Source organism: Cetorhinus maximus, unplaced genomic scaffold (assembly GCF_964194155.1).
Source record: "Cetorhinus maximus unplaced genomic scaffold, sCetMax3.hap1.1 HAP1_SCAFFOLD_1070, whole genome shotgun sequence".
In the NCBI taxonomy this organism is placed as follows: domain Eukaryota; kingdom Metazoa; phylum Chordata; class Chondrichthyes; order Lamniformes; family Cetorhinidae; genus Cetorhinus; species Cetorhinus maximus.
This window is the reverse complement of record NW_027597012.1, coordinates 1-113,794: the sequence shown is the minus strand read 5'-3', so window position 1 is coordinate 113,794 and position 113,794 is coordinate 1. Positions and strand designations below refer to the sequence as shown.

Sequence of the window (113,794 nt, the reverse complement as noted above, 5' to 3'; positions counted from 1 at the left end):
TGCGCCCTCGCCCGCTCTCTCTCCCTCCCCTCACCCGCTCTCTCTCTTTCTCCCCTCACCCGGTCTCTCTCCCTCCCCTCACCCGCTCTCTCTCCCTCCCCTCACCCGCTCTCTCTCCCTCCCCTCGCCCGCTCTATCTCTTCCCCCCCCGCGCCCTCACCCGCTCTCTCTCTTTCTCCCCTCACCTGCTCTCTCTTTCTCCCCTCACCCGCTCTCTCTCTCCCGCACTCTCTCACCCGCTCTCTCTCCCCACGCCCTCACCTGCTCTCTTCCCTCTTCCACACCCTCGCTTTCAACCTTTCCTTTGTTTGACCTTTCCCTTCTCTCCATATGACTCCATTCCCCAGCCCCTTTTCCCGACTCCGCCCCCCTCCTCTCTCTCTTGACCCTGCTCCCCGCCCGCCCTCGATCTCCCTTCACTCTCCGACTTGGCTCCCTCGCCTCCCCTGTGCTCTCCCACCCCGCCATCGCCCTGGCCTTGTCACCCATCCCTCCCACCATCGCTCTCGGCTCCTTTTCCCACTCTCCCCCCCCTCACACCCCTCCCCCACTCACTGTCCTGCTCAACCAGGTGAGGCGGCCTCTCCTACCCCTCGCCCTATTAGCTTGTCTGTGCCTGGGCTGCTTGCATGAGCTTTGCGTGTCCTCCCCACCCCCCGTGACCTTGAGTTGACCTACGAAGCGTGGGTGGGTGGGGGGCTGGCGGGCGGTGGGGTTGGTGCTGAGTCCCCTGACTGACCCCTTTGCCCTTGGTCCCCCCCCCGACAGCTGAAGAGCAGCGGACCAGACGGAATAACCGCAGCTGTGGGAGTGCGAGGCCTGCCTGAGGCCCATGGACTGCGGGGCCTGCGACTTCTGCAAGGACAAGGCCAAGTTCGGGGGCTGCAACACACTCAGGCAGAAGTGCCTCTGGAAACAGTGCTTACAGTTTGCATCCGTGAGCCTCTTACCTGACATCTCTCTCCTCCCTCCCCCCCTCCCCCTCTCCCTCTCCCTCTCTCTCTCCTCTTCCCCTCCCCCCCTCCCCCTCTCCTCTCCCCTCTCTCTCTCCTCTTCCCCTCCCCCCCTCCCCCTCTCCCCCTCTCTCTCTCCTCTCCCCTCTCCCCCTCCCCCTCTCCCACTCTCCCCTCTCCCTCCCCCCTCCCCCTCTCCCTCTCCCCTCTCTCTCTCCCCCTCCCTCTCTCCCTCTCCCTCTCACTCTTCCTCTCCCCCCTCTCCCTCTCCCTCCCCCCCTCCCGCTCTCCCTCTCTCCCTCTCCCTCCCCCTCTCCCTCTCCCTCCCCTCTCTCTCCCCCTACCCCCTCCCCCCCTCTCCCCCCCTCCCCCTCCCCCCCTCTCCTCCCTCTCCCTCTCCCTCTCTCCCTCTCCCCCTCTCCCTCTCCCTCCCCCTCTCTCCCCCCCTCCCCTCTCCCTCTCCCTCTCTCCCCTCTCCCCCTCTCCCACTCTCCCCTCTCCCTCCCCCTCTCCCTCTCCCCCTCCCCCTCTCTCTCTCCCTCCCTCCTCTCTCCCTCTCTCCCTCCCCCCTCCCCCTCTCCCTCTCCCTCCCCCTCCCCCTCTCCCTCTCCGTCTCCCCCTCTCCCTCCCCCTCTCCCTCTCCCTCCCCCTCCCCCTCTCTCTCCCTCTCCCCCTCCCCCTCTCTCTCCCTCTCCCCCTCCCCCTCTTCCTCCCCCTCTTCCTCCCCTCTCCCTCCCCCTCCCCTCTCCCTCTCCCTCTTGCTGCGCTGAGACCGCTCGTCCCGCTAATGTCGTTCAGCCCCCATCTCGCCTGTGCTAGCTCAGCTCGCTACCCAGTTAATCCCCCACTTACCCCCCACCAACCAGTTCCTGCCTTTCCTCCATCTCCCAATTCCACCCCACCCTCCGCACCACCCTTTCCGAGCGGGAATCTGTTTCTGCGCCTTCCAGATCAGCACAACTCGCCGCGTCCAACCAATAATAAAACTCTCCTCGTTTCCCCACTCATCCCAGCCCCCACCCCCGGTTCCTTTGCCTATTCTCTTCGCTCCCGTGACCCCCCCCCCCCCCTCTCTGGTTACCAACCCCCCTCCGCCACGTAGAACAGCTCCTCATTGACCTGATCGAAACCCCCCCCCTCGTGATTTTGAACGCTCTCGATTAAATCTCGTTCTGTTCCCGGGAAGCCAGGCGGCGAAGGATACAACTGGAGCCAATCTTTACACACTTACAAGCTTTTGTTTTACGGGGGGTGCGCACGACAAGCGCGCGCCTCCTAACGCCTCCACCACAGTCGGCGTGTCCCTATTCATCGGGGCACCGGAGAATCCCCACTCGATACCCCACCACCCGCATGCAATTGTTATACAATCAACAGGGTCTCCTCTGCTCCGAGTAGAACAATCCCAGCTTCTCTCGTCTGTCCACACAACTGAAGGTCCACGGCTGACCGGGAGCCGATGGACAGAATGGCCTCCTTCAGTGCCATTATGACCATCCCAGGTGAAATTCTGGGTCGCTCTCCCCTCAACGCTACCTGTTCTGTAAGGAAAGACAGACTCACTCTTCCACCGCATCTCCGTTACATCCGGATGTCCCCGTGGTGCGTTACCACCGATTAGGTCCTTTTGAAGTCTAGTCATTGTTGCAGGAAAGGTGGCAGCCAATTTTTAGCACAGCAAGATCCCACAAGCAGCGATACGGTATTGAGCCAGGTCCGGGAGAACTCCACCCCGCCAACCACACCGCCCCCTCCCTCCCACAACTCCGCCTTGGGATAGTTTGCATCCACCCTGAAAGAGAAGACAGGACCCCCAGGATTAATGTCTCATCCCAAAAGACAGCACCTCCGACAGTGCGGCGCTCCCTCAGCACCGTCCCTCCGACAGTGCGGCGCTCCCTCAGCGCCGACCCTCCGACAGTGCGGCGCTCCCTCAGCACTGACCCTCCGACAGTGCAGCGCTCCCTCAGCACTGACCCTCCGACAGTGCGGCGCTCCCTCAGCGCCGACCCTCCGACAGCGCGGCGCTCCCTCAGCTCCGACAGTGCGGCGCTCCCTCAGCGCTGACCCTCCGACAGTGCGGCACTCCTCAGCACTGACCCTCCGACAGTGCGGCACTCCCTCAGCACTGACCCTCGGACAGTGCGGCGCTCCCTCAGCACTGACCCTCGGACAGTGCGGTGCTCCCTCAGCACTGACCCTCCGACAGTGCGGTGCTCCTCAGCACTGACCCTCCGACAGTGCGGCGCTCCTCAGCACTGACCCTCCGACAGTGCGGTGCTCCCTCAGCACTGACCCTCCGACAGTGCGGCGCTCCCTCAGCACTGACCCTCCGACAGTGCGGCGCTCCCTCAGCACTGACCCTCCGACAGTGCGGCATTCCCTCAGCGCCGACCCTCCGACAGCGCGGCGCCCCCTCAGCACTGACCCTCCGACAGTGCGGCGCTCCCTCAGCGCCGACCCTCCGACAGTGCGGCGCTCCCTCAGTATTGACCGCGTGGATTATAAGGATGGAGCCTGTGGAGTGGAACTGGATCGTTCTGAGAGTTCAGTGCAGACGACTCTTTAACTGCCCTGTGAAATGGCCCCGGGAAGCCATCAGTGCTGGACTTGGCGGGGGGGGGTGGGGGTGGGTGCAGTAAGTTCTAGGCCTTGCCAGCGACGCCCGCAATCCCCAGGTCGGGTTAGGCCAACCGATTCCAGCCTCTCTCCACCGCCGCTAATCCGTGGGACCCGCGTAGCAGCTGGGGGGTGGGGGGGGCGTGGAAACGGGGTCTACGCGTTATCTATCTGTTTCATAGTCTTGCTCGCTCTTGTATATTTCTGTGCAGAAGCGGCTACTCCCTCGGGAACTGCTGGGGGGACAGAGCCCATGGCCAGATTGGAAGGAGCAAGGTTACAGGAGCGGGCGTCGGCACTGGAAGGAGAACATCTTTGCCAGCCGCAAGGTGGCGCGGGTCATTCAGGTGGCGAGGAAGAGGAAGATTTGGCAGGCGTCCGCCCAGGCACCCGAGGTGGAGACCGTGGGGGAGGAGCCCTCGGAGTCCGCCGATTGGGCAGACCCTACCCGGGTGTGTACCGCACGTCACAGGAGGCTACCGAGGCGCAGACGAGGGGAGGTGGGGCGGCGAGGTGGTGTTTTGGTGGGTGGGTGGGGTTTGGGGGGGAGGCGGAGCTAGGCGAGCCCATCCCGTGTTGCCACACCCCCCCCCCCTCCCCCCACCCCGCCCCCCTTTTAGATGGCAGCGGTGAGCTGCCCCTGCCCTTGGGGCGGCCCGCAGGGCGGTGAGGGTTGAGGGGCAGTTCCGGGATCTTGACCCAGCCCCGACGGAGGGACAGAGCGGCGTATTCCCGGGGTCGGGGTAGGGGGGGTGGTGCTGGGCTTGGAGTGTAACCTCCGGGCGGCGGTGGTCACATGCCTCCGCTGTCCTCGGAGCAGGCTGAGGCGGGGTGACCCGATCGAGCTCTTTAAAACGACGGAGGGGGTTTCGATAGGGTCGACGTAGAGAAGATGTTTCCACTTGTGGGGGGACGGAGAGACCAGAATTAGGGCGGCGGGGGAGCCATTAATATAAACCAGTCACTAATCCAATCGGTGGGGGAGGAATTCAGGAGAAAGGTCTTTACCCGGAGAGCGGGGAGAGTGTGGAACTCGCTCCCACAGGGAGGGGGTGGAGGTGAATCGTGTCGATGTGTTTAAGGAGCTGGATAAACACACGAGGGGGGGAGAGGAATAGAAGGATTCGGGGGATAGGGGGTGGAGATGGAGTAGGGAGGGTGGGAGGAGGCTGGGTGTGGGGGGGCTGAAACACACAGAATGGAGCAGAGGGGCCGAGTGGCCTGTTCCTGGGCTTCCAGTCCTACCCCGGAGACCCCATAATAAAAAGAGAGCACATTCCTCTAAAGTAACAAGAGAGGCCTCAGCCCCACCCAACCCCCCCCCCCCACCGCTGACCACTTCCCAGTCACCTCAGATCCTTCTACCCAGCTGTGCCCACGTGCCCGCCCACCCCTTAACCCAGGCCCTCCCTGCGCTTTCAGGGCCCCTGTAACCCATGCGTCGGTCCCTTACGTTTGTGCGATGGATTAACTGTTGGGGCCGGAGGCACAGGCTCTGAGATGGGGGCTGGAATTAGCTTCCCCTATCCCACGGCCCCTGGCTGCAGATTTCTCCCCCCTCGAGCCCCAGGAGTGAAATCGGGCTGGACCGCGCGCCGCCTCCCCCAGTCGAAGGGCCCGCCGGCATCGGCTGTCGGGCGGTCACCGGGCACCCGTTACCCAGAGGGAGCGGGCTGGATCCCAGCAGGGGTCGGCGGCTGGCCGGCAGCGCCTGATCAAAGGGAGCTCCTCCCGCAGCCGATCAGCCGCAGGTTGTGGGTGACCGGTCGGCGGAGGGAGGTGGGGTGTGGGTCCGATGCCCGCTGCCAGTGTACTGATTGGGTTTCTCACTGTTCTGACAGGCGGAGACACTGGAGGCTGCAGAATCCTCACAAGCTCGGACAGAGTCTCCCCAGCGCAGTGTGGACACGGCCGAAGACAAGGTCATCACCCCTGGAACACCAGAGGTAAGGGATCAACTTACTGTCCCCCCTCCTCTCTCTGACCCTCTTCCCCCCTCACTTCTCTACCCCACTCCCTCTCGCCCCCTCCCTCTCAATCCCTCCCCCTCGCTCCCTCACCCTCCCCCTCCCCCTCCCCCCACTCTATTCCACCCCCTCCGCGTCTGCCTCCTCCTCTCTCCCCCCTCTCTCTCCCCCCCCCTCCCAACCCACATCGGCCCCCCTCTAGCTGCCCCCCTCTATCCGCCCCCTATATCCCCCACCTCCCTCTCCCTCTCTCTCCCTCCCCCTTGCTCCCTCCCCCCCCCGCTCCCTCTTCCTCACTCCTACCCTCCCCCTCTCTCCATCCCCCTCTCCCCTTATCTTATCTCGACCTTCTCTCCTCCAAGGAGAACAGTCCCAACTTCTCCAATCCATCCACGGAACTGAACTCCCTCATCCCTGGAACCATCCTCGTCAATCTTTTCTTCACTTTCTCCCTCTCTCTCTCTCTCTCTCTCTCTCTCTCCCCCCCCTCTCTCTCCCTCCCTCCCTCCCTCCCTCCCTCCCTCCCTCCCTCCCTCCCTCCCTCTCATCTCTCTCTCCTCTCCCCCTCTCTCTCTCTCTCCCTCTCTCTCTCCCTTTCTCTCTCTCTCTCTCTCTGGCTCCCTCTCTCCCTTTCTCTCTCTTTCTGTCTATCTCCCTTTCTCTCTCTCTCTGTCTATCTCCCTTTCTCTCTCTCTCTCTCTCTCTCTCTCTCTAACTATCTCTCTCTCCCTCCCTCTCTCCCTCTCTGGCTCCCTCTCTCCCTCTCTCTCTCTCTCTCTCTCCCTCTCTGGCTCTCTCTCTCTGTCTCACTCTCTCCCTTCTCTCTCTCTCTCTCTCTCCCCTCTCTCCCTTCTCTCTCTCTCTCTCTCTCTCCCCCCTCTCTCCCTTCTCTCTCTCTCTCTCTGCCCCCCTTCTCTCTCTCTCTCTCTCCCCCCCGTCTCTCTCTCTCTGTCTCTCTCTCTACCCCCTTCTCTCTCTCTCTCTCTCTCTCTCACTCTCTCTCTCTCTCTCTCTCTCTCTCTCCCCCCCTTCTCTCTCTCTCTCTCTCTCTCTTTCTCTCTCTAAAGCCTTCACATCCTTCCTAAAGTGCGGTGCCTTGAACTGGACAAAATGATTCTTTCACCCTGTCTTACCGCACCTCGACCTGCCTCTGCTCCTCCCTGCTCCCTCCCTCCCTCCCTCCCTCACTCCCTTGCTGGCTCGCGTTCTGTCTCCCTGCTCCTTGGCATTCCTCCGAGGCTGTGTTGCCCAACCCCTGCTGGTTCCCAGGGCTGTGGAGCTCGGCCTGTGCTCTGTCTAACACTGCCCTGCCTTGTTCCGTTTGTGGGCCCTCCTTTCGCTGCTCGTGGGCTGTGCAGTCCCAGTTCTCAAAGCTTCCTTTGTTTCCTCCTCTCTTCCCCTCCCCACCCCCACCCTCCCCCACCCCGGACCCGGTGCAGGGCAGTCCCCACAGGTCCCCGGAGATTAAATTCGATCACCGCCCATCGGCGCCAAGGCTCCTTCGACAGTGCCGCCCAAACACCCACCACCTCTACCACCTAGAAGGACAAGGGCAGCAGACGCACGGGGAACACCACCACCTGCAAGTTCCCCTCCGAGCCCCTCACCATCCCGACTTGGGAATATATCGGCCGTTCCTTCACTGTCGCTGGGTCAAAACCCTGGAACTCCCTCCCTAACAGCACGGTGGGTGTACCTACACCACACGGGGACTGCAGCGGCTCAAGAAGGCGGCTCACCCCCCACCTTCTCAAGGGGTCAATTAAGGATGGGCAACAAATGCTGGGACTGGCCTCACACCCCCTAAAATGAGTTTTTAAATAAAGCACCTGGACCCCGCTTTCCTCTCTTGGCCTCTTCCCCTTTCGAAGCCCTTCCCCGATTTTAAAAAAACATATCTTCAGCACCCACCCCCCCCCCAGCCACCAGCCCAACCCCCCCGACCCCAACCAACATCCACAGCGTTTTCTTTTGGGGGTGTGGCGGGATACGGGCGAACTCTGGACTGGAGCGAGGGTGAGGGTGTTGCCACCCTGTTTCGGGCCCGTTAACGTTGAAAGAAACTCGTGTGCCCCCTCCCCCCCCCACTGCCAACGCAAGGTGGCCGGGACCCATCCTGTGCCCACGCGGAAGCCCAGGGACCGACGCTGCCGGAGACAGCAGCCTGGAACCTCGGAGTGGCCGAAGCGGGAGGGAATGGTTTGCAGGCGGGGGGAAACGATAGCCCTCCCGGCGCCGGGACACCCTACCCCGCGCGGTCAGGTTGGCGTCTCGAAAGTCCCGCCCTCGCAGCAGGGTAAGCCTGGCAATCGCGGCGAGCCGCTTAACGTCGCCGGGGACGGCGGGCCAGAGCTCAGCAACGCCGAGCAGCCGGAGAGTTAGAGTATCCCGCAAGGAAAAGGGTTTCGTCTCCCGTCTGCGAGACCTCCCTTTCGAACCGCCCGTGAAAGGAGTTTCCAAAATCCCAACGCTGCGGGTCCCGGATAGGAATTCGCGACATTCTGTGTCGTGGAGCGACACTGCTGCCCATTGCCCCCTATAAAGATGGCGGCCGTTGATGAGCCCTGCTGCCCATTGCCCCCTATAAAGATGGCGGCCGTGGATGTACCCTGCTGCCCATTGCCCCCTATAAAGATGGAGGCCGTGGATGGGCTCTGCTGCCCATTGCCCCCTATAAAGATGGCGGCCGTGGGTGTACGCTGCCGCCCATTGCCCCCTATAAAGATGGCGGCAGTGGATGTACCCCGCTGCCCATTGCCCCCTATTAAGATGGCGGCAGTGGATGTACGCTGCTGCCCATTGCCCCCTATAAAGATGGCGGCCGTGGATGTACCCTGCTGCCCATTGCCCCCTATAAAGATGGCGGCTGTGGATGTACCCCGCTGCCCATTGCCCCCTATAAATATGGCGGCCGTGAATGGGCCCTGCTGCCCATTGCCCCCTATAAAGATGGCGGCAGTGGATGTACCCTGCTGCCCATTGCCCCTTATAAAGATGGAGGCAGTGGATGTACCCTGCTGCCCATTGCCCCTTATAAAGATGGAGGCAGTGGATGTACCCTGCTGCCCATTACCCCTTATAAAGATGGTGGCAGTGGATGTGCCCTGCTGCACATTGCCCCCTATTAAGATGGCAGCCATGGATGCGCCCTGCTGCCCATTGCCCCCTATAAGGATGGCGGCCATGGATGCGCCCTACTACACATTGCCCCCTATAAACATGGCGGCAGTGGATGTGCCCTGCTGCCCATTGCCCCCTATAAAGATGGCAGCCGTTAACCTGGGCCTGTCATCAGCGTACAGCTGCGCCTGCAAGGCGTTGGCAGAAAAACGCAGCCTTGAGGAAATGATCCGATCAGCCAGCAATTAACTGACAGGACTAAAATTTTTGTGACAAAACCAAACCCTATTGTACATACAAAAGAATAAAACCAAGTAATTCCTATTCGTCGTTTGGTGGTACGGAACTCGTATTGCCCGAAAAAATGGGACATGTTGTTGAAGGTTTGCGCCTTGTGTGCGTCAGGACAATGCGCAAGGATATCGGACGGAAAGGGAACAACAATTTGTACTTCATGAGAAGAGAGTGCCGATTGGTTGGGAAGTGGACTCTGGCAGAGGCATGGCCACGAAGAATGCACCAGTTGACTGATGACTGACAGTTAACTGCCAGGCTTTGTTTAAATCCAAACCGGGCAAATTGACTCTCATTTGTCAAGGCCCCGGGGAATGAACCAGGGAGTGGCTGTCCCCTGTTTTGTTCAGTTGAAAGGGGCGCATTCTGTCTGCAAAAAAACAGGGCCCTCTATTAATACATGTAGCTTCTAGCAATCACGTGCTAGAAATAAGTGCGTATCATTATTAACTATCAACACACTATTAACTATAGCTTATAAAGATTTAAGCTATGAACTATTTCTTACTCGATCCCAGTGGCTCCCTTATCGTACACAATCTTTAAGGCTCGTTCACTTTTCCTGGGACCAGCTCCAAAGGTATGGCACTGGTCTCTGGAATTCACTCTTGGTTTCTCTCCCAAAGTAGGAGATTGCCAAGTGCGATTATTTCCAAATTTGCTGACAACTCCAAGCTGGGTGGCAGTGTTAGCTGTGTGGAGGCTTCGAGGGAGGCCTTGGGCAGGCTAAGCGAGTGGGCTAGAACGTGGCAGATGGAACATAACGTGAATACGTGTGTGAAGTTATCCCCTTTGGTAGAAAAAAAAAACAGGGCATTTCTTAAATGGGGGAGAGGTCGGGAAATGCTGGGAGTCCGAAAGGGGGGACCTGGGTGCCCTTGTTCGTAAGTCACTAAAAGCCAGCATGCTAAGGCAGCGAGCGGTCAGGGAGGCCAGTGGTACGTTGGCCATCGTTGTGAGGGGATCCAAGTACAGGAGCGAAGATGTCTTGCTGCAGTTGTATAGACCCTTGGTGCGACTGCACCCGGAGTATTGTGCGCAGTTTAGGTCTCCTTATTCTAAGGAAGGATGTACTTGCCATGGAGGGAGTGCAACAGAGGTTCGCCAGACTCATCCCTGGGATGGTGGGGTTGTCCAGTGAGGAGAGGAGACTGGGCCTGTGTTCTCTAGAAGAATGAGAGGTGATCTCATTAAAACCTACAATATTCTAAGAGGCCGTGACAGGGTAGATTCAGGAAGGATGTTTGCCGCAGGCTGGGGGTAGTCGAGAACCAGGGGACACAGTCTCAGAATAAGAGCCGGGCCATTTAGGACTGAGATGAGGAAGGATTTCTTCACTCCGAGGGTGGTGAATCTCTGGAACTCTCTACCCCAGAGAGCTGTGGAAGCTCAGTCACTGAGCACGTATAAAAAATAAGGGGTCGCCCATTTCCCTGAAGGTCGTGAGTCTTGGGAATTCCCTTCCTCAAAGGGCGGTGGGAGCAGAGCCTTTGAACATGTTTAAGGCCGAGCTGGATAGATTCTTGATAAACAAGGGAGGGGGTGAAAGGTTATTGGGATAGGTGGGAGGTTACAATCAGATCAGCCATATTTTTTTTTTATTATTCGTTCCCGGGATGTGGGCGCCGCTGGCTAGGCCCAGCATTTATTGCCCATCCCTAATTGCCCTTGTTCAGAGGGCATTTTAAGAGCATCGCTGTGGGTCTGGAGTCACGTGTAGGCCAGACTAGGTAAGGACAGCAGATATTCTTCCCTAAAGGGGCATGAGTGAACCCAGCTGGGTTTTGACGACAATGGACAATGGTTTCATGGGTCATTATTAGATTTTCAATTGCAGATTTTCTTACCACTGCATTCGAATTTCCACCATCTGCCGTGGTGGGATTCGAACCCGCCCCCCACCCCCCCCAGAGCATCGCCCTGGGTCTCTGGAATACCCACTACGCCACCGCCTCCCTGTAATTGGGCCGGGTTGAACGGTGGAGCAGGCTCTAGGGGAGGGGGGAGAGAGAAATCGACTGGACTCTAATGACATCCACAGTTTTGGGGGGAGGGGGTAGCGTGGGAAAGTGGATCGAGGGGGTAGCGTGGGAAAGTGGCATCGAGGGGGTAGCGCGGGAAAGTGGCATCGAGGGGGTAGCGCCGGAAAGTGGCGTCGAGCGGTGATCAGCCATGATCTAATCGAATGGCAGAGCAAGCTCGACGGGCCGAATGGCCTCCCCCCCTGCTCCTATTTCACGGGGCTCCTTTCCATCAGCTTCTTCACCGACCTCACGACTCTGGGTTCCACCAGCTCCGGCACCGGCCTCCCCTGCGCAGCGACTTAAACATCAGGAAACACCCTTGGTTTCCACTGACCCCGCGGCTGTGGTTTCCAACATGCTCATTGCTTCCAGCTGCATTGAGGTTAACCACCTTTCCCTGAGGATCACTGTAGATTTCTTCCTTCATCGCCCAGCTAAAGAAACCTTCCGGCCGTGTCTCCTCTTGGTTGGTACGTTGAGTACCAGCTGCCAGTCAGTGGCTGCGTCGTGGACGATAGATCTAGCGTTTACTGTACTTTTAGGTGCAGGCCTGGCTTTATCTCTCCCAACTTCCAAGGGGGTGACGTAACCACAAGCCCCTTGAGACCCAAAGCTGACACCGTCTCTTAGCTGCTTTTTCCACCCACCAACCGGTATTGCCTCCACCAATCAGAATCCACTTGCCAACCAGTCAAGCACTCTCTTCACGTGCAGTATAAATTGTTGTTTTCCCCTTATGTGGGTAATTCTTGCGAAGTGTCCTGATGAGTCCCAAGAGGAAAAGCTTCGACATGTCCCTTTTTCTCGGCAACACTCGAGTTCCGTGCCACCAAAACGACCACGTCAACCAGTCTCGCCTGCTGACCCTGCGCAACCTGAATTCCCAAAGACAGACTCGAAACCAACGGATCCCGCTTGGCTCCACCCATCCCCACGGCACCGTGACACACGCACGGCCTGTTCCCAGGTAGAAATGCAAATGGCCTCACCTTCTAATTCCAAAGCTCCGGGAAACCACGTGAATAATTCATCCCTTTTACTGGAATAGCCGAAGACTTCACGGTTTAGAGTTTCGAAAGTGTAGATGTACCAAAGGGTATCCACGTCAATAAGTCACTTTTTCTTTTGTTTAAGAGCCAACGACATTGTTGGAGTCGCATGTAGGTCAGACCGGGTAAGGACCGAAGATTTTCTTCCCTGAAGGACATTAGTGAACCAGATGGGGTTTTTTTCTTAATAACATAACAACAATCGACAATAGTTTTGTGGTCATCGTTAGACTTTTCATTCCAGATTTTTATTGAATTTAAATTCGAAATGGTGGGATTCGAACCTGAGGGTCTCTGGATTACCAGTCCAGCGACAATACCACTGTACCACCACCTCCCCCAGGTTGCAGCAGGCCATGAGGAAGGCTGGTGGTATGTTAGCCTTTACCGCAAGAGGATTGGAGGACAGGGGTAGTGAAACCTTGCTTCAGTTGTACAGGACCTTGGTTAGGCCGCACCTGGAGCGCTATGGTCCCCTTACCTTAGGAAGGACATGATTGCCATAGAGGGAGTGCAACAAAGGGACATCAGACCTATTCCGGCGATGACGGGACTGTCTTATGAAGAGAGGTTGGGGAAACTGGGCCTGTATTCTCTATAATAGAGTTTCGAAGAATGAGGCGTGATCTCATTGAAACCTACAAAATATTGAAAGGGATGGACAGGGGTAGGTGCAGGTAAGGTGGTCGGGGAGTATAGAACCAAGGGGGCACAATTTCAAAATAAGGGAGAAAGCCACTTAAGGACCGAGATGAGGGGAAACCTTTTTACTCCGAGGGTTGGGAATCTTTGGAACTCTGTACCCCTGGGTGGAAGCTCAGTCACTGAGCGTATCTTGAAGCAGATATTGATAAATACCAACCACATACAGGGAGATGGGGACAGTGTGGGGAGAAAAGCGATTGAAGTGGACGGCCAGTCATGATTGCATTGAAGGGCGGAGCAGGCTCGATGGGCTGAATGGCCTACTCCTGCTCCGATGTTCCCACATCTTCAGTCCTTTAACTCAGTACGCCCTCTGGGGTAGAGAACAGGGACTTTTCACTCCTTTGCTCTGATTTTTATAAGTAAACATGTTACCTTTTGAACTGCAATTATCTAAAGACTGTGTGTGTGTGTGTGTGTGTGTGTGTGTGTGTGGAGCCTAAACTGCCTCTAGATGTTTACCAGGGTTCAAACTGAGGGAACAAGCATATAACTGCGCAAAGATGAGTGGCGGGGCAGATGGTTGGTCAGAATATAAAGAACGGCAGAGGAAGACTCAAAGGTTAATCAGGAGTAAGAAATGAGAGCCTGAGAGGAAGCTGGCTAGAAATGTAAAAACGGATAGCAAGAGTTTCGACAGGTATTTAAAAAGGAAAAGAGTAAGTGAAGTGAGTGTTGGTCCTCCAGAGAGTGACGGTGGGGAGTTAATAGGAGATAATAAGGAAATGGCGGATGAATTGAATGAATATTTTGCTTCTGTCTTCACTATAGAGGATACAAAGGACATTCCAGTCATAGCTGTAAATCAGGAGGTGGAAGGGAGAGGGGGGAACTTGGTGAAATTACAATCACTAGGGGAAGTGGGACTGAGCAAACTGATGGAGCTGGGGGCTGACAAGTCTCTGGGTCCCGATGGGTTTCATCCTAGGGTCTCAACAGAGGTGGCTGATGAGGTCGTAGATGCATTGGCGTTAATTTTCCCCAAGTTCCCTAGATTGTGGAAAGGTTCCATCAGACTGGAAAGCAGTAAATATAACCCCTCTATTCAGGAAGGGAGGAAGGCAGACAACAGGAAACCATAGGCCAGTCTGTCGTGGGGAAGGTGTGAGAATCGATCATTAAGGAGGTTGTAGCTGGGCACTTAGAGAAACTGAAGGTAATGGGGAAGAGTCTGCATGGTTTGGTGAAAGGGAAATCACGTTTAACCAATTTACTGGAGTTCTTTGAAGGAGTAACATGCGCTGTGGGTAAAGGGGAGCCTGTAGATGTGCTGTACTTGGATTTCCAGAAGGCATTTGATAAGGTGCCACATCAAAGGTTATAGCGGAAATTAAAGCTCATGGTGTAGGGGGTAACGTGTTAGCCTGGATAGAAGATTGTCTGGCTGATAGAAAGCAGAGAGTAGGCATAAATGGGCCTACTTCTGATTGGCAGGATGTGACAAGTGGAGTCCCACAGGGGTCAGTGCCCGGGCCTCAGCTTTTTACTGTTTACATCAATGAGGAGAGCGAAGACATGGCAGCTAAATTTTCAGATGACGCAAAGATAGGGTGGAAAGTATGTTGTGAAGAAGACATAAGGAGGTTGCAGACGGATGTAGATAAGGTGAGTGAGTGGGCAAAAAATGTGGCAGATGGAGTACAATGTGGGAAAATGTGAAGTTGTTCACTTTGGCAGGAAGATTAAAAAAGCGGAGTATTCCTTAAATGGAGAACTGTTGCAGAATTCCGAAGTGCAGAGGGATCCAGGTGTTCGAGTGCGTGGGTCATGCAAGTAGAGCAAGTAGTTAAGAAGGCTAATGGAATGCTATCCTTTAATGCGAGAGGGATGGAACATAAAAGCAAAATACTGCAGATGCTGGAAATCTAAAATGAAAATTGCTGGAAAAACTCAGCATGCTGTCAGACCTGCTAAGTTTTTCCAGCAATTTTTTTGTTTTTATAACAGTAAGGATGTTATGCTTCAGTTGTACAGGGCATCGGTGAGACCGCACCTCGAATACTGTGCGCAGTTTCGGTCTCCTTATTTAAGGAAGGATGTAAACGCGTTGGAGGCAGATTGGAGGAGGTTTACTGGGTTGAGACCTGGAATGAGTGGGTTGTCTGGATGAGGAAAGGTTGGACAGACTGGGCTTGTTTCCACTGGAGTTTAGGAGAGTGAGGGGGTGATTTGATTGAAGTATATAAGACCCTGAACAGTCTCGACAAGGTGGGCGCAGAAAGGACGTTTCCTCTTGTGGGTCAGTCCAGAACTAGGGGGGGGGTCACTGTTTTAAAATTAGGGGTCGCCCTTTTAGGACAGATGAGGAGAAATGTTTTCTCTCAGAGGGCTGTGCGAGTTTGGAACTCTCTGCCTCAGGAGGCGGCGGAGGTGGGGTCATTGAATATTTATAAGGCCGAGGGAGATAGATTCTTGTCAGGCAAGAGAATCGAAGGTTACCGGGGTCAATGGGAATGTGGAACTCAACAGATCAGCCATGATCTTATTGAATGGCAGAGCAGGTTCGATGGGCCGAATGGCCTACTCCTGCTCCTGTTTTATATGTTTATAGACCACTAAACGAAAAGTTATATTATTAAAAAACATGTGAATCACAAACTAAATATTCAAAACAATTGGGATGTAGAATAACCCCTAACAGGGTAACAGGGCCACTACAATACTCCACAGGAATATTACCTTCCGGCCCCCTCTCTCGCCGCTCCCCCCTCTCTCGCCGCTCCCCCCTCTCACCGCTCCCCTCCCTCACCGCTCCCCCCTCTCGCCGCTCCCCTCTCTCGCCGCTCCCCTCTCTCGCCGCTCCCCTCTCTCGCCGCTCCCCCCTCTCGCCGCTCCCCTCTCTCACCGCTCCCCCCTCTCACCGCTCCCCCCTCTCTCTGCTCCCCACATTCACCGCTCCCCTCTCTCACCGCTCCCCTCCCTCACCGCTCCCCCCTCTCTTGCCACCCTCCCCTCTCTCACCGCTCCCCTCTCTCACTGCCCCCCTCTCTCACCACTGCCCTCTCTCTCACCGCTCCCCTCTCTCACCGCTCCCCTCTCTCTCGCCGCTCCTCTCTCTCACCGCTCCCCTCTCTCACCGCTCCTCTCTCTCACCGCTCCCCTCTCTCACCGCTCCCCCCTCTCACCGCTCCCCTCTCTCACCGTTCCCCTCACTCACCGCTCCCCCCTCTCACCGCTCCCCTCTCTCACCGCTCCCCTCTCTCACCGCTCCCCTCTCTCACCGCTCCCCCCTCTCACCGCTCCCCTCTCTCACCGTTCCCCTCACTCACCGCTCCCCCCTCTCACCGCTCCCCTCTCTCACCGCTCCCCTCTCTCACCGCTCCCCTCTCTCACCGCTCCCCCCTCTCACCGCTCACCTCTCTCACCGCTCCCCTCACTCACTGCTCCCCTCTCTCACCGCTCCCCTCTCTCACCGCTCCCCCCTCTCACCGCTCCCCTCTCTCACCGTTCCCCTCACTCACCGCTCCCCCCTCTCACCGCTCCCCTCTCTCACCGCTCCCCCCTCTCACCGCTCACCTCTCTCACCGCTCCCCTCACTCACCGCTCCCCTCTCTCACCGCTCCCCTCTCTCACCGCTCCCCTCACTCACCGCTCCCGTCTCTCACCGCTCCCCTCTCTCACCGCTCCCCTCTCTCACCGCTCCCCTCTCTCACCGCTCCCCTCACTCACCGCCGCTCCCCTCTCTCACCGCTCCCCCCTCTCACTGCTCCCCTCTCTCACCGCTCCCCCCTCTCACCGCTCCCCTCTCTCACCGCTCCCCTCTCTCACCACTCCCCCATCTCTTGCCTGCCTCCCCTCTGCTCGCTTCTGCCTCGCCCGTAGTGACGGTTTTCACCTCTGCCGTGCTGGGGTGAGTCTCCCTGCCACTCACATAACCAGGGAAGGAGAGAGGACTTTAAACTGAACAGGAGGTGCTGAGGGACACCAAGCTTGGGTAGAGGTAGCAATTCAAGCTGTAGAGTCAAGACAGGAGAGCAAAATAGTAACATGAGAACTGAGGGTCAGAGAATGGCAGGAAGGGACAGAGAGAGAACACCTAATAATACATCAACAGCCAAGACTCGATGTTACAAAAGTAACAAAAAGACAAAACTAAAGGCTCTCTATCTGAATGGACGCAGCATTCATAACAAAGTAAATGAATTGATGACCCACACTGAAGTAACTAAATATGATCTGAAAGCAACTACAGAGACCTGGTGACAAGGCAACATAGACCCGGTCCTTAATATTGAAGAGTTGAAGAGTACCTGACATTCAAGTAGAATAGGAATCTGGGTAAAGGTGGAGGGGTAGCTCTGTTAATCAAAGAGGGCATTGGTTCAAGAGCTTGATGACCTTGGTTCAGGAGATCTGCAGCCCCCCAACACTTGGCCATCCTGGTACCGCAGTCCCCTCTATACACCCCACAGCGGTTTCCACTGCAGCCCCTTCCCTGCTCCTATCCACCCCGCTCTCTCCTGTCCCCCCACCCACCTCCCCTCCCGTCATTCTGACAAGTGGATCGGAGTGATTTTCCCAGCTCTTCACACCTCCCTCTCCTCTCTTTCCACAGAAGCCGTTCCTCAAAGCACCTGAAAGCCACGACCGACCCTCGGTGATCAAACAGACCAGCAGCGAGCAGACACGGGTACGGCGCAGCCTGCGAGCATTTAGCGTTAGGAGGGGTGCGCGGGCTTGGCTCAGGTCCTCCTTCCTCACTCAGGCATCAGTGGGGACCCTCTGACAGTGCGGCGCTCCCTCAGCACTGACCCTCTGACAATGCAGTGCTCCCTCAGCACCGACCCTCTGACAATGCAGTGCTCCCTCAACACTGACCCTCCGACAATGCAGTGCTCCCTCAACACTGACCCTCCGACAATGCAGTGCTCCCTCAACACTGACCCTCCGACAATGCAGTGCTCCCTCAACACTGACCCTCCGACAATGCAGTGCTCCCTCAACACTGACCCTCTGACAATGCAGTGCTCCCTCAACACTGACCCTCCGACAATGCGGCGCTCCCTCAGCACTGACCCTCCGACAGTGCGGCGCTCCCTCAGCACTGACCCTCCGACAGTGCGCCGCTAACTCAGCACTGACCCTCCGACAGTGCGGCGCTCCCTCAGTACTGACCCTCCGACAGTGCGGCGCTCCCTCAGCACTGACCCTCCGACACTGCGGCGCTCCCTCAGCACTGACCCTCCAACAGTGCAGCGCTCCCTCAGCGCTGACCCTCCGACAGTGCGGCGCTCCCTCAGCACTGATCCTCCGACAGTGCGGCGCTCCCTCAGCGCTGACCCTCCGACAGTGCGGCGCTCCCTCAGCACTGACCCTCCGACAGTGCGGCGCTCCCTCAGTACTGACCCTGCGACAGTGCGGCGCTCCCTCAGTACTGACCCTCCGACAGTGCGGCACTCCCTCAGCACTGACCCTCCCACAGTGCGGCGCTCCCTCAGCACTGACCCTCCGACAGTGCGGCGCTCCCTCAGCACTGACCCTCCGACAGTGCGGCACTCCCTCAGCGCTGACCTTCCGACAGTGCGGCGCTCCCTCAGGAGTTGTTAGTGGGGTTGGGAGCGTCAAGCCTGGGTTATGCGGCTCGAGTCTGTCGTGTCGGGGCACCGAGCCAATGGAGGTTCATTCGCTGTTGCTCTGGAAGGAACGCAGCCCCGGGGGGAGAGCGGACTGAATGGGGTGGATGACACCCGCGGCTCTGCCTGGCGTCCCCACACCCCGAGTATCATTGCAACGGAAGCAGAACAGCGTCACCACGGCGGCGCAGTGGGAAGGAGCTTTGTCACTTCCCCCGGGACTGGGATATGTTGACGCCTGATCTAACCCGTTCCCCCCCGACCACCTTCTGTTTCCTCAGAGGCAGCCAGTCGAAGTCACACCCACTGTGGTCAAGCGGGACACGGCGGAGACTGATCCCGAATCCATCCCAACTCCGGTAATTCCAAATCCGGTTACTCTGGTGGTCAGTAGTGGGATTAGTTTGGGGATTGATACAGGGCTATGGGTAGAGAGCGGGGCAGTGGGATTAGTTTGGGGATTGATACAGGGCTATGGGGAGAGAGCGGGGCAGTGGGATTAGTTTGGGATTGATACAGGGCTATGGGGAGAGAGCGGGGCAGTGGGATTAGTTTGGGGATTGATACAGGGCTATGGGGAGAGAGCGGGACAGTGGGATTAGTTTGGGATTGATACAGGGCTATGGGGAGAGAGCGGGGCAGTGGGATTAGTTTGGGGATTGATACAGGGCTATGGGGAGAGAGCGGGGCAGTGGGATTAGTTTGGGATTGATACAGGGCTATGGGGAGAGAGTGGGGCAGTGGGATTAGTTTTGGGAGTGATACAGGGCTATGGGGAGAGAGCGGGGCAGTGGGATTAGTTTGGGGATTGATACAGGGCTATGGGGAGAGAGCGGGGCAGTGGGATTAGTTTGGGGATTGATACTGGGCTATGGGGAGAGAGCGGGGCAGTGGGATTAGTTTGGGGATTGATACTGGGCTATGGGGAGAGAGTGGGGCAGTGGGATTAGTTTGGGGATTGATACTGGGCTATGGGGAGAGAGCGGGGCAGTGGGATTAGTTTGGGACTGATACAGGGCTATGGGGAGAGAGCGGGGCAGTGGGATTAGTTTGGGGATTGATACAGGGCTATGGGGAGAGAGCGGGGCAGTGGGATTAGTTTGGGGATTGATACAGGGCTAGGGGGAGAGAGTGGGGCAGTGGGATTAGTTTGGGATTGATACAGGGCTATGGGGAGAGAGTGGGGCAGTGGGATTAGTTTGGGGATTGATACTGGGCTATGGGGAGAGAGCGGGGCAGTGGGATTAGTTGGGGATTGATACAGGGCTATGGGGAGAGAGCGGGGCAGTGGGATTAGTTGGGGATTGATACAGGGCTATGGGGAGAGAGCGGGGCAGTGGGATTGGTTTGGGATTGATACAGGGCTATGGGGAGAGAGCGGGGCAGTGGGATTAGTTGGGGATTGATACAGGGCTATGGGGAGAGAGCGGGGCAGTGGGATTAGTTTGGGGATTGATACAGGGCTATGGGGAGAGAGCGGGGCAGTGGGATTAGTTTGGGGATTGATACAGGGCTATGGGGAGAGAGTGGGGCAGTGGGATTAGTTGGGGATTGATACAGGGCTATGGGGAGAGAGCGGGTCAGTGGGATTGGTTTGGGATCGACCCGGTGTTTGTAATGTAAATTCTCTAACTGTTCTGCTTCCTGTTTCAGAGACCGATCAGTGAAACAGAAGCAGCCCCACATCGATCGGTCTCTCCCGTCATCAAACAGCGGGATGGCAGAGAGAGGCACTGCAGCAGAAAGGCTCTGCTGCTCTCTTCCCAGGTACTCATCCCCACTACCTGCTGGGCTGGGGGGGGGCTGGTGGATCGTTGGGAGGGGCGGGGGGGAGAGAGGCGTCGCTGAGCTGAGACAATGAGCTGAGGATCCCCTGCGTCCGCCTGGTCGGAGTATCGGAGATAAATCCGCGCCACGATTAGGGAGGGGAGGAGGAGGCGCGCTCGTTGGCGAGAGCCGCTCCATGGGATCCTGCTGTGCCCTCCGTCCACAACCTGCCTCTGCCGGCGTAACGATTGGCCGCGAGGTTGTTTTGGGACACCCCGCCCCCACCTCCCCGGGGGTCTTGCGACGGCAGCGTTGAGTTGGCGAGCTCCTCGCTCTCCCCTCCCCCGCAGGCTAAGCCCTGTACCAGGCCGGCACCCGCACGACTGGTTGGTTCGGACGGAGGGGTCCGTGCCTTCTTTTCCCCCCCCAACCCCCCACTCCCCTTTTAACCGGGCTGAGATGGGCAGCGCTGATCTCTCTCCCCCCTACTCCCACCCCTCCCAGCAACCTGTCACCCTGCGCAATGCATACAGAGAGCGGGAAGTGGTCTTCCTGGAGGATCCCAGTGCTGGGATCTTCACCATTCACCTCAACAAATCCGACTTTGGGATCCAAATAAAAAACACCATTTCTAAAGCTGCAGACGGCAACCGAGTTGGGCTGGGTTGGAGGAGGAGTGGGCAATCCTGAGGAGGATTGCGCCCAGTCACAGGAGGACATGAATACACTTTGCAGAACGGGCAAATAATGGTCCAAGCGAAGTTCAACACAGGGAAACGTGAGGTTGTACGATCCGGGAGGGGGAGTTGGGAGGTCACTTACTGCTTGGACGGTGCGGGTCTAGGTGGGGATACAGGGACTGAGAGATCTCGGGGTACACACAGACCCATCACTGAACGTCACCCCACAGGGTCACAAGGCCAGAGTAAAGGCAAAACCAAACACTGGCCTTTATTTCCAGAGGGACAGAGTCCACAAGAAACGGACGTTATGCTGAAGCTGTACTGAGCCTGGGTTAGGCCGCGCTGTGGGCAGGTCCTGGCCGCCATGTTATAAAAAGGGTATCGAGGCACTGGAGCGGGGCGGATATTTACAGAGGATGATCCCAGAAAGGTGTGGGTGTCCGTATCGGGGAAGGGTTAAAAAACAGGAAACGCTGGACAAACTCGGCAGGTCTGGCGGCAGCTGTGGAGAGACAGAGGCAACGTTTCGACACCTTACGTCTTCCCCCTTAGATAAACACATGAGGGGAGAAAGGAATAGAAGGATGTGGGGATGCGGGGGAGATGAAGTAGGGGGTGGGAGGAGGCTGGTGTGGGGCAGAATCACCAGCACGGAGCAGAGGGGCCAAATGGCCTGTTCCTGGGCCCTAGTTGAAATTAGGGCTACTGTGCGCGTGTGCAGAGTGTAGTAAATAAGGTTCGTGAGTTACATGCGCAGATTGCCATGTGGAAATATGATGTGTCGATAACAGAGACCTGGCTCGAGGAAGGGCAGGACTGGGTGTTAAATATTCCCGGATACAAAGTGTTCAGGACGGAGAAGAAAGGTAGAAAAGGAGGGGAAGGGTAGCGGTATTAAGGAGAACACGGCAATGCTGGAGAAGGAGGATGTCCCAGAGGGGGGGTCAAGGGCACAATCTATCTAGCTGGAGCTAAGGAACAAACATGATGCGATTACATTGCCCGATGTTGTCTGCAGGCCTCCGACCAGCGGGAAGGATGTGGAGAAACAGGTTTGCCAGGAAATTACGGAGGGGTGCAAGAAGAGCAGTTCAAATGGGCAACTTCCAATTTTCCTAACGCGGTTTGGGACAGTGGTCGTGGGAAGGGCGGTGGGGGGCAGGAGGGGCAGGAGTTCCTAAAGCGCGTTCAAGGAGACTCTTCGCCAGCAGTGTGTTTCCGGTCCGACCAGAGAGGAGGCGCTGCCGGACCTGGTCCTTGGGAATGAGGTGGCCCGAGTCGATCGAGTGTCGGTAGGCGAACGTTACGGGTGCAGTGATCGTCGTGTCACTGCCCATCTCGAGAGCAGTCAGGCATGGGCGATTAATGCTGGCCTCGCCAGCTCTGCCCACTTCCCGTCAACCAACTCTTAAAGAAGTGTTGAGGTTGGCTACGGAAAAGGACAGGCAGCAACGCAGAAGAAGGATTATTAACTCTTTTCCTCTCGAAGTGCCGTCGCTGTTGTAATTCGGGCATCTTGTGCACTGCGAGATACGGGTGACGAGGATGTGAGAGCAATGGCGGTGGGGGGGAGAAAGCAGCAGGAGTCAGGTGGACAGGAGAGGAGTTGTTTTACGCAGTGAACCTGCTGTGATCTGGGAATGTGCTGCCTCAAAGGGCAGGGGGAAGCAGGTTTACTTATCAATTTTTCAAATGGAGATGGACTCCCATCCAGCAGGACCAGCGATCGTGGCGCACCGAGATCAGGTTGCTGATGTTCCCAGCCGCACACTTAACCGCTCAAGGTCTCACTCTGTAATGTCCCAAGTGTATGTGACCATAGACTCAAAGGTGGCAGTCAGAATGTAGGTGCCCTGCGCCACGGGGAGAGAGAGAGGCAGTTGGTAGACGCCTGAGAGGGCAGGCAAGGGCTCTCCGACAGCGCAGCGCTCCCTCAGCACTGACCCTCTGACAGTGCGGCGCTCCCTCAGCACTGACCCTCCGACAGTGCAGCGCTCCCTCAGCACTGACCCTCTGACAGTGCGGCGCTCCCTCAGCACCGACCCTCCGACAGTGCGGCGCTCCCTCAGCACTGACCCTCTGACAGTGCGGCGCTCCCTCAGCACCGACCCTCCGACAGTGCGGCGCTCCCTCAGCATTGACCCTCCGACAGTGTGGCGCTCCCTCAGCACTGACCCTCCGACAGAGCGGCGCTTCCTCAGCGCCGACCCTCCGACAGTGCGGCGCTCCCTCAGCGCTGACCCTCCCACAGCGCGGCGCTCCCTCAGCACTGACCCTCCGACAGTGCGGCGCTCCCTCAGCACCGACCCTCCGACAGCGCGGCGCTCCCTCAGCACTGACCCTCGGACAGCGCGGCGCTCCCTCACCACTGACCCTCCGACAGTGCGGCGCTCCCTCAGCGCCGACCCTCCGACAGTGCGGCGCTCCCTCAGCGCTGACCCTCCCACAGCGCGGCGCTCCCTCAGCACCAACACTGGGCGAGGGTCGGCCTGGATTACGGGATGAGGGATTTGAGCTACGACCCTGACGATGTTGGTCGTGCGGACAGATGAAAGAGCTGGATTGACGTTCGGGGGAGCAGGTTGAAGTGCGGCCTCCCGGGCTTCGATACCCAATCAGCAGTCCAGCCCGGCGTTGGCGCAGTGTCCAGCGGCCGGATGCAAACAGCCTGGGGGCCCGACCTGCCGAGCGAGAGAGAGAGAGAGGATGTGCCCAACACGTTGTCTGTTTTAATTCCAGGAAGCAGAGGCGAAGGACCTGTCCACTCGGATTGTCCCTCCCGTGATCCAAGAAGGGGCCACGGAGCCAGCCAGCACCCATCGGCCACCCGCCTCGCCCAAGGTAAGAGCTTCGGAACGAGGAGGCCTGGGTGCTCCTCAAAAGAAAGCCCTTTCGCCCCCCCTCACCACCCCCTCAGGATCTCTTGAAGCACCTCACGGCCGACAAAAGAGACCTTCTGAACTGCCGCCGCTTCACCGTCGTCACGTCAGGAAACACGGCAGCCAGAACGCGCATGGCAAGATCCCACCAGCGGCGTGGAGGTCACGGCTCTCACCGTCTTGTTTTATTTGTTGCTGGAGAGGCGATTGTTGTTCGCGGGGTTTCAGGATAAACACCGCCCCCTGCTGGCCTCAGCCACTTTTCTCCCAGTCGTGGCCGCGGGATCTTTTAAATCCCCCCGGGAGAGCTTAACGTCTCATTCTAATATAGCGCCTCCGACAGCGCGGCGCTCCCTCAGCGCTGACCCTCTGACAGTGCGGTGCTCCCTCAGCACTGACCCTCCGACAGTGCGGCGCTCCCTCAGCACTGACCCTCCGACAGCGCGGCACCCCCTCAGCGCTGACCCTCCGACAGTGCGGCGCTCCCTCAGCGCTGACCCTCCCACAGTGCGGCGCTCCCTCAGCGCTGACCCTCCCACAGTGCGGCGCCCCCTCAGCACTGACCCTCCGACAGTGCAGCGCTCCCTCAGCACTGACCCTCCGACAGTGCGGCGCTCCCTCAGCACTGACCCTCCGACAGTGCGGCCCTCCCTCAGCACTGACCCTCCGACAGTGCGGCACTCCCTCAGCACCGACCCTCCCACAGTGCGGCGCTCCCTCAGCACTGACCCTCCGACAGCGCGGCACCCCCTCAGCGCTGACCCTCCAACAGCGCGGCGCCCCCTCAGCACTGACCCTCCGACAGTGCGGCGCTCCCTCAGCGCTGACCCTCCGACAGCGCGGCGCCCCCTCAGCGCTGACCCTCCGACAGTGCTGCGCTCCCTCAGCACTGACCCTCCGACAGTGCGGCGCTCCCTCAGCGCTGACCCTCCGACAGTGCGGCGCTCCCTCAGCACTGACCCTCCCACAGTGCGGCGCTCCCTCAGCGCTGACCCTCCGACCGCGCTGGCACCAGGGAGCAGTGTTGGTCCTGGATTACGGGGCTCGAATCTCTGGTCTGGAAACCGTATCCTCCTGACTGGGAGGCGGGAGAGGTAGGTGGCACCCAGCTGGCTCTTTCTGTCATCGTCTCCACTGGGTCCCTTCCTTACTCAGCGACTGCACCGCGGAGGGAATATTAACCGCTCCTTTTCATTTTCTCCCCCCCAGAGAGCTGCGGAGCCGGAGGTCCGGGCTTCCGGAGTTCCGTCTAATTCCCGGATCATCGGAGGGGCAACTCCGGAGCAAAACCCGGGGTACGGGCGTTCCACTCCTGCTGCGGTAAGAGAGGCTGGTTGCCTTGCCCCCATACTTCGCTTGTGTCCCTCGGGAGGGTCCAGAGGACTTGCATTTATGTAGCACCTGTAACAGAGCAAATCATCCCCAGGGCGCTTCACGGGAGCGCAAATCGGACAGGATCTTACCCCGAGCCACACGCGGGGCTGTTAGGGACAGGTGACCAAAAGCTCGGTCAGAGAGATCGGTTTTTAAGGAGCATCTTAAAGGAAGAGACAGAGAGATAGAGAGAGACAGGGAGAGACAGAGACAGGGACAGAGACAGGGACAGAGACAGAGAGAGAGAGACAGAGAGAGAGACAGAGAGAGAGAGACAGGGACAGAGAGAGAGAGAAATGGGGAGAGGTCTAGGGAGGGAATGCCAGAGCTCAGGGCCAATGGCGAGAAACTACTCCCTCTGCTCGTTGGGGAGGGTGTTGTGGGGGGCGCAGGGGGATGGGGTGCAGAGTGGAGTCCAGAACAAGGGGGCAGAACCTTAAAATTAGGGCCAAGCTGTTCAGGGGTGATGTGAGAACATAAGATACAGGAGGAGGCCATTCGGCCCCTCGAGCCTGCACCCCTATTCAATAAGATCGTGGCTGATCTGAGTGTGGCCTCAACTCCACTTTCCTGCCCGTCCCCCTCATCACCCTCGACCCCCCCCTCGTCAATCAGAAATCTGTCTCACTCGGCCTTGAATATATTCAGTGACCCGGCCCCCGCTGCTCTCTGGGGGGGGAGAGAGAATTCCACAGACTGACCACCCTCTGAGAGAAGAAATTCCTCCTCATCTCCGTCTTCAATGGGAGACCCCTCATTCTGAAACTGTGCCCCCCTCCCCTCGTTCTAGATTCCCCTCCACGAGGGGCGGGAAACATCCCCTCAGCATCCACCCTGTCAAACCCCCTCCCCTCAGAATCTGATATGTTTCAATAAGATCACCTCTCATTCTTCTAAACTCCAATGGGTAGAGGCCCAACCTGCTCAACCTTTCCTCATCAGACAAACCCCCTTCGTCCCAGGAATCGGCCGAGTGAACCTTCTCTGAACGGCTTCCGATGCGAGTCTGTCCCTCCTGAAGTGAGGGGACCAGAACTGTCCACAGTGCCCCAGGAGCGTCCTCACCAACGCCCTGTCCAGTTGTAGCAAGACTTCCCCACTTTTATACTCCATCCCCCACCCCTCGCAATAAAGGACAACTTTCCATTTGCCGTCCCTAATCACTTGCTGCATCTGCATACCAACTGTTTTGTGATTCATGTCCCAGGACACCCAGATCCCTCTGCACCGCAGCCTTCTGCAGTCTCTCTCTGCATTTCAATAATATCCTGCTTCTTTCCTGCCAAATTAGACAAGTTCACATTTTCCCGCATTGTACTACGCCTGCCAACCTTTGCCCACTATCAGTATCCCTCTGTATCCTCCTCACAGCTTAGTTTCCGACCTATCTCTGTACAATTAGGCTACATTGCAGTTGGTCCCTTCATCTAAATTGTTGATATAATCAACAGGTCTTGTGTTCCCTCAAGTACCGAGGATTGGCGGGTGGGGAGGGGGGATCAGATCGCCGAGTTTAAGATGATTAAAGGAATTCGACAGGGTCGATATTTCCTCTGGGTGCGTAGCGGGGGGTGTTGGGAGTCCAGAACAAAGGGGGTAAAAATTCGAGCCGGACCGTTCAGGGGGGATGTCAGGAAGCGCTTCTTCACACAAAGGGGAGTGGGAATCCGGAACTCTCTCTTCCCTCATCACCATCACCACCCCCCACCGCCCGCCCAACCCCAAAAAGCTGTCGAGGCTTGAGTTGAGTTGGGAATTTCAAAACTGAGATTGATGGATTTGTGTTGGGTTAAGGGAGGATTAAGGGTTATGGAACTGAGGTGGGTAGGTGGAGTTAAGATACAGGTCAGCCACAGTCTGATTGAATGGAGGCACAGGCTCAAGGGGGCCGAATGGGCCTCCTCCTGTTCCTGTGTGACAGGCTCAAGGGGGCCGAATGGGCCTCCTCCTGTTCCTGTGTAACAGGCTCAAGGGGTCCGAATGGCGTCCTTCTGTTCCTGTGTAATAGGCTCAAGGGGTCCGAATGGCCTCCTTCTGTTCCTGTGTAATAGGCTCGAGGGGGCTGAATGGCCTCCTTCTGTTCCTGTGTAATAGGCTCGAGGGGACTGAATGGGCCTCCTCCTGTTCCTGTGTAACAGGCTCGAGAGGGGGCTGAATGGCCTCCTCCTGTTCCTGTGTAACAGACTCAAGGGGGCTGAATGGGCCTCCTCCTGTTCCTGTGTAACAGACTCAAGGGGGCTGAATGGCCTCCTCCTGTTCCTGTGTAACAGGCTTGAATAGGGGGCTGAATGGGCCTCCTCCTGTTCCTGTGTAACAGGCTTGAATAGGGGGCTGAATGGGCCTCCTCCTGTTCCTGTGTAACAGGCTTGAATAGGGGGCTGAATGGGCCTCCTCCTGTTCCTGTGTAACAGGCTCGAGAGGGGCTGAATGGGCCTCCTCCTGTTCCTGTGTAACAGGCTTGAATAGGGGGCTGAATGGGCCTCCTCCTGTTCCTGTGTAACAGGCCCGAGAGGGGGGCTGAATGGCCTCCTCCTGTTCCTGTGTAACAGGCCTGAGAGGGGGGCTGAATGGGGCCTCCTCCTGTTCCTGTCTAACAGGCTCGAGAGGGGGGCTGAATGGGGCCTCCTCCTGTTCCTGTGTAACAGGCTCGAGAGGGGGGCTGAATGGGCCTCCTCCTGTTCCTGTGACCCGCCTTGACGGTTTAGAACTCTGCAGCGATTGCGACTAGCTGTTTCAACGGACCCAGGATAGTGGAGTTGGAGGGCACAGCCTGCAGTATCCCGCCTTAAGTAAGGAGGCAGTGTCTCCTCCGAGTGAATAAACAAGCTGTGGGACAGGTAATGGAGGTGGTGCCACAGTGGGGCGGGTGTGCAGTCCCCGGGGGGAGATTTGAGGTTCCTTTCAGAAGATGGCATTGTGGGTATCCAGTACAGGAGTAACTTGTGTGGCAGGACCTGTGGTGAGTGCGACATTTTTCCTACCAGCCCCTGGTGCCCAAAGTCCCTGACCACAGGGAGTTCCCCTCCACCTCATGTCTTAAGTCTCTTGTAGTTGAACTGATGGAGTGAAGCGAGGTTAGACGTGGATGTTGGGGGTGGGGCATAACTAGGCCAAGGCGCACCACCATAATGCAGCCCCCCCCTCCCCCTCTCCGCACCTCCCAACCCTTTTAGAGTCCTAAATCCTCCCCCTCGAATCATTTCTCGATGTAATTCCTGATGCCCACGTTTACAACTGGGAACTGCCTATGTAAACATGTCACGTGGTAATTCCACCCTCCCACCACTGGTGGCGCTGCTGCTGCTGCCGCAGAGGCGGCGGGGGCTGGGAGGAGATGCACGCGGCTTGTCATTGTCTTTAATTTCTTTCAACTCTTCCGAACCAAGGGTGAAGCAGGTCAGTCAGTCCCGCCGCAAAGCCTGGAAGAGGTTAACAGTGATCCCGATGACGACAGCAGTTTGCCAGTGGTGAGTCTCCGCTGGTGGCGATGGCGTCAGGGGGTTCGTTTCATGCAGCACCCGTGCCAGGCTCGGCGTGCCAGGCTCGGTGTGCCAGCGTCAAAGGGTTTTTTAGGGGGTGGGGCTGCTGGGTCGATCTTGGCCTGGGCCGCTCGGGTGGGCTAGGGCGGGGTGGAGGGGGTGGGTGGAAGAAAGGAGACCAAGAGACCTCGCAGCTCGGAGCGAGGCCGGGCAAGGTGTCAGGTTAGCCGCCCAACACTCCCCCTTCTGTTGGGTCATCTTGGCCACTCATGTACTCTCTCTCTCTCTCTCTCCATCTCTCTCTCTCTCGCTCACCATCTCTCTCCATCTCTCTCTCTCTCTCTCTATCGCTCACCATCTCTCTCCATCTCTCTCTCTCTCTCTCTCTCTCTCTCTCCATCTCTCTCTCTGTCGCTCACCATCTCTCTCCATCTCTCTCTCTCTCTATCGCTCACCATCTCTCTCCATCTCTCTCTCGCTCACCATCTCTCTTCGTCACTTTCTTACTCTCCGTCTCTTGCTGTCTGTCTCTCGCTCCCCGTCTCTCCCGCTCCCCGTCTCTCCCGCTCCCCGTCACTCCCGCTCCCCGTCACTCCCACTCCCCGTCACTCCCGCTCCCCGTCACTCCCGCTCCCCGTCTCTCCCGCTCCCCGTCACTCCCGCTCCCCGTCTCTCCCGCTCCCCGTCACTCCCGCTCCCCGTCCCTCCCGCTCCCCGTCACTCCCGCTCCCCGTCTCTCCCGCTCCCCGTCACTCCCGCTCCCCGTCACTCCCGCTCCCCGTCACTCCCGCTCCCCGTCTCTCCCGCTCCCCGTCTCTCCCGCTCCCCGTCACTCCCGCTCCCCGTCACTCCCGCTCCCCGTCTCTCCCGCTCCCCGTCCCTCCCGCTCCCCGTCACTCCCGCTCCCCGTCTCTCCCGCTCCCCGTCACTCCCGCTCCCCGTCTCTCCCGCTCCCCGTCCCTCCCGCTCTCTTTTTCGCTCTTTCCCTCTTGTTCTCTGTCAGTATCTCCTCTCTATCTGCATCATTCTCTCGCTGAATCAATTTTTCTACTCGTTGTCTCTTGCTTCCTGTCTACCTGTCTGTATCTCTCTATCAGTCTATCCATCTTCCTCGTTCCCTCTGTCTGTCCCATTTTCTGTCTCCAATTCTTACCTTCCACCCCCCCAATGTGGCTCTTTCTCCCTGTTGACTCTCTATCTGTCTGGCCCTCTCTCTCTCTCTCTTTCTGTCTGGCTCTTTCTCTCTCTCTTTGCCTGGCACTGCCTCTCTCCATTTCTCCCTCTCTCTCTCTGTCTATCTCTCTCTCTGTCTGTGTCTGGCTCTGTCTGTGTCTGGCTCTTTCACTCTCTTTCTCTCTCTCTCTCTCTTTGTCTCTCTCTTCCCCCCCGACGCCCGTATCTCTTCACCACCCTTGCCACCTGCCTCAAGCCCCTCTCTCTCCCTCACCTGCCTCAAGCCCCTCTCTCTCCCTCACCTGCCTCAAGCCCCTCTCTCTCCCTCACCTGCCTCAAGCCCCTCTCTCTCCCTCTCATCCACCATATTGCCTCCCCCTGTATCCCCCCACCCCCGGACAGAATCTGAACGTCCATGTGGCTAGGCCGTTTTTGAAGGCACTTGGCGCGGGTAGTGGTGGCGGGGGGAGGGATGGGGCAATGGCAGGTGCTTTGGGAGCCTGGTCAAGGAGCAGCCTGGAGCTGTAGGCCCAGGGCAGGCTGCCTGGCTGTCTGTCTGCTCCCCCAGCGGTAGGAGGGCAGTGGAGGGTGAGGGAAGAACGATGCCTTCAAAGTGAACCTCACATGGACTGGGAAGCGAGCTGGCTTCCCAGCGGCTTTGTATCGATGGGACAATCCCTGTCACCCCAGCCTGGGAGGAAGCGGGGCGGGAGCACAGGAGAACAGCAGGGCAGCCCCTCCGGGTAGCGTGACAATCCGTTTAAGAACACGTCTCCTGCTCGATACGTAAACAGAGACACTTTATCAGCACCGCGCCCAGTGAGTGATGCTATCTTCAAAGTACGAAGCACATTTCCTTGTCAACACTTCTGTTTCAGATTGATAGATAGTCCCCCGTGTGTCTCCAACTTTGTCCCAAGTCACAGGCAGGAGTGAAGGGTGGGGGGAGAGAGGGTTTACTGAGTGACAGTGTGAGAGAGCTGGATTAACATCAGTAGAGATACAGTCAGTAACACAGGGTGCTGGGGGGAGAGAGGGTTTACTGAGTGACAGTGTGTGGGAGCTGGATTAACATCAGTAGAGATGCAGTCAGTAACACAGGGCGCTGGGGGGAGAGGGGTTACTGAGTGACAGTGTGAGAGAGCTGGATTAACATCAGTAGAGATACAGTCAGTAACACAGGGCGCTGGGGGGAGAGGGGTTACTGAGTGACAGTGTGAGGGAGCTGGATTAACATCAGTAGAGATACAGTCAGTAACACAGGGCGCTGGGGGAGAGGGGTTACTGAGTGACAGTGTGAGGGAGCTGGATTAACATCAGTAGAGATACAGTCAGTAACACAGGGCGCTGGGGGGGAGAGGGGTTACTGAGTTACAGTGTGAGGGAGCTGGATTAACATCAGTAGAGATACAGTCAGTAACACAGGGCGCTGGGGGGGAGAGGGGTTACTGAGTGACAGTGTGAGGGAGCTGGATTAACATCAGTAGAGATACAGTCAGTAACACAGGGCGCTGGGGGACTTTGACCATCCTGTTAATCATCTTGTCTACAGTTATTGATTGCCAGTCGTGGCCCTGTCAGGCCTTGCTGGCGTGGGTCAGGGTACAGGTGGATGTACAGTCGGCAGTTGAGGGGGTGCGGGGTTCTGCTGCTGTGGCTCGAGAGCTGTTAATTTGATGCAGGTTGTGTCGCTGCTCTCTGGGACCCTCTGAATGGTGGAACGGGCCTGCCGGTCTGACCCAGTGACGGGCTCTGGAGGCAACGCTGGGTCCACGCAACTCGGCAAAGGGAGGGGTGATCAGGTTTCAAGGCTGTAGGCAATATGGCGGGTGGGGTGGCGAAGGCACCCAGGGTGCGGTGCTCTGCAATGGCTGAACTGCGTCTCCGCTCAGCTTGCAACGCGGGCATTCAGGAGGACTAGTCACTGCCGGCAAGCGAGTGATCGTGCTGGGATCGGTGATCGAGATACGGAGAGTGTGGAGAGAGAGAGATACTCGCGTTTCCCGTCTCTCTCAGCCTCGTGAACTCTTGTCGTTCCCTCAAAAGTAGCTGTAACTACCCCACCCGCCTGTTTGAAATCCCACCCTTTGTAAAATGATGGAACTGGTGAGCAGTCTCTTGCTGTCAGCCTCCCACAGGGCAGGCATCTCCTGTCACTCCTGGTGCACACACAGTCGCACACGAGCGGTCTCACGCTCAAGCACGCAGTGGCACACGCAGCTCCCTTGCGCGCGCACTTCTCTCTCCCCCGCGCGCACAACCGCGCTCCACATTCTTTCGCGCAACACAAGTCGCCCGTGCACGGTTTCCCCCCGCGCGCAGAGTCGAGCCTGCGCAGTCCCGAAGACGTGTGCGCACGCGCCCCGGCGCATGCCCTGTCTTATCGCGCACGCGCGCATTCAGTCACGCGTGCAGCGCCCCTCCCTCGCGCGCGTGCTCTGTTTCTCACGAGGTCAGACGTGCGCCCGTGTGCGAGCAGCCCGGCACGAGCTGTCTTTCCCCGCGCCCCCGGTCATGCGCGCAAGTCTCTCCCGCTTGTGCACCCGCACGCAGCCACACACGCGAGCTGTCTGCGTCCATCTCTCTCTCTCTCGCGCGCGCGCAGACAGATACAGACAAGCACTCAGCCCTTGGAGAACTTTGCAGACAGGCACACACCTCTCAGTGGACTGGCTTCTCCCGCCCAGGCCGCGTCGGCCTCTCTTGCTTCAGCACGAGACTTTAAGAATCATATTTTTTAAAAAATAATAATCATCTCTCAGCGCTGGCTGAATGTGTACCCGTTCAGTAAAGGCCAGGTCTAGCCCAGGTGACCACAGAACGATCCTGGGGCTCAAAGGGTTAAGTCCGAGGGCAGGTCGCCCAAACCGGGCGTGTATTGCCGCGAGTATCGAAGATTAAGCGGGAATCTGATCGAGGGGTTTCGGATGATTAAAGGATTCGATGGGGCGAAGTTGGGGTGGGGGGAAGTCCAGGACCAGGGGGGCAGGAAGCACTTTGTCACACAAAGGGGGAGTGGGAATCTGGAACTCTCTCCAGCCCACCTTCCCCCCACCCCCGGCCCTCCGAAACGCTGTCACGGTTGGGTGGGGGGTGTCCATTGTAAACTCAAACCCGAGATTGATCAGATTTTTGTCGGGTGAGGAGATGAAAGGTGACAGAACCGAGGCGGGGAGATGGAGCTGATACAGATCGGCCGTGGTCTGATGGCGGGGACAGGCTTGAGGGGCTGAATGGCCACTTGCTGTTCCTGTGACAGGGTCTTAGGAAACTGTCTGGCACTCGGCGAGTCATCGCGGGTTTCTCCAGCCTGACTGACTGGGTTTGTATTCTACCCCTGTGCCCTCTATCTCTCTAACTCTCTCACACACATTCCCTCACTCTCACACATCCTGTCTCTCACACACATTCCTTCTCTCTCTCTCTCACACATTGTCTCTCTCACTCATTCTCCCTCTCTCACATTCTCCCTCTCTCACATTCTCTCCCTCCCTCTCCCACTCTTCCTCTCTCACATTCACTGACACACACTCTCTCTCACACACTCACTCTCTCGCGCTCGCTCTCGCATTCACGCTTGCTCACACATTTTCACTCACTCACACATTGTCGCCATCACACATTCTCTCTCACACACATTCTCTCTCTCACACATTCTCACTCTCACACACATTCTCTCACATTCTCGCCATCACACATTCTCACTCTCTCACATGCATTCTCACTCTCACACATTCTCTCTCACACACATTCTCTCACACATTCTCACAAACACATTCTCGCCATCACGCATTCTCACTCACACACATTCTCACTCACACACATTCTCACTCACACATTCTCGCTATCACATATTCTCACTCTCACACACATTCTCTCTCTCACACATTCTCACTCACACACATTCTCACTCACACATTCTCACTCACACATTCTCACACACACACATTCTCACTCTCACACATTCTCACTCACACATTCTCTCTCACACGCATTCTCACTCACGCATTCTCACTCTCACACATTCTCTCTCACGCATACTCACTCTCTCACACATTTTCTCACACACATTCTCATTCTCTCATACATTCTCTCACACACACATTCTCACTCTCACACACATTCTCTCTCACACACACATTCTCACTCACACACATTCTCACTCTCACACGCATTCTCTCTCTCTCATTCTCTCTCATTCTCGCTGTCACACACATTCTCGCTGTCACACACATTCTCGCTGTCACACACATTCTCACTCTCTCACATTCTCACTCTCACACACAATCTCTCTCTGTCTCACATTCTCCCTCTGTCTCTCGTTTTCATACACACATTCACTCTCTTTCACATTCTCTCCCTCTCATGTTCTCTCTCTCTCGCGATCTCCCTCTCCCTCTCGCGTTCCCTCCCTCACGTTCCCTCCCTCGCGTTCCCCCCTCGCCTTGCCCCTCTTGCCTTCCCCCTTTCGCTCCCTCTCACGCTCGCCCTTTCTCACCCTCTCAGGTTCTCTCTTTCATCCTCTCTCTCTCTCTCTCTCTCTCACGTTCTCTCTCTCACACTCACTGTTCTTGTCTCTCTCTCTCTCTCTCCGGCAGATCACACAGATCTTCAGCCTGGGATCCCCCTACATGATGATGACCCTGGAGCCGCTGCTGCGGAACTTCATGCAGGAGCTGATGGTGATGCCCCTCCCCGCCTCGTGGGTGGTCTGCTCGTCGCTGGGCCCGGACGTGCAGCTCATCCAGCTCTCCCGCAAGTCCCCGGTGTCCGACGCCGTCGTCCAGATCCGGCCCGGCTTCTTCTTCCACGTGCTGGTGCGCGGGCTGCCCGTGCCCCTGGGCCACCGGCTGTACCGCAGCCACCCGGCCCAGCTGACCACGGTGGACGACGTGGTGGACCTGATCAGCGACCTGGAGACCTACCGGGTGTGCGCCGGCTACCCGCAGCTCCGCAACGCCAAGCCCCCACCCGCCGCCGTGGCAGCCCTGCTCCCTCGCGAGCGCTCCTCCTACTGCGAGGTGCTGGTGGACAAGGACCGGTGCTTTCAGTGCGCCATCACCCTGTGAGCCTCCGACCTCTGACCTCTCCCCCCCACCCCCCGACCTCCCTCTGCCAACTCGCTCCCCACCCCCCCTGCCCCACCCTCGCGGAAGGAAGGTGTGGGAACGGAGCCAGGGAGAGGTGGGGTGGTGGGGAGGGGGGGCGTGGGGAGGGGCTGAGGGGCTTCTCGTAGATGACACTAAATCACGGCACTCGCACACGGGGGAGAGAGGGAGCGAGATAGAGACAGAGAGAGAGAGAGAGAAGACGATTGAAACACTGGATTATGCCGCCTCGTATATCCGCGCCGTTCGGCGGGAACTCCGACCCCCCTCCCCCACCCCCCCCCCCCCCCATTTCACCCACACCCCCCCTCCCCCAAGAGCAACACTGGATCACTGGACCCCGGACCCCTGCAGCGGACAAGAGACAGGAGCCCAGCCTCGTTACACGGTCCTCAACGGAGGGGGTGGGATTCTGGGAGGGGGGATTTTGGGGGAGGGGGGGACAGGATTCGGGGGGGTGGGTGGTTTGGAAATGAGATGAAAGTTGATCCAGAGGGTAGCTATTGCCCCCCTCACCCCCACCCTCAACACAGTCCTCCCCACCCCCTCGATCCTGTCCTCCCCTTCCCCCTCCAACCCGCCCCCCTTCCCCCTCCAACCCACCCCCCCCTTCCCCCTCCAACCTGCCCCCCTTCCCCCTCCAACCCGCCCCCCTTCCCCCTCCGACCCACCCCCCCTTCCCCCTCCAACCTGCCCCCCTTCCCCCTCCAACCCACCCCCCTTCCCCCTCCGACCCACCCTCCCTTCCCCCTCCGACCTGACCCCTTCCCCTCCACGCTCCCTCACAGTGTATTTACGGTTGGGGGTGGGGTTGTCGGTGGGGAGGGGGTGGGGTTGATCTGTTTTTTTTCCCATTTTCCCCGCTGCCCCCATGCCGCGTTGCGTTTGTGAAGGTCAACGTGACGCTAATTCGTCACCTTCCCGGACACCTTTTTTTTATTTTTACCCCACCCCCCACTCACCCCCTCCCCCCCCTTCCCCTCCTCCCCCTCCTCCCCCTCCTCCCCCCTCCCCCTCCCCCACGTGAGGCTCCTGCCGATTCTGTGGGAAGAGGGATATTTCTTTCTCAAAAATTTTTCCCACAAAGCAAAGGGAAAGGGGAGGTTGGCTGGGTCACCTCAGGACGTTCCTCCTCTTTGTCAGGGGGAGTCGCGGAGGGACACCTTCGGGCTACGTTCGCCCCCTCCCCGAATCCCACCCACCCACCCCCCACCCCCACCGAGAGCCGGGATGTTTTTCCACTCACTTCGGTGCAGAGAGAGAGAGAGGGACCTCGGGGAGAGACCTCGCTGCCCCACCCCCCACTGTCCGAGCTGCAAGCTGAGCGGCGAGACTTCACCCGCTGCCCCCCCCCCCCCCCCCCCGTCCGAACCGCGTGACTCACCCATCGGCTGCTCCCCCACCCCCTCCCCCTCCCTCCCCCCGCCGTCGAATCTTACACCAGTTCCGAAAAATCGGCTACCAGGAGCCGTAAACCCATCACAAACGTCACCGACTGTGTGATCTCCGCACCCCTCCCCCCCGTCTCCGGCCAGGCCCACCAGACCCTGCAGCACAACCACGATTCCGGCCCCCGCCGCCGAGATGCCGGGAAGGCCGCAAACCCGGCCTGTGGCTGACGGATTCCGTCCGAGCGGAGCCGCCCTGTGTCTTTGTGTAGAGGGGGGGGCGGGGGTGGGGTTGGGGAGGTGGGGAAAACTTTTCCCCAGCGCCGTTCATCACTCCGCATTATCTCGGAGCCCCTCGCCGCCGGTGAGGTCGTTTTCCCACTGCTGTCGTGCAGAGGCTGTTCGCGCACAGCAAGATCCCACAAACATCAGAGCGGTGATGCCACGATAATTTTATTTTTTTCAACTGATTATGGTTGCGGGGTGGTGGGGAGTAAATATTGGGCCTCAGAACACTGGAAAGCCACTGCCAAGCTCCCGGCACACCCCCCCCCCTCCCCCCCAAACCAACTCCCCTGATAGTCTGGCACTCCCTCAGCGCTGACCCTCCGACAGTGCGGCGCTCCCTCAGCGCTGACCCTCCGACAGTGCGGCGCTCCCTCAGCACTGACCCTCCGACAGTGCGGCGCTCCCTCAGCACTGACCCTCCGACAGTGCGGCGCTCCCTCAGCACTGACCCTCCGACAGTGCGGCGCTCCCTCAGCACTGACCCTCCGACAGTGCGACGCTCCCTCAGCACTGACCCTCCGACAGTGCGGCGCTCCCTCAGCATTGACCCTCCGACAGTGCGGCGTTCCCTCAGCACTGACCCTCCGACAGTGCGGCGTTCCCTCAGCACTGACCCTCCGACAGTGCGGCGTTCCCTCAGCACTGACCCTCCGACAGTGTGGCGCTCCCACAGCACTGACCCTCCGACGGCGCGGCGCTCCCTCAGCACTGACCCTCCGACAGTGCGGCATTCCCTCATTACTGATCCTCCGACAGCACGCGCTTCCTCGGCACTGACCCTCCGACAGTGCGGCGCTCCCACAGCACTGACCCTCCGACAGCGCGGCGTTCCCTCAGCACTGACCCTCCGACAGTGCGGCGCTCCCTCAGCACTGACCCTCCGACAGTGCGGCGCTCCCACAGCACTGACCCTCCGACAGCGCGGCGTTCCCTCAGCGCTGACCCTCCCACAGTGCGGCGCTCCCTCAGCACCGATCCTCCGACAGCGTGGCGCTCCCTCAGCACCGACCCTCCGACAGCGCGGCGCTCCCTCAGCACTGACCCTCCCACAGCGCAGCGCTCCTTCAGCGCTGACCCTCCGACAGTGCGGCGCTCCCTCAGCACTGACCCTCCCACAGCGCAGCGCTCCTTCAGCGCTGACCCTCCCACAGTGCGGCGCTCCCTCAGCACTGACCCTCTGACAGCGCGGCGCTCCCTCAGTACTGACCCTCCGACAGTGCGGCGCTCCCTCAGCACTGACCCTCCGACAGTGCGGCGCGCCCTCAGCACTGTCTCTCCGACAGTGCGGCGCGCCCTCAGCACTGTCTCTCCGACAGCGTGACGCTCCCTCAGCGCTGACCCTCCCCCAGTGCCGCCACCATGCGAATGTCAGCCTAGCCGGACTCGGGACTCTGGACCAGGGGTTCGAACCTCCAAGTTTCTGACTCCGAGGGTACGAGCGAGAGGAACAGCCCCATCGCAGCAGTGAACACAGGGTGGCACCTGCAACACTTATTTTCACCCAAATCCCTATCTAGGAATTCCAGAGCTTAGGACCTCAGGCAGCTGGAGGCACAGCCGGCAATGATGGAGCGATGGGGCTGGGGGGGGTGGTGGTGGTGGTGATGTGTAAGAGGCCGGAATTGGCGGAGCTACCATCCGATTAAAGCCCATTCGGGTACCGTTCTCTCCTGGAGTGCAATCGACACGGGACCAAATCTTAGCATGGTCAACTCCCGATCCCCTCCCTTCATTCCTGCCCCGCCTTACTCCCTCTGCCCATTGCTGCCCTCTCCCTATTCCCCCAGTTCCCGCCTCCCCCCCCACCACCTCCTTCTTGCCCAGACGTTTCTTCTGCTGAAGTCGGCTTGCATCTTTGGGGTTGGGACCGGGCCGCGAGTGGAGGGTCGGTGGTGGGTTGGGGGGGCGGCGGGGAGGGGGAGACACACAACTCTCTCGACTGCAAACTTTCCCAGCCTAACCACAGCGACTCTGCGGTGGCTGAGGTGGGGGGTGATGAGGTGAGGCGAGTTAGTAGAGAGATGGGAGGAATGATTGTTGTTTGTGGGGGGGTTGTGGGGTGGGTGGTGGTGGGGGTAGGGGCAGTTGTTTGAGGAGAATATGGAGCTTTTTATAGAGAGATATGATATATATAAACACTTAAAACAGAATGTACACTCGGACATAGCTGTACAATGTAAATAGATTGTGTTTTGTTTCCCCCCCCCACTCTACCCCACCCTGTGCCCCCTCCCCCCCCCTTTATTACATCCTCCGACCCCCTGCCCCGGGGGTGTCATCTTGGACTCCCAAGGAGACTAACCCGAACCACATGGTAGGGGTCGGAGTGCATAGTTTTCACAATCACGTTCTTACATCTGTTGTGCTCTTATTTTGTCAATGTTTTATTTTAATAAAAACTTTTGTGTCTTGGTGGCTTTTGAGGTTTATTTTTTTTTTATTGCTTATGCCTGGGGTGTGGGCGTCGTTGGCCGGGCCCAGCACTTGTTGCCCATCCCTTGAGAAGGTGGGTGGGTTGAGCCGCCATCTTGAGCCGCTGCAGTCCCCGTGTGGTGTAGGTACACCCGCGGCGCTGTTAGGGAGGGAGTTCCAGGATTTTGACCCGGCGACAGTGAAGGAACGGCCGATATATTTCCAAGTCGGGATGGTGAGGGGCTCGGAGGGGGAACTTGCAGGTGGTGGGTGTTCCCCATGTGTCTGCTGCCCTTGTCCTTCTAGGTGGGTAGAGGTGGTGGGTTTGGGCGGCGCTGTCGAAGGAGCCTTGGCGAGTTGCTGCAGTGCATCTTGTAGATGGTACACACACACTGCTGCCCCTGTGCGTCGGTGGGTGGAGGGAGTGAATGTTTAAGATGGCGGACGGGGCCAACCCTCTTATCCCAGGAACCTCTCGCCCGAACCTGCTCTGCACCCCAGGGTCAAGTCTACCTTTCCTTCGGTCAATTGACCAAAATGGTGCACAACCCTCCCAAGTGCGCTCTCCGCAAAAACTCTGAATAATTGAGACAAGACTTCCTGGTGCTTGTACTCCAATCCCTCTTGCAACGAATGCCAACGTCTCCCAAATCCTGGCTGCACCTGCCAACTCTCTTCGGGCGCTGTGCAGCTCCCTTTTGAATGCCGACGGCTTCTCATCATTCGTCTTGGTAAAACTTCTCTTTCTTCACCCTTGCTGCTGAAGTGGTCACGTTCCTCCTCCCCCCGTCTGTCACCCTCTTGCGAACGTCGCCTGTCTTTGTGGCAGTTTTTGTGTCTTTCCAAGGCTTAACTCATTCTCGATTGTCAGGAAACAGTCCCCCCCCCCCCCCACCCCAAACTGCTCTTAACAGTTGGAGGGAAGCTCATTGTCGTCGATCTTAATTGTTTCAAGAGTCTGGATGTCCCACGATCGGCGGGGCGGGTAGCCGCCCCTCTGAACTGCCTCGGCCTCTCTTAAAGTTGCGGCTTAACCCCCCCCCCCTCCCCCTCCCCCCCGCCGAGGGGGAATGGGGTCCGACTACATCTTCAGGCTCCAGCTGGCAGGGCTGATACCAACGGCCGCGGAGGCCGGCAAACTCACCTCTCGGGACTCAGAGCTTTGTGGGGGGGGGGTGGGGGCCAGCCGAAGTTTGCCAAGGGCGCCAAGGCGGGACGCCTGGGCAGGAGAACGTCCAGGATGGTCGAGGCCGGAGGTAACGCGGGCAAGGCGGCCGGAGATGAGTCACAGTCTCGGCGACGAGAAGGACGAGAGTGGAACCTGAACTCGAGGTCGGGTAACTCGGGACAGGGCTGGAACGGCCTGATTTCAGCCGGAGAGACTGACCGGAATGGTCAGATTCAGTGCCTGGGGCTGACCGTGGCTTCTCCCGATTCTCTCCATCCGATGCCCAAGCAATGCTTCCACTCCAGTCAGGCTAAGGCTTCAAAATCGAGTTTATTGAGAAACAAAATTAAACAGAATGTGCAAGTACGGACAATCACAAAAGGCAAATGGAATATCAGCATTTAGTATCAAAGGAGTGTAAGTTATGTTGCTGATGTACCGTGCTCTGATCAGACCCCCTCCCCTGCTCCCCCACACACATAACTGGAGTAACTGCATTCTTTTCTGGGCCCCTCAGGAAGGATATATTGACCTTGGAAGAGATGTGGCACAGATTCAGCAGAATCATACCAGGGCTAAAAGGGTTAAATCACGAGGACAGGATGCACAGACTAGGCTTGGATTCCCTCGAGTATTAGTATTCTGATCGAGGGCTTTAAGATGATTGATTTGATAGGGTTGATAGAGAGAAACAATTTCCTCGAATTGGGGTCAGGGGCAGCCCAGAACAAGGGGGCAGGAGCTTAAAACGAGAGGCAGGCTGCTCAGGGAGCGCTTCCTCACGCAAAGCGGGGTGGAAATACGGAACTCTCCTCCCACCCCAACCGCCGAGGCTGAATTCAAAATTTCAAAGCTGAGGTTGATAGATTTTTTGTTGGGTAAGGGGATGACGTGGGTTGAGAGAGTTCAGATGCAGCCCCGGCCTGGAACTGAGTGAACAGCAGGGCAGGTCTCCGAGGGGCTGAATGGCCTCTTGTTTTCATTTTTTAAAATTCATTTATTGGATGTGGGCGTCGCTGGTTAGGCCCAGCATTTATTGCCCATCCCTAAACTGCCCTTGTTCAGAGGGCATTTTAAGAGCATCACTGTGGGTCTGGAGTCACGTGTAGCCCAGACTAGGTAAGGACGGCAGATTTCCTTCCCCTGAAGGGGATTAGTGAACCAGATGGGGTTTTAGTGACAATCGACAATCGTTTCATGGTTATTATTAATTCCAATTTTTTATTGAACTCAAATTCCACCATCTGCTGTGGTGGGATTCAAACCCTGGTCCCCAGAACGTTGCCCTGGGTCTCTGGAATACTCGTCCAGCAACGATACCACTACACCACCGCCTCCCTGTTGGCAGAGCCTCCACCCCCATTGAGGTAGAGGATGTTACAGAGCTGACCGTCTCTGGTAACCCAGGAGGGAAAGGCAAGAGGGGGGAGGGAGGGAGGGAGGGCTGTGGGATTGCTGACTCATGTTCAGCATTGCTGGCCTCCACTACCACCCCGCCACTCCCATATCTTAAGTATCTGTGCGGCTGAAGCCAAAACAAAACTGGATTCTGAAGGTCGGAGAGTTAGCAGAGACGAAAGGAATGCAGAGTGTGCAATTCTGGCTCTGACTCTGAGCTACGCTGTGACATTCCCGGAGAATGGAACGTACAAAGGATGATCCCAGAACGGAGAGGTCATAACTATCAGGAAAGGCTGACCAGGCCGGGACTCTTTACTCTAGAAAAGAGGAGGCTGAGGTGGGGGTGACCCGATCGAGCTCTTTAAAATGACGGAGGGGGTTTCGATAGGGTCGACGTAGAGAAGATGTTTCCACTTGTGGGAGACAGGGGAGGGCCATCAATATAAGACAGTCACTAATAAATCCGATCGGGGTGGGGAGGGGGGGAATTCAGGAGAAAGGTCTTTACCCGGAGAGCGGGGAGAATGTGGAACTCACTCCCACAGGGAGGGGGTGGAGGTGAATCGTGTCGATGTGTTTAAGGAGCTGGATAAACATACGAGGGAGAAGGGATAGAAGGATATGGCCAGCACATTATAGGCAGGATGTGATTGCACTGGAGGGGGTGCAGTGGAGATTCACCAGGATGTTGCCTGGGATGTAGGGTCTGAGCTACGAGGATTGGATAGGCTGGGGTTGTTTTCCTTGGAGCAGCGAAGGTTGAGAGGGGACCTGATAGAGGTGTGTAAGATTATCAGGGGCATCGATAGGAAGGCACTTTTTCCATTAGTAGAGGGGTCAATAACCAGGGGGCATAGATTTAAGGTAAGAGGTAGAAGGCTAAGAGGGGGAGTTGAGAGATTTTTTCACCCAGAGGGTGGCGGGGGTCTGGAACTCACTGCCTGAGAGGGTGGTTCAGTCAGAGACTCTCGTAACATTTAAGAAGTATTTAGATATTCACTGGCATTGCCAAAGCCTCCAGGGCTGTGGGCCAAGCGCTGGACAATGGGATTAGTGTGGTCAGGTCTTTGTTGACCGGGGAGGACACGATGGGCTGAATGGCCTCCTTCCGCGCTGTAAAGGTCGACGAGAGAGGGGGGAGATGAAGTAAGGGGGATGGGACGGTGTGGGGGCACAAACACCAGCATGGAGCAGAGGGGCCGAATGGCCTGTTTCCGGCCTTTAATGATGTGCGTGGGGCAATGGCTGCAATGTGATTCCTGCTGTAACGCCCAGACTCAGACAGGGGGAAATAAACAGACTAATTTCAGAAGCTAATCAAGCTTCTTACTACAAGTTCAAAGTTTACTGGTATATTCCGAAGACCGTTCATAGCTGTGACACTGAGAGACTCAGAGGGACTGACAGTGCTGGTGATAATGGATGAACCAGTTCCTCAATCTGGTGGCATTAACGTGATGTTACTCTGCAGCAATGTTGACTGTTCCTCAAGCGTGCTTCCTCATTCCCATAACCCAGGCCAGAGTCTACCCTGAGTACTGAGGGAGCGCCGCACTGTCGGAGGGTCAGCTCTGAGGGAGCGCCGCACTGTCGGAGGGTCAGCGCTGAGGGAGCGCCGCACTGTCGGAGGGTCAGTACTGAGGGAGCGCCGCACTGTGGGAGGGTCAGTACTGAGGGAGCGCCGCACTGTCGGAGGGTCAGCTCTGAGGGAGCGCCGCACTGTCGGAGGGTCAGCGCTGAGGGAGCGCCGCACTGTCGGAGGGTCAGCGCTGAGGGAGTGCCGCACTGTGGGAGGGTCAGCGCTGAGGGAGCACCGCACTGTGGGAGGGTCAGCGCTGAGGGAGCGCCGCACTGTCGGAAGGTCAGCGCTGAGGGAGCGCCGCACTGTTGGAAGGAGGGAGCGCCACACTGTCGGAAGGTCAGCGCTGAGGGAGTGCCGCGCTGTCGGAGGGTCAGCGCTGAGCGAGCGCCGCGCTGTGGGAGGGTCAGTGCTGAGGGAGCGCCGCACTGTCGGAAGGTCAGCGCTGAGGGAGCGCCGCACTGTCGGAGGGTCAGCGCTGAGGGAGCGCCGCACTGTCGGAGGGTCATCGCTGAGGGAGCGCCGCACTGTCGGAGGGTCAGCGCTGAGGGAGCGCCGCACTGTCGGAGGGTCAGCGCTGAGGGAGCGCCACACTGTGGGAACTTTACTCACCACAGCGCAGACACTGCAACCGCTGGCCAGTACAATCGTCAACCAGACGGTGCTGGAACAGCAGAGCAGCCATCAATCGACCGCAGCTCCCCTCAGTGAGGCAAGGGAGCAAAGCAACGAGAATGTCATCGCACAGGAGGATAACCTGCAAAATGAGCCCATTGATAAGTCCCACCCACACAAGATGAAGAGACATCTTCCTTCGCAACATTTATCATGACCAACCACACTTAGAACGATAAACAGAACGAGGACTAGAGGTGATCTTAGAGTTCATTCTCCCCAGAAGGAATGGGATAAACCAAAGACCATCAATAACACCAGGTGGGGGGTTGAAAAGGAGCCAAAGAATGAAAAAAAAGAGAATTAAGATCAACTGCGTGAACACCAGACTGACCACATCCAAAACAACCACCCCTTCATCGAGACCTACCCAGCACAACAGAGTCCACCACTCCTCGAACTGTTGCAAAGACGAGACCTGGTCGAATTAGAAAGCCCTCCAGATCACCTGACCCTGTAAACACAGACTTGGGAGGGCTGTGGGTGGGAGTGGGATGCGGTAGTAGATGTAATGTATATATGTTGTGTAAATGGGAATGCATTGTAAATACGTTGTATTAAGGGGGATGTGTAGTATAAGGCTCCAGAGTGGAAAGGGTTTACGTGGGACTGGGTACGAGAGCGAACAGTCTGATCTAAAGAAGCCCACGACCCTGGAGGGCAGTCTTGTACTGGACAGAGACGTGTGTAGAGGCAAGCACGGATACAGCCCCGAGCCTCTCCCTTATACCGTATATATTTATATTGTTATTGGTAATTAATAAACAGTTAGTGTTAAACTCCTCTCCACTGATGCTGCCAGACCTGCTGAGTTTTTCCAGGTATTTTTGTTTTTGTTTTGGATTTCCAGGGTTAACGTGGGACTGGGTACGAGAGCGAACAGTCTGATCTAAAGACGCCCATGACCCTGGAGGGCAGTCTTGTACTGGACAGAGACGTGTGTAGAGGCAAGCACGGATATAGCCCTATATCTCTATCTCTATGGACTCTATCTCCACCTATCACTGGCCCTCTATCCAGCTCTTCTTGTCCCACCCCCACCCTTAAACCAGCTTCTATTTCACCTCTTTCTATTTTTACTTAGTTCAGTCGAAGGGTCATGCGGACTTGAAACGTTAACTGTGTCCCTCTCTGCAGATGCTGCCAGACCTGCTGAGTTTATCCAGGTATTTTTGTTTTTGCCTTATACTGTATATATGTATATCGTTACTGGTAATTAATAAACAGTTAGTGTTAAACTATGCAAGACTCAAAACCTCTCAGGAGACCTACAGAACTACACATATCTTACAACAGGGGGAGAACAGGGCGGAGTGGGCGGGGCTGGCTGACTGGTGGACTGGGCTGAGTGGGCGGGGCTGGCTGACTGGGTGGACTGGGCTGAGTGGGCGGGGCTGGCAGACTGGGCGGGGCTGGCTGACTGGGCGGGGCTGGCTGACTGGGCGGGGCTGGGTGGACTGGGCTGAGTGGGCGGGGCTGGCTGACTGGGTGGAATGGGCGGTTGGAGGACTGGGAGGACCGATTGGAGTGGGCGGGGTTGGCTGACAGGGTTGAGTGGGCGGGGCTAGCTGACTGGGAGGACCGAGTTGAGTCGGAGGGTTACTGGTGCTGTTGAAGGGTCATGAGGACTCGAAACGTCAACTTTGTGTTCTTCTCCGCCGATGCTGCCAGACCTGCTGCGTTTTTCCAGGTATTTCTGTTTTTGTTTTGAGTAGGCGGGACTGGCTGACTGGGTGGAAGGGGCGGTTGGGTGACTGGGAGGGCCGATTGGAGTGGGCGGGGCTGGCTGACAGGGTTGAGTGGGCGGGGTTGGATGACTGGGTGGTTCGCGTTCAGAGGGCGGGGCTGGATGACTGGGAGGACCGGGCTGCGTGGGCGGGGCTGGCTGACCGAGCTGGTTGTGTGGGCGGGGCTGGCTGACTGACTGGGAGGACCGGACTGCGTGGGCGGGGCTGGTTGACCGAGCTGGTTGTGTGGGCGGGGCTGGCTGACTGACTGGGAGGACCGGGTTGAGTGGGCGGGGCTGACGCTGTCCGAGGCGCGATCTGTGAGCGAGCGCCGCCGGGTTTGAGAGATTGAGGCCGGGAGGCGGTGAGTGCGGGAGCTCGGTGATCGAGAGGCCGGAGCGGCGGCACCGGGAGAGGATGGAGGGGGAGGATGGATGGATGGTGGGAGGGATAGAGAGAGAGGGAGGCAGGATGAGATTGGGGTGGGGATGGATGGAGACAGGGAGAGGACAGAGGGGATATAGGGGAGGGGGATATGAGGGAGGGGAGGGGGATATGAGGGAGGGGAGGGGGATATGAGGGAGGGGAGGGGGATATGAGGGAGGGGAGGGGGATATGAGGGAGGGGAGGGGGATATGAGGGAGGGGAGGGGGATATGAGGGAGGGGAGGGGGATATGAGGGAGGGGAGGGGGATATGAGGGAGGGGAGGGGGATATGAGGGAGGGGAGGGGGATATGCGGGGGGGAGGGGGCTATGGGGAGGGAGGAGGATATAGGGGAGGGGGATATGAGGGAGGGGAGGGGGATATGAGGGAGGGGGGGGGATATGAGGGAGGGGGATATGAGGGAGGGGGATATGCGGAGGGGAGGGGGCTATGGGGAGGGAGGAGGATATAGGGGAGGGGGACATGAGGGAGGGGAGGGGGACATGAGGGAGGGGAGGGGGACATGAGGGAGGGGAGGGGATATGAGGAAGGGGAGGGGGATATGAGGGAGGGGAGGGGGACATGAGGGAGGGGAGGGGGACATGAGGGAGGGGAGGGGGACATGAGGGAGGGGAGGGGGACATGAGGGAGGGGAGGGGGACATGAGTAGGGAGGAGGATATAGGGGGGGAGGGGGATATAGGGGAGGGGGGAGGGGGATATAGGGGAGGGGGGAGGGGGATATAGGGGAGGGGGGAGGGGGATATAGGGGAGGGGGATATGAGGGGGGAGGGTGATATAGGGGAGGGGGATATGAGGGGGGAGGGGGATATAGGGGAGGGGGATATGAGGGGGGAGGGGGATATGAGGGGGGAGGGGGATATAGGGGAGGGGGATATGAGGGGGGAGGGGGATATAGGGGAGGGGGATATGAGGGGGGAGGGGGATATGAGGGGGGAGGGGGATATAGGGGAGGGGGGGAGGGGGATATGAGGGGGGAGGGGGATATGAGGGGGGAGGGGGATATGAGGGGGGAGGGGGATATGAGGGAGGGGAGGGGGATATGAGGGAGGGGAGGGGGATATGAGGGAGGGGAGGGGGATATGAGGGAGGGGAGGGGGATATGAGGGAGGGGAGGGGGATATGAGGGAGGGGAGGGGGATATGAGGGAGGGGAGGGGGATATGAGGGAGGGGAGGGGGATATGAGGGAGGGGAGGGGGATATGAGGGAGGGGAGGGGGATATGAGGGAGGGGAGGGGGATATGAGAGAGGGGAGGGGGATATGAGAGAGGGGAGGGGGATATGAGGGAGGGGAGGGGGATATGAGGGAGGGGAGGGGGATTGAGGCAGGGAATGGGATATGAGGCAGGGAGTGGGATATAGGGGAGGGGGATATGAGGGAGGGAGGGGAGGGGGATATGAGGGAGGGAGGGGAGGGGGATATGAGGGAGGGAGGGGAGGGGGATATGAGGGAGGGAGGGGAGGGGGTATGAGGGTGGGAGGGGAGGGGGATATGAGGGAGGGAGGGGAGGGGGATATGAGGGAGGGAGTGGGATATAGGGGAGGGGGATATGAGGGAGGGAGTGGGATATAGGGGAGGGGGATATGAGGGAGGGAGTGGGATATGAGGGAGGGGAGGGGGATATAGGGGAGGGGGATATAGGGGAGGGGGATATAGGGGAGGGGGATATGAGGGAGGGGGATATAGGGGAGGGGGATATGAGGGAGGGGAGGGAGTGGGATATAGGGGAGGGGGGATATGAGGGAGGGAGTGGGATATAGGGGAGGGGGATATGAGGGAGTGGGATATAGGGAGGGGGGATATGAGGGAGGGGAGGGAGTGGGATATAGGGGAGGGGGATATGAGGGAGGGGAGGGAGGGGAGGGGGATATGAGGGAGGGAGGGAGGGGAGGGGGATATGAGGGAGGGAGGGGAGGGGGATATGAGGGAGGGAGGGGAGGGGGATATGAGGGAGGGAGGGGAGGGGGATATGAGGGAGGGAGGGGAGGGGGATATGAGGGAGGGAGGGGAGGGGGATATGAGGGAGGGAGGGGAGGGGGATATGAGGGAGGGAGGGAGGGGAGGGGGATATGAGGGAGGGAGGGGAGGGGGATATGAGGGAGGGAGGGGAGGGGGATATGAGGGAGGGAGGGGAGGGGGATATGAGGGAGGGAGGGGAGGGGGATATGAGGGAGGGAGGGGAGGGGGATATGAGGGAGGGAGGGGAGGGGGATATGAGGGAGGGAGGGGAGGGGGATATGAGGGAGGGAGGGGAGGGGGATATGAGGGAGGGAGGGGAGGGGGATATGAGGGAGGGAGGGGAGGGGGATATGAGGGAGGGGAGGGGGATATGAGGGAGGGAGGGAGGGGAGGGGGATATGAGGGAGGGAGGGGAGGGGGATATGAGGGAGGGGGATATGAGGGAGGGGGATATGGGGGAGGGGAGGGGATATGAGGGAGGGGAGGGGGATATGAGGAAGGGGAGGGGGATATGAGGGAGGGGAGGGGATATGAGGGAGGGGAGGGGGATATGAGGGAGGGGAGTATGAGGGAGGGGGAAATGAGGGGGATATGAGGGAGGGGGAAATGAGGGAGGGGGAAATGAGGGAGGGGGAAACGAGGGGGATATGAGAGAGTGGGATATAGGGGAGGGGGAAATGAGGGGGATATAGGGGAGGGGGATATGAGGGAGGGGAGGGGGGATATGAGAGAGTGGGATATAGGGGAGGGGGAAATGAGGGGGGAGGGGGAAATGAGGGGGGAGGGGGAAATGAGGGGGGAGGGGGATATAGGGGAGGCGGATATGAGGGAGGGGCGATATAGGGGAGGGGGATATGAGGGAGGGGAGGGGAGGGGGTATATAGGCGAGGGGGGATATGGGGAGGGGTATATAGGCGAGGGGGGATATAGGGGAGGGGGATATAGGGGAGGGGGGATATGGGGGAGGGGGATATAGGGGAGGGGGGATATGGGGGAGGGGGATATAGGGGAGGGGGGATATGAGGAAGAGGGAGGGGATATGAGGGGGGATACGAGGGAGGGGACATGGGGGAGGGGGAATGAGGGGGGATAGGTTGGGGCAGGGAAGGGGGAATGATGGGGGTGGGATAGGGGGCGAGTGATGGGGGAGGGATGAGGTGATGGGGGAGCGAGGATGGATAAAGGGCTGAGGGAGCAGGGATAGAGTTAGCGGGTTGGTGGGAGGTGGAGGGTTGGTGGGAGGGGGAGGTGGGGACAGTGGGAGGAGGGATTGGGGATGAGGGAGCGTGTGGTGGGCATTGGCATAAGAGGAGGTGAGGAGAAGTGTGGGAAAGGGGCAATGCAGGGCGGATGTGTTACAGTGAGGGGTGTGGGGTATATCAGAATGTTTCAGTGAGGGGTGTGGGGTATATCAGAGTGTTACAGTGAGGGGTGTGGGGTATATCAGAGTGTTACAGTGAGGGGTGTGGGGTATATCAGAGTGTTACAGTGAGGGGTGTGGGATATATCAGAGTGTTACTGTGAGGGGCGTGGGGTATATCAGAGTGTTACAGTGAGGGGTGTGGGGTATATCAGAGTGTTACAGTGAGGAGTGTGGGGTATATCAGTGTTACAGTGAGGGGTGTGGGGTATATCAGAGTGTTACAGTGAGGGGTGTGGGGTATATCAGAGTGTTACAGTGAGGTTTGTGGGATATATCAGAGTGTTACAGTGAGGGGTGTGGGGTATATCAGTTTGTTACAGTGAGGGGTGTGGGATATATCAGAGTGTTACAGTGAGGGGTGTGGGGTATATCAGAGTGTTACAGTGAGGGGTGTGGGGTATATCAGTGTTACAGTGAGGGGTGTGGGGTATATCAGAGTGTTACAGTGAGGGGTGTGGGGTATATCAGTGTTACAGTGAGGGGTGTGGGGTATATCAGAGTGTTACAGTGAGGGGTGTGGGGTATATCAGAGTGTTACAGTGAGGGGTGTGGGTTGTATCAGAGTGTTACAGTGAGGGGTGTGGGGTATATCAGAGTGTTACAGTGTGGGGTATATCAGTGTTACAGTAAGGGGTGTGGGGTATATCAGTGTGTTACAGTGAGTGGTGTGGGGTATATCAGAGTGTTACAGTGAGGGGGGTGGGGTATATCAAAGTGTTACAGTGAGGGGTGTGGGGTATATCAGAGTGTTACAGTGAGGGGTGTGGGGTATATCAGAGTGTTACAGTGAGGGGTGTGGGGTATATCAGAGTGTTACAGTGAGGGGTGTGGGGTATATCAGAGTGTTACAGTGAGGGGTGTGGGGTATATCAGAGTGTTACAGTGAGGGGTGTGGGATATATCAGAGTGTTACAGTGAGGGGTGTGGGGTATATCAGAGTGTTACAGTGAGGGGTGTGGGATATATCAGAGTGTTACTGTGAGGGGTGTGGGGTATATCAGAGTGTTACAGTGAGGGGTGTGGGGTATATCAGAGTGTTCCAGTGAGGGGTGTGGGGTATATCAGAGTGTTACAGTGAGGGGTGTGGGTTGTATCAGAGTGTTACAGTGAGGAGTGTAGGGTATATCAGAGTGTTACAGTGTGGGGTATATCAGTGTTACAGTGAGGGGTGTGGGGTATATCAGAGTGTTACAGTGAGGGGTGTGGGGTATATCAGAGTGTTACAGTGAGTGGTGTGGGGTATATCAGAGTGTTACAGTGAGGGGTGTGGGGTATATCAGTGTGTTACAGTGAGGGGGGTGGGGTATATCAGAGTGTTACAGTGAGGGGGGGTGGGGTATATCAGAGTGTTACAGTGAGGGGTGTGGGGTATATCAGTGTGTTACAGTGAGGGGTGTGGGGTATATCAGTGTTACAGTGAGGGGTGTGGGGTATATCAGAGTGTTACAGTGAGGGGTGTGGGGTATATCAGTGTGTTACAGTGAGGGGTGTGGGGTATATCAGAGTGTTACAGTGGGGGGAGTGGGTTATATCAGAGTGTTACAGTGGGGGGAGTGGGTTATATCAGAGTGTAACAGTGAGGGGTGTGGGGTATATCAGAGTGTTACAGTGAGGGGTGTGAGGTATATCAGAGTGTTACAGTGAGGGGTGTGGGGTATATCAGAGTGTTACAGTGAGGGGTGTGGGGTATATCAGAGTGTTACAGTGAGGGGTGTGGGGTATATCAGAGTGTTAAGGTGAGGCGTGTGGGGTATATCAGAGTGTGACAGTGAAGGGTGTGGGGTATATCAGAGTGTTACAGTGAGGGGTGTGGGGTATATCAGTGTTACAGTGAGGGGTGTGGGGTATATCAGAGTGTTACAGTGAGGGGTGTGGGGTATATCAGAGTGTTACAGTGAGGGGTGTGGGTTGTATCAGAGTGTTACAGTGAGGGGTGTGGGGTATATCAGAGTGTTACAGTGTGGGGTATATCAGTGTTACAGTAAGGGGTGTGGGGTATATCAGTGTGTTACAGTGAGTGGTGTGGGGTATATCAGAGTGTTACAGTGAGGGGGGTGGGGTATATCAAAGTGTTACAGTGAGGGGTGTGGGGTATATCAGAGTGTTACAGTGAGGGGTGTGGGGTATATCAGAGTGTTACAGTGAGGGGTGTGGGGTATATCAGAGTGTTACAGTGAGGGGTGTGGGGTATATCAGAGTGTTACAGTGAGGGGTGTGGGGTATATCAGAGTGTTACAGTGAGGGGTGTGGGATATATCAGAGTGTTACAGTGAGGGGTGTGGGGTATATCAGAGTGTTACAGTGAGGGGTGTGGGATATATCAGAGTGTTACTGTGAGGGGTGTGGGGTATATCAGAGTGTTACAGTGAGGGGTGTGGGGTATATCAGAGTGTTCCAGTGAGGGGTGTGGGGTATATCAGAGTGTTACAGTGAGGGGTGTGGGTTGTATCAGAGTGTTACAGTGAGGAGTGTGGGGTATATCAGAGTGTTACAGTGTGGGGTATATCAGTGTTACAGTGAGGGGTGTGGGGTATATCAGAGTGTTACAGTGAGGGGTGTGGGGTATATCAGAGTGTTACAGTGAGTGGTGTGGGGTATATCAGAGTGTTACAGTGAGGGGTGTGGGGTATATCAGTGTGTTACAGTGAGGGGGGTGGGGTATATCAGAGTGTTACAGTGAGGGGGGTGGGGTATATCAGAGTGTTACAGTGAGGGGTGTGGGGTATATCAGTGTGTTACAGTGAGGGGTGTGGGGTATATCAGTGTTACAGTGAGGGGTGTGGGGTATATCAGAGTGTTACAGTGAGGGGTGTGAGGTATATCAGAGTGTTACAGTGAGGGGTGTGGGGTATATCAGAGTGTTACAGTGAGGGGTGTGGGGTATATCAGAGTGTTACAGTGAGGGGTGTGGGGTATATCAGAGTGTTAAGGTGAGGCGTGTGGGGTATATCAGAGTGTGACAGTGAAGGGTGTGGGGTATATCAGAGTGTTACAGTGAGGGGTGTGGGGTATATCAGAGTGTTACAGTGAGGGGTGTGGGGTATATCAGAGTGTTACAGTGAGGGGTGTGGGGTATATAAGAGTGTTACGGTGAGGGGTGTGGGGTATATCAGAGTGTTACGGTGAGGGGTGTGGGGTATATCAGAGTGTTACAGTGAGGGTGTGGGGTATATCAGAGTGTTACGGTGAGGGGTGTGGGGTATATCAGAGTGTTACAGTGAGGGGTGTGGGATATATCAGAGTGTTACAGTGAGGGGTGTGGGATATATCAGAGTGTTACGGTGAGGCGTGTGGGGTATATCAGAGTGTTACGGTGAGGGGAGTGGGGTATATCAGAGTGTTACAGTGAGGGGTGTGGGATATATCAGAGTGTTACAGTGAGGGGTGTGGGGTATATCAGAGTGTTACAGTGAGGGGTGTGGGGTATATCAGAGTGTTACAGTGAGGGGTGTGGGGTATATCTGTGTTACAGTGAGGGGTGTGGGGTATATCTGTGTTACAGAGAGGGGTGTGGGGTATATCTGTGTTAAAGTGAGGGGTGTGGGGTATATCTGTGTTACAGAGAGGGGTGTGGGATATATCAGAGTGTTACAGTGAGGGGTGTGGGGTATAACAGTGTTACAGTGAGGGGTGTGGGGTATATCAGAGTGTTACAGTGTGGGGTGTGGGGTATATCAGAGTGTTACAGTGAGGTTTGTGGGATATATCAGAGTGTTACAGTGAGGGGTGTGGGGTATATAAGAGTGTTACAGTGAGGCGTGTGGGATATATCAGAGTGTTACAGTGAGGGGTGTGGGGTATATCAGAGTGTTACAGTGAGGGGTGTGGGATATATCAGAGTGTTACAGTGAGGGGTGTGGGGTATATAAGAGTGTTACAGTGAGGGGTGTGGGGTATATCAGTGTTACAGTGAGGGGTGTGGGGTATATCAGAGTGTTACAGTGAGGGGTGTGGGGTATATCAGTGTTACAGTGAGGGGTGTGGGGTATATCAGAGTGTTACAGTGAGGGGTGTGGGGTATATCAGAGTGTTACAGTGAGGGGTGTGGGTTGTATCAGAGTGTTACAGTGAGGGGTGTGGGGTATATCAGAGTGTTACAGTGTGGGGTATATCAGTGTTACAGTAAGGGGTGTGGGGTATATCAGTGTGTTACAGTGAGTGGTGTGGGGTATATCAGAGTGTTACAGTGAGGGGGGTGGGGTATATCAAAGTGTTACAGTGAGGGGTGTGGGGTATATCAGAGTGTTACAGTGAGGGGTGTGGGGTATATCAGAGTGTTACAGTGAGGGGTGTGGGGTATATCAGAGTGTTACAGTGAGGGGTGTGGGGTATATCAGAGTGTTCCAGTGAGGGGTGTGGGGTATATCAGAGTGTTACAGTGAGGGGTGTGGGTTGTATCAGAGTGTTACAGTGAGGAGTGTAGGGTATATCAGAGTGTTACAGTGTGGGGTATATCAGTGTTACAGTGAGGGGTGTGGGGTATATCAGAGTGTTACAGTGAGGGGTGTGGGGTATATCAGAGTGTTACAGTGAGTGGTGTGGGGTATATCAGAGTGTTACAGTGAGGGGTGTGGGGTATATCAGTGTGTTACAGTGAGGGGGGTGGGGTATATCAGAGTGTTACAGTGAGGGGGGGTGGGGTATATCAGAGTGTTACAGTGAGGGGTGTGGGGTATATCAGTGTGTTACAGTGAGGGGTGTGGGGTATATCAGTGTTACAGTGAGGGGTGTGGGGTATATCAGAGTGTTACAGTGAGGGGTGTGGGGTATATCAGTGTGTTACAGTGAGGGGTGTGGGGTATATCAGAGTGTTACAGTGGGGGGAGTGGGTTATATCAGAGTGTTACAGTGGGGGGAGTGGGTTATATCAGAGTGTAACAGTGAGGGGTGTGGGGTATATCAGAGTGTTACAGTGAGGGGTGTGAGGTATATCAGAGTGTTACAGTGAGGGGTGTGGGGTATATCAGAGTGTTACAGTGAGGGGTGTGGGGTATATCAGAGTGTTACAGTGAGGGGTGTGGGGTATATCAGAGTGTTAAGGTGAGGCGTGTGGGGTATATCAGAGTGTGACAGTGAAGGGTGTGGGGTATATCAGAGTGTTACAGTGAGGGGTGTGGGGTATATCAGTGTTACAGTGAGGGGTGTGGGGTATATCAGAGTGTTACAGTGAGGGGTGTGGGGTATATCAGAGTGTTACAGTGAGGGGTGTGGGTTGTATCAGAGTGTTACAGTGAGGGGTGTGGGGTATATCAGAGTGTTACAGTGTGGGGTATATCAGTGTTACAGTAAGGGGTGTGGGGTATATCAGTGTGTTACAGTGAGTGGTGTGGGGTATATCAGAGTGTTACAGTGAGGGGGGTGGGGTATATCAAAGTGTTACAGTGAGGGGTGTGGGGTATATCAGAGTGTTACAGTGAGGGGTGTGGGGTATATCAGAGTGTTACAGTGAGGGGTGTGGGGTATATCAGAGTGTTACAGTGAGGGGTGTGGGGTATATCAGAGTGTTACAGTGAGGGGTGTGGGGTATATCAGAGTGTTACAGTGAGGGGTGTGGGATATATCAGAGTGTTACAGTGAGGGGTGTGGGGTATATCAGAGTGTTACAGTGAGGGGTGTGGGATATATCAGAGTGTTACTGTGAGGGGTGTGGGGTATATCAGAGTGTTACAGTGAGGGGTGTGGGGTATATCAGAGTGTTCCAGTGAGGGGTGTGGGGTATATCAGAGTGTTACAGTGAGGGGTGTGGGTTGTATCAGAGTGTTACAGTGAGGAGTGTGGGGTATATCAGAGTGTTACAGTGTGGGGTATATCAGTGTTACAGTGAGGGGTGTGGGGTATATCAGAGTGTTACAGTGAGGGGTGTGGGGTATATCAGAGTGTTACAGTGAGTGGTGTGGGGTATATCAGAGTGTTACAGTGAGGGGTGTGGGGTATATCAGTGTGTTACAGTGAGGGGGGTGGGGTATATCAGAGTGTTACAGTGAGGGGGGTGGGGTATATCAGAGTGTTACAGTGAGGGGTGTGGGGTATATCAGTGTGTTACAGTGAGGGGTGTGGGGTATATCAGTGTTACAGTGAGGGGTGTGGGGTATATCAGAGTGTTACAGTGAGGGGTGTGGGGTATATCAGTGTGTTACAGTGAGGGGTGTGGGGTATATCAGAGTGTTACAGTGGGGGGAGTGGGTTATATCAGAGTGTTACAGTGGGGGGAGTGGGTTATATCAGAGTGTAACAGTGCGGGGTGTGGGGTATATCAGAGTGTTACAGTGAGGGGTGTGAGGTATATCAGAGTGTTACAGTGAGGGGTGTGGGGTATATCAGAGTGTTACAGTGAGGGGTGTGGGGTATATCAGAGTGTTACAGTGAGGGGTGTGGGGTATATCAGAGTGTTAAGGTGAGGCGTGTGGGGTATATCAGAGTGTGACAGTGAAGGGTGTGGGGTATATCAGAGTGTTACAGTGAGGGGTGTGGGGTATATCAGAGTGTTACAGTGAGGGGTGTGGGGTATATCAGAGTGTTACAGTGAGGGGTGTGGGGTATATAAGAGTGTTACGGTGAGGGGTGTGGGGTATATCAGAGTGTTACGGTGAGGGGTGTGGGGTATATCAGAGTGTTACAGTGAGGGTGTGGGGTATATCAGAGTGTTACGGTGAGGGGTGTGGGGTATATCAGAGTGTTACAGTGAGGGGTGTGGGATATATCAGAGTGTTACAGTGAGGGGTGTGGGATATATCAGAGTGTTACGGTGAGGCGTGTGGGGTATATCAGAGTGTTACGGTGAGGGGAGTGGGGTATATCAGAGTGTTACAGTGAGGGGTGTGGGATATATCAGAGTGTTACAGTGAGGGGTGTGGGGTATATCAGAGTGTTACAGTGAGGGGTGTGGGGTATATCAGAGTGTTACAGTGAGGGGTGTGGGGTATATCTGTGTTACAGTGAGGGGTGTGGGGTATATCTGTGTTACAGAGAGGGGTGTGGGGTATATCTGTGTTACAGTGAGGGGTGTGGGGTATAACAGTGTTACAGTGAGGGGTGTGGGGTATATCAGAGTGTTACAGTGTGGGGTGTGGGGTATATCAGAGTGTTACAGTGAGGTTTGTGGGATATATCAGAGTGTTACAGTGAGGGGTGTGGGGTATATCAGAGTGTTACAGTGAGGCGTGTGGGATATATCAGAGTGTTACAGTGAGGGGTGTGGGGTATATCAGAGTGTTACAGTGAGGGGTGTGGGATATATCAGAGTGTTACAGTGAGGGGTGTGGGGTATATAAGAGTGTTACAGTGAGGGGTGTGGGGTATATCAGTGTTACAGTGAGGGGTGTGGGGTATATCAGAGTGTTACAGTGAGGGGTGTGGGGTATATCAGTGTTACAGTGAGGGGTGTGGGGTATATCAGAGTGTTACAGTGAGGGGTGTGGGGTATATCAGAGTGTTACAGTGAGGGGTGTGGGTTGTATCAGAGTGTTACAGTGAGGGGTGTGGGGTATATCAGAGTGTTACAGTGTGGGGTATATCAGTGTTACAGTAAGGGGTGTGGGGTATATCAGTGTGTTACAGTGAGTGGTGTGGGGTATATCAGAGTGTTACAGTGAGGGGGGTGGGGTATATCAAAGTGTTACAGTGAGGGGTGTGGGGTATATCAGAGTGTTACAGTGAGGGGTGTGGGGTATATCAGAGTGTTACAGTGAGGGGTGTGGGGTATATCAGAGTGTTACAGTGAGGGGTGTGGGGTATATCAGAGTGTTACAGTGAGGGGTGTGGGGTATATCAGAGTGTTACAGTGAGGGGTGTGGGATATATCAGAGTGTTACAGTGAGGGGTGTGGGGTATATCAGAGTGTTACAGTGAGGGGTGTGGGATATATCAGAGTGTTACTGTGAGGGGTGTGCGGTATATCAGAGTGTTACTGTGAGGGGTGTGCGGTATATCAGAGTGTTACAGTGAGGGGTGTGGGGTATATCAGAGTGTTCCAGTGAGGGGTGTGGGGTATATCAGAGTGTTACAGTGAGGCGTGTGGGGTATATCAGAGTGTTACAGTGAGGGGTGTGGGTTGTATCAGAGTGTTACAGTGAGGAGTGTGGGGTATATCAGAGTGTTACAGTGTGGGGTATATCAGTGTTACAGTGAGGGGTGTGGGGTATATCAGAGTGTTACAGTGAGGGGTGTGGGGTATATCAGAGTGTTACAGTGAGTGGTGTGGGGTATATCAGAGTGTTACAGTGAGGGGTGTGGGGTATATCAGTGTGTTACAGTGAGGGGGGTGGGGTATGTCAGAGTGTTACAGTGAGGGGGGTGGGGTATATCAGAGTGTTACAGTGAGGGGTGTGGGGTATATCAGTGTGTTACAGTGAGGGGTGTGGGGTATATCAGTGTTACAGTGAGGGGTGTGGGGTATATCAGAGTGTTACAGTGAGGGGTGTGGGGTATATCAGTGTGTTACAGTGAGGGGTGTGGGGTATATCAGAGTGTTACAGTGGGGGGAGTGGGTTATATCAGAGTGTTACAGTGGGGGGAGTGGGTTATATCAGAGTGTAACAGTGAGGGGTGTGGGGTATATCAGAGTGTTACAGTGAGGGGTGTGAGGTATATCAGAGTGTTACAGTGAGGGGTGTGGGGTATATCAGAGTGTTACAGTGAGGGGTGTGGGGTATATCAGAGTGTTACAGTGAGGGGTGTGGGGTATATCAGAGTGTTAAGGTGAGGCGTGTGGGGTATATCAGAGTGTGACAGTGAAGGGTGTGGGGTATATCAGAGTGTTACAGTGAGGGGTGTGGGGTATATCAGAGTGTTACAGTGAGGGGTGTGGGGTATATCAGAGTGTTACAGTGAGGGGTGTGGGGTATATAAGAGTGTTACGGTGAGGGGTGTGGGGTATATCAGAGTGTTACGGTGAGGGTGTGGGGTATATCAGAGTGTTACGGTGAGGGGTGTGGGGTATATCAGAGTGTTACAGTGAGGGGTGTGGGATATATCAGAGTGTTACAGTGAGGGGTGTGGGATATATCAGAGTGTTACGGTGAGGCGTGTGGGGTATATCAGAGTGTTACGGTGAGGGGAGTGGGGTATATCAGAGTGTTACAGTGAGGGGTGTGGGATATATCAGAGTGTTACAGTGAGGGGTGTGGGGTATATCAGAGTGTTACAGTGAGGGGTGTGGGGTATATCAGAGTGTTACAGTGAGGGGTGTGGGGTATATCTGTGTTACAGTGAGGGGTGTGGGGTATATCTGTGTTACAGAGAGGGGTGTGGGGTATATCTGTGTTACAGTGAGGGGTGTGGGGTATAACAGTGTTACAGTGAGGGGTGTGGGGTATATCAGAGTGTTACAGTGTGGGGTGTGGGGTATATCAGAGTGTTACAGTGAGGTTTGTGGGATATATCAGAGTGTAACAGTGAGGGGTGTGGGGTATATCAGAGTGTTACAGTGAGGCGTGTGGGATATATCAGAGTGTTACAGTGAGGGGTGTGGGGTATATCAGAGTGTTACAGTGAGGGGTGTGGGGTATATCAGTGTTACAGTGAGGGGTGTGGGGTATATCAGAGTGTTACAGTGAGGGTGTGGGGTATATCAGTGTTACAGTGAGGGGTGTGGGGTATATCAGAGTGTTACAGTGAGGGGTGTGGGGTATATCAGAGTGTTACAGTGTGGGGTATATCAGTGTTACAGTAAGGGGTGTGGGGTATATCAGTGTGTTACAGTGAGTGGTGTGGGGTATATCAGAGTGTTACAGTGAGGGGGGTGGGGTATATCAGAGTGTTACAGTGAGGGGTGTGGGGTATATCAGAGTGTTACAGTGAGGGGTGTGGGGTATATCAGAGTGTTACAGTGAGGGGGGTGGGGTATATCAGAGTGTTACAGTGAGGGGTGTGGGGTATATCAGTGTTTTACAGTGAGGGGTGTGGGGTATATCAGTGTGTTACAGTGAGGGGTGTGGGTTATATCAGTGTTACAGTGAGGGGTGTCGGGTATATCAGAGTGTTACAGTGAGGGGTGTGGGGTATATCAGTGTTACAGTGAGGGGTGTCGGGTATATCAGAGTGTTACAGTGAGGGGTGTGGGGTATATCAGTGTTACAGTGAGGGGTGTGGGATATATCAGAGTGTTACAGTGAGGGGTGTGGGGTATATCAGAGTGTTACAGTGAGGGGTGTGCGGAATGTCAGAGTGTTACTGTGAGGGGTGTGGGGTATATCAGAGTGTTACAGTGAGCGGTGTGAGGTATATCAGAGTGTTATAGTGAGGGGTGTGGGGTATATCAGAGTGTTACAGTGAGGGGTGTGGGGTATATCAGTGTTACAGTGAGGAGTGTGGGGTATTTCAGAGTGTTACAGTGAGGGGTGTGGGGTATATCAGAGTGTTCCAGTGAGGGGTGTGGGGTATATCAGAGTGTTACAGTGAGGGGTGTGTGATATATCAGAGTGTTACAGTGAGGGGTGTGGGGTATATCAGAGTGTTAAAGTGAGGAGTGTGGGGTATATCAGAGTGTTACAGTGAGGGGTGTGGGGTATATCAGAGTGTTACAGTGAGGGGTGTGGGATATATCAGAGTGTTACTGTGAGGGGTGTGGGGTATATCAGAGTGTTACAGCGAGGGGTGTGGGGTATATCAGAGTGTTCCAGTGAGGGGTGTGGGGTATATCAGAGTGTTCCAGTGAGGGGTGTGGGGTATATCAGAGTGTTACAGTGAGGGGAGTGGGGTATTTCAGAGTGTTACAGTGAGGCGTGTGGGTTGTATCAGAGTGTTACAGTGAGGGGTGTGGGGTATATCAGAGTGTTACAGTGTGGGGTATATCAGTGTTACAGTGAGGGGTGTGGGGTATATCAGAGTGTTACAGTGAGGGGTGTGGGGTATATCAGAGTGTTACAGTGAGTGGTGTGGGGTATATCACAGCGTTACAGTGAGGGGTGTGGGGTATATCAGAGTGTTACAGTGAGGTTTGTGGGATATATCAGAGTGTTACAGTGAGGGGTGTGGGGTATATCAGAGTGTTACAGTGAGGCGTGTGGGATATATCAGAGTGTTACAGTGAGGGGTGTGGGGTATATCAGAGTGTTACAGTGAGGGGTGTGGGGTATATCAGTGTTACAGTGAGGGGTGTGGGGTATATCAGAGTGTTACAGTGAGGGTGTGGGGTATATCAGTGTTACAGTGAGGGGTGTGGGGTTTATCAGAGTGTTACAGTGAGGGGTGTGGGGTATATCAGAGTGTTACAGTGTGGGGTATATCAGTGTTACAGTAAGGGGTGTGGGGTATATCAGTGTGTTACAGTGAGTGGTGTGGGGTATATCAGAGTGTTACAGTGAGGGGGGTGGGGTATATCAGAGTGTTACAGTGAGGGGTGTGGGGTATATCAGAGTGTTACAGTGAGGGGTGTGGGGTATATCAGAGTGTTACAGTGAGGGGGGTGGGGTATATCAGAGTGTTACAGTGAGGGGTGTGGGGTATATCAGTGTTTTACAGTGAGGGGTGTGGGGTATATCAGTGTGTTACAGTGAGGGGTGTGGGTTATATCAGTGTTACAGTGAGGGGTGTCGGGTATATCAGAGTGTTACAGTGAGGGGTGTGGGGTATATCAGTGTTACAGTGAGGGGTGTGGGGTATATCAGAGTGTTACAGTGAGGGGTGTGGGGTATATCAGTGTTACAGTGAGGGGTGTGGGATATATCAGAGTGTTACAGTGAGGGGTGTGGGGTATATCAGAGTGTTACAGTGAGGGGTGTGCGGAATGTCAGAGTGTTACTGTGAGGGGTGTGGGGTATATCAGAGTGTTACAGTGAGCGGTGTGAGGTATATCAGAGTGTTATAGTGAGGGGTGTGGGGTATATCAGAGTGTTACAGTGAGGGGTGTGGGGTATATCAGTGTTACAGTGAGGAGTGTGGGGTATATCAGAGTGTTACAGTGAGGGGTGTGGGGTATATCAGAGTGTTCCAGTGAGGGGTGTGGGGTATATCAGAGTGTTACAGTGAGGGGTGTGTGATATATCAGAGTGTTACAGTGAGGGGTGTGGGGTATATCAGAGTGTTAAAGTGAGGAGTGTGGGGTATATCAGAGTGTTACAGTGAGGGGTGTGGGGTATATCAGAGTGTTACAGTGAGGGGTGTGGGATATATCAGAGTGTTACTGTGAGGGGTGTGGGGTATATCAGAGTGTTCCAGTGAGGGGTGTGGGGTATATCAGAGTGTTCCAGTGAGGGGTGTGGGGTATATCAGAGTGTTACAGTGAGGGGAGTGGGGTATTTCAGAGTGTTACAGTCAGGGGTGTGGGTTGTATCAGAGTGTTACAGTGAGGGGGGTGGAGTTTATCAGAGAGTTACAGTGAGGGGTGTGGGGTATATCAGAGTGTTACAGTGAGGGGTGTGGGGTATATCAGAGTGTTACAGTAAGGGGGGTGAGGTATATCAGAGTGTTACAGTGTGGGGTACATCAGTGTTACAGTGAGGGGTGTGGGGTATATCAGAGTGTTACAGTGAGGGGTGTGGGGTATATCAGAGTGTTACAGTGAGTGGTGTGGGGTATATCAGAGCGTTACAGTGAGGGGTGTGGGGTATATCAGTGTGTTACAGTGAGGGGGGTGGGGTATATCAGAGTGTTACAGTGAGGGGTGTGGGGTATATCAGAGTGTTCCAGTGAGGGGTGTGGGGTATATCAGAGTGTTCCAGTGAGGGGTGTGGGGTATATCAGAGTGTTCCAGTGAGGGGTGTGGGGTATATCAGAGTGTTCCAGTGAGGGGTGTGGGGTATATCAGAGTGTTACAGTGAGGCGTGTGGGGTATATCAGAGTGTTACAGTGAGGGGAGTGGGGTATATCAGAGTGTTACAGTGAGGGGTGTGGGTTGTATCAGAGTGTTACAGTGAGGAGTGTGGGGTATATCAGAGTGTTACAGTGTTGGGTATATCAGTGTTACAGTGAGGGGTGTGGGGTATATCAGAGTGTTACAGTGTGGGGTATATCAGTGTTACAGTAAGGGGTGTGGGGTATATCAGTGTGTTACAGTGAGTGGTGTGGGGTATATCAGAGTGTTACAGTGAGGGGGGTGGGGTATATCAGAGTGTTACAGTGAGGGGTGTGGGGTATATCAGAGTGTTACAGTGAGGGGTGTGGGGTATATCAGAGTGTTACAGTGAGGGGGGTGGGGTATATCACAGTGTTACAGTGAGGGGTGTGGGGTATATCAGTGTTTTACAGTGAGTGGTGTGGGGTATATCAGTGTGTTACAGTGAGGGGGGTGGGGTATATCAGAGTGTTACAGTGAGGGGGGTGGGGTATATCAGATTGTTACGGTGAGGGGTGTGGGGTATATCAGATTGTTACGGTGAGGGGTGTGGGGTATATCAGAGTGTTACAGTGAGGGGTGTGGGATATATCAGAGTGTTACAGTGAGGGGTGTGAGGTATATCAGAGTGTTACAGTGAGTGGTATGGGATATATCAGAGTGTTACAGTGAGGGGTGTGGGATATATCAGAGTGTTAAGGTGAGGGGTGTGGGGTATATCAGAGTTTTACAGTGAGGGGTGTGGGGTATATCAGAGTGTTACAGTGAGAGGTGTGGGGTATATCAGAGTGTTACGGTGAGGGGTGTGGGGTATATCAGAGTGTTACGGTGAGGGATGTGGGGTATATCATAGTGTTACGGTGAGGGGTGTGGGGTATATCAGAGTGTTACGGTGAGGGGTGTGGGATATATCAGAGTGTTACGGTGAGGCGTGTGGGGTATATCAGAGTGTTACGGTGAGGGGTGTGGAATATATCAGAGTGTTACAGTGAGGGGTGTGGGGTATATCAGTGTGTTACAGTGAGGGGTGTGGGATATATCAGAGTGTTACGGTGAGGCGTGTGGGCTATATCAGAGTGTTACGGTGAGGGGTGTGGAATATATCAGAGTGTTACAGTGAGGGGTGTGGGGTATATCAGAGTGTTACAGTAAGGGGTGTGGGGTATATCAGAGGGTTACAGTGAGGGGTGTGGGATATATCATAGTGTTACAGTGAGGGGTGTGGGGTATATCAGAGTGTTGCAGTGAGGGGTGTGGGGTGTATCAGAGTGTAACAGTGAGGGGTGTGGGGTATATCAGAGTGTTCCAGTCAGGGGTGTGGGGTATATCAGAGTGTTACAGTGAGGGGTATATCAGAGTGTCACAGTGAGGAGTGTGCGGTATATCAGAGTGTTACAATGAGGGGTGTGGGATATATCAGAGTTTTACGGTGAGGGGTGTGGGATATATCAGAGTGTTATGGTGAGGCGTGTGGGGTATATCAGAGTGTTACGGTGAGGGGTGTGGAATAGATCAGAGTGTTACAGTGAGTGGTGTGGGTTATATCGGAGTGTTACAGTGAGGGGTGTGGGATATATCAGAGTGTTACGGTGAGCGGTGTGGGGTATATCAGTGTGTTACAGGGAGGTGTGTGGGTTATATCAGAGTGTTACAGAGAGTGGTGTGGGGTATATCAGAGTGTTACAGTGAGGGGTGTGGGATATATCAGAGTGTAACTGTGAGGGGTGTGGGGTATGTCAGAGTGTTACAGTGAGGGCTGTGGTGTATATCAGAGTGTTACAGTGAGGGGTGTGGGGTATATCAGAGTGTTACAGTGAGGGGTGTGGCGTATATCAGTGTGTTACAGTGAGGGGTGAGGGGTGTATCAGAGTGTTACAGTGAGGGGTGTGGGGTATATCAGAGTGTTACAGTGAGGGGTGTGGGGTTTATCAGAGTGTTACAGTGAGGGGTGTGGGGTTTATCAGAGTGTTACAGTGAGGGGTGTGGGGTATATCAGAGTGTTACAGTGAGGGGTGTGGGGTATATCAGAGTGTTACAGTGAGGGGGGTGGGGTATATCAGAGTGTTACAGTGAGGGGTGTGGCGTATATCAGTGTGTTACAGTGAGAGGTGTGGGGTATATCAGTGTTACAGTGAGGGGTGTGGGGTATATCAGAGTGTTACAGTGAGGGGTGTGGGGTATATCAGTGTTACAGTGAGGGGTGTGGGGGATATCAGAGTGTTACAGTGAGGGTTGTGCGGAATGTCAGAGTGTTACTGTGAGGGGTGTGGGTTATATCAGAGTGTTACAGTGAGGGGTGTGAGGTATATCAGAGTTTTACAGTGAAGGGTATGGGATATATCGGAGTGTTACAGTGAGGGGTGTGGGATATATCAGAGTGTTAAGGTGAGGCGTGTGGGGTATATCAGAGTGTTACAGTGAGGGGTGTGGGGTATCTAAGAGTGTTACAGTGAGGGGTGTGGGGTATATCAGAGTGTTACAGTGAGGGGTGTGGGGTATATCAGAGTGTTACAGTGAGTGGGGTATATCAGTGTTTCAGTGAGGAGTGTGGGGTATATCAGAGTGTTACAGTGAGGGGTGTGGGGTATATCAGAGTGTTACAGTGAGGGGTGTGGGGTATATCAGAGTGTTACAGTGAGGGGTGTGTGATATATCAGAGTGTTACAGTGAGGGTAGTGGGGTATATCAGAGTGTTACAGTGAGGAGTGTGGGGTATATCAGAGTGTTACAGTGAGGGGTGTGGGGTATATCAGAGTGTTACAGTGAGGGGTGTGTGATATATCAGAGTGTTACTGTGAGGGGTGTGGGTTATATCAGAGTGTTACAGTGAGGGGTGTGCGGTATATCAGTGTTACAGTGAGGGGTGTGGGGTATATCAGAGTGTTCCAGTGAGGGGTGTGGGGTATATCAGAGTGTTACAGTGAGGGGTGTGGGGTATATCAGAGTGTTACAGTGAGGGGAGTGGGGTATATCAGAGTGTTACAGTGAGGGATGTGGGTTGTATCAGAGTGTTACGGTGAGGGGTGTGGGGTATATCAGAGTGTTACAGTGAGGGTGTGGGATATATCAGAGTGTTACAGTGAGGGGTGTGGGATATATCAGAGTGTTACGGTGAGGCGTTTGGGGTATATCAGAGTGTTAAGGTGAGGGGAGTGGGGTATATCAGAGTTTTACAGTGAGGGGTGTGGGATATATCAGAGTGTTACAGTGAGGGGTGTGGGGTATATCAGAGTGTTACAGTGAGGGGTGTGGGGTATATCACAGTGTTACAGTGAGGTGTGTGGGGTATATCTGTGTTACAGTGAGGGGTGTGGGGTATATCTGTGTTACAGAGAGTGGTGTGGGGTATATCTGTGTTACAGTGAGGGGTGTGGGGTATATCAGTGTTACAGTGAGGGGTGTGGGGAATATCAGAGTGTTACGGTGAGGGGTGTGGGGTATATCAGAGTGTTACAGTGAGGGGTTTGGGGTATTTCAGAGTGTTACAGTGAGTGGTGTGGGGTATATCAGAGTGTTACAGTGAGGGGTGTGGGGTATATCAGAGTGTTACAGTGAGGGGTGTGGGGTATATCAGAGTGTTACAGTGAGGGGTGTGGGGTATATCAGAGTGTTACAGTGAGCGGTGTGTGGTATATCATAGTGTTACAGTGAGGGGTGTGGGTTATATCAGAGTGTTACAGTGAGGGGTGTGGGATATTTCAGAGTGTTACAGTGAGCGTTGTGGGGTATATCAGAGTGTTACAGTGAGGGGTGTGGGGTATATCTGAGTGTTACAGTGAGGGCTGTGGGGTATATCAGGGTGTTACAGTGAGGGGTGTGGGGTATATCAGAGTGTTACAGTGAGGGGTGTGGGGTTTATCAGTGTTACAGTGAGGGGTGTGGAGTATATCAGAGTGTTACAGTGAGGGATGTGGGTTATATCCGTGTTACAGTGAGGGATGTTGGATATATCAGAGTGTTACAGTGAGGGGTGTGGGGTATATCCGAGTGTTACAGTGAGGGGTGTGGGGTATATCAGTGTTACAGTGTGTGGTGTGGAATATATCAGAGTGTTACAGTGAGGGGTGTGGGGTATATCAGTGTTACAGTGAGGGGTGTGGGATATATCAGACTGTTACAGTGAGGGGTGTGGGGTATATCAGTGTTACAGTGTGGGGTGTGGAATATATCAGAGTGTTACAGTGTGGGGTGTGGGGTATATCAGTGTTACAGTAACGGGTGTGGTGTATATCAGAGTGTTACAGTGAGTGGTGTGGGATATATCAGTGTTACAGTGAGGGGTGTGGAGTATATCAGAGTGTTACAGTGAGGGGTGTGGTGTATATCAGAGTGTTACAGTGTGGAGTATATCAGAGTGTTACAGTGAGGGGTGTGGAATATATCAGTGTTACAGTGAGGGGTGTGGAGTATATCAGAGTGTTACAGTGAGGGGTGTGGGGTATATCAGTGTTACAGTGAGGGGTGTGGGGTATATCAGAGTGTTGCAGTGAGGGGTGTGGGATATATCAGTGTTAAAGTGAGGGTTGTGGAATATATCAGAGTGTTACAGTGAGGGGTGTGGGATATATCAGTGTGTTACAGTGAGGGATGTGGGGTATATCAGAGTGTTACAGTGAGGGTTGTGGGATATATCAGAGTGTTACAGTGAGGGGTGTGGGATATATCAGAGTGTTACAGTGTGGGATGTGGGGTATATCAGAGTGTTACAGTGAGAGTTGTGGGGTATATCAGAATGTTTCAGTGAGTGGTGTGGGGTATATCAGAGTGTTACAGTGAGGGGTGTGGGGTATATCAGAGGGTTACAGTGAGGGGTGTGGGATATATCAGAGTGTTACAGTGAGGGATGTGGGGTATATCAGAGTGTTGCAGTGCGGTGTGTGGGGTATAACAGAGTGTAACAGTGAGGGTTGTGGGGTATATCAGAGTGTTCCAGTCAGGGGTTTGGGGTATATCAGATTGTTACAGTGAGGGAGTATATCAGAGTGTCACAGTGAGGGGTGTGGGGTATATCAGAGTGTTACAGTGAGGGATGTGGGGTATATCAGAGTGTTACAGTGAGGGGTGTGGGGTATATCAGTGTTACAGTGAGTGGTGTGGGGTATATCAGAGTGTTACGGTGAGGGGTGTGGGGTATATCAGTGTTACAGTGAGGCGTGTGGGGTATATCAGAGCGTTACAGTGAGGGGTGTGGGGTATATCAGTGTTACAGTGAGGGGTGTGGTGTATATCAGAGTGTTACAGTGAGGGATGTGGGTTATATCCGTGTTACAGTGAGGGATGTTGGATATATCAGAGTGTTACAGTGAGGGGTGTGGGGTATATCCGAGTGTTACAGTGAGGGGTGTGGGGTATATCAGTGTTACAGTGTGGGGTGTGGAATATATCAGAGTGTTACAGTGAGGGGTGTGGGGTATATCAGTGTTACAGTGAGGGGTGTGGGATATATCAGACTGTTACAGTGAGGGGTGTGGTGTATATCAGTGTTACAGTGTGGGGTGTGGAATATATCAGAGTGTTACAGTGTGGGGTGTGGGGTATATCAGTGTTACAGTAAGGGGTGTGGGGTATATCAGAGTGTTACAGTGAGTGGTGTGGGATATATCAGTGTTACAGTGAGGGGTGTGGAGTATATCAGAGTGTTACAGTGAGGGGTGTGGTGTATATCAGAGTGTTACAGTGTGGAGTATATCAGAGTGTTACAGTGAGGGGTGTGGAATATATCAGTGTTACAGTGAGGGGTGTGGAGTATATCAGAGTGTTACAGTGAGGGGTGTGGGGTATATCAGTGTTACAGTGAGGGGTGTGGGGTATATCAGAGTGTTGCAGTGAGGGGTGTGGGATATATCAGTGTTAAAGTGAGGGTTGTGGAATATATCAGAGTGTTACAGTGAGGGGTGTGGGATATATCAGTGTGTTACAGTGAGGGATGTAGGGTATATCAGAGTGTTACAGTGAGGGTTGTGGGATATATCAGAGTGTTACAGTGAGGGGTGTGGGATATATCAGAGTGTTACAGTGAGGGATGTGGGGTATATCAGAGTGTTACAGTGAGAGTTGTGGGGTATATCAGAATGTTTCAATGAGGGGTGTGGGGTATATCAGAGTGTTACAGTGAGGGGTGTGGGGTATATCAGAGGGTTACAGTGAGGGGTGTGGGATATATCAGAGTGTTACAGTGAGGGATGTGGGGTATATCAGAGTGTTGCAGTGCGGTGTGTGGGGTATAACAGAGTGTAACAGTGAGGGTTGTGGGGTATATCAGAGTGTTCCAGTCAGGGGTTTGGGGTATATCAGATTGTTACAGTGAGGGGTATATCAGAGTGTCACAGTGAGGGGTGTGGGGTATATCAGAGTGTTCCAGTCAGGGGTGTGGGGTATATCAGAGTGTTACAGTGAGGGGTATATCAGAGTGTCACAGTGAGGAGTGTGCGGTATATCAGAGTGTTACAATGAGGGGTGTGGGATATATCAGAGTGTTACGGTGAGGGGTGTGGGATATATCAGAGTGTTACGGTGAGGCGTGTGGGGTATATCAGAGTGTTACGGTGAGGGGTGTGGAATAGATCAGAGTGTTACAGTGAGTGGTGTGGGTTATATCGGAGTGTTACAGTGAGGGGTGTGGGATATATCAGAGTGTTACGGTGAGGGGTGTGGGGTATATCAGTGTGTTACAGTGAGGTGTGTGGGGTATATCAGAGTGTTACAGAGAGTGGTGTGGGGTATATCAGAGTGTTACAGTGAGGGGTGTGGGATATATCAGAGTGTAACTGTGAGGGGTGTGGGGTATGTCAGAGTGTTACAGTGAGGGCTGTGGTGTATATCAGAGTGTTACAGTGAGGGGTGTGGGGTATATCAGAGTGTTACAGTGAGGGGTGTGGCGTATATCAGTGTGTTACAGTGAGGGGTGTGGGGTGTATCAGAGTGTTACAGTGAGGGGTGTGGGGTATATCAGTGTGTTACAGTGAGGGGTGTGGGGTGTATCAGAGTGTTACAGTGAGGTGTGTGGGGTATATCAGAGTGTTACAGTGAGGGGTGTGGGGTTTATCAGAGTGTTACAGTGAGGGGTGTGGGGTTTATCAGAGTGTTACAGTGAGGGGTGTGGGGTATATCAGAGTGTTACAGTGAGGGGTGTGGGGTATATCAGAGTGTTACAGTGAGGGGGGTGGGGTATATCAGAGTGTTACAGTGAGGGGTGTGGCGTATATCAGTGTGTTACAGTGAGAGGTGTGGGGTATATCAGTGTTACAGTGAGGGGTGTGGGGTATATCAGAGTGTTACAGTGAGGGGTGTGGGTTATATCAGTGTTACAGTGAGGGGTGTGGGGGATATCAGAGTGTTACAGTGAGGGTTGTGCGGAATGTCAGAGTGTTACTGTGAGGGATGTGGGTTATATCAGAGTGTTACAGTGAGGGGTGTGAGGTATATCAGAGTTTTACAGTGAAGGGTATGGGATATATCAGAGTGTTACAGTGAGGGGTGTGGGATATATCAGAGTGTTAAGGTGAGGCGTGTGGGGTATATCAGAGTGTTACAGTGAGGGGTGTGGGGTATATAAGAGTGTTACAGTGTGGGGTGTGGGGTATATCAGAGTGTTACAGTGAGGGGTGTGGGGTATATCAGAGTGTTACAGTGAGTGGGGTATATCAGTGTTTCAGTGAGGAGTGTGGGGTATATCAGAGTGTTACAGTGAGGGGTGTGGGGTATATCAGAGTGTTACAGTGAGGGGTGTGGGGTATATCCGTGTGTTACAGTGAGGGGTGTGTGATATATCAGAGTGTTACAGTGAGGGTAGTGGGGTATATCAGAGTGTTACAGTGAGGAGTGTGGGGTATATCAGAGTGTTACAGTGAGGGGTGTGGGGTATATCAGAGTGTTACAGTGAGGGGTGTGTGATATATCAGAGTGTTACTGTGAGGGGTGTGGGTTATATCAGAGTGTTACAGTGAGGGGTGTGCGGTATATCAGTGTTACAGTGAGGGGTGTGGGGTATATCAGAGTGTTCCAGTGAGGGGTGTGGGGTATATCAGAGTGTTACAGTGAGGGGTGTGGGGTATATCAGAGTGTTACAGTGAGGGGAGTGGGGTATATCAGAGTGTTACAGTGAGGGATGTGGGTTGTATCAGAGTGTTACGGTGAGGGGTGTGGGGTATATCAGAGTGTTACAGTGAGGGTGTGGGGTATATCAGAGTGTTACAGTGAGGGGTGTGGGATATATCAGAGTGTTACAGTGAGGGGTGTGGGGTATATCAGAGTGTTACAGTGAGGGGTGTGGGGTATATCAGAGTGTTACAGTGAGGTGTGTGGGGTATATCTGTGTTACAGTGAGGGGTGTGGGGTATATCTGTGTTACAGAGAGTGGTGTGGGGTATATCTGTGTTACAGTGAGGGGTGTGGGGTATATCAGTGTTACAGTGAGGGGTGTGGGGAATATCAGAGTGTTACGGTGAGGGGTGTGGGGTATATCAGAGTGTTACAGTGAGGGGTGTGGGGTATATCAGCGTGTTACAGTGAGCGGTGTGTGGTATATCATAGTGTTACAGTGAGGGGTGTGGGATATTTCAGAATGTTACAGTGAGCGTTGTGGGGTATATCAGAGTGTTACAGTGAGGGGTGTGGGGTATATCAGAGTGTTACAGTGAGGGCTGTGGGGTATATCAGGGTGTTACAGTGAGGGGTGTGGGGTATATCAGAGTGTTACAGTGAGGGGTGTGGGGTTTATCAGTGTTACAGTGAGGGGTGTGGAGTATATCAGAGTGTTACAGTGAGGGATGTGGGTTATATCCGTGTTACAGTGAGGGATGTTGGATATATCAGAGTGTTACAGTGAGGGGTGTGGGGTATATCCGAGTGTTACAGTGAGGGGTGTGGGGTATATCAGTGTTACAGTGTGGGGTGTGGAATATATCAGAGTGTTACAGTGAGGGGTGTGGGGTATATCAGTGTTACAGTGAGGGGTGTGGGATATATCAGACTGTTACAGTGAGGGGTGTGGGGTATATCAGTGTTACAGTGTGGGGTGTGGAATATATCAGAGTGTTACAGTGTGGGGTGTGGGGTATATCAGTGTTACAGTAACGGGTGTGGTGTATATCAGAGTGTTACAGTGAGTGGTGTGGGATATATCAGTGTTACAGTGAGGGGTGTGGAGTATATCAGAGTGTTACAGTGAGGGGTGTGGTGTATATCAGAGTGTTACAGTGTGGAGCATATCAGAGTGTTACAGTGAGGGGTGTGGAATATATCAGTGTTACAGTGAGGGGTGTGGAGTATATCAGAGTGTTACAGTGAGGGGTGTGGGGTATATCAGTGTTACAGTGAGGGGTGTGGGGTATATCAGAGTGTTGCAGTGAGGGGTGTGGGATATATCAGTGTTAAAGTGAGGGTTGTGGAATATATCAGAGTGTTACAGTGAGGGGTGTGGGATATATCAGTGTGTTACAGTGAGGGATGTGGGGTATATCAGAGTGTTACAGTGAGGGTTGTGGGATATATCAGAGTGTTACAGTGAGGGGTGTGGGATATATCAGAGTGTTACAGTGAGGGACGTGGGGTATATCAGAGTGTTACAGTGAGATTTGTGGGGTATATCAGAATGTTTCAGTGAGTGGTGTGGGGTATATCAGAGTGTTACAGTGAGGGGTGTGGGGTATATCAGAGGGTTACAGTGAGGGGTGTGGGATATATCAGAGTGTTACAGTGAGGGATGTGGGGTATATCAGAGTGTTGCAGTGCGGTGTGTGGGGTATAACAGAGTGTAACAGTGAGGGTTGTGGGGTATATCAGAGTGTTCCAGTCAGGGGTTTGGGGTATATCAGATTGTTACAGTGAGGGAGTATATCAGAGTGTCACAGTGAGTGGTGTGGGGTATATCAGAGTGTTACAGTGAGGGATGTGGGGTATATCAGAGTGTTACAGTGAGGGGTGTGGGGTATATCAGTGTTACAGTGAGTGGTGTGGGGTATATCAGAGTGTTACGGTGAGGGGTGTGGGGTATATCAGTGTTACAGTGAGGCGTGTGGGGTATATCAGAGCGTTACAGTGAGGGGTGTGGGGTATATCAGTGTTACAGTGAGGGGTGTGGTGTATATCAGAGTGTTACAGTGAGGGATGTGGGTTATATCCGTGTTACAGTGAGGGATGTTGGATATATCAGAGTGTTACAGTGAGGGGTGTGGGTATATCCGAGTGTTACAGTGAGGGGCGTGGGGTATATCAGTGTTACAGTGTGGGGTGTGGAATATATCAGAGTGTTACAGTGAGGGGTGTGGGGTATATCAGTGTTACAGTGAGGGGTGTGGGATATATCAGACTGTTACAGTGAGGGGTGTGGTGTATATCAGTGTTACAGTGTGGGGTGTGGAATATATCAGAGTGTTACAGTGTGGGGTGTGGGGTATATCAGTGTTACAGTAAGGGGTGTGGGGTATATCAGAGTGTTACAGTGAGTGGTGTGGGATATATCAGTGTTACAGTGAGGGGTGTGGAGTATATCAGAGTGTTACAGTGAGGGGTGTGGTGTATATCAGAGTGTTACAGTGTGGAGTATATCAGAGTGTTACAGTGAGGGGTGTGGAATATATCAGTGTTACAGTGAGGGGTGTGGAGTATATCAGAGTGTTACAGTGAGGGGTGTGGGGTATATCAGTGTTACAGTGAGGGGTGTGGGGTATATCAGAGTGTTGCAGTGAGGGGTGTGGGATATATCAGTGTTAAAGTGAGGGTTGTGGAATATATCAGAGTGTTACAGTGAGGGGTGTGGGATATATCAGTGTGTTACAGTGAGGGATGTGGGGTATATCAGAGTGTTACAGTGAGGGTTGTGGGATATATCAGAGTGTTACAGTGAGGGGTGTGGGATATATCAGAGTGTTACAGTGAGGGATGTGGGGTATATCAGAGTGTTACAGTGAGAGTTGTGGGGTATATCAGAATGTTTCAATGAGGGGTGTGGGGTATATCAGAGTGTTACAGTGAGGCGTGTGGGGTATATCAGAGGGTTACAGTGAGGGGTGTGGGATATATCAGAGTGTTACAGTGAGGGATGTGGGGTATATCAGAGTGTTGCAGTGCGGTGTGTGGGGTATAACAGAGTGTAACAGTGAGGGTTGTGGGGTATATCAGAGTGTTCCAGTCAGGGGTTTGGGGTATATCAGATTGTTACAGTGAGGCGTATATCAGAGTGTCACAGTGAGGGGTGTGGGGTATATCAGAGTGTTACAGTGAGGGATGTGGGGTATATCAGAGTGTTACAGTGAGGGGTGTGGGGTATATCAGTGTTACAGTGAGTGGTGTGGGGTATATCAGAGTGTTACGGTGAGGGGTGTGGGGTATATCAGTGCTACAGTGAGGCGTGTGGGGTATATCAGAGCGTTGCAGTGAGGGGTGTGGGATATATCAGAGTGTTACAGTGAGGGGTGTGAGGTATATCAGAGTGTTACAGTGAGGGGTATGGGATATATCAGAGTGTTACAGTGAGGGGTGTGGGATATATCAGAGTGTTAATGTGAGGGTTGTGGGGTATATCAGAGTGTTACAGTGAGGGGTGTGGGGTATATCAGAGTGTTACAGTGAGGGGTGTGGTGTACATCAGAGTGTTACAGTGAGGGTTGTGGGGTATATTAGAGTGTTACGGTGAGGGGTGTGGGGTATATCAGAGTGTTACAGTGAGGGGTGTGGGGTATATCAGAGTGTTACAGTGAGGGGTGTGGGATATATCAGAGTGTTACGTTGAGGGGTGTGGGGTATAACAGATTGTTACAGTGAGGGGTGTATCAGAGTGTCACAGTGTGGGGTGTGGGGTATATCAGAGTGTTACAGTGAGGGATGTGGGGTATATCAGAGTGTTACGGTGAGGGGTGTGGGGTATATCAGTGTTACAGTGAGGCGTGTGGGGTATATCAGAGTGTTACAGTGAGGGGTGTGAGGTATATCAGAGTGTTACAGTGAGGGGTGTGGGGTATATCAGAGTGTTACAGTGAGGGGAGTGGGGTATATCAGAGTGTTACAGTGAGGGATGTGGGTTGTATCAGAGTGTTACAGTGAGGGGTGTGGGGTATATCAGAGTGTTACAGTGTGGGGTATATCAGTGTTACAGTGAGGGGTGTGGGGTATATCAGAGTGTTACTGTGAGGGGTGTGGGGTATATCAGAGTGTTACAGTGAGTGGTGTGGGGTATATCAGAGTGTTACAGTGAGGGGTGTGGGGTATATCAGAGTGTTACAGTGAGGGTTGTGGGGTATATCAGTGTTACAGTGAGGGGTGTGGGGTATATCAGAGTGTTACAGTGAGGGGTGTGCGGAATGTCAGAGTGTTACTGTGAGTGGTGTGGTGTATATCAGAGTGTTACAGTGAGTGGTGTGGGGTATATCAGAGTGTTACAGTGAGGGGTGTGGGGTATATCTGTGTTACAGTGAGGGGTGTGGGGTATATCTGTGTTACAGAGAGTGGTGTGGGGTATATCTGTGTTACTGTGAGGGGTGCGGGGTATATCAGTGTTACAGTGATGGGTGTGGGGAATATCAGAGTGTTACGGTGAGCGGTGTGGGGTATATCAGAGTGTTACAGTGAGGGGTGTGGGGTATTTCAGAGTGTTACAGTGAGGGGTGTGGGGTATATCAGAGTGTTACAGTGAGGGGTGTGGGGTATATCAGAGTGTTACAGTGAGGGGTGTGGGGTATATCAGAGTGTTACAGTGAGGGGTGTGGGGTATATCAGAGTGTTACAGTGAGCGGTGTGGGATATATCAGAGTGTTACAGTGAGGGGTGTGGGTTATATCAGAGTGTTACAGTGAGCGGTGTGGGATATATCAGAGTGTTACAGTGAGGGGTGTGGGGTATATCAGAGTGTTACAGTGAGGGGTGTGCGGTATATCAGAGCGTTACAGTGAGGGGTGTGGGGTATATCAGTGTTACAGTGAGGGGTGTGGGGTATATCAGAGTGTTACAGTGAGGGGTGTGGGGAATGTCAGAGTGTTACTGTGAGGGGTGTGGGGTATATCAGAGTGTTACAGTGAGCGGTGTGGGGTATATCAGAGTGTTACAGTGAGGGGTGTGGGGTATATCAGAGTGTTACAGTGAGGGGTGTGGGGTATATCAGGGTGTTACAGTGAGGGGTGTGGGGTATATCAGAGTGTTACAGTGATGGGTGTGTGGTTTATCAGTGTTACAGTGAGGGGTGTGGAGTATATCAGAGTGTTACAGTGAGGGATGTGGGTTATATCCGTGTTACAGTGAGGGATGTTGGATATATCAGAGTGTTACAGTGAGGGGTGTGGGGTATATCCGAGTGTTATAGTGAGGGGTGTGGGGTATATCAATGTTACAGTGTGGGGTGTGGAATATATCAGAGTGTTACAGTGAGGGGTGTGGGGTATATCAGTGTTACAGTGAGGGGTGTGGGATATATCAGACTGTTACAGTGAGGGGTGTGGGGTATATCAGTGTTACAGTGTGGGGTGTGGAATATATCAGAGTGTTACAGTGTGAGGTGTGGGGTATATCAGTGTTACAGTAAGGGGTGTGGGGTATATCAGAGTGTTACAGTGAGGAGTTTGGAATATATCACTGTTACAGTGAGGGGTGTGGAGTATATCAGAGTGTTACAGTGAGGGGTGTGGGGTATATCAGTGTTACAGTGAGGGGTGTGGGGTATATCAGAGTGTTGCAGTGAGGGGTGTGGGATATATCAGTGTTAAAGTGAGGGTTGTGGAATATATCAGAGTGTTACAGTGAGGGGTGTGGGATATATCAGTGTGTTACAGTGAGGGATGTGGGGTATATCAGAGTGTTACAGTGAGGGGTGTGGGATATATCTGAGTGTTACAGTGAGGGGTGTGGGATATATCAGAGTGTTACAGTGAGGGATGTGGGGTATATCAGAGTGTTACAGTGAGGGGTGTGGGGTATATCAGAATGTTTCAGTGAGGGGTGTGGGGTATATCAGAGTGTTACAGTGAGGGGTGTGGGGTATATCAGAGGGTTACAGTGAGGGGTGTGGGATATATCAGAGTGTTACAGTGAGGGATGTGGGGTATATCAGAGAGTTGCAGTGCGGTGTGTGGGGTATAACAGAGTGTAACAGTGAGGGTTGTGGGGTATATCAGAGTGTTCCAGTCAGGGGTTTGGGGTATATCAGATTGTTACAGTGAGGGGTATATCAGAGTGTCACAGTGAGGGGTGTGGGGTATATCAGAGTGTTACAGTGAGGGATGTGGGGTATATCAGAGTGTTTCAGTGAGGGGTGTGGGGTATATCAGTGTTACAGTGAGTGGTGTGGGGTATATCAGAGTGTTACGGTGAGGGGTGTGGGGTATATCAGTGTTACAGTGAGGCGTGTGGGGTATATCAGAGCGTTACAGTGAGGGGTGTGGGGTATATCAGTGTTACAGTGAGGGGTGTGGTGTATATCAGAGTGTTAACGTGAGGGGTGTGGGGTATATCAGAGTGTTACAGTGAGGGGTGTGGGATATATCAGAGTGTTACAGTGAGGGGTGTGAGGTATATCAGAGTGTTACAGTGAGGGGTATGGGACATATCAGAGTGTTACAGTGAGGGGTGTGGGATATATCAGAGTATTAAGGTGAGGGTTGTGGGGTATATCAGAGTGTTACAGTGAGGGGTGTGGGGTATATCAGAGTGTTACATTGAGGGGTGTGGGGTATATCAGAGTGTTACAGTGAGGGGTGTGGGGTATATTAGAGTGTTACGGTGAGGGGTGTGGGGTATATCAGAGTGTTACAGTGAGGGGTGTGGGGTATATCAGAGTGTTACAGTGAGGGGTGTGGGATATATCAGAGTGTTACGTTGAGGGGTGTGGGGTATATCAGATTGTTACAGTGAGGGGTATATCAGAGTGTCACAGTGAGGGGTGTGGGGTAAATCAGAGTGTTACAGTGAGGGATGTGGGGTATATCAGAGTGTTACAGTGAGGGGTGTGGGGTATATCAGTGTTACAGTGAGTGGTGTGGGGTATATCAGAGTGTTACGCTGAGGGGTGTGGGGTATTTCAGTGTTACAGTGAGGCGTGTGGGGTATATCAGAGTGTTACAGTGAGGGGTGTGGGGTATATCAGTGTTACAGTGAGGGGTGTGGTGTATATCAGAGTGTTACAGTGAGGGATGTGGGGTATATCAGAGTGTTACAGTGAGCGGTGTGGGGGATATCAGAGTGTTACAGTGAGGGGTGTGGGATATATCAGAGTGTTACAGTGAGGGGTGTGGGGTATATCAGAGTGTTACAGTGAGGGGTGTGTGGTATATCAGAGTGTAACAGTGAGGGGTGTGGTGTATATCAGTGTTACAGTGAGGGGTGTGGGGTATATCTGAGTGTTACAGTGAGGGGTGTGGGGTACATCAGAGTGTTACAGTGAGGGGTGTGGGGTATATCAGAGTGTTACAGTGAGGGGTGTGGGGTATATCAGTGTGTTACAGTGAGGGGTGTGCGGTGTATCACAGTGTTGCAGCGAGGGGTGTGGGGTTTATCAGAGTGTTACAGTGAGGGGCTTGGTGTATATCAGAGTGTTACAGTGAGGGGGGTGGGGTATATCAGAGTGTTACAGTGAGGGGTCTGGGGTATATCAGAGTGTAACAGTGAGGGGTGTGTGGTATATCAGTGTTACAGTGAGGGGTGTGGGGTATATCAGAGTGTTACAGTGAGGGGGGTGGGGTATATCAGATTCTTAAAGTGAGGGGTGTGGGGTATATCAGAGTGTAACAGTGAGGGCTGTGGGGTATATCAGAGTGTTACAGTGAGGGGTGTGGGGTATATCAGAGTGTTACAGTGAGGGGTGTGGGGTATATCAGTGTTACAGTGAGGGTTGTGGGGTATATCAGAGTGTTACAGTGAGGGGTGTGGGGAATGTCAGAGTGTTACTGTGAGGGGTGTGGGGTATATCAGAGTGTTGCAGTGAGGGGGGTGGGGTATATCAGAGTGTTACAGTGAGGGGTGTGGGGTATATCAGTGTTACAGTGAGTGGTGTGTGGTATATCAGAGTGTTACAGTGAGGGGTGTGGGGAATGTCAGAGTGTTACGGTGAGGGGTGTGGAATATATCAGAGTGTTACAGTGAGGGGTGTGGGGTATATCAGAGTTTTACAGTGAGGGGTGTGGGGAATATCAGAGGGTTACAGTGAGGTGTGTGGAATATATCAGAGTGTTACAGTGAGTGGTGTGGGGTATATCAGAGTGTTGCAGTGACGGGTGTGGGGTATATCAGAGTGTAACAGTGAGGGGTGTGGTGTATATCAGAGTGTTCCAGTCAGGGGTGTGAGGTATATCAGAGTGTTACAGTGAGGGGTATATCAGAGTGTCACAGTGAGGGGTGTGGGGTATATCAGAGTGTTACAGTGAGGGATGTGGGGTATATCAGAGTTTTACAGTGAGGGGTGTGGGGTATATCAGAGTGTTACAGTGAGGGGTGTGGGGTATATCAGAGTGTTACATTGAGGGGTGTGTGGTATATCAGAGTGTAACAGTGAGGGGTGTGGGGTATATCAGTGTTACAGTGAGGGGTGTGGGGTATATCAGAGTGTTACAGTGAGGAGTGTGGGGTATATCAGAGTGTTACAGTGAGCCGTGTGGGGTATATCAGAGTGTTACAGTGAGGGGTGTGGGGTATATCAGAGTGTTACAGTGAGGGGGGTGGGGTATATCTGAGTGTTACAGTGAGGGGTGTGGGGTATATCAGAGTGTACCTGTGAGGGTTGTGGGGTATATCAGAGTGTTTCAGTGAGGGGTGTGGGGTATATCCGTGTTACAGTGAGGGATGTGGGATATATCAGAGTGTTACAGTGAGGGGTGTGGCGTATATCAGAGTGTTATAGTGAGGGGTTTGGGGTATATCAGTGTTACAGTGTGGGGCGTGAAATATATCAGAGTGTTACAGTGAGGGGTGTGGGGTATATCAGTGTTACAGTGAGGGGTGTGGGATATATCAGACTGTTACAGTGAGGGTTGTGGGGTATATCAGTGTTACAGTGTGGGGTGTGGAATATATCATAGTGTTACAGTGTGGGGTGTGGGGTATATCAGTGTTACAGTAAGGGGTGTGGGGTATATCAGAGTGTTACAGTGAGGGGTGTGGGATATATCAGTGTTACAGTGAGGGGTGTGGAGTATATCAGAGTGTTACAGTGAGGGGTGTGGTGTATATCAGAGTGTTACAGTGTAGAGTATATCAGAGTGTTACAGTGAGGGGTGTGGAATATATCAGTGTTACAGTGAGGGGTGTGGAGTATATCAGAGTGTTACAGTGAGGGGTTTGGGGTATATCAGTGTTACAGTGAGGGGTGTGGCGTATATCAGAGTGTTACAGTGAGGGGTGTGGGATATATCAGTGTTACAGTGATTGGTGTGGAATATATCAGAGTGTTACAGTGAGGGGTGTGGGATATATCAGTGTGTTACAGTGAGGGATGTGGGGTATACCAGAGTGTTACAGTGAGGGGTGTGGGATATATCAGAGTGTTACAGTGAGGGGTGTGGGATATATCTGAGTGTTACAGTGAGGGGTGTGGGGTATATCAGAGTGTTACAGTGAGGGGTGTGGGGTATATCAGAATGTTTCAGTGAGTGGTGTGAGGTATATCAGAGTGTTACAGTTAGGGGTGTGGGGTATATCAGAGGGTTACAGTGAGGGGTGTGGGATATATCTGAGTGTTACAGTGAGGGGTCTGGGGTATATCAGAGTGTTACAGTGAGGGGTGTGGGGTATATCAGGGTGTTACAGTGAGGGGTGTGGGGTATATCAGAGTGTTACAGTGATGGGTGTGTGGTTTATCAGTGTTACAGTGAGGGGTGTGGAGTATATCAGAGTGTTACAGTGAGGGATGTGGGTTATATCCGTGTTACAGTGAGGGATGTTGGATATATCAGAGTGTTACAGTGAGGGGTGTGGGGTATATCTGAGTGTTATAGTGAGGGGTGTGGGGTATATCAATGTTACAGTGTGGGGTGTGGAATATATCAGAGTGTTACAGTGAGGGGTGTGGGGTATATCAGTGTTACAGTGAGGGGTGTGGGATATATCAGACTGTTACAGTGAGGGGTGTGGGGTATATCAGTGTTACAGTGTGGGGTGTGGAATATATCAGAGTGTTACAGTGTGAGGTGTGGGGTATATCAGTGTTACAGTAAGGGGTGTGGGGTATATCAGAGTGTTACAGTGAGGAGTTTGGAATATATCACTGTTACAGTGAGGGGTGTGGAGTATATCAGAGTGTTACAGTGAGGGGTGTGGGGTATATCAGTGTTACAGTGAGGGGTGTGGGGTATATCAGAGTGTTGCAGTGAGGGGTGTGGGATATATCAGTGTTAAAGTGAGGGTTGTGGAATATATCAGAGTGTTACAGTGAGGGGTGTGGGATATATCAGTGTGTTACAGTGAGGGATGTGGGGTAGATCAGAGTGTTACAGTGAGGGGTGTGGGATATATCAGAGTGTTACAGTGAGGGGTGTGGGATATATCAGAGTGTTACAGTGAGGGATGTGGGGTATATCAGAGTGTTACAGTGAGGGGTGTGGGGTATATCAGAATGTTTCAGTGAGGGGTGTGGGGTATATCAGAGTGTTACAGTGAGGGGTGTGGGGTATATCAGAGGGTTACAGTGAGGGGTGTGGGATATATCAGAGTGTTACAGTGAGGGATGTGGGGTATATCAGAGAGTTGCAGTGCGGTGTGTGGGGTATAACAGAGTGTAACAGTGAGGGTTGTGGGGTATATCAGAGTGTTCCAGTCAGGGGTTTGGGGTATATCAGATTGTTACAGTGAGGGGTATATCAGAGTGTCACAGTGAGGGGTGTGGGGTATATCAGAGTGTTACAGTGAGGGATGTGGGGTATATCAGAGTGTTACAGTGAGGGGTGTGGGGTATATCAGTGTTACAGTGAGTGGTGTGGGGTATATCAGAGTGTGACGGTGAGGGGTGTGGGGTATATCAGTGTTACAGTGAGGCGTGTGGGGTATATCAGAGCGTTACAGTGAGGGGTGTGGGGTATATCAGTGTTACAGTGAGGGGTGTGGTGTATATCAGAGTGTTAACGTGAGGGGTGTGGGGTATATCAGAGTGTTACAGTGAGGGTTGTGGGATATATCAGAGTGTTACAGTGAGGGGTGTGAGGTATATCAGAGTGTTACAGTGAGGGGTATGGGATATATCAGAGTGTTACAGTGAGGGGTGTGGGATATATCAGAGTGTTAAGGTGAGGGTTGTGGGGTATATCAGAGTGTTACAGTGAGGGGTGTGGGGTATATCAGAGTGTTACAGTGAGGGGTGTGGGGTATATCAGAGTGTTACAGTGAGGGGTGTGGGGTATATTAGAGTGTTACGGTGAGGGGTGTGGGGTATATCAGAGTGTTACAGTGAGGGGTGTGGGGTATATCAGAGTGTTACAGTGAGGGGTGTGGGATATATCAGAGTGTTACGTTGAGGGGTGTGGGGTATATCAGATTGTTACAGTGAGGGGTATATCAGAGTGTCACAGTGAGGGGTGTGGGGTAAATCAGAGTGTTACAGTGAGGGATGTGGGGTATATCAGAGTGTTACAGTGAGGGGTGTGGGGTATATCAGTGTTACAGTGAGTGGTGTGGGGTATATCAGAGTGTTACGCTGAGGGGTGTGGGGTATTTCAGTGTTACAGTGAGGCGTGTGGGGTATATCAGAGTGTTACAGTGTGGGGTGTGGGGTATATCAGTGTTACAGTGAGGGGTGTGGTGTATATCAGAGTGTTACAGTGAGGGATGTGGGGTATATCAGAGTGTTACAGTGAGCGGTGTGGGGGATATCAGAGTGTTACAGTGAGGGGTGTGGGATATATCAGAGTGTTACAGTGAGGGGTGTGGGGTATATCAGAGTGTTACAGTGAGGGGTGTGTGGTATATCAGAGTGTAACAGTGAGGGGTGTGGTATATATCAGTGTTACAGTGAGGGGTGTGGGGTATATCAGAGTGTTACAGTGAGGGGTGTGGGGTACATCAGAGTGTTACAGTGAGGGGTGTGGGGTATATCAGAGTGTTACAGTGAGGGGTGTGGGGTATATCAGTGTGTTACAGTGAGGGGTGTGCGGTGTATCAGAGTGTTGCAGCGAGGGGTGTGGGGTTTATCAGAGTGTTACAGTGAGGGGCTTGGTGTATATCAGAGTGTTACAGTGAGGGGGGTGGGGTATATCAGAGTGTTACAGTGAGGGGTCTGGGGTATATCAGAGTGTAACAGTGAGGGGTGTGTGGTATATCAGTGTTACATTGAGGGGTGTGGGGTATATCAGAGTGTTACAGTGAGGGGGGTGGGGTATATCAGATTCTTAAAGTGAGGGGTGTGGGGTATATCAGAGTGTAACAGTGAGGGCTGTGGGGTATATCAGAGTGTTACAGTGAGGGGTGTGGGGTATATCAGAGTGTTACAGTGAGGGGTGTGGGGTATATCAGTGTTACAGTGAGGATTGTGGGGTATATCAGAGTGTTACAGTGAGGGGTGTGGGGAATGTCAGAGTGTTACTGTGAGGGGTGTGGGGTATATCAGAGTGTTGCAGTGAGGGGGGTGGGGTATATCAGAGTGTTACAGTGAGGGGTGTGGGGTATATCAGTGTTACAGTGAGTGGTGTGTGGTATATCAGAGTGTTACAGTGAGGGGTGTGGGGAATGTCAGAGTGTTACGGTGAGGGGTGTGGAATATATCAGAGTGTTACAGTGAGGGGTGTGGGGTATATCAGAGTTTTACAGTGAGGGGTGTGGGGAATATCAGAGGGTTACAGTGAGGTGTGTGGAATATATCAGAGTGTTACAGTGAGTGGTGTGGGGTATATCAGAGTGTTGCAGTGAGGGGTGTGGGGTATATCAGAGTGTAACAGTGAGGGGTGTGGTGTATATCAGAGTGTTCCAGTCAGGGGTGTGGGGTATATCAGAGTGTTACAGTGAGGGGTATATTAGAGTGTCACAGTGAGGGGTGTGGGGTATATCAGAGTGTTACAGTGAGGGATGTGGGGTATATCATAGTTTTACAGTGAGGGGTGTGGGGTATATCAGAGTGTTACAGTGAGGGGTGTGGGGTATATCAGAGTGTTACATTGAGGGGTGTGTGGTATATCAGAGTGTAACAGTGAGGGGTGTGGGGTATATCAGTGTTACAGTGAGGGGTGTGGGGTATATCAGAGTGTTACAGTGAGGAGTGTGGGGTATATCAGAGTGTTACAGTGAGCCGTGTGGGGTATATCAGAGTGTTACAGTGAGGGGTGTGGGGTATATCAGAGTGTTACAGTGAGGGGGGTGGGGTATATCAGAGTGTTACAGTGAGGGGTGTGGGGTATATCAGAGTGTACCTGTGAGGGTTGTGGGGTATATCAGAGTGTTACAGTGAGGGGTGTGGGGTATATCAGAGTGTTACAGTGAGGGGTGTTAGGGTATATCAGAGTGTACCTGTGAGGGGTGTGGGGTATATCAGAGTGTTTCAGTGAGCGGTGTGGGGTATATCCGTGTTACAGTGAGGGATGTGGGATATATCAGAGTGTTACAGTGAGGGGTGTGGCGTATATCAGAGTGTTATAGTGAGAGGTTTGGGGTATATCAGTGTTACAGTGTGGGGCGTGAAATATATCAGAGTGTTACAGTGAGGGGTGTGGGGTATATCAGTGTTACAGTGAGGGGTGTGGGATATATCAGACTGTTACAGTGAGGGGTGTGGGGTATATCAGTGTTACAGTGTGGGGTGTGGAATATATCATAGTGTTACAGTGTGGGGTGTGGGGTATATCAGTGTTACAGTAAGGGGTGTGGGGTATATCAGAGTGTTACAGTGAGGGGTGTGGGATATATCAGTGTTACAGTGAGGGGTGTGGAGTATATCAGAGTGTTACAGTGAGGGGTGTGGTGTATATCAGAGTGTTACAGTGTAGAGTATATCAGAGTGTTACAGTGAGGGGTGTGGAATATATCAGTGTTACAGTGAGGGGTGTGGAGTATATCAGAGTGTTACAGTGAGGGGTTTGGGGTATATCAGTGTTACAGTGAGGGGTGTGGTGTATATCAGAGTGTTACAGTGAGGGGTGTGGGATATATCAGTGTTACAGTGAGGGGTGTGGAATATATCAGAGTGTTACAGTGAGGGGTGTGGGATATATCAGTGTGTTACAGTGAGGGATGTGGGGTATACCAGAGTGTTACAGTGAGGGGTGTGGGATATATCAGAGTGTTACAGTGAGGGGTGTGGGATATATCTGAGTGTTACAGTGAGGGGTGTGGGGTATATCAGAGTGTTACAGTGAGGGGTGTGGGGTATATCAGAATGTTTCAGTGAGGGGTGTGAGGTATATCAGAGTGTTACAGTTAGGGGTGTGGGGTATATCAGAGGGTTACAGTGAGGGGTGTGGGATATATCAGAGTGTTACAGTGAGGGGTCTGGGGTATATCAGAGTGTTGCAGTGAGTGGTGTGGGGTATATCAGAGTGTAACAGTGAGGGGTGTTGTGTATATCAGAGTGTTCCAGTCAGGGGTTTGGGGTATTTCAGAGTGTTACATTGAGGGGTATATCAGAGTGTCACAGTGAGGGGTGTGGGGTATATCAGAGTGTTACAGTGAGGGATGTGGGGTATATCAGAGTGTTGCAGTGAGGGGTGTGGGGTATATCAGTGTTACAGTGAGTGGTGTGGGGTATATCAGAGTGTTACGGTGAGGGGTGTGGGGTATATCAGTGTTACAGTGAGGCGTGTGGGGTATATCAGAGTGTTACAGTGAGGGGTGTGTGGTATTTCAGTGTTACAGTGAGGGGTGTGGTGTATATCAGAGTGTTACGGTGAGGGGTGTGGGGTATATCAGAGTGATACAGTGAGGGGTGTGGGATATATCAGAGTGTTACAGTGAGGGGTGTGAGGTATATCAGAGTGTTACAGTGAGGGGTATGGGATATATCAGAGTGTTACAGTGAGGGGTGTGGGATATATCAGAGTGTTACAGTGAGTGGTGTGGGGTATATCAGAGTGTTACAGTGAGGGGTGTGGGGTATATCAGAGTCTTACAGTGAGGGGTGTGGGGTATATCAGAGTGTTACGGTGAGGGGTGTGGGGTATATCAGAGTGTTACAGTGAGGGGTGTGGGGTATATCAGAGTGTTACAGTGAGGGGTGTGGGATACATCAGAGTGTTACGGTGAGGGCTGTGGGGTATATCGGAGTGTTACAGTGAGGGCTGTGGGATATATCAGAGTGTTACGGTGAGGCGTGTAGGGTATATCAGAGTGTTACGGTGAGGAGTGTGGAATATATCAGAGTGTTACAGTGAGGGGTGTTGGGTATATCAGTGTGTTACAGTGAGGGGTGTGGGGTATATCAGAGTGTTACTGTGAGGGGTGTGGGATATATCAGAGTGTTACGGTCAGGCGTGTGGGGTATATCAGAGTGTTACGGTGAGGGGTGTGGATTATATCAGAGTGTTACAGTGAGGGGTGTGGTGTATATCAGAGTGTTACAGTGAGGGGTGTGGGGTATATCAGAGGGTTACAGAGAGGTGTGTGCGATATATCAGAGTGTTACAGTGAGGGGTGTGGGGTATATCAGAGTGTTGCAGTGAGGGGTGTGGGGTATATCAGAGTGTAACAGTGAGGGGTGTGGGGTATATCAGAGTGTTCCAGTCAGGGGTGTGGGGTATATCAGAGTGTTACAGTGAGGGGTATATCAGAGTGTCACAGTGAGGGGTGTGGGGTATATCAGAGTGTTACAGTGAGCGATGTGGGGTATATCAGAGTGTTACAGTGAGGGGTGTGGGGTATATCAGTGTTACAGTGAGTGGTGTGGGGTATATCAGAGTGTTACGGTGACGGGTGTGGGGTATATCAGTGTTACAGTGAGGCGTGTGGGGTATATCAGAGTGTTACAGTGAGGGGTGTGGGGTATATCAGTGTTACAGTGAGGGGTGTGGTGTATATCAGAGTGTTGCGGTGAGGGGTGTGGGGCATATCAGAGTGTTACAGTGAGGGGTGTGGGATATATCAGAGTGTTACATTGAGGGGTGTGAGGTATATCAGAGTGTTACAGTGAGGGGTATGGGATATATCAGAGTGTTACAGTGAGTGGTGTGGGGTATATCAGAGTGTTACAGTTAGGGGTGTGGGGTATATCAGAGTGTTACAGTGGGGGGTGTGGGGTATATCAGAGTGTTACAGTGAGGGGTGTGGGGTATATCAGAGTGTTACAGTGAGGGGTGTGGGGTATATCAGAGTGTTACAGTGAGGGGTGTGGGATATATCAGAGTGTTACGGTGAGGGGTGTGGGATATATCAGAGTGTTACGGTGAGGGGTGTGGGGTATATCAGAGTGTTACGGTGAGGGGTGTTGAATATATCAGAGTGTTACAGTGAGGGGTGTGGGTTATATCAGAGTGTTACAGTGAGGGGTGTGGGATATATCAGAGTGTTACGGTGAGGGGTGTGGGATATATCAGAGTGTTACGGTGAGGCGTGTGGGATATATCAGAGTGTCACTGTGAGATGTGTGGAATAGATCAGAGTGTTACAGTGAGGGGTGTGGGGTATATCAGAGTGTTACAGTGAGGGGTGTGGGATATATTAGAGTGTTACGGTGAGGGGTGTGGGGTATGTCAGAGTGTTAAAGTGAGGGGTGTGGGGAATATCAGAGTGTTACAGTGAGGGGTGTTCGATATATCAGAGTGTTACAGTGTGGGGTGTGGGATATATCAGTATTACAGTGAGGGGTGTGTTGTGTATCAGAGTGTTACAGTGAGGGGTGTGGTGTATATCAGAGTGTTACAGTGAGGGGTGTGCGATATATCAGAGTGTTACAGTGAGGGGTGTGGGGTATATCAATGTTACATTGAGGGGTGTGGGGTATATCAGAGTGTTACAGTGAGGGGTGTGGGATATATCAGAGTGTTACAGTGAGGGGTGTGGGGTATATCAGAGTGTTACAGTGAGGGGTGTGGGGTATATCGTAGTGTTACAGTGAGGGGTGTGGGATATATCAGAGTGTTACAGTGAGGGGTGTGGGATATATCAGAGTGTTACAGTGAGCGGTTTGGGGTATATCAATGTTACATTGAGGGGTGTGGGGTATATCAGAGTGTTACAGTGAGGGGTGTGGGGTATATCAGAGTGTTACAGTGAGGGGTGTGGGATATATCAGAGTGTTACAGTGAGGTGTGTGGGATATATCAGAGTGTTACATTGAGGGGTGTGGTGTATATCGGAGTGTTACAGTGAGGGGTGTGGGGTATATCAGTGTTACAGTGAGGGGTGTGGGGTATATCAGAGTGTTACAGTGAGGGGTGTGGGGTATATCAGAGTGTTACAGTGAGGGGTGTGGTGTATATCAGAGTGTTACAGTGAGGGGTGTAGGGTATGTCAGAGTGTTCCAGTGAGGGGTGTGGGGTATATCAGAGTGTTACAGTGAGGGGTGTGGGGTATATCAGAGTGTTACAGTGAGGGGTGTGGGGTATATCAGAGTGTTACAGTGAGGGGTGTGGTGTATATCAGAGTGTTATAGTGAGGGGTGTGGGGTATATCAGAGTGTTACAGTGAGGGGTATATCATGGTGAGATACCATTTTTAAACGGGACCTTGGTATTGGTCAAGATTTGTGTGAAATTCAGACTGCCTTGTGATTGGCTGTTTGTTTCCTGTTCACAGTGTTTTGGTTGACTGGAGGCAGGCGGAAGGAGCCCGTGAACATGGAGCAGGAAGCAACCCGTTCGAAGGCGAGACTGGGATCACTGAGTCCCCGCATGCCTTCCTCCTTGACCTCAGCAGTAAGGCCACATTCCATCACTCACCTCTGTGTAGCTCACGGGTTTTGGGCATCGAAAGAAATGTACAATTCGATACTACTTCACCCCCCACCCAAACACCTCGACCCTATTCGCCTCGACCCCCTCACCTGTGGGAGCGAGTTCCACATTCCACCCGCTCTCTGGCTAAAGACGTTTCTCCCTGAATTCCCTCCCCGATCGGATTTATTAGGGACTGTCTTATATTGATGACCCCCCCACTAGTTCTGGTCTCCCACCGTCCCCCACAAGTGGAAACATCTTCTCTATGCCGACCCTATCGAAACCCCCTCCGTCATTTTAAAGAGCTCGATCAGGTCACCCCCACCTCAGCCTACTCTTCTCTAGAGTAAAGAGCCCCGGCCGGTTCAACCTTTCCCGATAGTTATAACCTCTCCGTTCTGGGATCATCCTCGTCAATCTTTTTCACACCTTCTCCAGTGCCTCTGTGTTCCTTCTGTAGCACGGAGACCAAAACACTTCACGTTTTCGGCAACAGGTTTATTATTGCTGCTCTGCATTTCAATTCTATCTCTCAAGAATGAACCGCATGTATCTCATGGCCCTTGGACATGCGTCATGACTGTTAATAATTTGTGCATCTGTTGGATAGGTTCCCTCTGTTCTTTGATCCCAGTTCAACTCTGTTTACCAAGAAATATATATATTTTCGCCTTCCTGACGATGTGGGCGTCGCTGGCTGGGCCCAGCATTTATTGCCCATCCCTAATTGCCCCTCGAGAAGGTGGTGGTGAGCTGCAGTCCCCGTGTGGTGTAGGTACACCCACCGTGCTGTTAGGGAGGGAGTTCCAGGATTTTGACCCGGCGACAGTGAAGGAACGGCCGATATATTTCCAAGTCGGGATGGTGAGTGGCTCGGAGGGGGAACTTGCAGGTGGTGGGTGTTCCCCATGTGTCTGCTGCTCTTGTCCTTCTAGGTGGTAGAGGTGGTGGGTTTGGGCGGCGCTGTCGAAGGAGCCTTGGCGAGTTGCTGCAGTGCATCTTGTTGATGGTACACACACTGCTGCCCCTGTGCGTCGGTGGTGGAGGGAGTGAATGTTTGTGGATGGGGTGCCCATCGAGCGGGGGCTGCTTTGTCCTGGATGGTGTCGAGCTTCTTGAGTGTTGTGGGAGCCGCACTCATCCAGGCAAGTGGGGAGTATCCCATCACACTCCTGACTTGTGCCTTGTAGATGGTGGACAGGCTTTGGGGGAGTCAGGAGGTGAGTTACTCGCTGCAGGATTCCCAGCCTCTGACCTGCTTTTGTAACCACAGTATTTATCTGGCTGGGTCCAGTTCAGTTTCTGGTCAATGGTAACCCCCAGGATGTTGATAGTGGGGGATTCAGTGATGCTAATGCCATTGAATGTCAAGGGGCGATGGTTAGATTCTCTCTTGTTGGAGATGGTCATTGCCTGGCACTTGTGTGGCATGAATGTTACTTGCCGCTGGTCAGCCCCGAGCCTGGATATTGTCCAGGTCTTGCTGCATTTGGACATGGACTGCTTCAGTATCTGAGGAGTCGTGAATGGTGCTGAACATTGTGCGACCATCAGCGAACATCCCCACTTCTGACCTTATGATGGAAGGAAGGTCACTGATGAAGCAGCTGAAGATGGTTGGGCCGAGGACACTATCCTGAGGAACTCCTGCAGTGATGTCCTGGAGCTGAGATGACTGACCCCCAACCACCACAACCATCTTCCTTTGTGCTCGGTCTGACTCCAACCAGCGGAGAGTTTTCCCCCTGACTCCCATTGACTCCGGTTTTACAAGGGCTCAGCCAAATGCTGCCTCGATGTCAAGGGCAGTCACTCTCACCTCACCTGCCCTGTGACCATCGTTTGAGGGTCATGTAGAACAGAGAACCCCGGGGATGGTGGGAGGGGTGCACTGCTCCTCCTCGAGTGGGTGCCCCCCTCCGCTGATTGGTGTCATGTCAGGACTGCGGCTCCTTCTCTGCCATGGGGCTCGAGAACACCAGCGAAAGATTAACTTCTTTTGAAGAGAATGGCTGTTAAATTGCAAAAGCCCCCCGACAGGCGAATGTCCAAGACCCAAATCTACAGCGTCACCAAATTTGCAGAGAGTCCCGTGCCCCGAGAGTCTCATCCTCGTCTCTGAGACAGCAGCTTGTGGGTTCGAGTCCCCTCTGCAGAGACTCGAGACACATAATCCAGACCCATTCTCCTCCCGCCAGTCCCAAGTACCACCGATGGCAGACGGGTAGGGGGCAAACAGACGGGGTGATAGTGGGGGAGGGAGTGCGGGGCGGAGAGGGGGAGGGAGTGCGGGACGGAGAGGGGGAGGGAGTGCTGGGCGGAGAGGGGGAGGGAGTGCTGGGCGGAGAGGGGGAGGGAGTGCGGGGCGGAGAGGGGGAGGGAGTGCGGGGCGGAGAGGGGGAGGGAGTGCGGGGCGGAGAGGGGGAGGGAGTGCGGGGCGGAGAGGGGGAGGGAGTGCGGGGCGGAGAGGGGGAGGGAGTGCGGGGCGGAGAGGGGGAGGGAGTGCGGGGCGGAGAGGGGGAGGGAGTGCGGGGCGGAGAGGGGGAGGGAGTGCGGGGCGGAGAGGGGGAGGGAGTGCGGGGCGGAGAGGGGGAGGGAGTGCGGGGCGGAGAGGGGGAGGGAGTGCGGGGCGGAGAGGGGGAGGGAGTGCGGGGCGGAGAGGGGGAGGGAGTGCGGGGCGGAGAGGGGGAGGGAGTGCGGGGCGGAGAGGGGGAGGGAGTGCGGGGCGGAGAGGGGGAGGGAGTGCGGGGCGGAGAGGGGGAGGGAGTGCGGGGCGGAGAGGGGGAGGGAGTGCGGGGCGGAGAGGGGGAGGGAGTGCGGGGCGGAGAGGGGGAGGGAGTGCGGGGCGGAGAGGGGGAGGGAGTGCGGGGCGGAGAGGGGGAGGGAGTGCGGGGCGGAGAGGGGGAGGGAGTGCGGGGCGGAGAGGGGGAGGGAGTGCGGGGCGGAGAGGGGGAGGGAGTGCGGGGCGGAGAGGGGGAGGGAGTGCGGGGCGGAGAGGGGGAGGGAGTGCGGGGCGGAGAGGGGGAGGGAGTGCGGGGCGGAGAGGGGGAGGGAGTGCGGGGCGGAGAGGGGGAGGGAGTGCGGGGCGGAGAGGGGGAGGGAGTGCGGGGCGGAGAGGGGGAGGGAGTGCGGGGCGGAGAGGGGGAGGGAGTGCGGGGCGGAGAGGGGGAGTGCGGGAGTGTCGGGCGGAGAGGGGGAGTGCGGGAGTGTCGGGCGGAGAGAGGGTGGGAGGGAGTGCCGGGCGGAGAGAGGGTGGGAGGGAGTGTCGGGCGGAGAGAGGGTGGGAGGGAGTGTCGGGCGGAGAGAGGGTGGGAGGGAGTGTCGGGCGGAGAGAGGGTGGGAGGGAGTGTCGGGCGGAGAGAGGGTGGGAGGGAGTGTCGGGCGGAGAGAGGGTGGGAGGGAGTGTCGGGCGGAGAGAGGGTGGGAGGGAGTGTCGGGCGGAGAGAGGGTGGGAGGGAGTGTCGGGCGGAGAGAGGGTGGGAGGGAGTGTCGGGCGGAGAGAGGGTGGGAGGGAGTGTCGGGCGGAGAGAGGGTGGGAGGGAGTGCCGGGCGGAGAGAGGGTGGGAGGGAGTGCCGGGCGGAGAGAGGGTGGGAGGGAGTGCCGGGCGGAGAGAGGGTGGGAGGGAGTGTCGGTGAGGGGGAGGGAGTGTCGGGTGGAGAGAGGGTGGGAGGGACAGTCAGTGAAGGGAAGGGGGTGCCGGGCGGAGAGAGGGTGGGAGGGAGTGCCGGGCGGAGAGAGGGTGGGAGGGAGTGTCGGTGAGGGGGAGGGAGTGTCGGGTGGAGAGAGGGTGGGAGGGACAGTCAGTGAAGGGGAGGGGGTGTCGGGCGGAGAGAGGGAGGGAGGGAGGGAGTGTCGGGCAGAGAGAGGGAGGGAGGGAGTGTCGGGCGGAGAGAGGGAGGGAGGGAGTGTCGGGCGGAGAGAGGGAGGGAGGGAGTGTCGGGCGGAGAGAGGGAGGGAGGGAGTGTCGGGCGGAGAGAGGGAGGGAGTGAGTGTCGGGCGGAGAGAGGGAGGGAGGGAGTGTCGGGGGGAGAGAGCGAGGGAGGGAGTGTCGGGCGGAGAGAGGGAGGGAGGGAGTGTCGGGTGGAGAGAGGGGCCTGTCAGCGATTCTCAGTCCAGACGAGGTCACAGAGCAGGTATTGGGCCAGCCCTGAACAAAGGAGCGGGTGATGGGGGGAGGAACGGGACTGGGCGATGGGGAGAGGAACGGGACTGGGCGATGGCGGGAGAGAATGGGACTGGGCGATGGGGGGGAGAATGGGACTGGGCGATGGGGGGAGAGAATGGGACTGGGCGATGGGGGGAGAGAATGGGACTGGGTGATGGGGGGAGAGAATGGGACTGGGCGATGGGGGGAGAGAATGGGACTGGGCGATGGGGGGAGGAACGGGACTGGGCGATGGGGGGAGGAACGGGACTGGGTGATGGTGGGGAGGAACGGGACTGGGCGATGGGGGGAGAGAATGGGACTGGGCGATGGGGGGAGGAACGGGACTGGGCGATGGGGAGAGGAACGGGACTGGGCGATGGGGGGGGAGAATGGGACTGGGCGATGGGGGGGGAGGAATGGGACTGGGCGATGGGGGGGGAGGAATGGGACTGGGCGATGGGGGGGGAGGAATGGGACTGGGTGATGGGGGGAGAATGGGACTGGGTGATGGGGGGAGGAACGGGACTGGGCGATGGGGGGAGGAACGGGACTGGGCGATGGGGGGAGGAACGGGACTGGGCGATGGGGGGGGAGGAATGGGACTGGGTGATGGGGGGGGAGAATGGGACTGGGCGATGGGGGGGAGGAACGGGACTGGGCGATGGGGGGGGAGGAACGGGACTGGGCGATGGGGGGGGAGAATGGGACTGGGCGATGGGGGGGGAGAATGGGACTGGGCGATGGGGGGGGAGGAATGGGACTGGGCGATGGGGGGAGAATGGGACTGGGCGATGGGGGGTAGAATGGGACTGGGCGATGGGGGGGAGGAACGGGACTGGGTGATGGGGGGGAGAATGGGACTGGGCGATGGGGGGTAGAATGGGACTGGGCGATGGGGGGAGGAACGGGACTGGGCGATGGGGGGGAGAATGGGACTGGGCGATGGGGGGAGAATGGGACTGGGTGATGGGGGGAGAGAATGGGACTGGGCGATGGGGAGAGGAACGGGACTGGGCGATGGGGGGGAGGAACGGGACTGGGCGATGGGGGGGAGAATGGGACTGGGCGATGGGGAGAGGAACGGGACTGGGCGATGGGGGGAGAGAATGGGACTGGGCGATGGGGAGAGGAACGGGACTGGGCGATGGGGAGAGGAACGGGACTGGGCGATGGGGAGAGGAACGGGACTGGGCGATGGGGGGAGGAACGGGACTGGGCGATGGGGAGAGGAACGGGACTGGGCGATGGGGAGAGGAACGGGACTGGGCGATGGGGAGAGGAACGGGACTGGGCGATGGGGGGGAGGAACGGGACTGGGCGATGGGGGGAGAGAATGGGACTGGGCGATGGGGGGAGAGAATGGGACTGGGCGATGGGGGGAGAGAATGGGACTGGGCGATGGGGGGAGAGAATGGGACTGGGCGATGGGGAGAGGAACGGGACTGGGCGATGGGGGAAGGAACGGGACTGGGCGATGGGGGGGGAGAACGGGACTGGGCGATGGGGGGAGAGAATGGGACTGGGCGATGGGGGGAGGAACGGGACTGGGTGATGGGGGGAGAGAATGGGACTGGGTGATGGGGGGGAGGAACGGGACTGGGCGATGGGGGGAGGAACGGGACTGGGTGATGGGGGGGAGGAACGGGACTGGGCGATGGGGGGAGAGAATGGGACTGGGCGATGGGGGGGAGGAACGGGACTGGGCGATGGGGGGAGGAACGGGACTGGGTGATGGGGGGGAGGAACGGGACTGGGCGATGGGGGGAGGAACGGGACTGGGTGATGGTGGGGAGAGAACGGGACTGGGCGATGGGGGGAGAGAATGGGTCTGGGCGATGGGGGGGAGGAACGGGACTGGGCAGGATTCCAGCTGAGGAGGCTCACAGCCACAATATCCCAGCTGTCAGACACTTCCCTGGAAGGAGCTATTCCTGACCTGGTTTAAGATGCAGCAGAGCAGGCTTCCCCAGTGACAGGGGACAAGCCTGACATCAGGAGCTGCTGCTGTGTCTGCTGCTGGATGTGACAGTGAATCATCCTGCTGGCTCATACCTCATAGCCTGATTCAGCACGGTTCCAGACATCGACCGGCTGTTAAATTTTCCCCCAACCTCACTCACCCCCGACCTCTCCCTCACAGCCCCGTCTCTCGTCTCCACACAACTGAAGCGCCTGCCAGAGAACCCTGGGCCACTCTCTGAACCTGAGAGGCAGTCAGATGGGTGCAAGGGGGAGCTGACCTTCCCACAGTGCGGCGCTCCCTCGGCACTGACCTTCCGACAGTGCGGCGCTCCCTCAGCACTGACCCTCCGACAGTGCGGCGCTCCCTCAGCACTGACCTTCCGACAGTGCGGCGCTCCCTCAGCACTGACCCTCCGACAGTGCGGCGCTCCCTCGGCACTGACCCTCCCACAGTGCGGCGCTCCCTCGGCACTGACCTTCCGACAGTGCGGCGCTCCCTCAGCACTGACCCTCCGACAGTGCGGCGCTCCCTCAGCACTGACCCTCCCACAGTGCGGCGCTCCCTCAGCACTGACCCTCCAACAGTGCGGCGCTCCCTCAGCGCTGACCTTCCGACGGTGCGGCGCTCCCTCAGCTCTGACCTTCCGACGGTGCAGCGCTCCCTCGGCGCTGACCTTCCGACAGCACGGCGCTCCCTCAGCAAGGCCAGGGTGGGCGTGGACAGGGCCCCAGACCCCCACTCCCCCTCGTGTGAGGAAATGTTTCCTGACATGGGCCCTCGACAGCCTGGCTCTTGTTTTGAGGTTCTGGATCCGGCCCACCACCCACAGCCCACGCCCCCAACTGCAAGCCCCCCCACAACCCCACCTCAAGCCCTCCCAAACCCACCGCACCGCGCCCCAACACCACCAGCCCTCCCAACCCCTGCCAAGCCAAGTTGTGCGAGTTGGGTGCGGGGTGGGGTTGAGTTGGGGGTGGGTGAGGGGTGGGGTTGGGTTGGGGGCGGCGGGTGATGGGTGGGGTTGAGTTGGACAGGGAGGGTGAGGGGTGGGTTTGGGGGCGGTGGGTTTGGGGGCGGTGGGTGAGGGGTGGGGTTGAGTTTGGGGTGGGTGGGTGAGGGGTGGGGTTGAGTTGGGGCGGTGGGTGAGGGGTGGGGTTGAGTTGGAGGCAGTGGGTAAGGGGTGGGGTTGAGTTGGAGGCGGTGGGTGAGGGGTGGGGTTGAGTTGGGTGGATTGGTGAGGGGTGGGGTTGAGTTGGAGGCGGTGGGTGAAGGGTGGGGTTGAGTTGGGTGGGATGGTGAGGGGTGGGGTTGAGTTGGGGGGAGTGGGTGAGAGGTGGGGTTGAGTTGGAGGGTGGGTGAGGGGTGGGGTTGAGTTGGGTGGGATGGTGAGGGGTGGGGTTGAGTTGGAGGCGGTGGGTGAGGGGTGGGGTTGATTTGGGTGGATTGGTGAGGGGTGGGGTTGAGTTGGAGGCAGTGGGTGAAGGGTGGGGTTGAGTTGGGTGGGATGGTGAGGGGTGGGGTTGAGTTGGGGGTGGTGGGTGAGAGGTGGGGTTGAGTTGGAGGGTGGGTGAGGGGTGGGGTTGAGTTGCTGGCTGGGTTAGGGATGTGGGTGGGGTTGGGTGCCGGGTGGTTGGGTGTGGGTGGGGTTGGGTGCGGGGTAGTTGGGTGTGGGTGGGGTTGGGTGCGGGGTGGTTGGGTGTGGGTGGGCTGGGTGCGGGGTGGTGTCTGGGTGTGGGTGGGGTTGGGTGCGGGGTGGTGGTGTCTGGGTGCAGGTGGGGTTGGGTGCGGGGTGGTTGTGTCTGGGTGTGGGTGGGTTGGGTGCGGGGTGGTGGTGTCTGGGTGTGGGTGGGGTTGGGTGCGGGGTGGTGGTGTCTGGGTGTGGGTGGGGCTGGGTGTGGGGTGGTGGTGTCTGGGTGTGGGTGGGTTGGGTGCGGGGCGGTGGTGTCTGGGTGTGGGTGGGGTTGGGTGCGGGGTGGTGGTGTCTGGGTGTGGGTGGGGTTGGGTGCGGGGTGCTGCTGTCTGGGTGTGGGTGGGGTTGGGTGCGGGGTGGTGGTGTCTGGGTGTGGGTGGGGTTGGGTGCGGGGTGGTGGTGTCTGGGTGTGGGTGGGGTTGGGTGCGGGGCGGTGGTGTCTGGGTGTGGGTGGGGTTGGGTGCGGGGTGCTGGTGTCTGGGTGTGGGTGGGGTTGGGTGCGGGGTGGTGGTGTCTGGGTGCGGGTGGGGTTGGGTGCGGGGTGCTGGTGTCTGGGTGTGGGTGGGGTTGGGTGCGGGGTGGTGGTGTCTGGGTGCGGGTGGGGTTGGGTGCGGGGTGGTGGTGTCTGGGTGTGGGTGGGGTTGGGTGCGGGGTGGTGGTGTCTGGGTGTGGGTGATGGGTCTCACTGAACCTGGTTTCCTTTTAGCAGAAGAACGCAAAGGGGAAGGTGGCCGTGGGCAAGTCGGAGGTGAAGAAGCATGTGAGGATTAAACAGGAGGCCAAAGAGGATGAGATCGTGACACAGCTTCATCACCTGGTAGGGACTCAGCACCAAGTGGGGGCATCAGGGGAGACACAGACAGACCGTGCAAGAGAGAGCATGCGCGCGAAAGTGAGAGACAGAGAGAGAAACGGGGGCGTGTGTGAGAGAGAGAAACGGGGGCGTGTGTGAGAGAGAGAGACAGGGGCGTGTGTGAGAGAGAGAGACGGGGGCGTGTGTGTGAGAGAGAGAGACGGGGGCGTGTGTGTGAGAGAGAGAGAGAGAGACGGGGGCGTGTGTGAGAGAGAGAGACGGGGGCGTGTGTGTGAGAGAGACGGGGGCGTGTGTGTGAGAGAGAGAGACGGGGGCGTGTGAGAGAGAGAGAGAGAGACGGGGGCGTGTGTGTGAGAGAGAGAGACGGGGGCGTGTGAGAGAGAGAGAGAGAGACGGGGGCGTGTGTGTGAGAGGGAGAGATGGGGGCGTGTGAGAGAGAAAGAGAGAGACGGGGGCGTGTGTGTGAGAGAGAGAGATGGGGGCGTGTGTGAGAGAGAGAGAGAGACGGGTGCGTGTGTGTGAGAGAGAGAGAGAGACGGGGGCGTGTGCGAGAGAGAGAGACGGGGGCGTGTGTGTGAGAGAGAGAGAGACGGGGGCGTGTGTGTGAGAGAGAGAGACGGGGGCGTGTGTGTGAGAGAGAGAGAGAGACGGGGGCGTGTGTGAGAGAGAGAGAGAGAGACGGGGGCGTGTGTGTGAGAGAGAGAGACGGGGGCGTGTGTGAGAGAGAGAGAGACGGGGCGTGTGCGAGAGAGAGAGAGACGGGGGCGTGTGTGAGAGAGAGAGAGAGAGAGACGGGGGCGTGTGAGAGAGAGAGAGAGAGACGGGGGCGTGTGTGAGAGAGAGAGACGGGGGCGTGTGTGTGAGAGAGAGAGACGGGGGCGTGTGTGAGAGAGAGAGACGGGGGCGTGTGTGTGAGAGAGAGAGAGACGGGGGCGTGTGTGTGAGAGAGAGAGAGACGGGTGCGTGTGCGAGAGAGAGAGACGGCGGCGTGTGTGAGAGAGAGAGACGGGGGCTTGTGTGAGAGAGAGAGACGGGGGCGTGTGTGAGAGAGAGAGAGACGGGGGCGTCTGTGAGAGAGAGAGAGAGACGGGGGCGTGTGTGAGAGAGAGAGAGACGGGGGCGTGTGTGAGAGAGAGAGAGACGGGGGCGTGTGTGAGAGAGAGAGAGACGCGGGCGCGTGTGAGAGAGAGAGAGAGAGACGGGAGCGTGTGTGAGAGAGAGAGAGAGAGACGGGGGCGTGTGTGGGAGAGAGAGAGAGAGAGAGAGAGAGACGGGGGCGTGTGTGAGAGAGAGAGAGACGGGGGCGTGTGTGAGAGAGAGAGAGAGAGATGGGGGCGTGTGTGAGAGAGAGAGAGACGGGGGCGTGTGTGAGAGAGAGAGGGAGAGATGGGGGCGTGTGTGAGAGAGAGAGAGAGAGACGGGGGCGTGTGTGAGAGAGAGAGAGACGGGGGCGTGTGTGTGAGAGAGAGAGACGGGGGCGTGTGTGAGAGAGAGAGAGAGACGGGGGCGTGTGTGTGAGAGAGAGAGACGGGGGCGTGTGTGAGAGAGAGAGAGACGGGGGCGTGTGTGAGAGAGAGAGACGGGGGCGTGTGTGAGAGAGAGAGAGACGGGGGCGTGTGTGAGAGAGAGAGAGACGGGGGCGTGTGCGATAGAGAGACGGGGGCGTGTGCGATAGAGAGAGACGGGGGCGTGTGTGAGAGAGAGAGAGATGGGGCGTGTGTGAGAGAGAAAGAGAGACGGGGGCGTGTGCGAGAGAGAGAGAGACGGGGGCGTGTGTGAGAGAGAGAGAGAGGCGGAGGCGTGTGGGGGAGAGAGAGACGGGGGCGTGTGTGAGAGAGAGAGAGACGGCGGCGTGTGTGAGAGAGAGAGAGACGGCGGCGTGTGTGAGAGAGAGAGAGAAGGGGGCGTGTGTGAGAGAGAGAGAGACGGGGGGTGTGTGAGAGAGAGAGAGAGACGGGGGCGTGTGTGTGAGAGAGAGAGAGAGAGAAGGGGGCGTGTGTGAGAGAGAGAGAGAGATGGGGGCGTGTGTGCGAGAGAGAGAGACGGGGGCGTGTGTGAGAGAGAGAGAGAGACGGGGGGGTGTGTGAGAGAGAGAGAGACGGGGGGGTGTGCGAGAGAGAGAGAGACGGGGGCGTGTGTGTGAGAGAGAGAGAGACGGGGGCGTGTGTGTGAGAGAGAGAGAGACGGGTGCGTGTGTGAGAGAGAGACGGGGGCGTGTGTGAGAGAGAGAGACGGGGGCGTGTGTGTGAGAGAGAGAGAGAGAGAAGGGGGCGTGTGTGAGAGAGAGAGAGAGATGGGGGCGTGTGTGCGAGAGAGAGAGACGGGGGCGTGTGTGAGAGAGTGAGTGAGACGGGGGCGTGTGTGAGAGAGAGAGAGCGAGACGGGGGCGTGTGTGAGAGAGAGAGAGAGAGAGACGGGGGCGTGTGTGAGAGAGAGAGAGAGAGACGGGGGCGTATGTGAGAGGCAGAGAGACGGGGGCGTGTGTGAGAGGCAGAGAGACGGGGGCGTGTGTGAGAGAGAGAGAGAGCGAGACGGGGGCGTGTGTGAGAGAGAGAGAGACGGGGGCGTGTGTGTGAGAGAGAGAGACGGGGGCGTGTGTGAGAGGGAGAGAGACGGGGGCGTGTGTGAGAGAGAGAGACGGGGGCGTGTGTGTGAGAGAGAGAGACGGGGGCGTGTGTGTGAGAGAGAGACGGGGGCGTATGTGAGAGAGAGAGACGGGGGCGTGTGTGTGAGAGAGAGAGAGAGACGGGGGCGTGTGTGTGAGAGAGAGAGAGAGACGGGGGCGTGTGTGAGAGAGAGACGGGGGCGTGTGTGAGAGAGAGACGGGGGCGTGTGTGAGAGAGAGACGGGGGCGTGTGTGAGAGAGAGACGGGGGCGTGTGTGAGAGAGAGACGGGGGCGTGTGTGAGAGAGAGACGGGGACGTGTGTGAGAGAGAGACGGGGGCGTGTGTGTGAGAGAGAGAGACGGGGGCGTGTGTGAGAGAGAGAGAGACGGGGGCGTGTGTGTGAGAGAGAGACGGGGGCGTGTGTGAGAGAGAGAGAGAGAGACGGGGGCGTGTGTGTGAGAGAGAGAGAGACGGGGGCGTGTGTGTGAGAGAGAGAGAGAGAGACGGGGGCGTGTGTGAGAGAGAGACGGGGGCGTCTGTGAGAGAGACGGGGGCGTGTGTGAGAGAGAGACGGGGGCGTGTGTGTGAGAGAGAGAGACGGGGGCGTGTGTGAGAGAGAGAGAGACGGGGGCGTGTGTGTGAGAGAGAGACGGGGGCGTGTGTGTGAGAGAGAGACGGGGGCGTGTGTGAGAGAGAGAGAGAGAGACGGGGGCGTGTGAGAGAGAGAGAGAGAGAGACGGGGGCGTGTGAGAGAGAGAGACGGGGGCGTGTGTGTGAGAGAGAGAGACGGGGGCGTGTGTGAGAGAGAGAGAGAGACGGGGGCGTGTGTGAGAGAGAGAGAGAGAGAGAGAGAGAGACGGAGGCGTGTGTGAGAGAGAGAGAGACGGGGGCGGTGTGTGAGAGAGAGAGAGAGAGAGAGAGAGAGACGGGGGGTGTGTGAGAGAGAGAGAGACGGGGGCGTGTGTGAGAGAGAGAGAGAGAGAGAGAGACGGGGGCGTGTGTGAGAGAGAGAGAGACGGGGGCGTGTGTGTGTGAGAGAGAGAGAGACGGGGGCGTGTGTGAGAGAGAGAGAGACGGGGGCGTGTGTGAGAGAGAGAGAGACGGGGGCGTGTGTGAGAGAGAGAGAGACGGGGGCGTGTGTGAGAGAGAGAGAGACGGGGGGCGTGTGTGAGAGAGAGAGAGACGGGGGCGTGTGTGAGAGATAGTGAGACGGGGGCGTGTGTGAGAGAGAGAGAGACGGGGGCGTGTGTGAGAGAGAGAGAGACCGGGGCGTGTGTGAGAGAGAGAGAGACGGGGGCGTGTGTGAGAGAGAGAGAGACGGGGGCGTGTGTGAGAGAGAGAGAGAGCGAGACGGGGGCGTGTGTGTGAGAGAGAGGGAGAGAGAGACGGGGGCGTGTGTGAGAGAGAGAGAGAGAGACGGGGGCGTGTGTGAGAGAGAGAGAGACGGGGGCGTGTGTGAGAGAGAGAGAGGGAGAGAGAGATGGGGGCGTGTGTGAGAGAGAGAGAGAGAGACGGGGGCGTGTGTGTGAGAGAGAGAGAGTGAGAGAGACGGGGGCGTGTGTGAGAGAGAGAGAGAGTGGGGCGTGTATGTGAGAGAGAGAGACAGGGGCGTGTGAGAGAGAGAGCCGGGGGCGTGTGTGAGAGAGAGAGAGAGACGGGGGCGTGTGTGACACAGAGAGAGACGGGGGCGTGTGTGAGAGAGAGAGAGAGAGAGAGAGAGACGGGGGCGTGTGTGAGAGAGAGAGAGAGTGGGGCGTGTATGTGAGAGAGAGAGACAGGGGCGTGTGAGAGAGAGAGCCGGGGGCGTGTGTGAGAGAGAGAGAGAGACGAGGGCGTGTGTGACACAGAGAGAGACGGGGGCGTGTGTGAGAGAGAGAGAGACTGCGGCGTGTGTGAGAGAGAGAGAGAGACGGGGTGGGAGGGTGTGCGAGAGAGAGAGTGACGGGGTGGGAGGGTGTGCGAGAGAGAGTGACCGGGTGGGAGGGTGTGCGAGAGAGAGAGTGACGGGGTGGGAGGGTGTGTGAGAGAGTCAGTGACGGGGTGGGAGGGTGTGCGAGAGAGAGAGTGACGGGGTGGGAGGGTGTGCGAGAGAGAGTGACGGGGTGGGAGGGCGTGTGAGAGAGAGAGTGACGGGGTGGGAGGGCGTGCGAGAGAGAGAGTGACGGGGTGGGAGGGCGTGCGAGAGAGAGTGACGGGGTGGGAGGGCGTGCGAGAGAGAGAGTGACGGGGTGGGAGGGCGTGCGAGAGAGAGAGTGACGGGGTGGGAGGGTGTGCGAGAGAGAGTGACGGGGTGGGAGGGTGTGCGAGAGAGAGTGACGGGGTGGGAGGGCGTGCGAGAGAGAGAGTGACGGGGTGGGAGGGCGTGCGAGAGAGAGAGTGACGGGGTGGGAGGGTGTGCGAGAGAGAGTGACGGGGTGGGAGGGTGTGCGAGAGAGAGTGACGGGGTGGGAGGGCGTGCGAGAGAGAGAGTGACGGGGTGGGAGGGCGTGCGAGAGAGAGAGTGACGGGGTGGGAGGGCGTGCGAGAGAGAGAGTGACCGGGTGGGAGGGCGTGCGAGAGAGAGAGTGCCCGGGTGGGAGGGCGTGCGAGAGAGAGAGTGACCGGGTGGGAGGTTCTGCGAGAGAGTGAGTGACGGGGTGGGAGGGTGTGCGAGAGAGAGAGTGACGGGGTGGGAGGGTGTGCGAGAGAGAGAGTGACGGGGTGGGAGGGTGTGCGAGAGAGAGAGTGACGGGGTGGGAGGTTGTGCGAGAGAGTGAGTGACGGGGTGGGAGGGCGTGCGAGAGAGAGAGTGACGGGGTGGGATGGCGTGCGAGAGAGCGAGTGACGGGGTGGGATGGCGTGCCAGAGAGAGCTTGACGGGGTGGGAGGGCGTGCGAGAGAGAGAGTGACGGGGTGGGAGGGCGTGCGAGATACAGAGTGACGGGGTGGGAGGGCGTGCGAGATACAGAGTGACGGGGTGGGAGGGCGTGCGAGAGAGAGAGTGCCCGGGTGGGAGGGAGTGCGAGAGAGAGAGTGACCGGGTGGGAGGGGTGTGTGAGAGAGTGAGTGACGGGGTGGGAGGGCGTGCGAGAGAGAGAGTGACGGGGTGGGAGGGTGTGCGAGAGAGAGAGTGACGGGGTGGGAGGGTGTGCGAGAGAGAGAGTGACGGGGTGGGAGGGTGTGTGAGAGAGAGAGTGACGGGGTGGGAGGGTGTGTGAGAGAGAGCTTGACGGGGTGGGAGGGCGTGCGAGAGAGAGAGTGACGGGGTGGGAGGGCGTGCGAGATACAGAGTGACGGGGTGGGAGGGCGTGCGAGATACAGAGTGACGGGGTGGGAGGGCGTGCGAGAGAGAGAGTGCCCGGGTGGGAGGGAGTGCGAGAGAGAGAGTGACCGGGTGGGAGGGGTGTGTGAGAGAGTGAGTGACGGGGTGGGAGGGCGTGCGAGAGAGAGAGTGACGGGGTGGGAGGGTGTGCGAGAGAGAGAGTGACGGGGTGGGAGGGTGTGCGAGAGAGAGAGTGACGGGGTGGGAGGGTGTGCGAGAGAGAGAGTGACGGGGTGGGAGGGTGTGTGAGAGAGTGACGGGGTGGGAGGGTGTGCGAGAGAGAGAGTGACGGGGTGGGAGGGTGTGTGAGAGAGTGACGGGGTGGGAGGGTGTGCGAGAGAGAGAGTGACGGGGTGGGAGGGTGTGCGAGAGAGAGAGTGACGGGGTGGGAGGGTGTGCGAGATACAGAGTGACGGGGTGGGAGGGCGTGCGAGAGAGAGAGTGACGGGGTGGGAGGGCGTGCGAGAGAGAGAGTGACGGGGTGGGAGGGCGTGCGAGAGAGAGAGTGACGGGGTGGGAGGGTGTGCGAGAGAGAGAGTGACGGGGTGGGAGGGCGTGCGAGAGAGAGAGTGACGGGGTGGGAGGGTGTGCGAGATACAGAGTGACGGGGTGGGAGGGTGTGCGAGAGAGAGTGACGGGGTGGGAGGGTGTGTGAGAGAGTGACGGGGTGGGAGGGTGTGCGAGAGAGAGAGTGACGGGGTGGGAGGGTGTGTGAGAGAGTGACGGGGTGGGAGGGTGTGCGAGAGAGAGAGTGACGGGGTGGGAGGGTGTGCGAGAGAGAGAGTGACGGGGTGGGAGGGTGTGTGAGAGAGTGACGGGGTGGGAGGGTGTGCGAGAGAGAGAGTGACGGGGTGGGAGGGTGTGCGAGAGAGAGAGTGACGGGGTGGGAGGGTGTGTGAGAGAGACAGGGAGACGAGGTTGGGAAGGAGAGGCGGACAGAGAAAGAGAGGGAGAGGCGGACAGACAGACGGACGTCACAAGCTGATGTTTGTGTGATTATTGTGAGGCGCCCAGTCTGCTAAAGATGGTGTCGCTCTGGCCCGTCGGTGGGAGCGACAGCAGATCGAGAGTCGATGTTTGTTTGTGCGTTGGGGAGGGGTGGAGGTGGACAGGTGACTTTTTCTCCCGGTCGTCACCGTGAAAGTCATCGGCAGGGCTGGCATCGGCGGCCCACCCCCGAATCGCCTGACCGTGGTTATGGTGTGGATGGGCACTGGCACCTGCTGCCCTCCAGGTGGCAGGAGCCTGGTGTTCCGGGTGGGCTGAATGGCCATGTGTGCGCCCCCCTCCAGTCTCCGCCGGTCACACGGCACACAGGGAGAGAGGTCTCACATCCCCGCGGCTGAGGAGAAGGGCGAAATGTGGCGTGGGTGGACTGGCTTCTCCCCCCGCCACCCCCTCCTGTCACTGTGCGGGAAAGGGGGCGAGCGAGTCAGAACCCGGCCTCCCTTTGCCCGTCCGTGTGGCCAGACTGACTCCGGACGCTGGAGCTTCAGTGTGAGACGTCCTGGTCGAGTCCCATCCCATTGACGCTCCCGCTGCTTCCATCTGCACAGAAACTGGACAGAGATAGACTTCGGACGGGGACGGGGCTGGCGTACGATCCGGTGATGGCAGGACCGCGATGTCTGTGGGACAGGTAGGCTTCATGTCACAGCGCGTAATGGAGTGGCACTCGAACACTGGCAGCAGGGAGCGTGTCAGTATTTACAGGGGGTCCCCGGGGAGTGTCAGTATTTACAGGGGGGGTCCCCGGGGAGTGTGTCAGTATTTACAGGGGGGCCCCTGGAGAGTGTGTCAGTATTTACAGGGGGGATCCTCGGGGAGTGTGTCAGTATTTACAGGGGGGGGTCCCCGGGGAGTGTGTCAGTATTTACAGGGGGGCCCCTGGAGAGTGTGTCAGTATTTACAGGGGGGTCCCCGGGGAGTGTGTCAGTATTTACAGGGGGTCCCCGGGGAGTGTGTCAGTATTTACAGGGGGGTCCCCGGGGAGTGTGTCAGTATTTACAGGGGGGTCCCCGGGGAGTGTGTCAGTATTTACAGGGGGTCCCCGGGGAGTGTGTCAGTATTTACAGAGGGTCCCCGGGGAGTGTGTCAGTATTTACAGGGGGTCCCCGAGGAGTGTGTCAGTATTTACAGGGGGGTCCCCGGGGAGTGTGTCAGTATTCAGTGAACCTCAAGGATAGAAATCAGGCGGGCCATTATCACGTTACTGATTTTTCATATTTTGGATCTTGCTGTGTGCAAATTATCTGCAGTGGGTCCGACATTCCAACTGTGGCAGCACTTTGATAAGTGCTTCATTCTCTCTGAGGTGTTTTGACACGTGCAGTGCTTGTGTGAGTGGACAATTCAATGCCAGTCTTTCATTTTCTTTCTAACTTGCATAGTGAAACTCCAGAGAGTCCAGACAGAGTGACAGCGGTGATGGATAAACTCCAGGAGTATGGACTCTTGGAGCGCTGTCAGCTGATTCCAGTAAGTGAACGCATGTCAATATCTCACCGGCACCAGTGGTGGGAGGGAGCAGTCCCAGGACAGGGACAGCACGGGGTTAAATACAGAGTAAAGCTCCCTCTACACCGTCCCCATCAAACACTCCCAGGACAGGGACAGCACGGGGTTAAATACAGAGTAAAGCTCCCTCTACACTGTCCCCATCAAACACTCCCAGGACAGGTACAGCACGGGGTTAGATACAGAGTAAAGCTCCCTCTACACCGTCCCCCATCAAACACTCCCAGGGCAGGGACAGCACGGGGTTAGATACAGAGTAAAGCTCCCTCTACACCGTCCCCATCAAACACTCCCAGGACAGGTACAGCACGGGTTAGATACAGAGTAAAGCTCCCTCTACACTGCCCCCGTCAAACACTCCCAGGACAGGTACAGCACGGGGTTAGATACAGAGTAAAGCTCCCTCTACACCGTCCCCATCAAACACTCCCAGGACAGGTACAGCACGGGGTTAGATACAGAGTAAAGCTCCCTCTACACTGTCCCCATCAAACACTCCCAGGAGAGGGTGCGGGTGGGGGTTGTGTGTGTGTATGGTGGGGGTTATGTGTATAGGTATGTGGGGTGGTGGGGTGTATGTGTATAGGTGTGTGTGTGTGTGTGTGTGTGGGGGGGGTATGTGTATAGGTGTGTGTGTGTGTGGGGTGGTGGGGGGTATGTGTATAGGTGTGTGTGTGTGTGGGGTGGTGGGGGGTATGTGTCTAGGTGTGTGTGTGTGTGTGTGTGTGTGTGGGGTGGTGGGGGGTATGTGTATAGGTGTGTGTGTGTGTGGGGTGGTGGGGGGTATGTGTATAGGTGTGTGTGTGTGTGTGTGTGTGGGGTGGTGTGGGGTATGTGTATAGGTGTGTGTGTGTGTGTGTGGGGTGGTGGGGCGTATGTGTATAGGTGTGTGGGTGTGTGTGTGTGTGGGGTGGTGGGGGGTATGTGTATAGGTGTGTGTGTGTGTGGGGTGGTGGGGGGTATGTGTATAGGTGTGTGTGTGTGTGGGGTGGTGGGGGGTATGTGTATAGGTGTGTGTGTGTGTGTGTGTGTGGTGGTGGGGGGTATGTGTATAGGTGTGTGTGTGTGTGTGTGTGTGTGTGTGTGGGTGGTGGGGGTATGTGTATAGGTGTGTGTGTGTGTGGGGTGGTGGGGGTTATGTGTATAGGTGTGTGTGTGTGTGGGGTGGTGGGGGGTATGTGTATAGGTGTGTGTGTGTGTGGGGTGGTGGGGGGTATGTGTATAGGTGTGTGTGTGTGTGTGGGGTGGTGGGGGGCATGTGTATAGGTGTGTGTGTGTGTGGGGTGGTGGGGGTATGTGTATAGGTGTGTGTGTGTGTGGGGTGGTGGGGGGTATGTGTATAGGTGTGTGTGTGTGTGGGGTGTGTGGGGGTATGTGTATAGGTGTGTGTGTGTGTGTGGGGTGGTGGGGGGTATGTGTATAGGTGTGTGTGTGTGGGGTGGTGTGGGGAATGTGTATAGGTGTGTGTGTGTGTGTGGGGTGGTGGGGGGTATGTGTATAGGTGTGTATGTGGGGTGGTGGGGGGTATGTGTATAGGTGTGTGTGTGTGGGGTGGTGGGGGTATGTGTATAGGTGTGTGTGTGTGGGGTGGTGTGGTGGATGTGTATAGGTGTGTGTGTGTTGTGGGGGGTGGTGGGGGGTATGTGTATAGGTGTGTATGTGGGGTGGTGGGGGGTATGTGTATAGGTGTGTGTGTGTGGGGTGGTGGGGGGTATGTGTATAGGTGTGTGTGTGTCGGGTGGTGGGGGGTATGTGTATAGGTGTGCGTGTGTGGGGTGGTGGGGTGTATGTGTATAGGTGTGTGTGTGGGGTGGTGGGGTGTATGTGTATAGGTGTGTGTGTGTGGGGTGGTGGGGGTATGTGTATAGGTGTGTGTGTGTGTGTGTGGGGTGGTGTGGGGAATGTGTATAGGTGTGTGTGTGTGTGTGGGGTGTATGTGTATAGGTGTGTGTTTGGGGTGGTGGGGGGTATGTGTATAGGTGTGTGTGTGTGGGGTGGTGGGGGGTATGTGTATAGGTGTGTTTGTGTGTGGGGTGGTGGGGGGTATGTGTATAGGTGTGTGTGTGTGTGTGTGGGGTGGTGGGGGGTATGTGTATAGGTGTGTGTGTGTGTGGGGTGGTGGGGGGTATGTGTATAGGTGTGTGTGTGTGTGTGGGGTGGTGGGGGGTATGTGTATAGGTGTGTGTGTGTGTGGGGTGGTGGGGGGTATGTGTATAGGTGTGTGTGTGTGTGTGGGGTGGTGGGGTGTATGTGTATAGGTGTGTGTGTGTGTGGGGTGGTGGGGGGTATGTGTATAGGTGTGTGTGTGTGGGGTGGTGGGGGGTATGTGTATAGGTGTGTTTGTGTGTGGGGAGGTGGGGGGTAGGTGTATAGGTGTGTGTGTGTATGTGTGGGGTGGTGGGGGGTATGTGTATAGGTGTGTGTGTGTGTGGGGTGGTGGGGGGTATGTGTATAGGTGTGTGTGTGGGGTGGTGGGGTGTATGTGTATAGGTGTGTGTGTGTGTGTGTGGGGTGGTGGGGGGTATGTTTATAGGTGTGTGTGTGTGTGTGTGGGTGGTGGGGGGTATGTGTATAGGTGTGTGTGTGTGTGGGGTGGTGGGGGGTATGTGTATAGGTGTGTGTGTGTGGGGTGGTGGGGTGTATGTGTATAGGTGTGTGTGTGGGGTGGTGGGGGGTATGTGTATAGGTGTGTGTGTGTGGTGGGGTGGGGGGTATGTGTATAGGTGTGTGTGTGTGTGTGTGGGGTGGTGGGGGTATGTGTATAGGTGTGTGTGTGTGGGGTGTGGGGGTATGTGTATAGGTGTGTTAGTGTGTGTGTGGGGTGGTGGGGTATGTGTATAGGTGTGTGTGTGTGTGTGGGTGGTGGGGGGTATGTGTATAGGTGTGTGTGTGTGGGGTGGTGGGGGGTATGTGTATAGGTGTGTTTGTGTGTGGGGAGGTGGGGGGTAGGTGTATAGGTGTGTGTGTGTGTGTGTGGGGTGGTGGGGGTATGTGTATAGGTGTGTGTGTGTGTGGGGTGGTGGGGGTATGTGTATAGGTGTGTGTGTGTGGGGTGGTGGGGTGTATGTGTATAGGTGTGTGTGTGTGTGTGTGGGGTGGTGGGGGGTATGTTTATAGGTGTGTGTGTGTGTGTGTGGGGTGGTGGGGGGTATGTGTATAGGTGTGTGTGTGTGTGGGGTGGTGGGGGGTATGTGTATAGGTGTGTGTGTGTGGGGTGGTGGGGTGTATGTGTATAGGTGTGTGTGTGGGGTGGTGGGGGGTATGTGTATAGGTGTGTGTGTGTGGGGTGGTGGGGTGTATGTGTATAGGTGTGTGTGTGTGTGTGTGGGGTGGTGGGGGGTATGTGTATAGTGTGTGTGTGTGGGGTGGTGGGGGGTATGTGTATAGGTGTGTGTGTGTGGGGGTGGGTGGGGGTATGTGTATAGGTGTGTGTGTGTGGGTGGTGGTGTACATATACACTTATAGGTGTATAGGTGTGTGTGTGTGTGGGTGGTGGGGGGTATGTGTATAGGTGTGTGTGTGTGTGGGGTGGTGGGGTGTATGTGTATAGGTGTGTGTGTGTGTGTGGGTGGTGGGGGGTATGTGTATAGGTGTGTGTGTGTGTGGGGTGATGAGGGGTATGTGTATAGGTGTGTGTGTGTGGGGTGGTGGGGGTGTATATGTATAGGTGTGTGTGTGTGTGGGGTGGTGGGGGGGTATGTGTATAGGTGTGTGTGTGTTTGGGGTGGTGGGGGGAATGTGTATAGGTGTGTGTGTGTGTGTGGGGTGGTGGGGTGTATGTGTATAGGTGTGTGTGTGTGGGGTGGTGGGGGGTATGTGTATAGGTGTGTGTGTGTGGGGTGGTGGGGTGTATGTGTATAGGTGTGTGTGTGTGGGGTGGTGGGGGGTATGTGTATAGGTGTGTGTGTGTGGGGTGGTGGGGGGTATGTTTATAGGTGTGTGTGTGGGGTGGTGGGGGAAGTGTATAGGTGTGTGTGTGTGTGTGGGGTGGTGGGGTGTATGTGTATAGGTGTGTGTGTGTGAGGTGGTGGGGGGTACGTGTATAGGTGTGTGTGTGTGGGGTGGTGGGGGGTATGTGTATAGGTGTGTGTGTGTGGGGTGGTGGGGGGTATATGTATAGGTGTGTGTGTGTGGGGTGGTGGGGTGTATGTGTATAGGTGTGTGTGTGTGTGGGGTGGTGGGGGGTATGTGTATAGGTGTGTGTGTGGGGTGGTGGGGGGTATGTGTATAGGTGTGTGTGTGTGGGGTGGTGGGGGCTATGTGTATAGGTGTGTGTGTGGGGTGGTGGGGGGTATGTGTATAGGTGTGTGTGTGTGTGGGGTGGTGGGGGGTATGTGTATATGGGTGTGTGTGTGGGGTGGTGGGGTGTATGTGTATAGGTGTGTGTGTGTGGGGTGGTGGGGGGTATGTGTATAGGTGTGTGTGTGGGGTGGTGGGGGGTATGTGTATAGGTGTGTGTGTGTGGGGGGGGTGGTGGGGGGTATGTGTATAGGTGTGTGTGTGTGTGGGGTGGTGGGGGGTATGTGTATAGGTGTGTGTGTGTGTGGGGTGGTGGGGTGTATGTGTATAGGTGTGTGTGTGTGGGGTGGTGGGGGGTATGTGTATAGGTGTGTGTGTGGGGGTTGGGGAGAGGGTGCGGGCGGGGTTGTGTGTTGTGTGTGTGTGTGTGTGTGTGTGTGTGTGTGTGTGTGTGTGTGTGTATAGGTGTGTGTGTAGCCGTCGGCCGTGCCATCAGCGGTTTTGATGATCATTCTGTCTCTGTTTTTCCTGAAGCCTAGATTAGCCACGAAGCCGGAGTTGCTGCTGGTCCACAGGTGAGGGACGTGTGCGCGACAGGGGGAGGCTGCAGGATCTCATTTCTTAGCTGCCCATTCCTAAGACCTGTTCTGTTCAGCACTTTGCCGTGCGGAGAGTCTGGTCACCGGGTCTTTTTTGTTTATTCGTTCACGGGATGTGGGGGTCGCTGGCCGGGCCCAGCATTTATTGTCCATCCCTAATTGCCCCTTGAGAAGGTGGGGGGTGAGCTGCCTTCTTGAGCCGCTGCAGTCCCCGTGTGGTGTAGGTACACCCACCGCGCTGTTAGGGAGGGGGTCCCAGGATTTTGACCCAGCGACAGTGAAGGAACGGCCGATATATTTCCAAGTCGGGATGGTGAGTGGCTCGGAGGGGGAACTTGCAGGTGGTGGGTGTTCCCCATGTGTCTGCTGCCCTTGTCCTTCTAGGTGGTAGAGGTGGTGGGTTTGGGCGGCGCTGTCGAAGGAGCCTTGGCGAGTTGCTGCAGTGCATCTTGTAGATGGTACACACACTGCTGCCCCTGTGCGTCGGTGGTGGAGGGAGTGAATGTTTGTGGATGGGGTGCCGATCGAGCAGGGGCTGCTTTGTCCTGGACGGTGTCGAGCTTCTTGAGCAGCGATGAGCAACCTCGGCTAGTGAGCGGCCCTGCCTTCCCCCCCAACCCTCGGTGAGTGGCCCCACCTCTTCCTCCCTCCCACCCGCAAACCTCCCCCCACCCCGTACCACCCCACAGGCAACCCCGCCCCCACACTCCCCCCCCCCCCCCGCCCCAACACTCGCCCCCCACACTCTCCCCACTACAATCCCCCCCCACCACACTCCCTCCACCCAACACGCCCCCTCCCTCCCCCACCCCAACAGGCCGCCCCATTCCCACCTCAAAGTCCCTTCAGCAGCGGTCAATAAGGCCAAGCTGTTGAAAGTGCGCAAGGAATTTGACAGGGAGGATGAAGCTGTTTGCTCTGGCCAGGGTTGCCAGTGTGGCAGAAAGGGCACATTAAATGGCGGACGGCCGGAGACCAGCCGGGACCTCGGTGAACAGCAGAACGGGCTCGAGCCGGCCGACTGGCCTCCACTTGCTCCGAAGGTTGAGTTGAAGAAGTGACGCCCCAGGCAGGAACTCTGCACTGCAGCAACTCGCCAAGGCTCCTTCGACAGCGCCGCCCAAACCTACCACCTAGAAGGACAAGGGCAGCAGACGCATGGGGAACACCCACCACCTGCAAGTTCCCCCTCCGAGCCCCTCACCATCCCAACTTGGAAATATATCGGCCGTTCCTTCACTGTCGCTGGGTCACAATCCTGGAACTCCCTCCCTAACAGCGCGGTGGGTGTACCTACACCACACGGGGACTGCAGCGGCTCAAGAAGGCGGCTCACCCACCACCTTCTCAAGGGGGCAATTAGGGATGGGCAGTAAATGCTGGGGCTAGCCAGCGACTCCCCACATCCTATGAACAATTGGGGGTGCGGGAAAAAAGGACTGGGATGAGGAATTTTTTTCACTCCGTGGGGGGTGGTTGTGAATCTGAGGAGTTCTCTACCCCAAGGCGCTGTGGGTGGTCAGCGAAGGAGTATACTTGCGATCGAGGGATTTTCAGACATTGAGGGAATCGAGGGATAGGGCGTCATAGTGGAGTCAAGGTACAAGATCAACCACAGTTGCACTGAATGGCGGAGTGGCCTCGAGTGGGCCTCCTCTTGCTCCTGGCTTCTTCAGTTCTTCAGAGAGGTTTTAGAAAGAGGGACGGGTTGCGTCAGAGCTTTTTTTCAACAGCTTGGACAGCTCTGCCTTTCTCCCCCTCAGCCCAGATTTCATAGACCTGATCAAATCGACAGAAAAAATGGGCAACATGGCGCTGAAGGCACATTCGGAGGCTTATGACTTAGTCTACTTCCATCCTGTGAGTACTCGACGCCGAGTTCCGAAATTGCTCTGCAGGCCTTGACAAGGTTGGGCCACCGGTGATTCCGGTGGTGCAGGATCAGGGTGGGGTTTGGGGGGACTGGTTTGGGGAGTGGGCGGGGGCCAGTCACCGCACCTGTTACACCTCCTCACCTTCGTTTCTATTGATGGCATTGCTACAAGGGGAGTGAACGGGAAGGGGTTTGGGTCCATTGGGATTGTGGACAGTGGGAGTGAACGGGAAGGGGTTTGGGTCCATTGGGATTGTGTACAGTGGGAGTGAACGGGAAGGGGTTTGGGTCCATTGGGATTGTGGACAGTGATAGTGAACGAGAAGGGGTTTGGGTCCATTGGGATTGTGGACAGTGGGAGTGAACGGGAAGGGGTTTGAGTCCATTGGGATTGTGGACAGTGGGAGTGAACGGGAAGGGGTTTGGGTCCATTGGGATTGTGTACAGTGGGAGTAAACGGGAAGGGGTTTGAGTCCATTGGGATTGTGTACAGTGGGAGTGAATGGGAAGGGGTTTGGGTCCATTGGGATTGTGTACAGTGGGAGTGAACGGGAAGGGGTTTGAGTCCATTTGGATTGTGTACAGTGGGAGTGAACATGAAGAGGTTTGGGTCCGTTGGGATTGTGTACAGTGGGAGTAAACGGGAAGGGGCTTGGGTCCATTGGGATTGTGGACAGTGGGAGTAAACGGGAAGGGGCTTGGGTCCATTGGGATTGTGGACAGTGGGAGTGAACGGGAAGGGGTTTGGGTCCATTGGGATTGTGGACAGTGGGAGTGAACGGGAAGGGGTTTGGGTCCATTGGGATTGTGGACAGTGGGAGTGAACGAGAAGGGGTTTGGGTCAATTGGGATTGTGTACAGTGGGAGTGAACGGGAAGGGGTTCGGGTCCATTGGGATTGTGGACAGTGGGAGTGAACGGGAAGGGGCTTGGGTCCATTGGGATTGTGGACAGTGGGAGTGAACGGGAAGGGGTTTGGGTCCATTGGGATTGTGGACAGTGGGAGTGAACGGGAAGGGGTTTGGGTCCATTGGGATTGTGGACAGTGGGAGTGAACAGGAAGGGGTTTGGGTCCATTGGGATTGTGGACAGTGGGAGTGAACGGGAAGGGGTTTGGGTCCATTGGGATTGTGGACAGTGGGAGTGAACGAGAAGGGGTTTGGGTCAATTGGGATTGTGTACAGTGGGAGTGAACGGGAAGGGGTTTGGGTCCATTGGGATTGTGGACAGTGGGAGTGAACGGGAAGGGCTTGGGTCCATTGGGATTGTGGACAGTGGGAGTGAACGGGAAGGGGTTTGGGTCCATTGGGATTGTGGACAGTGGGAGTGAACGGGAAGGGGTTTGGGTCCATTGGGATTGTGAACACCCTCACACTCGACAATACACTCGTGTCTCTCTGACTTTCAGGAAACCTACGCGGCGAGCTGTACAGCTGTGGGCTGCGTGCTGAACATGGTGGACTGTATGATGAAGGGTGACATCAGGAACGGCCTGGCTGTCGTCAGGTGAGCCGGCCTGCTGTGCCGGGCTAGTTTCCCGTGCTTTCCGGGCCCTCCTCAGCTACATCCCCCTCGGTGCGGGACTCGGTAACCACGGGGACACACACCCTGCTGCCTTGCCTGCTTTCCCCCCTCTTTGGGCCGACCTTTCCCCCTGGCCTGGGCCCGACCTTTCAGCGTGGTCACTGCTGTAAAGTCGGAACCGCAGCTGCCTATTTAAGCACAGCAAGATCCCGCAAGCAAAAACATGATGAATGACAGATCATAGTCTCTCTCGTTGTTGGCGGCTGAGGGATAAATATTATTTCTCAGTCACCAGCGAGAACTCCGCCCTTCCCCCACAGTCCTGCCTCTCTTCCAGTATTAGCCACGTGATGTTCGACAGTCACCCAGGAGGGCAGTGAGACCCTAGATTTCAATGTCTCGTCTGAATCGCGGCTCCCTCCGACAGTGCGGCGCTCCCTCAGCACTGACCCTCCGACAGTGCGGCTCTCCCTCAGCACTGACCCTCCGACAGTGCGGCGCTCCCTCAGCGCTGACCCTCCGACAGCGCGGCGCTCCCTCAGCACTGACCCTCCGACAGTGCGGCGCTCCCTCAGCACTGACCCTCCGACAGTGCGGCGCTCCCTCAGCACTGACCCTCCCGACAGTGCGGCGCTCCCTCAGCACTGACCCTCCGACAGTGCGGCGCTCCCTCAGCACTGACCCTCCCGACAGTGCGGCGCTCCCTCAGCACTGACCCTCCTGACAGTGCGGCGCTCCCTCAGCGCTGACCCTCC

General features: G+C 55.7%; 2 protein-coding genes across 4 annotated transcripts; both read left to right on the top strand.

Annotated features, from left to right (window-relative positions):
- The first annotated feature begins 812 nt into the window (after positions 1-812).
- On the top strand, positions 813-34,764 carry mbd1a (methyl-CpG binding domain protein 1a). Of its 3 annotated transcripts, XM_078536285.1 has the most exons (10): positions 813-937; positions 3,785-4,024; positions 5,414-5,518; positions 17,287-17,361; positions 18,586-18,663; positions 19,958-20,071; positions 23,494-23,595; positions 24,843-24,953; positions 28,394-28,474; positions 34,258-34,764. In XM_078536285.1, exons 1-10 carry the CDS (start codon positions 833-835, stop codon positions 34,726-34,728), a joined length of 1,482 nt encoding a protein of 493 aa, XP_078392411.1. In that variant the 5' UTR covers positions 813-832; the 3' UTR covers positions 34,729-34,764. The 3 variants fall into 3 exon arrangements, with proteins under 3 accessions (XP_078392411.1, XP_078392413.1, XP_078392412.1); XM_078536287.1 differs by lacking the exon at positions 3,785-4,024; XM_078536286.1 differs by lacking the exon at positions 28,394-28,474.
- A 10,912-nt stretch (positions 34,765-45,676) lies between these two features.
- On the top strand, positions 45,677-113,021 carry LOC144675644 (protein deacetylase HDAC6-like; the record flags this gene model as incomplete). The annotated part of the gene is made up of 8 exons (XM_078536284.1): positions 45,677-45,769; positions 87,627-87,745; positions 96,277-96,384; positions 103,845-103,927; positions 104,679-104,766; positions 109,579-109,619; positions 111,407-111,503; positions 112,924-113,021. Coding segments are annotated over exons 2-8 (593 nt in total), but the record flags the coding sequence as incomplete, so codon positions are not given.
- Between the last annotated feature and the right edge of the window lie 773 nt (positions 113,022-113,794).

Excerpts from the sequence above, each read along its gene's own strand:
- mbd1a (XM_078536285.1), top strand. The coding sequence starts at position 833 with ATGGACTGCGGGGCCTGCGACTTCTGCAAGGACAAGGCCAAGTTCGGG. Across the intron at positions 23,596-24,842 it reads GGCCACCCGCCTCGCCCAAG|AGAGCTGCGGAGCCGGAGGT; the intron begins GTAAGAGCTTCG and ends TCTCCCCCCCAG. Across the intron at positions 24,954-28,393 it reads GGCGTTCCACTCCTGCTGCG|GGTGAAGCAGGTCAGTCAGT; the intron begins GTAAGAGAGGCT and ends TTCCGAACCAAG.